Source organism: Triturus cristatus, chromosome 5_2, assembly GCF_964204655.1.
Source record: "Triturus cristatus chromosome 5_2, aTriCri1.1, whole genome shotgun sequence".
Classification (NCBI taxonomy): Eukaryota; Metazoa; Chordata; class Amphibia; order Caudata; family Salamandridae; genus Triturus; species Triturus cristatus.
In genome coordinates, this window is record NC_140588.1 from 1,010,562,588 (window position 1) to 1,010,706,766 (window position 144,179).

At 47.1% G+C, this 144,179-nt stretch overlaps 1 protein-coding gene across 1 annotated transcript; it reads right to left on the reverse strand.

Moving 5' to 3' along the window:
* Positions 1-13,920: 13,920 nt before the first annotated feature.
* ZC4H2 (zinc finger C4H2-type containing) lies at positions 13,921-111,430 on the reverse strand. Its single transcript, XM_085608286.1, has 5 exons — positions 111,276-111,430; positions 77,163-77,334; positions 39,534-39,706; positions 36,939-37,101; positions 13,921-18,273 (listed from the first exon to the last, which is right to left on the reverse strand). The coding sequence occupies exons 1-5, from the start codon at positions 111,326-111,328 to the stop codon at positions 18,160-18,162; spliced, it is 675 nt and encodes a 224-aa protein (XP_085464412.1). The 5' UTR covers positions 111,329-111,430; the 3' UTR covers positions 13,921-18,159.
* Positions 111,431-144,179: the final 32,749 nt, after the last annotated feature.

A 144,179-nucleotide genomic window follows, 5' to 3' on the forward strand; every position in this document is an offset into this window, starting at 1 on the left:
TTGTAGTAATCATTTCCCATCGTGTCTGTTCAGCAAGGAAGCAATTTTTAAACAAAAAAGGAGAGTCACTGCGACCTAATGATTAGGGTCTGAGGCTCTTGCTCTCGAGGTTAAGTGTTCAATTCCAAATGTTTCTCTTCTGTTAGAGTTCTTTAAACAAGCATACTGTTTGGGAAATCATTCAAGAATTCAGCTGGTTTTGCAGGGAGTGCAGCTCGCACGAAGGCATTATAATTCGCAAAGTAGACCCTTGCCTTAATGTTCTGTGCTCTATTCTAGGTGTTTCCTTTGTAATGGTAGGCACACACAACACACTGTTGGCAGTGCGATGATTATTAAAGGCAACAGTGAGCAACGCATAGGTACCCTTGCACTTAGCCTGGTATTTGATGATGGGTTTGTCATTTTGACCAGTGGAAGGGGGGTGGGGAATTGCGCTTCATATTGTTTATTCATTTATTACAGTGATAGAGTGCTGAACAGTCTCTTAACCAGAACAAGAAGCGGATTTTACAGTGTGTCACCAATTTAAGGAACGTAGTTACATTGAGTACCATTGCCAAGTTAAGTAGGTAAACGGGGCTAGCATTGTATACGCGGTGTTAGTCTAAGGGTCAAAACATTTGTCAGGAACGTAAGTGGCAATGCAAGTAAAATGAAATGGGGCGATAAGCGCTCTCGCATGGAGTACATGATGGAGACATTGATACGAAAAATGGTTACCATGGACTGGAAGAAGGTGGATAGATTGGGGCAAAACCTGGCAGATCTCAGAGAGAGGGTTGAAGGTCAGGAGGGGACGTTGGAAAGGCCCAGGCGCACCATAGTAGCCCCCAAGCCCAGAGGGGAATTAGATTCCCTGGCTAAGCAGGTTAGGCCCAAAAAATGGGTGACTAAGGCGAAGGCCACAGCTCCGGTGTCTGAGCCCAAAGATGGGGAGGTCCCTGGACCATCAGGAGTGGTTCCACTGGGGGGAGTCCCTTTGAGTGCCCTGGTGCCGACAATTCCAGTGTGGGTTGTACCTTTGGGGGAACCATTGAGCGCCCCAATAACAGTCAAGCCATAGGTCACAGGGGTGCCAGAGGGTGGGGTCCAAAAAGATAACCCAGCAGGCAATAATCCGGTCCCATCAGATTTGGTGGCGCATTTAGCGGCAGTTTTGCCTTGGTTGGGGAGAGCAGGGATTTTGTCGCCAACAGTAGGGGTGAAAGAAATGCAGGGGGACCCAGAGGCTGAAGCAAGGAAGCTGATTGCCCAGTTTGTGGTAACACATGGGGGGCCACTAGGGACAGGGCAGGTGACACCTTCTCTTCCCAACCCAAACAATGAGGGTACACCACTGGACATCAACAAGGAAGTACCGGTGGTCAGCCAGGCGAAGGAGAAGCTGACAGAACCTGCTGGAGTGACCGCAGCAAGTAAGCAGGGGACGCTGCCAATGCTGGGCATGGGAGAGTCTCGCACCGGGAGGGAGAACGTGGCTAGGCATGTCGTTTGAGTTAAAAGAACTCATTTGGTCAGGCAGCTATGTTAGCATGTTTTCTTAGCTAGTTGATGAAAGAGAAAGAGAGGAAGCTAAGAAACAGAAGGACTGGATGCTCCCGAGAGAATGGGCAAGTGAGTTGTTAAGATTCAGGGTGGAGGAGAACTTGAACAACTGGATCAGGGTTTTTTCAGTATTCATGGCAGTAATGGCTGAACGTTTTCCTAACATACAGGCAGAGATGGCATGTTACCAGAACCGCATTACTATGGCTCATGACAAATATGGGGGAGGGGGTTGGAAGCAGTATGACAGACTTCAGGAGGACTAAGTCATCTGACCCTGCACTCTCCTGGAACCAGGTCGATACGATCTCTTGGTTGGATCAGTGTGGAGCACCACAGTCCAATCATCAGTTTAGTACAGCGCAAGCTAATAGCAGAGGACAGACAGCCCCAGCATTTCATCCTTATCAGCCCTTTCGGCCTGCCCAGAACACAGGCCCTGCCCATAGCTCAGGGGGTGGAGGAGGGCGGAAGGGGACTTGTTGGGACTTTAATAGGAGGACATGCACTAGGGCACCAGGCACATGTAAGTTCAAACATGCCTGCTTTATCTGCGCTAACCCTTCACACCCAGAATCCAAGTGTCTCAAAAAATCAAGGGATAAAGGCAAGAGAAAGCAGGACTGATTGTAGGGTACACCAAGTTACACATTCACCCATTGACATAACAGCTATGACCCCGTGGCTAAACAAATACCCGTCATTCTACTACTAGGAAGCTACAAGAAGGTTTCACATATGGGTTTAGGATCCCTGCACCCGATTATGTTGGGAAGCCAGAATGCAAAAATCAATTGTCAGTAAGGACCAGCCCAGGCGTGGCGGCAACTAAGATTGCTAAAGAATTACGCCTGGGCAGTATAATGGGCCCGTTTGATCACATCCTGGTGAATAATTTTGTTTGTTCTCCTTTGGGGGTGGTCCCCAAAAAAGAAGAGGGCGAGTTCAGGTTGATTCATAATCTATCTGCACCTAAGGGCAACTCACTGAACGATGCCATTAGTGATGAGATTTGTAGTGTGAAATACGCGTCATTTGACCAGGCGGTGGAAATGCTTAGGGGGCTGGGCCCTGGCTCTTTGCTGGCAAAATCTGATATTGAATCAGCTTTTCGTTTGTTACCGGTTCACCCAGAGGACTTTCACTTGCTAGGATTTAAGTTTCAAGAAAAATTCTACATGGATATGTGTATGCCCATGGGTTGCTCGGTCTCCTGCGCCTATTTTGAAAAATTCAGTTCATTTTAGGAATGGGTTTTTAGACGTGTGACTGGGCATCAGTTTGTCATGCACTATCTGGATGACTTTCTTATCCTGGGGTCGGCGGGCTCTCAGAAGTGTGCGTGGGCACTGCAGGAATTCTGCACGTTCATGCGGGCTTTTGGGGTTCCCCTGGCGCCGGGAAAGACAGATGGACCAACAACAACGATAGAATTCTTAGGTATTGAGTTAGATTCAGTCTTGCCGGAAGACAAGATTAAAAAAATCAGGACAGCTTTACAGCAATGCCTAGCCAAGGATAAGGTTACCTTGCATCAGTTGCAGCAAACAGTAGGACAGTTGAACTTCGCCCTCAGAGTGATTCCATTGGCAAGTCCATTCTCCCGCTCCATCGCCCAGGCCATGACCGGGATTAAAGAAAAGCACCATCACACCAGGCTGTCGGCTCAGGTTAGGCAGGACATGCGGATTTGGATGGCATTCCTACAGGATTTCAACGGCAGGGTGGTCTGGCCCGGTCCACCCACTACCTCTGCAGAGTTAGGTTTATGGATTGACGCTGCGGGTAGTGTGGGATTTGGTGCCATACTTGGCAATGAGTGGGTGGCACAGCAGTGGCCAGATGCATGGGTGCAGAATGGATTAACAGCTAACATTGGCTTCTTAGAATTGTTTCCTATCTGGGTGGCCTTAACAGTATGGCCTGACAGACTGCATAACCAATCTGTAGTATTTTGGTCTGACAACATGACTGTGGTGGAATGCATCAACCAGCAAGCAGCGAGATGTAAGATGATCCTCCGCCTGTTAAAAGAGATAGTTCTGTTGTGTATGAAAGAGAACATACTGTTTAAGGCTAAACATGTGCCGGGTGTGTTAAATAATGCTGCTGATGCACTATCTCGATTCAAGATGCAGGTCTTCAGAACACACCTCTCCTCTGCAGAAGCGAACCCAACACCCTTCCCAGAAGTACTTTGGCTGATTGGTGCCCCCAACTACCGAACCTCGTGGCAGCTAGCCTAGCTCCCAGGACCAGGAAAGCCTATGAAGGGGCGTTTTGGGCATATTGTGCATTCTTGGGAAAGGATTGGGCAGAGGAATGGCATGACACAGGGGCACTGCTACGTTACTTAGATTTTCTACATGAAGAGGGGCGCTCAGTGGCAGCAGCCAGGCGCCACGTGGCAGCAATATCTTTCTTCGCCCGGACCAGGGACAAGGGGGATCCCACTGATAGCTTCACAGTCAGGAAGGCTTTAAAGGGTTGGCAGCGCATCCAGGGAACAGCACCGGACTCAAGACGTCCAATAGGAGTGGAGCTGCTAGCAGATTTACTGGGGACGCTTTTTCACTAGCCTTTTATGGCGCATTGGGAAATAGGTGGCCCAGAATAAACAGGATACACAAGGGGGTTTGCAGTTAGACCATACAAAGGTACATGGCGACGCCTTATTGATATCCATTAAGAAGTCCAAAACTGACCAGGAGGCCCGCGGTGAGGGGTTAGTTCTACATCGGGTACATGGCAATCCGTGCTGCCCCGTAGCACAATTTGAAGCATTTTTGCAGCATAGACCTTCTACAAAGGGTGGGACACTATTGATCCATGCAGACGGTACACCTCTGACCCGGTTTCAGTTTAAAAGGGTCATGGATATGGCTGTTCAGCAGGCAGGTTTAGATCCTAGTTGCTTTGGAACTCATTCTTTTCGAATAGGGGCTGCCACAGAGGCAACAGCAAGGGGCTTACATAGCAGCAATGTCAAAAGAATTGGGAGATGGTCCTCTAATTGTTACAAACGCTATGTGCGGCTGCACATGTTGTAAGTGGGCAGTGTACACTGTACTGATGCGTGTCTTTTCTGCTTATCTCTACAGTTTCTCGAACCTGTCACGCAGCGGGGAAACTGGCGTTGGATCATCCACAACTAGCAAAGCAATGACATGCACCTCTTCCAGAGACGGAAACACAGGTTGTTTGGATTATAGGCCATTCATATGTGAAACTTTTGAAGGCATTTTTCTTTTCAGGGAACTACATATACAGAGCGGAGCAGGCTGGTTTCAGGGTCTCATTCCATGGGAGAGGGGGTCTCTGTTTGAGTCAGTGCAGGGGTTTTGCAGGGGACTTATTGAGCAAAAGGGGTCCCCGCCCGGATATCATTATCTTACACCTAGAAGGGAATGATCTGGTGAATCTGGGTAGAAGAGGGCTAGTGGAATCCATAATAACAGAGGTGGGTTGGTTATCAAAAACATGCCAGGGATGCACTATAGCATGGTCACAAATGGTACCTAGATGTCAATGGAGGGGCGGGGAGTCTGTGAGGGCACTGAACCACTCTGTAAGAAGGATCAATAACAAGATAGAGAGGTTGTTTAGGTCTCCGCAGTTACAGACGATCACCCACAGGTGCATCAGGGGGGATCCGTGCTTCTTAAAAGACGGGGTCCACTTATCAAGGGTAGGTAACGCCATCCTCTCAGAGAATTTGCTGGCATGGTTAGTGGGCCTGAGAAGCAGGGCATGACCTCCAAGTTTAGCATAGTGGGGGGGGGGGGGCAGATAGTCGGGCAACTATGCTGGCCTGTGGCGGTAAGGTCATGATTGGTGAGCAGTAAATTTAAGGTCCTTAGGGGGCGGCGCCATTCTTGAATGGGGTCGCCCAAGGGGGAGGGACAAATCGTCCCTACTAGAACTCCAGGGGCAGTTACAGCCTTTATGGCTGGACAGGTGCGGGGGAGGGGAAGAGTTACGCTCTTCCTAGGTTGCTTGGCCACCCCGCACATGCACAATGGTGCCAGTAAAGAGCGCAGAACTGCAAGGGCCCCTTATGGAGATAGTATATAGAGTGTACTGGGGTCATCGGGGGAGGGGGAAGTACCCTCACGGTGAATGGGCCCTCTGCGCATGCACACTCCGGCGGGAGAGCGGGCTTAATTGATAAGGATCTGACACCAGTTATCGACCTTGCCATAGGCTCAAGCATGGATACGCAGAAAAATAATTGCCTTTATGATTCTGGATGATGTTATGCTTAGATTCGGATAGGAATATCTTGTATTAGAGTTATGTTAAGGATAGCCATCTGACATCTGTACATATCAAATGTAATCAATGTCAATTGTATGATTTTCTGCGTAAATTTTGTAAGTATTGTATGATTAAATGTTAAATTGTTTGTTAATAAATACGGCCGGGGGGGGTTATCTATGACCCCCCCTTTTCCAACTAAGTTTTTGTCCTTGATATTATGTGGGTCTTGACAAAAGGAAGAGAGGGTATAGGTAGTGCCAGGCCATATGCCCTGACTGCTTGGTCGGCCCTGGGCCGACCAAAGCAGTCATGCACACTTTACATTTTCTCTATGTAGGCTGCATGCAGTCTACATAGAGAAAATGGCCTCCCAACATGTGCCTGGCTGGGCGCTGTCAGGGACTCCGAACCAATCACAACGCTACAATTGCAGCATTGTGATTGGCTACAGGAGGGGAGGGAGCATGCCTGTTCCTGTTCAGGACCAGTCCAGGAGCAGCGGCGGCGCGGGACCAGGATCAGCCTGATCAGGTACGTTTTATTTACATTTTACACCCCCCCCCGTGGTAACACCCGCACGATAACCCCCGCGCAACTCCCCCCCTCGCGAGATCTGCGAGCCGCGACTGTTGGCAGACCGATCTACACACAGGGCCTCCCTCATTCCTGTTAGCAGTGTGACAGCCTCGGGTGTTGTCCTTAAAAATTAAAGCGCAAAGAGGCTAGGTAACAAGTCGAAGCACCTTAGCTGAATCACCTACAATTCTTTACCTCATACCTCAATTACCGCTACGCCAAGTATGGTGGCAGTAAAATATCACAATTTATTGGGCGGCAAAAAGAAAAACCTCCATTGACTCCGCGTTGGATGCGTCACTTAGGACCAGCGGCTTCTCTCTCAGAAATACTTTTCTAGGACATAGAAAGTAGTTCCAGTACTTTGCTAACACTGATTTAAGCCACTCTCTTAAAGGGAAATGTACATTGGTTCCCAAGGGAGAGACAGCTAGCGCACTCTAGATTAAACGAGCGCGCCATGCCTCAGTTTACTCTGGTTCACTGATGAAACTACTCATGAGTAGAGTTCTCGTAACAGGTGGTGCTCGCAGACAGGTTAATTCTGAGACTGGTGGTGTGTTGTGAAACTCTGGTGCCATCACAGGCAGAGCTGACGAGAGCCGCCCTGGGAGAAACGTGTTCTGGTACGAATCACTTTCCGCCAGCTTTACATGTGAAATAGGAACACAAGGAAATCTTTTTACAGTCTGAGTTCTCAGACAGCAGCGTACAGGGCTACACCAGATGGGTACGGGCTCGAAGACTAAATTGACATCTGATTGCATTTCTATGTTCCTCGTGGATCCACTCCATGATGATTGTACCGACGAGCGTTGACTAGGGATCTTTTGAAAAATATGACTAATGCAGCTACGGCATCGGATTCCCACAATGATTTTAATCTACTCTAGTAGCGTAATGATCGCTATTCTCAGGAAGGGGCAGGTTTGCACGTACCTTGACTCCCAGCCGAATGGGGACCGGGACGCCAGTGGCAGGAACTGTGACAGCTGGGTGTAGCAGTGCGAGAGGCCAGGACGAAGGCCCAAAGATAAAGCCTCGATACTAGACAAACTACATGCATTCCCGTTTTTAGGCACCACATTTTTATTTTTGCATTTTAGTAATAAGCATTTTTGTAATACCAATATTTGCAAAATGTCTGTTTGCAAAGTACTTTGTGTAAATACTCCAAACCAGCTGTTCTTAGTACTTTAAATGGGCAGGTACTCCAATGCTTCTGGTAGGAAAGATCCAGCGCTTCTCAGTGACAAACACAAGTTCAATGGAATAGCGAGTACCCAAACTTTTTTATTTTCCTTTAAAGCTCTGGCTATTCTGATTTTCACTTTCTAATTGAAATGTACTTGAGCAGTATCGCCATCATTATACTTTGAATGTCTGTGTTAGAAATTGGATTTTTGGCAGGCTAGGGCATGTGCCAAAGCCAGGCAGAAACCACCACTCTAGTCAGGATAAGAGAGTTACACTCCTAAAATAACCCCTGCTCACCCACTTGGTAGCTTGGCACGAGTAGTCAAGCTTATCTTAGAGGCAGTGTGTAAAGCATTTGCACCTAACCATCAGTAATACAGTGTAAGTACTACAAAAGGACACCACACCAGTTTAGAAAAATATCCAATATTTGTATATACTTTAGACAAAACCAAATACGATAAAAAAATCCACAATACAGTACTTAAAAATCTTCGGTTATCAAAATATGCTTGAAAAACAGTTCATTGATGTCAATAGCTCCGTCCGGGGCTATCACGGCATCGTGAGCAAACAGATCCAAACAGTTCTGGCTGACCGCGGTGTTGCGGGCCAGCTGCGGTGTCGGGAAGACCCGCAAACAGTAACTTTTAGAAATGCAGGGCGTCGGCGACCTCTCGTTGAGCTTTCGAAAGCACGGCGTCCCCAGGCGTCAGTTCCAGAGGTCGGTGCAGAAGTTGTCGGGGCACTCGAAGTCGCACACGTTGCAGATTGATCTCCTCGCTGTTGGGAGTCAGGAGCGCTGGCGTCGGAAGGCGTCTGGTTTTGCGGTGCGAAGGACAGCGGTGCGGCGTGCGGTGCCCTCAGGTCATGGTGCAAGCAGCGGCTTGGTGGCGGCATCTGATGGCGTAGTCAGGGAGACCAGGGTCGCTGTGGGAGGTGAATGCGGTGCTTGTCGCGGTGGTGGCAGGTCGCGGTGCAAGCAGCGTCGTCGTCGTTGCTGAAGCGCTGTTGTCGGCTGACGAACTGGAGTCGATGGAGCCGGCGTCAGTAGGCCAAGGCTGCGTTGCGGGATGAGGGCGGTGCGTTGTGTAACTTTACGAGCGGTGCCCTCGAACCACGGTGCAAGCAGCGGCATAGATTTCGGCATGGAGCATCGTCGTCGGGGTTAACAAGGTATCGTCGTGAAGCGAAGCGGTGCGGAGTGCGGCTCGGTGGCGGCATCAGCAGGTGTTGTCGGTGAGACCAGGGTTGCGGCGTTGTGGCGGTGTCCTCTGCGGTGCCTTCAGGACACAGAGTCGGCAGCGGCGTCATAGACGTCGTCGGGTTGCTTTTCTTCTGTTGCAGCACAAAACACACAGTCCCCAGTGCTGAGGGCAGAAGAGCTTGGAGTCTTTGCTGTTCCTGAGACTTCTTGAACAGGGGGCAAGCTCTACCTCAAGTCCTTGGAGAAACTCACAAAGTAGATTGCAGAAAGTTGAGTCCAGTCCTTTCACTCCCCAAGACAGAAGCAGCCACTGCAGGTCAACACAGCAAAGCACACAGCAAAGTGGTAGTTCCTCCTCACAGCTTCTCCAGCTCTTCTTCTTGGCAGGCTTTTTGGTCCAAAAGAGTTCTAAAGTTCAGGGGTCTGGGCCCTAATATTTATATCCCAAAATCCTTTGATCTCTTAGGCAGAGAATGTCTGTGCCCAGCTAGAACCAGTTCTGCCTTCTCTGGTGTGACTTCCTGGCAGGAGGTGGAGACGGCATGGTCAGAGGCAGACCAGGCCCTTTGAGGTGCAGGGAAATCTCCTCCCCCTTCCCCAATTGCAGCCCAGGTCTATTCAGCCGTTTCCTGACCCGCCTAGACTATCTGGAGCCACTCCTGCTTCCCAGCCTTCTGTCAACCAAAACCCAGACAGGCAATCCACATTCCAGCAGAGGTACACAGGATGACTGAGTAAGAAAATACCTACTTTCTAAAAGTGTTATTTTCAAACACAGAATGTAAAAATCACCTTCACTAAAAGATGCATTTTTAGATTCTGAGTTCAGGCATACTAAACTTTATTTTCCTACCTAATTCCCCTGGCCAGTTATGTTTATAAGATGTTATAGTTCCAGTCGAGGGGTGCAATTAGTCGCCCACTTGATACAAAGGGGGATAGAGGGAAAGGAGCGGAGAAGACAGATCACAGAAAGCAGAGAGGGAGATGGAAGTAATCCTAGGTTTGTTAGGACCCACTTGTGAGAGGGAAGAACAAATTGTCTCTTGATGCCCTCACACACCCCGAAGGATGTCATTCTTCATCATCGGGCGTTTTGCTCCTCTTCGGGCGCTGCAATGCCCTACGGGTCCCCCGAAGGGTCGCTTTGGCAGAGATCTTTTTAGACAAAACGTTGTCTGGTGCATGCGCGTGTGTGGAGTGGGTCCTCTTGGAGGGTGATGTGGTGCGTGCAACGTGAGTTTAAAACTGTCTAAGGGTTACCAGAAATATAATTTTTAATGAGGGGGTACCCTTATGAGAGTAAAAGCCCATAGGTTAAGGGTTACCTCAAACGGCTTAATGAGCCCCAGGTAACTACAATGTGGAAGAAGTAGACATGTTTCGTGCCTGTATGTTCTCAAAGATCCGTGGCGCTTCTTCAGGACCGAAAAAGCAGGGTGAAGTGTTGTGCACGTGAAGAGTGACAGAGTTGAAAGGGTTACTACCCTCAGGAGCTGTCAGGGCAGGCCAGGGAACAGTGTACCCTACAGTCTAGCTGCAAAAAACGAATTAGTTATGGCTGCTTCTGGACGTCATCTATAAATATCAGGAGAGTTGCTCCATAGGCTAGTAGAGTATGACAGGAGTATGGATGGTGCAGGTGCGTTTGAGCCAGCATCCGAACAAAACTCCCGGTAAGGTGCGGGCGTCCTACTCTACTAACCTATGGAGCCCACGGAAAGAAACACCTTGCTACAGTACAACAGCGCACATCCCAGGGCGCTTAGGTATGGCCTATCCAATGGCCAATTTCTCCGGATTAGGCGTAACTGTAAACTTAAGGAAGACTTCTTCCGAGAGGCTGAAGTGCTCAGCAAAAAATTCACAGATAGAGGCTACCCCAGACGGTTAGGGAAACACGCTAAAGGTCTTGGTATGCCCACCAGGAGTACCTCCTCCAACCCAGAGAGAAAACACATTTATCCAGAATTGCGTGTCACCACATTTAATTCTGTAAGTAACAAACTAACGAAAATGGTGAAAAAGCACTTGCCAGTCCTCGATCCCCTAGAGTTTACAACAGGAACACCGCTTTTCTCATTCAAGCATGGCCGCAACATCAAGGACCACCTAGTGACGGCACACACACCTACTACAAAGGAACTATCCACACATTTTTTAACTTGCCACCGATTGTGGGTAACTACAAATGTAATCACTGCATGGCTTGCGACTCTACCACTAACACCAACATATTTGAGTATGACAACTGCAAACATGTATTGAAAGCATTTAGTAATTGTGACTTTCAGAATGTTATCTATTTTATTGAATGTCCATGTAAACTGCGGTATATTGGCCAAATAACTCAGAAGATAAAGGCCCGGATTTCCCAACACAAAACCAGGATCAGATGCAAAATCCTGACTGCACCCATGGTGGAACATTACCTACAAAAAGGGCACTCTGAGAACGACATCGAATGGCAGCCTACATACCAACATGCGAGGAGGCAACCGACAAACCATCCTCAACCGTTTGGAATGCAAATGGATTTTTAATTGCAGGTCTATTGAAAATGGACAGAACTCGGTTGACGAATGGAATACCTGTTTCTAATATGTTGCTCTTACCATGATGCATACTACTAAACTGCCTCTTCACCTCGCACGGGCCCCGTGGCATGGGTCAATGCGTCCAGATATAGTTCGCACTTAAGATGCATACGAAGCCCTTCAGCCCCAACTAATACATTTGTAATTATTGTGTATGTATTACAGTACTACTTGTTTCATACATAAGTAATTTTATGTTGAATGATTGCCGCCGGTTCTCCCCAGCAATTCTATTCCAATCCCAAGCATGCCTGATCGAAACAAGTAATTCTATGTATTACAATCGTTAAAAAATCTAGTCAATATCCCAACAATGGGCACTCACGTAAGGGCCAATGTGCTCCCTTCCATATAGTAGTAGGACTACTTAGAGTCTCACGTGTACACGCCCCCTGGTTTAGCCACTTTTACACCGCAGGGTACTTTAGAACGCACGTAATTGTGCATACACGCCGGGCCCTGTCACCCGCTTTTTGCATGAAAATGCGCACGCATGCTTAATTTTCTTGGACATTAATCGTCGCTAAGCAAGATCGTAACCCCTCCCATTCCAACCCCCATTTTGCATGAGCACACGCGCTAAATTTTAACTCTAATTTCCATGGGTTTACGCCGTCATCAAGGTAGATCGTAACTCCTCCCATTCCATCCACGTCATCACTGGAGGCAGACGATATAAACCCGCCTCCGAAAACACATCCGTGTCGCCCAGGGTGGATTTACTCCCACGCGCTGGCCAGGAAGGTGTTTCGTTCCCAGATGGATGGCTGAATTAGTAAGTGACTAGCTTTCCACAACCTTACTCTTGGTATGCGAACCCTCCCATAGGTAACTGATGGTACCACTTTTACTTTTAGATTGCAGCTCCACTTAACGAATCGCTATATACGTGAGTAAATTCTCTCCTATCCCCGCGCTGACTGTGTACTCACGCACCCGCTCCTTAATTAACCCTCCTCCCTTTCTATCTTTGTAAATTCCCCATTAGGCTGTGCATTGACTCCTGCTCCTGAATATCCCTTACTCCACCATGCTTAAGACTCAACACAGTTCTCCAGATTGCCACTTGCCCGAAGAAAAGATAGGGGGTAGTCCGCACACCTTTTGTAAGTCTTTCTACATCTAACAGACTACTATTAGAGGGGTGTTTATATGGAAAGCACTCTATTCTGGTCTAACCTCTTTCTCTACACTCTTTCTGCCTATTCAGTAGGACGGAGAACTGTCAGCTCCTTTTTCCAGTTCCACTCTGTATTGGAGGTATATACAAATCTCTTATGCAGTTCAAAAGAGGTTCCCCCTTTTGCAGCTTTGGAATTTTTCTAGACTGTCCTGCTACCATGAAGGTTGAAGCGGCTGGGTCTGACTGGCCTATCAGTCTTTCAGAAGCCCTGTTGGTGCGGGTAAGTACAATGCTGCCAGGGGCCAGTATGCCATCTCCCTTGTCATCCCTCATGCACCGCTGCCCCTGCCACAGCAACCCACATGCAAGGTAGCGCAGCGCATGACATAACCGCCAAACCGGTAGCGGGTAACTTTCCTTGTGGCGGTGAGTTATTCGACTCAGGTAATACATAGCAGCCCAGATAAATTTGCTACATTAATGGCTCCTAAATACCTCAAAGCCCTAACGACTGAACATGGCACAACCAAGCTCTGGTGCCAACAGGTCAGAATTGGTATGGGCAGATCCAGCCAGGCGGACCACAGTGAAGGAGAAAAGCTCCGGAGCTAGGATCCATTGCGGTTCTCTACGACCCAAGTCAGAGCCGGGCATTCTTTTTTGGTGTCCCGTGGTGGAGGTCATGGAGTAGTAGCTTTCAGCAGATTAGAGGTCGACCATGCACAATGAAGGGTGGAAAGTATCACTCCCAAGTGTTCCAATCAGGTGGCCCAGGGTGGGCTAAATACAATGTCATCTTGATATGTTGATGAAAATAAACTATATGATGAGACAATTTGATATGTCACTCTCTGGAAGGTGAAGAGTACCACATGTGGTCCGAAGAAGACTTAAAAGTGATAAAGACCTCCAGGGATTAAAATCATGTTTTATGTCGGTATTTTGGTTTAAGGGGTGCATGCGAGGGACCTCTTCATTAATTGATTATACTGATCAACATGGCTTTACTTTGTTTTTCAATGTGATCGTTGACTCTCGCCATTGGAAGAGGTGTGGCGCCGCGGCCAGGGCGACTGACTCCGGAATCTGGGGATCATGGTTCGATCCCCGGCACCGGCGGCAGATTAGCCCAGCACCATGTTACTCTGGGCAATAGCTTGCTTAATCTTCCCGACGGCCCCCAGCGCCTAGAGACCCTTACGGGTGATTGTCGCGCTTTACAAATGTGGATAGGCATCAAAAGAAAATGCCTTGTTGCCCTGCCCAAAGTTGGCTTGATGGATTTCGTTTGGGCTAGTGCGTGATGGGAGAGGATCATTCACTGCTGGAGGGTTCAATGAGATCTATGAGAAGCATCATGACACGCACACATTCAGACAAGGAAGGTAAGAACGGTGCCAGTAAAAAGTAGATAAAGTTAACATGAAATAAACTTTATTAAAAGGACTGTACATACAGAACATTTTTAAAACACTGTTCTCTGCATGGAGCAGAGGGGCGCACAATTTTCAAACCACAGAAACAGTACAAATCAGATCAAGTACAGGAAACCAAGCACTTTAAAAACACCACCACAATCAGTGCAATACTATTTTGCCTTGGTTTTCTTCTCCTTGATGAGATAAGTCTAATCTTGCCACAATTTCTACCTATACATGAACATATGAATCAAAGAAAATTAGGCACAACACAACTTAAACATCAAAATTAAAGTTTTTGGTAATGCCATTACACACTGGTCTTCTTTAATTTGCATTCAGTGCGTCTGCACGGAGACTGCAGTGAACTTTATCATATGGCCTGCGATAACTGAGGCAAGGAAGAACAGTTCTGGAACTACTCGTACAGTTAATTTCAAGAATCGAGTAGATTTACATCTTGATGGGATCCACAAAAACCCCAAAGTATACATACGTAAATCTATGAAAATCATACATTTATGTTCATGTGACTAAGCACACACTGGTTGGTTTTCCAACAGCAAAAGAAATCCAGCCGATTACTATTAATCATAGTATTAATGTTTTCTTCTATTTCTTCCCGAGGAGAAACAAATTACATGCACCGTCTGCAAATAATATGAGGGGATTTGGACATTTGCCATATCATATGTATGCGCTTGCTACAACCTTTTTTTGGAGTAGTTTTAGGTGGGTAAATAGTTTGTTAAAATCCACTAAAATTCTTGGTGAACACCCAGACATGTAAAATTTTGTAGGTGTTTACAAGATTTCTAATCTTCCTCCGGAGACACTTTATTTCCACATCACTCCCAAACAAACACTGGAAAAACGGATATACTGGCAGAATTTCCCCTGCTGTTAAGTGCAAATTTTCTTGTGCATGATTCACTTTATCTCAATTCTGTGAATCACAATGCAGTATTTACAAAGAAAATGTAATGTTCCTCATCAAAAAACCTCACAAATGACACAAAACACTTGGTAAACTGGAAACACAAGAAGAAGCAGAGATACTGGCCATCAACGCCGGTTGAATGTATGACAGAATCCCGCATGCTTTTAGCACGCACGCCTTCACAAAGCCGGCATTACAATGAACGCGTCATTACAATGCGTTCCTTTAGCACGCAAGTTGTTACTATGATTTGCCTTAGGGGGGCGCTGGACTTTGGAATAGTATCATTTACTACTCCAGCTCCAGTATGCGCAACAGTAGAGAAGGTGTTGGACCTAAAATCAAACACCACTCTACCAATTCGCCACCCCAAAGCAAGTTGTAATGACTTGCGTTGTAAATAAATTCATGGTAACGAAGCGTTAGTTCTATTGCTGGCGCTGTAAAGGCACAGCGTGATTTCGGCTTCAATTTATTGGAAGTTTCTCATGACAGGCGCCTTCAGGTAACATTATCCTATAGAGTCTTAAACTGGGGAAACAGAAAGACACCAAACCTGAACTTCTGCGTAAAATCTCCTAAGATTGCTCTGTGCAAACGTGAATACCGACAGCTTTTGTCGGGGACCAGCGTCACAGCTGTGGACTGACAAGGTTGTGTAGTGTAGATCCTCTCCACTAAGGTCTTTTATCTCTGTGCATTACTGTAGATGTTTCCTTGAAGGTTCCCATGGTATAATGAAACACAGCCTCGCTTTGCTCTGAGCTCAGTTATATTGTGTTGATGTGTCGACTGCATGATACACATAGGAAAGCCATAACACACTACAAAGGTGAAGCCAATGTGCCGACACGAGTGCTCCTTTCATTGAATGGAAGACAGCATAAACCTCATTTGGTTTGAAATTACAAAATGTATGTATGGCTTACCTGCAGAGTCGTGTCACTTTCTTTTACACATATCTTTTCATCACTTACATTTTCCAATGCACTTAGTAAAGGTCATGAATTTGCTTATCTCTCTACTCCTTTTATGCATATTGTGGACCACCAACAAAACTGGTCTTTAACATTAAAAATACCCTACTTCTCTGGTCATCCATCTTTCACGTATTTTCCGTCAAAAGACCCAAAATGAGAAAAGTATAATTTCGCTTTAGGTTTTCCCCTAAATGCAAATGAAATGCATGCCTCTGCATGGGTGCCAAGACCTACCAACAGTGCAGCCTACTGCTAAAGATCAAGCAGGACAGCCAGCGAGACACTGTGCTTCCACCTAGGCATCTCTACACGCTCCATGTTAGCCTGCGGTACCGCGCACGGTAGCATTGGGCTCACTATGTGTCGTTCAAGCAAGTAACTACATTAAGACCCAAGCAAAGGGGTCACAAAGAGTGGGTCTCCTCTCTCCTGAATCCCTCCTCTTATTGCTGCTGAGAACAAGGTAACTGTGGAATCCAAAAGCTCCTTCTCTTTGGTCTCCGAGTGCTGCAGAGGTCTGCTGCGACTGGTCTAACTCTGAAAAACCTCAGCTCATGAGACCTGAAAAGCATTTGAAAGGAGGAAAAAATGATCAAATGCTTGGGGAGTCTAAAAAAACAAGGACTGTTGCAGCTCTCCATATGCCAGTCCCACCCCAAACTTCAAGTAGAATGCACATCCACGTTAAATTGTAGTGCAACACAAAAAACAAAAGCAAACATTTAGCCAACATTAGGAACAGAGATGGACAGGGGCCAGACAACAATGCATTTTTTTTACATTTGACCAACTATAGTATTACTGCCGGTCTAACAGCGTCAGAGTCAGCCCGCCACATACAGACTTTGTACTGTACATGCACTTCTATTTTTAACTGTCAAATCAAACCTGTGCCTGTGGACTGAGCCATTTGGCACTGCTGGACAATGCCATGTGTGACCTACAGCCACTTAGACCCTCAATGCACACTGCGGCTTAATTCTGATGAGAACGGCAATAGGAGTCGATGGCCAATCAGAAATAAGAGATCCGCAGGAACATTGCAGATCTCTCTACTTTCACACAGAGATTTTAGCTGTTAGGGTGGAATTAAGCCTGGAATTAGCAATGCCCTCAGTAATTTTTCATTTCTTAGAGGACCCTCAGGTTCCAACTTGTAATAGACTGTATTTTTCCCAGCCCCGGAGTTATTGGTACACTGGAATCCATACCTCCTGGGGTTGGAAAACGCAATCCATTTAAAAGGCCACTTATGATGAGGGCCTATGTGGGAACATTCTGCACCGCAGTCACCTAAAGGAAACGTGTTTTTCTGGAGTAAACTATGCGATTATGGCTAACCAAATCAGCATTTTACTTGGGTAGCTCTTACAGAATGGAATTAGCACAAACAAAAGCACACACTGAATTGAATTCACTTTTTGACAAAGCACACATCATTATTAGGAATATGTGATAAGTGTATGGCTAGTGCAGCACAATGTAATTCATAATTATAAATGGACATGTCCATGTCATAGCCCTGGTCTCACTCCTTTTTCCACGGTTTGTAGCTTGTATAATGATTTACAAAATGTCAGCATAGTTGGAAATGTGTGCACTTTGCACCACTCATGATGCATAAACTCAATGATTTTGGCACACGGCGTTTAGACCTATTCAAATTACTTTTTTTAAATGGGTAAAAGCCTCCATCTTTCCCCCAGTTCACCACCAACGAACACCCAGCACATGTACACTTCCCGACCAAAATGTTACCTGTGCATTTAATGCTAATGGTCCCCTACCCTGACACATTTAAATAGGTTTTCCCTTTGACAGTAAATATTTTCATTACATCTGATACTAAAGTGGGGAAAAGGTTACAACGTCCTAAACAAAAACACTGTAAAAGGTACTAAAACATGGTTTAATCATATCCAAGAGCAAGAAAAAAAAAAAAAGAAGGAAACTAATTCTGTCACCCACAATCAGATTACAGATTAAGAGCGCCCGCTCCACGGGGTGAGGGTGAGCAAGGCTCCCTTAAATACTGGAACGTAGGCAGCTCAAGAGAGCTAAAGCCTTTAGGATTTATGAAAAGACTTCATAGTGGTTCCATCATTTGTCTCCCTACAGTCAGAAATATTTATTATGACAACATCAATAAAATAGTACCATAAACACTTCAGATATGAACAGACATTGTGCTTACATCACTTTAAATATAAAAACAGCGAGTACGCCGAGTTGCCACACCCGTTAACTCGAGCCACATGTACAGTTCTACTAAAAAGGGGTTTTTTGTTTCGCAGCATGGTCGTCGTCTTTGGCCTATTCGTCCTGCTTCCGCTTGGGCTTTTTCGGGTTCCGCGACCGACTTTTTGCTTTGCAGAGTGGGCAGATGGGCGCATTTCTGTGAATTTGCTGGTGACAAGACAAGCATGCCTAGAACATCAGAAAACAAAATGAATTAGTGACGCTGTAAGGCATTCGTGATCACAATACAACATTAATAATAATTAAACCTAATGTCATGGGGGGGGGGTGGTGGTTTGCTCTCCTATGCAATCTGTTGCAAAATGGAGGCTTCAGCAGCTCAGGTGTGCTGCACATGCGCTACTGCTCATGGCTGAACTTGCTACTTGAGCAGAATGCCTCACCTGACCAGGAAATAAGAATTGTGTGAAACTCCAGTATAATATGCAATATTTACATTGTTTCTAAGGATATCTGCATAAGTATTAGATTTCCTTTAGAAAACATTGCAGGCTCACAGGCCCTCTGTATGGTACATTTACTGACCGCCATGTGAACAAGATTTATTTTAAAAAAAAAATCCTTTTAACTAACTCTTCAGCCAGGTTTTTAATTGAGCTCCGAGGTTTCAGCTAAAGCAAATATTTTTTCAACCCGGTAAAAGGTATCCCATGGCAATCAATAGGGCGAATGACCCACGCACCCTACAACAACAAACGCGGATGAACGGAGTGCCCCGTTAGTATAGTCATCTGTAGAAGGCACGGAGCCCATGACAACGAAGTGATGTCACAACATTATGATCTACCGAAGCAATTCTTTCCAATTGAGCAACATGCTTGCAATACAGTAACAAAACATACATTATATGTGCATAAGACTCCTGTACAAATGTAAATATTTTATATACGACATCCAAAAAAAAAGGCAAATTCAGGAGCTACAGCAAAAGAACACTTGAAATGAAACGCAGAAATAAAACACTCGGAGACATCTCGGACTTCACGATTATTGGTGGCAGGTTCCTAGCGTGCACGGTTGGCCATGATGGTTGCACCATCTGAGCGAGGATGCAACGGATGAAGCCACGTGGACCCTGCAAGGGCTGCTCTAATCATGTGTCCGTGGTCTAATGACCAGAGCTACACGCCTCTGACTGCCTGTTTCAAAGTATATCTGAACACTAGGTGCCTTCTTCGATAAGAGAAACCAAGCCGTAATAAAACACTTCATTACAAACATGTTCTCAATTTACCACATCCCTGTGGGATGAACTGAAAATCAACTTCATGTCAGAAGTGTGTGACCTCGAGGGTGAGAGAGGCAGAGGTTTGGATCCGCCTCAAGCCTCTGCACATGCCTCCAGATTAAGAACTAAACAAAAGGCTCTTCAGCAGGTATGCCCTCAAGCAAGGTAGCATCGTATCTTCAATGTTTGGCAAAACTCAAACGTTGTGCGTGCTCTGGATGCGTAATACGCAGTCAATGGCTGATCTCAATCACAATATCTTCCAAAACACCCACCCACGCTCATCCAAACATTGCAAAACCTGCCAACCAACAGCCCCCGCTCAGCGAAAACAAGCGTTCATCACTCCACCCACATGGCCACATCTTTGCCCACTTGAATTTCAGCTCACATCATCACAAGAGAGTCACCATCTGCACACATCAATTCTCAAGCAATAGCGAACTCTGGCAAGGACACAACCTGGACCGAGGGGGGGACGGCCACTGATACAACATCACCCAAGGTTGAGAAGATCGCATGAGGAGCAAGGAGGAGAACTATGAGAGCAGGAATGAGTACCGCAGGGACACCATCTGGCGGAAAATGAGGGAACACTGGGTCAAGGGACTGGAAAGGCTATCCAGAGTAAAAGCAAACTACAACCTCTGGCTATAAGAACACTGGAACAGGGAATGTGCCTAGTAGAACGCGCAGCGGTAGGATGGTGAATCCAGTAACATAACATAACACAAGATAACATAACATGTGTATTTGTAAAGCGCACGTTCACCCAGAAGGCTATATTGGCAGTGAATAACCGCCGGGATTTGAACCTGTGACCATGAGGTAGAACACAGGCCTCTGCCGTGGAGCATTGGTCCACCGGAGACCAGTAAAAGCCACAAGAATGGAAAACCCATCAGACCCAAGTGATGGACAATCACCCGCTCTGTGTAGCAAGAGCCCAAATACCACAATAGGACCATCCTAACAGGCACGCACAGAGTGGACACAAACTCAGAGGTCCACTAAGTCATATGGTGGTCTTTTAGATGCTAATGCATGGTAGAGAAACCCACGTCACATATTCCGCATTTACTTGGGCTTCAGGTGCACATATCAAGACAGGTCTTGCACACCCCCTCTGCGCACCACTGTAGGTAAAATTGCCTCCCTCCCTCCATCCTGTCCCTTCTCTCTGTTGGGATAAGAATCGAGTTGCAGACCCAATTCTACACAAAAAGTGGCAAGATGTCAGACAACTGGCACCCGCTGCCATAAGCAAATACTGTTTATCATAACATTACATATGACCTCATCGGGTAGGAGGCAACCTGTGTTACCCACGACCTTCCAGAAGTCAGAGGGAGACAGTTTGCACTTTGCACTCAATAAAAAGTCGGGCATTGCTTTACAGAACACAAGCTTGGCTACAAAACCATTCCGGTGCTCGAGATTTCCGAGTAGTGCTACTCTGCCGTCCAACCTCACCTAAAATCCTTCTGCTGCCTTCCAGAAGTTTAGGACCTCTCAATCCGACCCCACCTGGCATAGTGGGTTCTCTGTGATGCACACAGGCATCCTGCACGTCACTGTCACCACAGACGGCTCCGAGGGCACAAGTGAAGGGGACACCCCTAGGAACAGTGAGACTAGGCAGGAAGAAGGCGCGTGCCCCTGCTGTTAGGAGGGAAAACTATCCTTTTCTCGCACTGGAGATCGATTTTATAGATTTCCAAACTTGCTAAAGCAAAGAAAACAGCACTGGATCTCTCACAGGGTAGTGGTTATACTGCCATCTTGTGGGGAGTTTCATAAATGCATGTACAAACGTTATATTAGCAGGACTGCAGCCTGGCCTATAGTCTAAGTATCTGCGACACTCATCTCTCGGTTCATCCATAATCGGAGCACTGTCTAATTACACAGGGTCATTGCGAACGAAGAGAGGTAAATTAGATGCGACTATAAATCGGAATCGCTTAGTTCTAGTTTCGCAACTCTCAGCTTGTGATGCTAGAAAATGAAGGAGCCTATTAACAAAGGCTTTCTGGAGTAGGTGAAGTGGTTCTCTTTTACATACTGTTACACGCCTGTGTGAATGGGCTCCAGAACAACTCAAATTGGAATAAACTGGGGCTATCAGGGGAACCTTCACATAGACTTAGTACGAATAGAAAGGGATGTGCCCTGTTTTTACTTCACTAATAGGGGGTTGGGCGTTTTGAGGCCAATTCCAAAAGCAGTGTAATGGTTTGTAAGAGTACTCCTGTGGGAATACTCCCTGTATTCATGTAGGTTTTGTGAATCGGCCCCTAAAATGAGACTTGAGGATCACAAAACCGAATGCCAACACGGTCCAGGAAAAGAGGTTTGTTGACCACCTCAGGAAAGTAAACACTTGCTCTGGATATTGCATCAAAGTCAGGGCTTGAAGAAAGCAATTGGCGAAGATCAAACGGCTGCCTTGAGCATTGTACTGAACTGGAGCAGGGGTATGCGAGCAAAATGAATCTGTTTTAGCTTGGCAGAGTGCACAGACCAGGTTGATTAATGCTGGAGACAGCATTCAGGCATCTTCATGCCAAACTGGTAATGGAAAGACACCTTTTGCAAATGCATCGATGCCCCTCGACTCTGTCCAAAAGTGAAGTAGGAAACGCCTTGGGATTACATTTGCCGGTGCAACCCTGAACCACAAAACTCTCGGGAGTCGGCGAAGAGTTACAAACAGAAAAAAAAAGCTGTCCCTCCAGGGGCAAGTCGATGATAACTGGTCACTGAGCACCTTACTGGGGAAGTTAAACAATGCTTCGAGCAAGCTGCCGCCAAGGGTTCCTTTGTGCCTCAATGAAAGGCTGTAAGGTTTCTGAAGCAGCAAAATGTCTATTAGTAAGTTTGCCTTACTCTTTATAGTAGGTACCTATAGGTTCAACACTTCTGAAGGTCAGCGGACTACTGAGGCAAAAGAGGCACTCATCTGAGGGAGACCCTGATGGGGAGTCCTACACCGTCCTAGGAGAGGTTTCTACGCCACTTACATTCTGTAGTTCTCTGTGCAGGCTGCCATCAGTGTTAAAAGGGGGAGCAAATGGTCATTGCCTTCTTCATAGTGCAGAGCATCCAACCCATAACAGCCCTGGTGCTGAGGAAGACGCTGGGGGCCATCCAAAGCTGGAGTCTGTGCCTTGGCGATCTCATAACGAGACACAGTTCATGCATGGGCCGATGATGGCTCCAGATGGGTTTCAGTCAGATCCGGTGTTGCTGGAGTCTGGCCCAGCAACAGGGCAGTTGGAACCAGCAAGGCCATTGGCACAGGAGTGGAGGAAGGGCCTGGTGCTGGTAGAGATAAGACCAGATGCACAAGAGGGTCAGTAGGCACTGGGGCCGGATCCGCCAGATAATCCCACTGGAGGCCTCTGCAGCTTTCGATGCACCTGGCATCACCCTGAAAAGCTGGAACTCGGCAGCCTTAAAAGTGTCTACTTGCTGGGACAGCCCAGAGAATTTGGAGCACACCAGTACTGGCCACGGAACAGGCTCAGAGGCAGGTCATTGGTGTGCCAACTACTCGACGTCTCCCCGGAGTGGGAGTGGTAAGTCCGGGACTAGTTCTGCCTGGACGCCTGGCACTGGTGGTGCAACTTGTCCCTCAAATTTTAATTTCTGGAAGATGGGGCCTAGAGTGGGATCTAGAACAGGAGAAGGCCCATTACTTGGAGTGGGTCTGCTGTCTGGATCTACCTAGTGTTTTGTGTCCTGCGATGTCCTGCTGCTTGGTGTCCTTCAAGTCCATCAGGGAGCATGTGTTGCATGACTGAGTCGTGTCCGGCGCTAGACAGCACAGGCAGACACTGTGTGGATGCACGACCAACATATGCTTCCTGAAGTTTTTGGAGGGGACATTTCCCTACCACACGGTCTACTCTGTGAATTTGGTGTTGGTGGAAACAGGCAATGTTGTGACCAGAGTTCTGGGTCTACTTTGAAGGGTGCGGAAAAGAAAGAAACCTTAAAGGCCGTTTCTAAAACGTGAAACCTGTGGACACAACCAACGCAACAGGATCATAAGGGTTAGAAATGATATTTGCTTTCTGCAGGACTTGTGCTCTTGAAACTCAGGTCAAACATGAATTGGATGCAGCAGTAAGGGCCAGAGTGGTGTTGACGAAATTAAAAATCCTGGGAGTTCAAGTCTCTTAATGCAACTGCATTGAAGGTTACAGTGCTGTGAACAGAGTACACTGTGGGAAAGATCCACTAAGCAGTGAGCACAGCAAATGAAACGGGGGGTAACTCACACAGGATAAAAGAGTCAAATATGGGTGCGTGGCTTGACCACGGACTGAGATGGCCGCACTGTAGCAGAGCTCCGGTCCAAGCCCGTATATCCGAAGTTATCTGTACCTTTAAATGGCATATCTCTGCTGGGGACTCGTACAGTAGCCCTCCTGACACCAAGATTGGCGATCCGTTTGCCCCCCCCAAATCCAGGAAATAGCCGGAGAAGACCGTATCGGACTAGAGCAATTGCCGCTGGGGTAGTGATTCGTCGTGGCGTAGTTTCCCTATCAAGCTCAATTTCGCCATCCAGCATGAACTGGTGCTGCGGCGAAGTGGTGACCGAAGGGGGGGGGGGACGGCGGAGCAGAGTAACGCTGCGCCTTTGACGGAGGGGCCCGGTGGTGACGACATTGAGCGGAGGGCTTGCCGCCATCGAAGCCAAAAGAACACCGCGGCCTCCCCAAAGGGCCCGACTGGCCGCACCGTCATCCGCAACACTTCCTCCCTGTGTAGAACACCTAAGCAGGGATTAGAGAACAGCGAGCTGGGGTAAAAGATCTCGTCGCCCAGCAGAGACCGAGGTGAGGAGAGGCGGCGTAACGCAGCGCCGTGCCTGGAAGGGAGAGATACGACAGACCGAGCGGGGATCGATTGGGGGACAGTATACTGACCGCCTCCTGAAGTTGGAGATTGCCGCAGTCCCCAAGTAGGAGGCGACGTGCTGAGCCGTTGCCCGTAACCTTCCCTCTCAGCGGTGTGGGAGAGCGGCATATCCTGGGGCGCGGCGTGAGCCCTGGGCCCCGGCCCGACGCCGTGGGGGTTCGCAAGTGGCTGCAGTGAGCAGTACCCTGCAGGGGAGAAGCCTGACGACCTGGGAGACCGCTGAAAGGCGTGGGTCCCGCTGAGTAGATGGATTTAAGGCAGTGAGGAGCCGCATGCTCCAACTATAACTGAAATCAGAGGGGGCCGCTTGGGAGCTGGGGTGGCCTTCCCACAAGATCGTGCTGTAGATTTAGCGCAGGGGTAGGCTGCAAGTCCTCGGCCTCCCACACAGAGAAGCGCGGCCCAGAAGGGTCCTGAGTTAACTGTTTGTTGATGTGCCTGGGACGAACATGGGGTACTAACCCAGGCACCCCACGAACCATCGAATACCTGTGCGCCATAACAAGGGATCTTGCAGAGGCCGCCCCCGCAGGGGGCTCGAGGGCCGGCGCCATAATGGCCGCCAGAGCCCGGGAAGGAACAGGAACTGGTTTTCACCAGCGGGAAGGGCCGCAGGGCAGAATGCCCTGAGGCCCCCGCCCTCTCCCTTCCAAGAACAATAGGAAAGGGAGATATAAGACGACGCTCCCCCCTGTGGCAGCCCACTTGCATATCATGGGAGCTGGGGGAGCGGCGCCAAATACTTTCGAATGGAAGATTTCGACTCGGAGCAGCTGCGGTATCCACCATCATGACCCAGGCGATGAAGGATCCAAACCGGCAGGAGAGAACAGGGGGTGCCAGGTGTCGGAGGACGACATGCCCAAATGTTCCCACCCCTGCCGGGGCACAGAAGGTCGGGAGGGAATGGACCGAAGCTGAGACACGCGGACACAACCCCCAGCTCCCCAGGCAGTATGACGAGGCTTGCAGCGCCGGAAGCGATGGCAGGGTAAGGGCTCGAGGAGCGAGGAGTGGCGGCGTCTCTGCCGGTCACCATGGCAATGTTGTAATAAGTTGTCCTGCCCTGCCTTTGTTCTATGGCGCAATGGCGATGTGCGAGCTATGCAAGTGTAGGCAAATGTGGCGTTACTATAGGATGGTGGCTCAGCGAGCGGAGGGCTGTTATGTGGAAACATTTGCGCTATCCCGCACAGCGTCTGCCTGACATGTGTTTACTGTGCGTAATTTTGAGAAGAAATATAAGTGTCTGGGCCCTTTCCGGGAGGACACTGCGGCCTGTACCAGGGCCTGGCTTATTCCGCAGAGGGCCTCGCGGCACTGGGGGAGGTTCCAGGATGAACACTGTCCGCAAGGAGCCCCCCGAGGGGAATACACCCTCAGGAAAGAGCAGACACACTGTCTACAGAAACCACCCCGCCCGGGCGGTGGGAGAGGCTCCCGAGAGGATCATACATATCAATTGTCCACAGAGAGCCCCGGGGAGGTGGGAGAGGCGCCCAGAAAATATGAGAGGCAAAACAACTGTCACCAGTGAGCCCGCGGGGCGGGCTGAGCCCAGCTAGGGCTACGAACGGCTCTTTTCTTTCCCTGACACGTATATTTGCCTCACACAAGGGGCAGCTAGACAAGCTGGTGACCCCCTCCGCAGGGATATGCATCCCGTTAAGACCAATGGAGGTGTGAAGAGAGGGACACAGAAGGGCGCGCGGCAATACGAGTTAAAAGACCGGCCAACGCTTAGCTCCAAAGAAGTAAACCATCCCAAGAAGGACTGACTCCAAAGAGGAAGAGGCCGTGAGCCGGGCACACCTGATGCGTCTTTTTAGGAGGCGCACGCATGCAAAAGGTCTGAGCCCTGCAGTGCATTGTTAATTTGTCAGGCAAGCTGTGCGTTTTATTCGTGTTTGTGCGCAATCACTGCGTCATGTAGGATCGAATACAGGGGTGTGAATTCGTTTAATTAAATCCATCTCTGGCCGTTGCACACTAAAATTGTCCAGCCTCCCAGGTGAATGTTCTCCTCTTCCATCCAGATCTTAGCAGCACCCTTTCAATAGGCATCACCAAATCTCCCCGTGCCTGAATGTGTAATGTAAATACGGGGCTCATGTAAAGCGCTCCGATAACTTCGGGTCGTGTTCGCGCTATATAAATGTGCAAAAAAAAAAAAAAAAAAAAAAGGGTTTGTCCCCATGTCTGAATGTGTAATGTAAATACGGTGCTCATGTAAAGCGCTCCAATACCTTAGGGTCGAGTTTGCGCTATATAAATATACAACACCGTAATTGCGATAAAACACTTTAAGGTGCGGCCAGAGCTTGCAGGGCCACTAGGGTACTGATTGCTCGCAATTCTTTTCCTTTGAATTTATTGATACTCATCTATGAGTCAACAGCACCGTTGGGATGGGAGGTGCGGTAACCCTTAAACCGGGCAAGGCACTGCGGCAATGCACCACTAGCGCCGGCCATAAGGGCACCCTAGGCGCAAGTACTGAAGCACGATCCTGGCGGCAGGGAACGTATCATTGCAGGGTAAACTAGCCGACCGGCGCGTGGGTGATACGTTAGAACGGCGAGAAAGTGGCACATAGGGCGCAAATGCCGATGCGATAAGAAAAATTCAAGAAAGGCATGTTGTTTGTTTGTTCAAAAGGAACAGGTCTGTGTGATGTAAATGGTGCCCAAGTGAAGCGCTCTGTGTGTGCGATATACTAGCCTGAAAACATGAGCTCCCTTCCAGTTGAATTCTCGGTGAAGCATATCGGGAGCAGTGACAGGCTGTACTTTCCAGACGAAATGGACCCGTCGAAGGTGTCAGCAGGGGCCGGCTTAACCTTCCTCAAATGGCACAAGTTTCTATTTATTTAAGCATTGATATAGCACAAATTTTTTCCCCGATGTTGGCAGTGAGCTGTACAATACCATTCTACCTCCGGGTGACCCTGGAGCATGGTTTGGGGAAAGTGAATAATTGGGCGGCACTGGGGCCCAGCATAGAGCACCAGATATTCCGTATGCAGAACGACACATGCAGGGAACGAAGGTCCTAGCAACAACGTAGCGCATAAAAGCACAGGGCACTGTGCCTACAGATGCAGAATCAAGTAATTCATTAGATCTACATCCTAGGGCCTTACCACCCTGTATCCGCCTGATCCCGGAAGCTAAGCAGGGTTGGGCCTGGTTAGTACTTGGATGGGAGACCTCCAGTTGCTGTAGCGTGAGTTTTCTGGGTTTTTGATATTTAAGTGAGTTAATCGGCAGAGCTGGCACCCAGCACTGATGGAGGCCACCCCTCCCTTTTGGTGATATCCGAGAGGGTTAACAACTAATTACAGTATCTCTGACCTTTCCGGTCCTCGGGAACACGTGTGGACATGGCTGGAAATTATTCCGCCTGCAATTATACGAGGAAGTTGATAGAAACTCAGAACTTTCGGTAAAAAAAAAAAAAATAAATAATAGCCCCCCCCCCCCCCGCAGTTCCTTCGCTCGAACACCGTAATCAGACTGTTTTTCGGATCAACATGTATTCATTTTGGAAATTCAGTTAAATTACTTTGTCAAAAAAACCCCCAAAAAAACAAATGAATGTGTCTGCCTTCAACGCAACTGGTGCCCCCGTAAGCACTCTGAAAATGGGCTTGTAGTGGATGGGGGTTGAAAAAGCAGGCTTTATTTTTTATCAAAAAATGACTTCCCTTGGATAAGCGGCATTAGCACGTTCTTACGTTCGAGGAACACGATCTATCGATTGCCGCCTTGGGTAGGGCAATCTGCAAGCTAAGTAGTGCCCAGGGTGGCCTGGCACGTTGCGCAAAGGTCGCCCATTGTACCGCATTGAGGAACCCATAGCGATACGAAGGTTATGTTCCCTGCGCCCCCTGGCAGGGCCTACTCGGTATTTCATCCCCCCACAGTTCAGTGGACTGGATGTAAAGAAAATGTCCGACGTGAGAAAACCACAACATAATAAATAGTTGTGTTGTGGAGTGGACTCCGGTAAATTAAAGAAGCAAAAGCACTTCAAATATGTGCAAGGGATAATGTTTGGAAAACATATTATGCACTTCATTGGGCGCGCATAATCAAAAAAAAAAAAAAAAATGTAGGAAGAAGGAAAGGTTTAGCGGTAAACCAGTTGAGCTTGACAAAAAGCAACCTGCGGTTAATAACCTGGTTAAAAAAAAAAAAAAAAAGTGGGAGGTCAACTAGTGATTTCACCTCCAGGAAATAAGATCAGTTTGTTTGAGTCACGGCACGCAGCGCCTTGGGTTAGCAGGCCTGCTGCAAAAACCACACAACAATGAATTACCGGATGGTTGTGTGGACATGAGCAAGATTATACATGCTCTTCACATTTGATCCAAACCTGTTGGCTGGATAGTAATGAAGACAGCCAAGTGCGAAATTAAGGGGTAGTGCACGGAATTACCGAATTGTCATTCATATTGGTATTGGTGCTCCACATGTCTGCGGTACAGCAGAAGTCAGCTGAGTAAAAGACTACAAAACTCCTCGCTGAGATTTCCCGGAGGCCCCCCCCACCCGACCCATCCAGAGTACCGTAAACCGACCCATCCAGTAGTTACCGGAAACCGTGGTAGCGGAGCCTGGGAGAGGTAGAGGTCATGGTGTAGAGGTGCCTACCGGAAGAGCCTGCCAGGAGCAGGGGTGAAGTAGAGGATGGGATGTGAGCAATGTAGACTGTATCATGCCACTACAAACTGTAGCTGACTGTCTCCCAATTTTGTTTCATGATTGGCCCATGGTGAGAGGAGACAGCGCTGTAAGACTCTGAACAGGACGCAAGCGTCCCGCCCCAACAATGGAAAAAGGCGAGGAAGGAGCAGAGCACCATGGCGTGTGGATTGAAGATTGCCATCAGAGCCTACCCGACGTCAGCCACGAGAGGTATGACCCATTGCGGGGGGAGACAGTAGTGTCAGACATCAAAGTAAGATGCAGGTGTGCCAGGGCACTAACGGCAAAGACGGAGCAGAGCGCATCATTGCGTTTGTGGGGGAAGATTGCCGTCGGAGCTGACCAGATTTGGGGGGAGCCGCAGGAAGACGTAAGCCTCCCTTGCGGCGTGGCGGAAACAACAAGTGTATTGGTATTGTATGGGAGCACACCAACAGGGCGGTGTGTAGAAGGAGGGCCACTCACTTTGGGATGCCGCACGGCAGGGTGAGTGCACCTGACGAAATCGGGGTAGCAAACGGAGACGGCGCTCGCAGCCCAGCCCCCGCCAGAAGGTGGGGCACAAAAGAGACTAACAAGGTAGCGAGATGGGGGCCTAACTCCGGGGAAAAGGCTACCCCCCACACGCAAAGGGGCGTGGTAAACAACAAAGAACAATCTATGAGCTGTCAGGGTGATTTACGACCCTAGGAGTTGCAAATGAGCAAAAAGACAAACCAGTGATTTATGGCCAGCCGATGATTTATGGCTGATGATTTATGATGCTCATGCGGAGTGATTTATGACAGCCGAATGATGACAGATTGTGACAGAATGATTTATGGCCTACCGATGATTTATGACCCATGATTTATGACCCATGAATTATGATATGTAGGCAAAATGATAACGAAATTATGATGGCTTGTGATAGAATGATTTATGACCAATGATTTACGACCCATGATGTCGGGCTGCTGATTTATGGGGATCAGGCAGAGTGATTTATGGCAACAAAGTAAGGGCCAATTGTGGCAGAATGATTTATGATGCATAATGATTTATGGCCCATGATTTATGATGTCCAGCGGACAATGCGTGACATCACATCTGTAATAATGTGTGACAACGATTTATGACCCCGGCCTCCAATGGGTGGCAGGGGGAGTTGTACAAGTGCGATTATGTAATAAAACTGCGGCCAACAATTACCACCACATACGACGATTGTTGGCTGTTTTTCTAGTAATGCAGATGCACGAATATGGTACGGTTCCTGGAATGGGCGCAGTGCGGCCGTTATTGCAGAGGCCGCCCCCGCAGGGGGCTCGAGGGCCGGCGCCATAATGGCCGCCAGAGCCCGGGAAGGAACAGGAACTGGTTTTCACCAGCGGGAAGCGCCGCAGGGCAGAATGCCCTGAGGCCCCCGCCCTCTCCCTTCCAAGAACAATAGGAAGGGGAGATATAAGACGACGCTCCCCCCTGTGGCAGCCCACTTGCATATCATGGGAGCTGGGGGAGCGGCGCCAAATACTTTCGAATCCCACCCACCCACACCTTGGGAGCAGCAGCGTCGCAGTGCTGACGAAAACCAAAGGAACTACGGGTACAAAGGTTTGGAGAGGGAGACACACCGACATACGGTGTGTGTGAATAGGGCCACTCACTTTGGGATGCCGCTCGGCAGGGTGAGTTGGCCAGCAACTGGGGCAGGTAACGGAGACGGCGCTCGCAGCCCAGCCCCTGCCAGACGGCAGGGCACAAAACAGTCTTAAGAAGGTAGCGAGTTGAGGCCTAACTCCGGGTAAGGAACTGCCCCCGCGCAACAGGAGCACACACAGATTGCAAATCTAAATGGCGGAAACAACAAGTGTATTGGTATTGTATGGGAGCACACCAACAGGGCGGTGTGTAGAAGGAGGGCCACTCACTTTGGGATGCCGCACGGCAGGGTGAGTGCGCCTGACGAAATCGGGGTAGCAAACGGAGACGGCGCTCGCAGCCCAGCCCCCGCCAGAAGGTGGGGCACAAAAGAGACTAACAAGGTAGCGAGTTGGGGGCCTAACTCCGGGGAAAAGGCTACCCCCCCCACACGCAAAGGGGCGTGGTAAACAACAAAGAACAATCTATGAGCTGTCAGGGTGATTTACGACCCTAGGAGTTGCAAATGAGCAAAAAGACAAACCAGTGATTTATGGCCAGCCGATGATTTATGGCTGATGATTTATGATGCTCATGCGGAGTGATTTATGACAGCCGAATGATGACAGATTGTGACAGAATGATTTATGGCCTACCGATGACTTATGACCCATGATTTAAGACCCATGAATTATGATATGTAGGCAAAATGATAACGAAATTATGATGGCTTGTGATAGAATGATTTATGACCAATGATTTACGACCCATGATGTCGGGCTGCTGATTTATGGGGATCAGGCAGAGTGATTTATGGCAACAAAGTAAGGGCCAATTGTGGCAGAATGATTTATGATGCATAATGATTTATGGCCCATGATTTATGATGTCCAGCGGACAATGCGTGACATCACATCTGTAATAATGTGTGACAACGATTTATGACCCCGGCCTCCAATGGGTGGCAGGGGGAGTTGTACAAGTGCGATTATGTAATAAAACTGCGGCCAACAATTACCACCACATACGACGATTGTTGGCTGTTTTTCTAGTAATGCAGATGCACGAATATGGTACGGTTCCTGGAATGGGCGCAGTGCGGCCGTTATGGGCCTGGGAGCGAATCCCCAGTAGGCCTGACGATGCCCCGGACGGACCCCTGGCAACCCGAGACGGAACGGAGGAGGTGAGGAGGGCCCCTTTCAGCAAAAGCCCTAGGTGGGGGTGAAATCCTGGCAATTGCCACAAGAAAGATGGGAAAGCCCACAGGCATGGGCCCAGTGCAATCCATTAAAATGGATAACTATGCAGTCACAAGATCCGCAACGAACATAGAAGACAGCGGAGCAGAGGAACCCTCCCTGACCGTGATAATGGCGGCGATTCGGGACGTCAATGGAACCCTGGAGCCGAAAATAGAATCAGTGTCCACAGAGGTCACTCTGATCAGGGTGGACCTCTCCAAGTTATCCAAGAAGGTGACCACGGTGGAAACGAATATCGCTCAGCTCCAGGCGAAGACAAAACGCCTAGAATAACAGGTACACACTCTAACACAACAGTTGGCACACATCGTGGCGCGCCTGGAGGATCAGGAAGGGAGACTGCGGAAGAACAATATACGGGTAGTGGGGGTACCCGAAGGCGCAGAGGGACCAAGCGTGGACCTGTTTCTGGAAGATCTCATCGTTAATAATCTGCAACCAGTGCGCTTGTCTAGGTTTTTCTCCATTGAGCGAGCACACAGAGATTCGATGCCACCTCCAAAGCCAGGGGCTCCGCATCAAACAATTATTGCCAGAATATTTAATCATTGCGATAGTGATGTAATATTGCAGGTGGCCAGAACAAAAGGGGACTTACCTTATGAAAATACTGTGATCAGATTCTTTCCCGACTTCACTCTCCAAGTGCAGCGACAATGAAAAAGCTTTGAACTGGTTAAGAAGGAACTGCGGGACAGAAATGTAAATACATGATGCTCTTCCGGCTTGACTGCGGGTGATTGCAGAGGGGAAAACGTGGCACTTTACTACACCAGAAGAAGCCTGGGACTGGCTGGAGGGATGGCGTACAGTTGGCAGCAGACAAGGCAAAGACTCAAGCCAAGGAAGTGTAGCTTGCAAGGAAGGCGCGAAGACTGGAGAGGGGCCGGAACAGTGGGCTCGCTCATCCGACCCGGCCAGCCCCACTGCTTCCAAAGCAGCAAAAGGGTCAAAAGTGGTGAGATCTGAACAGAGGTAAGACTGTAACAATTTGATCCTGCTTTTGATCACAGTCCAGCAATGCGAATAGAAGTACCGAGACTTTGAGACTGCGCCAACGGGAAATTCCGGTAAAGAATATCCAAATGGACATTTATAGAGGCTATCAGCCAGTAAAGGGGCTTGAACAGGAGTTGGTAAGAGTAGCGTGCTTTAAACGCGGGTCCGGCTTGATCAGGCACTCTCCATTCTTATAGTTAGATTTGTTATGTTAGTTGAGGGACGACAGGCGCTCTGCGGGATGGAGAGTTGGGGCTTCCATAACCCTAAAAGCAGGGTAGCAGGGTGTGGGGTGGGAGTAGGGGCAGATGTACATGGTACTACATCATAGAGCTAGGTAAAGGGAGCGAGTATAAGTCTACAATTGAAGTAAATCAACGAAGAGTAGGGGATGCAGACAGAACATATACACTTAAACTGCGATGTACAAACAGACCCAATCAGCCGTGAAGGTGTGGTCCTGGAATGTGAATGGCCTTAATGGCAAACTTAAAAGGTCGACGGTGCTACAATTTATTAAATGACATGTGCCTGATGTGGTCATCTTGCAGGAAACACATCTTAAAGGCAACTACTGTAAAGCACTAGACCATTTTGGGTATACACTGATAGCGCACGCAGGCTACACCTCTGGTTCCAAGGGAGTGGGGGATCCTGATCAGGCGCACATTTCCCTTCATCCAAAGTAAGATATGGACAGACGCCTCCGGGAGGTATGCAGGCTTAAGTGGGATTTTGGAAGGGAAGAGAATCAATCCCTGGTTGGTGTATTCCCCTTCGGGCCTCCAGACGGCTATGTTCGAAACATTGGGCCCCCTGCTACTACAGTTGCCTGAGGGTAGATTGTTCCTCGGAGGTGACATGAATGACATCGTATCAACGGCACTGGACGTGACTGGCAGAGGTCCCATGGGGATGGCCACTGTTAGAAAGGGAGGTCAACTGAAGGGATTTCTTGAGGCAATGGGCCTGGGCGATATCTGGAGGTACCAACATCCAAATGCGAAGCAATACACACATCTGTCGGCATCCTATGGAAGCCTCTCAAGGATTGACTACATCATTACACAAGGTCAGGGACTAGGGGAATTCAGGGATGCTGTAATTTTGATACGTAGGATATCCGACCACTCCCCAGTGGAAACAAAGTTTTCAGGCCCAGGGCGGGACCACACACTGCCGCAGAGGATAAATCCATGGTTCTTCAGAGATGAGGATTTCAGAGACGACATGCGAGAGGGAGCAGAGCAGTTCTTTGAGAATAACACTGGAGCAGTTGATTCCGCAGTGACCCTTTAGGAAGCCTTTAAAACGGTCCTAAGAGGTCGAGCGCAGGCAAAAATAGGAGCCATTAGGAAAGAAAGAGTCCTTAAAAGCCTGACCATCGAAAAATAAATACTAAGGCTGGAATCCCAACCAGTAGGGACTGATACCCAAGAAATCAACGATAGACAACACTTAAGGGTGTGGCAAAAAGAGCTAAGGGATTTAGCAGAAGATAGCGCCAGAGAGCAAGCCCGGGCCACAAAGTATAGACTGTACGACATTGGGGATAAGGCCAACAAGCTACTGGCCTGGCTAGACAAAAGACAAACGAGAGGTAGCTGGGTTCCAGGGCTACAAAATGAGGCAGGGGACAGATGTGAAACAGGGGCTGAAATAGCAGAAGAGTTCGCCAAATATTACGAGGGGATATATGCCTCTCGCTGAAAACACACGGAGGAGGACTGCAGACACTTTCTACTGGATATTTCCCTGTCGCGACTCTCGGAGGAAGATAGGGAGCGACTATAGGATGATTTGACGGCTGATGAAATCAGATCAGCAACCAGTGACCTCCAATCCGGGAAAGGTTTAGGACCAAATGGACTGCCAGTAGAAATACACAAAGCCATTTGGACGTAACTGCAGATCACCTACTGAATAAGTTTGGCCAGGCGATGACTGAGGGCATACTTCCACCGGATCAGAGGATGGCGTGGATAACGAAAATCCCAAAGCCTGGCAAACCACCCTCGCAATGAGGGTCATATCGGCCAATCTTATTGCTTAATTATGAGGGGAAAGTGCTCGCCAAGCTTTTATCCACATGTTTGGCCGGGGTGATCACCACTCTAATCCATCCATATCACAGAGAAATGCCCAAAGGAGCAAGCAGCTCTACTTTCCCTCGATGCCAGTATGGCATTTGACAGCGTGGAGTGAAGCTACCTCTTTGCGGTTTTAGAAAAGTTTTGTATGGGTTCCAAGTTTATTGGGTGGGTCACACACCTATATGTGCAACCACTAGCCAGGGTGCAGGTCAACACTACTGTATCACGGGCGTTTGTCCTGCTGAGTGGTACCAGACAAGGCTGCCAGTTATCTCCAATTCTATTTGTGTTAGCTCTGAAGCGACTTGCAGCATGGGTACAACAGGATCCTTTGATCCGGGGGATACCAATAGGGGAAGAGTGGGAGGATCGAATATCTCTGTGCACAGATGATATTCTGCTGTACATGAGGAAACGGAGACACTCCGTGGATCAATTGCTCCAGATTTTCTGTATATTTGGGGAATACTCAGGATACCAAAGCAACTGGTTTAAATCACTGTTATATCCCCTGGCCGTGCCAGTGCAAGAGAGTGGCTTTAAATATATTGGGATCTATATAACACGAGATCCCCAAGAATTCCAACGACAGAATGTAGGCACACAGCTCCATAGAATCATAACAGACATAAAGCATTGGCGAGCGCTTCCTATGACAATGATGTCATGCGTGGCAATGTTTAAAATGATGGCGCTGCCACGTCTTTTGTATGTGCTTCAAAATACGCCATGTGTGGTGCCCCCCTCCTATTGCCAAAAAGTAAACACAGAGCTTTGGGCGTTGCTGTGGTTTGGCACAGCCCAACGTATTGTCCTAAGTAAACTACAAAGAGGGGTATATGATAGAGGACTGACAGTACCAGATATTCGTGGTTCTTATTGGGCAGTCCAGCTGGTGAACGTGAATGGATGGGTATTCGAGGACAGGAAGGATCAAACGTATAGGGTGGACAGACTGGCTATGGGTGAGAGAGGCCGGCAGGATGTACTTTATACTAGGCAAGTAGGTAAGAACCTATGGAGGTTGTCAGTCAGAGGGAGCTCTTGTGCACGATGGCGAGTCCCACTCCAAGGCAGTTGGAGCGGTCCTTCCTCTGGATCTTGTATCCGGCGGGGATTGCTATGACGATCGAGGATGAAGGAGGAGTTGGTCCAAATTTCTGTGAAGAAAGCGAAGTCTGGCAAGAGGGTGTCGAGGAGGTCCCAGATTTCTACAGCATGTCGGTGCAGGGAGCGTACCTTGAGGAGGATGCACTTCAGGGCTCTGGTGGGGCTGGCAATCGGCGTGGGTGCGGTGGCCGTGGTGGTGCGGAGGTTGGTGAAGGTTCGGCAGCAGTGGCGGCAGGAGAACCGTCAGTGGGTGGTGTTCGGCGTGGAGAGCTGGCAGTTGTTGTTCCTTCCAGGGTTGAGTGCGAGGAGGGCAGCTGAGTCGTAGCAGTGGAGGCTCGGAGATCCAGGGTCCCTGGCGCTGGTCAGGCCGCGGGCTGGCAGGTGCAGACGGACTTGCCTTTGGCCGTCATTAAATAGGAAAGGGGGAGGCACAGCTGGTAGGCGGGAGCGGGAAACCGGCAGGGGTAGGGGCCGCCAGTTTATTTACAGGTATTTACATTTTGTTGAGTGTTGCGAAAACATGACATCCTACAGTTTTCCTTTTACACTTCATTTACCTCAGCAGAATTGTCACATAATTCACTTTATTTTTCTTTCGCTGACTGCAAAGTGAGAGGAGCTTGTAAACACCAGTCTCAGTGTTAAAAATGAAGCAGCAGAAGGCATAGCTTGACATTTGACCTCTGTCTTTGAAGCACAGCAAATGTGGCAAGATAAATACAGAATTTAAAGGCATCTTCATTTATAGCCTGGACTTTGGCGACCCACCAAAAATCAGGCTACAAACCCGCAGGAGTAAACTTTGCACTAATGCACTTGAACTCACTCCCACTCACTCCAGAAATGTGTAAACTTGCCAGAGGCCAGGCCTGGTTACCTTCATGGGAGGAGGCTGTTGTCTGAACGTCGCCGTTTGCCGTGTGTCCTGTTTTCTTGCCACCTGCAGCTGTTGGGCGGCAGCTGCTGCCGCAGCAAGGGATTCTGGGATGGGAGGCTCTTGTGGTTCTGTCTGCCATTCCGCTTTTTGCTTTTCAAAATAACTGGACCAAAGCAAAAATAAATAAATCAGGAAGCAATTACATGCATAATTATTTATAAAAATTAAACCTAACACTCATTATAAGACTCTCTGCGTGCCATACTAAGAACACACGGTATTCAAACACCGAGACTCAGGCTGCTTTGGTGGAGTTGCCATATTATAATTTATTTATTAACATTATTTTTTTTTAGAAACGTTGTCATTTTGTAAGAACAACACAGCGGGTGAACATGCTTGAACAGCACAGATACCAGTGACGCACGATATTCAAACCTCTGAAAATACCTATAACCTGGGTTGCCATATTATAATTACTATGTCGAAAAATGACAATTGACGTTTCCATTTTTGGGACGATACAAAGCCGAATCAAGAATTTAATCTGGTAAATATAAATATCAAAGATTGTGTACAATGTTGACAAAGATGAGTTGGAAGAGAGAACATGTGAGACAGGATATTAGAAATTATTAGTGGCCTGATACCTAACATACAACACTGCACTAGCTTGGGAGAGAAAGATACACAGGTATTAAATTGTCAACAATCCAAGCATTCATTTGTCAGGGTGTCTGGGTGTCTGTTTGAGGCTGTGCATGCACTGGAGAAGATCTGGCTACTGAAGAAGGGTACTAGTAATCTTCACTTTTTCATCGGAATATCCACAGAAGAGTCCTCCTCGCTAACCTTCCCCACACGGTGAAGAGTGTAAATGTCACAGGGTAATAGAACAGCCTCCCATTAGGATAATGCAGGTCAACCTTCTACACTGGGAGAAGAATGCAATCTTGATTTCCCCCCCCCCCCCCCCCCCACACTGTAGCAGCAGTTCCAGCATATAGAGATGCATGGTGGACCTAAAACCATAATTTTGCTGCCAAATCTCCTCCCAGCATGAGGGAAGGAGTCTCTCCAAGGGAAAAGAAACTCCTGTAGCACCTGTGGGAATCTCTAATTTTGACAGCAGAGGAGAAAAGGGTAGCAGGGTTGGTGCTTTAGCTGCACCAAAGGGTTCTGTCTAACGGGACATCAAACCCTACGCAACTCCTGCCGAGCAACGCTCTCAGCAACCCCTTTGTCTGCTGGCACCTTGCGCCCACATCAGCAGAAAGTTGGTACCAAATGCAAGTCACAATAGCCATCTTTAACCACACGATACAACAGTCTCCGAAAAAGGGAAAGGATGGGTGTATATGCGATAGGTTTGACGTCAACTTGTTACATTCTCCCTTCTGTGGACTTCTTTTTAGATAGTTAACTGGTTACTTATTACATCAGAGATGCTGCTTTTACCCATTATATTTGTATTAAATATAGGCAATGATTCCTTTGTGTTTTTGCAGAAACACCCATCTTCCTGGAGAACTGTGATACTACAAAAAAGCAGCCAATCTCTCCGCTTTTGTTTGTATTACATCATTAGCAGTGATAAATGGTTTTTTCATAGTTTTTTCTTCCTGTAAAATATTTTTCCTGTCACCAAATAACGCATCACCTGCACTGAATATATTATTTTAGTATTTCAGTGTAGATCTAATTATTCAACAAGCAACAGGAATTGTTAGATTCAGAGGTTCTGTAATCCATCAATCCTCTTTTGCAGATTATCCGCAACATTCTTTTACCGAATACTGCACAAATTTATCAGATTATATAGCCTATAGAATGTTTTGAAACCAGGCATCCCAATTGTGAATCAAAATAATAGAACCATGCCTGTGGCATCTTTGACTAGAATCTAAATGTTGTCAGCGATAAATTCTTACCTGAGTAACGGGGAAAATACTGGATTTTTTTAACCAAACAACATGAAATAAACTGGCACTATTTTCCAAAAAGAAGATTAATCCATGGGTATATAATGCCCAATTCTACTCCACTGTGGTGTTAAAATATTCCATGTCAGCCAAAGATTTGGGATTAAAACTGTCCATCTTCTATTACCTCCAGGGTGCGACTGTGCCACCAGTTTGGGCTTTAGGCAAGGTTGGTGAAACCAAAAACCTATGGTTTGCACGTCACAGGGTGTTTGGCTGACTGTCCCTTTCTACGTCTTAATCCATAAAGTTAATTGAGACCAATGCCACAGCCGGTAACTATTACCTCTCCAGCACTAGTTAGCCAATATTATAGTATTCTGAAACATTTATTAATGGAGAAGTTAAAGAACTTTCGTAAGTTCAGATGTGTGCTGTTGGGATATAATCTCATCTTTCTTAGGTCTTGGCTTCTAATGCTCATTAGATGTCGCTCACCATCCATTTGCCAAACCTTCTGCAGGATCCTAAGGCACAACTGTGTTGTTGACGCTCAAAAAACACATCTCTCTGGATCCTATGTCAGTCAGGAATCTTAGGTCTTATTCTTAACAAAAAAAGTATTCCAAAGCATCATACTGTAAACAAGCGACCACTGGAAGAGATGACTTACTCAAGGGAGAGCTTCTCTTCCTCCTCGCAAAGATCAGGCAATCGCTGCAAGCCCAGAGTCATCCGCAGCGCGTCCACGTGTTCCTTCAGCGGCTTATACTCCTCATGGAGCCGCCGGGTGGACTCCAAGAGCTTGTTGAGGTCATTTTCAGACTGCTTGATGGTGTTTTCCATCTAAACCCAACAACACAGCAAAAGGTTTAACACACAAAGAGCAATGAGGAATGTAAGGTAGGATAACTTTTTGATGTAGATAAAAGGTGCTCAATTGTACTTATCTACATCATTATTCCTTTAAATTCAAAGGGCTAATACTTGGCGGCTGATCTCAGGGAGTGCAAGTTCCCGGGCTCTGAACACTTTCTCTAATCTTAAAGAAACAGCTGTAAGCTGGGGGCTTTAGACATTGAGAACACTCAAAAATTTAAAGCACAGTCAAAAGGACGAGTGACAACCAGATTAATTAAATCTACGATCAATGTGGACTGCGTACACTTAACATTTTGAAGATAACTGATATAATGCCAACAACTAACCAATCAGACTCACCTCAAATGTAGCATAATGTCATACATCTATGTATACAAACACACTACTCCAATGGACAATGACACTCCGAACTAGCATGCTGCAAAGCACACACAACAACAAAAAACAATAATGACTTTCACTTATAAAGTGCTTGGTTCCACCTATGCAGTTTTGAAGCGCTTGAAAAATGTACTTAAGTTAATATATGGCCAGACCTGGGACCAGGAGCAATACATCTTGGTGGTCATGCGAATAATGTGGTCATTTTGTTACCTGCATTGACATATGCCACCCTTAGCCCAGTGAGATGTGAAGGATGAGCAAATAGATGACCACGCAAAAACTGCAGAAGGAAAAGGCAGATCTACTAAGAAGGAAGTAACAAGTTTACTATATGAGGGGTAAGCAAAATACAGATTTACAGTCTGTAACCAAAGGGAAGTTTACCGCTTGTAGTAGTTTATAGGAAAAGACAAGCTTACTCCCTGTAACCAATGGAAGGAAAACAGGATTAGTGCCTGCAACTGAGGGAGGAAAGTCCGACAGACATTCATTGAACAGGAACGGATGATCATGTGTAGGGATGTGGATGAGCTCAAGCAGGGAGCTGTACACCTTCAGCAGGTCTGTTGCCCAGGAGAGCACGTGGCAACCCATGACTGGAGGCCTTGTAGGTAGGATGATTAAAGTGTGGGTAACATAACTGATTCCAGAATGACTGATGGGGATGGCTGTTATCGGACTGGCTGCACAGGTATGTGGCAGAATCGATGCTATGAGTGTATTTTTGCAGAGCTAGGCAGTTAGTGTTAAAAGATGATATCCGATGAAACAGGAGTAGTGCTTGTGGGCACTGCCCAATTGGCAACCCTGTGTGAACAAATGCCTTTTCAAGACGACTGGTGACTTTAGGACCATAGTTCTCCAAAGAAAGAAAAAAGGACACACTTGCAGACTTTGGAGCCACAGGTATTGCCATAAGCCTTACTCTAACTCTGAAATTCTGTCAGGAAAGTACATCACTTAGAAGGACTTGAGAGCTTATTGGGAGAAAAGACCTCACACTAGTTAGCATGATGCAGTTTCATGCACCCAATTATTTGCACACCGCCTTTAGAGGAGATTTGTGACATTTTATATAGTACGGAATCTTCCAACTGGTTCAGGCTAGCTACAGGGGGCTGTGAGGATGTCTGTGAGAGTGCAAATGTGTGTAAGAGGATAATTTGCAGGTGCTTGTGAAGAGTGATTTGTAATGCTGCAAGAGCACGAATGATGTGCACATTACATCTTTCCTCCAGAGGGAGGTTCTTGGGTTCTACACAACAAGATGCAAGTGCCCGAGGACAATTAGTGCCTGCTTCCAAATCTGTCAAATATCCCACAGTTATTGGAACAATATAAGATGACACCTCACCCACCAAATGATGGCATGCTTCATCATTTGTGTCTTCCTCCTCCGGGTAGGTTAATACCACCTGGATAGGCTGAACCAAGACGTGGGAGCTCATAGCTGATATTGTTCTGGACTAGATGGCTCCAACGAGCAGCTCGTGAAGTATTGGTAGCTCTCCAGCCTAGAAGTATCTCTCTTGTGTGCAACCCAGCCTAGTCCCATACCTGCTGAACCCTGGAGTACAAGGGTGGTGTGCAGCCACTCGCCGCTAAATGATATCCCAATGCGCAGCTTTAGGACAGCAGTCAATCAACAAAATCACCCTCTGGTATGTTGGACTTGCGTGTAATGTTAACTCTCGCCATGCAGTATGTCTGCTGTTGAGGACAAACTGATTTCAAAGTGTACCAGTCCCCACTGGTTAGGAGAAAATCCACGAAAATGCTCAAAGATATGACGTGACATCATCTATCCTTTGACCCATAATGACATCAGCAAATGACCAGCAAAACTCCAAACAACCTTCTTATTAGTTCTGAAGAGCTATGGAAAAGGCTAAAACTAAAACAAAAATAAATCGCTCACTGGAAAACCCAATAGGTCTCGCCTTTTTGGTCTAGCCAATGTAATAAAATAGCACAGGCAGCGAAAGAATTGACGGTGTGGGAGTGTGGGAAGGAGGGAGCAACAGATATATAATACGTGAGAAGTGAGGTGGAGTGGATATCTGAGGGAGAACACCGCACACAAGGGAGAGAGCAAACAAACTCATTCACCGGACTGCTTAAGGAAAAAGAAAAAAAATGTTCAGTGTATGTGAGCTGAGGAGGGATAGAAAACATCAATCAACAGGATAGTAAAGAACGTATGCTTCAGGACAGGAACAAACGCAAGACGTTGAAGGAAAGCCATCAAATACTAAGAAAGTGAATGAGACTGACAGGAAAGCCAATCAATGGTAAGCAAAGAGCTGGCTCTAAACACACTAAGCAGCTCATTACGATGTCGGGCGGAAAGCCTCCTCCCGACAGTCGGAATCTCCTGGACCGCGTCGGAGCCCTTCTGACTGACTTTGTTGGTTTACATTTCGACCGCCCCATTACGATGTTCACAGTCGGAATGTACACTGTGTGGTTATTCCGAATTGTTTCCAAGCAACTCGCAGAGTATTCGTGTCGGTCGGAACCGCATCGTACACACCTATGGACACCGTTTCCACCTTCAGGATAACAATGTCTATTTCCAACAGCCTTAACGCGTCTGCCTGCCTGAAACGGAAAGACTGTCGGAAAGTGACTTTGTGGGTCCCTGACAGGGCCCCTATGTCTGAGGCCTACGATTGATGGCCGAGGGGGTACCTAAGGGACCCCCCTGTAAAACCCTGCACTGTGTGGCAGGCACTGTGGGGTGCCTGCGACAGGGTGCATGGTTTTCCGCAAATACTACATTTCCCCATAGGAGCCTGTGTTACGGCAGGAACACGAGCTCCCATATGGAATAATGGGACTCTGACCAAACAGTATTCGGTCGCATCTTAATCTGGCGGTCGGAACAGCAGACTGCAAGTTGGTCAATCCCGATTCCGGGTCGGCGTTGGGCGTAGGCTTTCCGCCCGACGTCACAATCAACTTCTAAGTTTTAGGTATGGTCCACAAGAACAAGCACTGGCAAAGTCATTAGGTCTTGGCTCCAAAAGGCATTGCCAATGTTTTTTTTTCTACCTGTGCAATAATCTAAATTCATGTGCATGCATGGCTGACAATGTTAGAATTCGTTTTCTATCAAAAAATTTATTTAACAGGGCCGCCGTTGTGTATGTGTGCGTTGTGACACAAGCAGACACATGTTCATGATGTGTGCAATTACAATTTTCCGTTCTAAAATGTTAAAGGAGCCATGTTAGAGTGGTAATTTAAAATGGATCAAAGTCAAAATCAGTTTATGCAGTGTGCAAAAAAGGAAGCAAGGTTCCCGGCAGCACTTTGCAGTTGGTGGGTCTTTGTGAAATAAAGAAAAGAAAAGAAAAATGGTCTTAATACGGGAGCGTGATAGACAGTACTGGGTGAGTAGAGAGGATAGGAGGAGGATGTAGCCTTGCGGCTAGAGCGGCCGACCTCGAAGCTAAGGAACCGGGTTCGAGTCTCTGCAACGATGCTCAACATCCTGTGATTCTAGGAAAATCACTTAATCTCCCTGTGCCATTGTGTCCTTCTGTAACGAAACTGGTGCTCATATAAAGTGCTCTGATACCTGATCTCCTCGTGTCTCGTTCGCGCTACATAAAAACTAAAAAAAATATATATAGGGATGAAAAGAGTGTGTGGTACGAAAAACAATGTTATCCCAAGAATGGGATGGGGACTGGAGCAGGCAGGCTTGAGGAGGCGATGGATGGAAAGGACACATGGGAGGGAAGAGAGAGCTAGGAAACACATTCACTAACATGGAGTGGTAATTCTAAAATTTTAAAAGCGACCAATTGAACACGCAGTCGAAGGATATTTCTCATCCAACCACAACAGTACAAGGCCAAAATCCTGCTGGGTGGGACAAGCACAAGAATAGGGTTGAGATTCACTGAATCGAGCGCATACAACTGAGACAGACCACAAAGACATGCAAGCATGAGAAAGGATACCGAAAGCGGACTCACAGTGTATGTTATGTGTCTGCTTCTAGACAGAGAAAGCTGTCCTATCCCGAGTCTTAAAAATGTATTCAATGAAATTTGAAAAAGGAAGTGATCTGTACACAAGACTAGGCTTTTAAGGGGTTAAAATGCACGAAAATAAATAAAGGCAGTCAGCCAGCAGCACAGAATAGAACGTCACTGCTGTATTTATAATTCACGAGGTTCGGAATGCAGGTCTCTTATGGAATGACCACTCTATGTTACTGCTGCCGCATTCAAAACAACGAGGCGGGAGGTCGCAGTGGTACCAAGAGCGGGCAGGGATAACATTGGCTACTCCTGATTAAAGTCCAGGAGAATATTTTAAAATCCAAACAAGTGCTCAATAATAAATTAGAATACATATGGACATTATGTAGAAAAAAATAAAACTCCCTAACCCTGGTCTACAGTATATGTTGTGTTTGCGGGGACTGGAAATTGTCCAAAAATAACCACGGTTTTTCAACACACCTGTGCTGTGCCCGGTGCTTCCAACCCTCTGCTCCTCCTCACTGCTCAGCAGGCACTTCAGAAGCACTTGTGGTCACCAGGGAAGCGCATCACCCTGGACAGAATTTCCGTGCGGAGAGACAACGCAGCGCCTGTGATGAAGGCAGTGAGTGTACAGGGACGTCTACCTGAAAGGGGGGGGATTAGCTGTTCTTTCAGCTGCAGGTGATGAAATGCTGGCGTTTTGGAGGATTGTATTGATTTGAAAGAATAATCTTGTGCTTTTGTCACAAAAGGAGCGAGCAGTCCCTCCTCGGACAGGAGATCCAATGAGATTGCCTTTGTCTAAGCTTCAGAGTTTCCTGCTAAAGGTGTAGCGCAGAAGTCATTGGTAGAGGACAGGCGGAGATGGAAGAAACTTTAAAAATAAACAAAATGATGCCATGCTCTAGCTGTCTGGTTACAGGGTGAAGTAGGCAAAGACTCCCAGAAATAACCTTGGTCCTCTCTTTAGGGAGTGTGGGCCAAACTCAAGTTTTAACCTACTTGAATTACTGGGATACACTGGAATCAGTGTTAAAAATGCTATTGTGTTAAGAGAGTAAGCACTCTGGTGTGCAAAACAAAGTAGGGAACTAGGCCTCGAGTTCATCTACAGTCGCAAATGGGAAAACAAGCGAGAATCGAGACTGGCAAACATTTACGCCTGGAATGTTCACAGTGCAGCAATGTTCAGCACTACACCGGTTAGAGGCAGGAGAAACACTAGTTATCCAGGAGAGGGGCATGGCGTGAATGTAGAGGACAAACACAATGGCACAACCTTGGGGTAAACTACACAGCTTTCCAGTGTTTTTTTACTCTGAATTTGTGGATACAAACTAAATGCTAAAAAGCACTGGCAAAGCCACTAGATCTGGGCTTGTCAAGCTGGTGCAATGATTCTGGACTTGAATTAGTCCAATTTTCAAGCGCACTCACTGAAAGTGCAGTTCCCTACTTTTGGCATCGGGAATCCTCATGAAAGTTTCACCCGCAACACTAAATCTTCAAGCTTTGCATTTGCTGTACTTCAAGATTCAACCTTTAATGACATTTTTCAATTTGTACAGGATTTGTATTTTCTACCTTCATTCTAAAATGCCCTTTCAGTCAGAACTTTCAGCACGCGAGGGTCCACAATCTAAGGCATCCCAGAAAGGACTCTGCACAATGTAGAAGCTGTTGGTGTATGGCTCGATGGATTCATTACTGCCCAGGCATAAAGCGCAAAAGAGCAGCTGCAAAATGTGCACAAATGATCTGCAGATCCACCTCTAAAAGAAAACAAATCATGAAATCATGGCATCCCTGGTGTGGTAAACTGCCAGAAACATGCGCAACACTCGATACAGCTGAAATATCTACACATGAAGAGTGAGAACACTGAAGCCCTGCACGCAGGCCCAGTTACCACTATTCCCAGCCATCCTTTCTCTGCCTGCAGCTCCCTGACTTGATTCCCTGGGTCCACCCACAATCCCAGCAGTAACCCAACTGGGTTTGCCAGTCGACAAAGTTTTCTCATTTTTATCCCACGTGAACAAAGTAGCCAAAATCATGTTTTACAAAACGTCTGATGAGATAGTTTCTCCCTGTCCTACACCTTTCCCATGAAATCAAACTAGTCCTCGCAGTAGTAAGATTCTGCTTACACAAGTGGAATAAATGGTGAATCTGCAAAGCTCTTCCAAAGACACAATGTGAAAATTATAGAGTCTATAATCAGCCCACCCAACTCTGGAGTACAGATGGCAAGATCACACCACAAGGATGAGGAAGAGCCTGCACGGCTCCCCATAAGAGTGAGAACCCTATCGAAGATCCTCTGATTTGTCAACAAAGCAGTTAAAGTTGAGGGTCTGGTATCTCTCCAAGGCGTTTGACACCCACCTGCCATACGGCCGACCATGATTATTAAAACTGAATCTCTGGGTTCATAAAAACCAATACAAAGGATTTAGTGAAAGACCTATTTATTAACATGACTCCAACTGTGTCCAGAAACATCTACATACAGAGGACGGCTTCCTTAAATTCAGAAACGGATGCATAAACACTTCATAGACCAAGCCAACAGTCATTCGTGTTTCTTACACTTCAGAACCACGTTAGCACTCGCCTCCATCATGTTTCTCCGTGCAGTGACTGCCACTGCTTATCCTGTCAGTCATTCCTGCGTGTGCACAGCAAAGCAGACGCCAGGACACTATTCGCCCACACCAAAGTTTTCCCAGTGGTCGATCTATGACACACAAGTCGTGCAATACCCATTACCCTATTCCAGGAACTTTATGAATCATAATGAAACAACCCGCAGGCCCTCAGGCCGGACCTCTGTTCCACCAGACTCTCAAACACAGCTCCCGTCAGCCGAGAACACAACGGTGGTTCAAATGTTGGACCACGTTCATTAACCTGTGACACTGAACACAAACGTTCCAACTCATGTGGTGCTATATATAAGGTGTTTTTTTGCAGCATGTGTGGCACAATAATACATAAATAAAAATAAAATTATTGAAACTATAAAATGAAATTCAGAAGAAGGAGCAATATAGCCGACATAGTACAGTACAGCATCCCCTCCTGGCAATCAAGGATGGGCTCACCCACATCTGGGGACCCAGCTGGATCCGGTTGTCCTTAAACACAGAAATCTCACTGTGGAATCAATCCTGCTCCTCATGTGGTTGAACCATTTGATAATTCATTTCAATCTGTCAGTTTTTAGTAAGATTCCGTCTGACCCTCCATCTCTATGCGATCCTTAGTGGCATCCTTCATCTCAGTCACTGGAGCGTGCATGCACACTTATTCTGTGCCACCTTCCCCTGCCGCACCCCACAAAACCAATTGTTTTTGTTTGGGTGCGGGGCAGTGGGACGGTAGCTAGCAGACACTTTGATGTAGCTGCAGTTCTTCTAAAGCGTATCCTTCAAGTTTTGTGTTCACAATCTGCATTGCTTTGGGAGATGACCTAGTGCCGGAAGCCTAAACAAAACTCATGAGGGTCGTGTGAGTTGATCATGAGGTGATCCTGTTAAGATCATGTCGCCCAGAATTGGAACCCCGCAGGAAGCTGTGGCAACGGAGAGATGGAGCATCTTTTCCAGGAGGAAGTGACCTCACAGAAAAGCTCCAAAATCAAGCTGCTGAAAGGGCCTGCTGGGACAGCCTGGACAGACACTGCCTTGCATAGACTACACCACCCCAAACCAATTGCTTGGGAGAAGCAATACTCAACACAACCACATCTGGGTCTAGTAGAGGGCCCATCATTTGTAGCTATTGAGAACGGTTAGCTTACTCTAGTTTCGACCACGCCTGTGCACTGGGATGCCTCACGATCTGAGAGCAGTCTTCAGCACACTGTACCTGCCCCTTCCATCTATCTTGAAAGGTCTGTAAACAATGGACTTGCACAGCTGGGTTGGGTCACTGTTCCAATGACAGGAAGACCTTTGCCTTAGTGCTGAACAGTTAGAATCGTCTTCCTAACCTTGTGGTTCAAGAGTTATCACTGTTAAAGGTCACTGTCAAGGGTCCTTTGTCATGGCCATTAGTATAGTTACTACTGGACCGTCTCTTTCCCGTTTCATGCCCCTGGAACTGTAACAAAATGCGGGAAAGAGAGGGAAACAAGAAACGCACAGAAAGAGACTGAGAGACTGCCAGAGGTGACGAGAGGGACAGACAAAGAGCGAGAGAGAGCACGTGCGCGCACAGGGAGGGAGAGAGAGCTCGCGCGCACAGGCAGAGAGAGAGTGCGCGTGCACAGGCAGAGAGAGAGAGAGAGCGCGCGCGCGCACAGGCACAAAGAGACGTGTTCGAGGAGAGCGAACATGAGGGGTGTTGCAAATGATGGTAAAGAGATGGCCTGCCACGCTCAAGGTCCAGAACGAGAGACAAATTTGGGGAAGAACGATGAGCGCAGGCCACCGAAAGAGAGAGTAGACCGTGAACAAGACACCTTCAAGGTGGCTGATACGGACTGGTGCTTTCCACAGTTTCTGGTCGTGGAGGAAGCAGCGTGATCACTAAACCGATAAAATGAAAATCACAACAGCAGAATAACGTTGTACTTTCCCTGGGGCTCAGGTGAATATAGGTACTGTCTATTGATCATTCAGACAGGTGGAGGGAAGAGGGTCGCCAATGGGACTGATTTCTGCATCTACAAATTCTGTGGTTCAACGTGCCCCTTTTATTCCTGTGGTATAAGAACCCACACGTACCACTATTCCATGGCATAAAAGTCACAATCTCCCTGACTGTGGCACCACTGTAGGAGTAGCCCATAAACTGAGCCCAAATGCGGAGTACATAGTGTTCATCATCTATTCTCGCGCCACACTGCACTTCCAAGGTACCTCCTTATAAAGACGCTAGGGGGAGCTGCCATGAAATCTCACACCAGCATCTTCAAGACACATTGAACAAGACCACATCGAAAAATCGAGAGGGTATGGACGTGATTTAAAGAGAGTCAGATAAACATACTTTACCAAGATGATGAAAGATCTGCATCAGATATACCGCGCCTGGATGTATAAGGACCTATGTGCAGACTGAATGTAAGGGAGAGTGATGACTCAGCGCTTTAAAGGGGTCGGAGTCCAGTGACATTAAGTACTCTTATTCACCCTTTTCTGTTCCCTGCTACTCTCTTGTTCCCAGTCTCCCTTTTTGTTTTGCACTGTAGTGCTTTGAAGCGGTTAAATAGCATCGCAACCACTATAAATGCAATCAACACCCCATGGAGTGAAAAGCAAACATTTTACTACCAAATGGATACAAGTACAGAGGAGAAAAACAACAAAATTCAGATTAATAGATGCTCTGCAGGATGGGTTAAACTGAGAGATTTACTGTGGAGGTTCTTTGCCATAACAGTGGCAAATCCACTGAACTGCCTTTACATGTGACTAATGTAAGTAAATGTAAAGTAAGTAAGTAAGTAAAGTAAAGTAAAGTAAATTGATACTTGTATAGCGCACTACTCACCCGCAAGGGTCTCAAGGCGCTTGTACGAATACCGCTGTGGAACCCATCCTGGCTTTCCCTGTGATGCGTCCACTCCTGGGCACCCCCAAGGTGGAGGCCAGGTATCCTTAGCGTTGTGGGGGCCGTTGTGGAGATTAAGCAAGCTATTGCCCAGAGTTGCAGAGTGGGACTCCATGATTGGAATGGCACCGAGGCGAGAATTATCAGGTCCGTGGAATTTTTGAGCCCAAGACCCGCCGAGGCTGGGAATTGAACCCTGGTCCCGGGCTAGACCTCTGCATCAGGGTCTGCCGCTCTAATCATTGAGCCACACTTCTCCACAATGTGAACACCAGTAATATCATTTTGCTTGAAAAAAGGTGTAGAGGCTTTCACAATTGGAAGCCTTTGATGTGACCAAGGTAGACGACACCGGTCTGAGAACCTCATTCTGAGATGGTCATCACAGACCAAAGCGGGAACTCTGAGTGGTGAATGAATGCCACAGTGATATAGCAGCAACAACACAAAGACAAGGTGACATGCACGAGATGCAATGTAATCTGGATCACATTCGATGCAGATCGTCGCGTGATCGCATGGGCTGAGGGCGGGAGTGAAGGAAAAAGGGATCGTTGCTAGATACTACACCGTAGGGGCGAGGTGTAGAGCCTACGAACTATGGCCAGATGCCTTACATATGTTTTTTTTGAGTTGTGACGCCAGAGGAAATTTTCAGTACAGTCATTTTGTGTGTATAATTACAAACATTTGCATTGCCTTTCCAGCACTAAATGTAGTACAGGCACATACTTTACACAAAAGTAGGGGAACGGCGCAGGGTTCCCCGTTTTCCCTCGACTTTGTTCATCCCTCCTTGGAACCAGTAGAATACTTTGATAAAGGGAACAGAAACTGGGATGAGTTTACGATTTCCATGTAGGCAAACGATGTGCTGTTGTTCCTTTAGAACTCACATAGCTACCTACCTCATCTGATGAAAAAACTGGACAAACTGGTCAGGTGTCTGGATTCAAGAAGAATCTGCAGAAAGTAGTTCACCCGTTGAGATATGGAAAAATACTAGGCATGGGAAGAATGTTTCATTCTGCCTGCGGAATTTAGCAAATAATTTAGGCCAAATTCTGCTAATCGTCGTGGTGCAGGATTTCCCACCCCCCCCGCAAGACTCCAGAAATTGGAGATGGAGAGCGAGTTTTGGCGTTCTCTAGCGCGATTTTCTAACCTGGGAAGTTGCGGTGGGAGGGTTGTCTTTCAAGTAGATTTGCTGCAGCTGGAATAGATTTTCCACTCGGGTGGCAACAAAATCAACTCGAACGGCTGTGCGCTCTTCCGCACCACATGGTGCTGTTTACGTCGAATTTTAAGGGCTGCTGACGCTACTGGCCCGATATTGTAGCGCGACATACAAATTTTCCGCCCTTGGCAGAACTCTGCGGAATCTTGTGGAGTTTTTATGCAACATTATGTTATGTTACTGGGAGGAAGTATTGTTCGCGACTAACGAGAGATGCAGAGCCTGAACGAATTCTAAATAAATGTCCTATTGAATATGTATAGGCACCTCAATCAAAGGAAAGACGTCAACTGGCTCACCTCCTTTTTAGGAGAAAAACTGTTGCTGAGGAGTGCCTGCAAACACTTTGGAATCTCCTAACTACGGAAACGTTGGCGACTGCACTAGCATGCCCAAAGCAGATCTCTGTCTCCAAATATAAGATTCTACTCAAACTGAATGTAGAAGTGCATGTGCCTTTAATAAACGTCCAATCACAGAGAAGCCTATTATTGCAGGCCCATGAAAGGGAGGAAGCGATCAGGTCATGGATTTCATGCTTTACTTCATTAACCTCCATGTCAGATCTCGACTAAGGATCAGGATGGAATGAGACTTTAGAAGGTGGAACGCCCTTTGCGCGGGGAGTAGTGACAAGTGGTTTAAAACAAGTAGATAGAAGCAGTAAACCCCTATTTGGAGAGATCTTTTGTATTGCATTTGCAAATTAATACAGAAAATATATAGATAATAATTCCAAAAATGTCAAGGGCAAATTAGGGAGCGGGGGTGGTAGCCAAGAGAGACATGGACACTAAGAACATCAAACCGTGGCTCCCTGGGCAGGATGTGGAGCAGATCACCGTGGCCTGTTCCTCCCCATTTGCATCAGTATCAATGGCTCTATGAATAAACTAACCGAGCTCGAATGCACTTTACATGCCAGGCACATCTCCCAGAAGATAGGTGATGGCAAGCAACGGTGATCCATTGTAAATTGATGATGGGGGTGAAAGCCTATTGACTTTTAAGAAAATATAATCACCATTTCAGGAATGTTGCATATTGAAGAGCCAGAATTTCGATCTTCATTCAGCTGGAGTTGCCTTAGGGAGGTTGAATGCCAACCACTCACCTCCCACTGCTACCCGCAGGAGAAAATGCAGAAATGCATGGGCTCGACACTGTCACAAAACCAATATCAAAATCAGACTCTATTTAGTAAACATCCTCACAGCATTAGGCCAACTAGGCATTTGCTGGACGCAGTTGTTCCCATAGGAAGTCCACTTTACCTGCCGTTCTTCAGATAGTGGCATTCATTGGATGCTACGAAGGCAGCTCGATGAAGAATGGATGGTTTTCCTCGAAGACAGTTATTAGAAGGAGGCACTCAACCCCCATCATGCACAAAACCTCTGAAGGCAGCCATGGATAATTGGGAGAATAAATTACAGGTCCTGATAAGCAAAGAGTGCGTACCAACATTGGAGGGGGCTGGGGAGGGCTTACTTAAGAGAACAGAACAAGTCAAAATGATGATCCACTAACGCAAGCAAAACAGCTTCCAAAAAGACTTTTTAGGTGGAAGGAATTTAGAACGGCTCTATCATCGAGACGGGATAGATGCCATACTGTACCCAGCAAAGCTGAAGGTCATGCTTGACAATGAGACTCGTATCTTTATGGCGCCAAAAAAAGGTCTGACAATGGCTGGGGACGAGGAGCGAATCACGACATGCTGCCATATCCGAGCGAACGAGTGGCAGACTGAGAGGAGTAAAGGACGCACAGCGAGGAACCACCGGGGCAAGCCAGCGAAGGCTCAGGCTGCCCTGGGCAGTGAAGGGGTTAGCTGCAGTGAAGAAAACCGGACAGCTGAATCAAAGAGTCAGATGTGGATACTGTGAGAGCTCATGCCCCCCACCAATTGCAGAGATCCCAGAGGAGCTACAGGGAGCTCCCCAAGTCACACTGATGACTGCAGACTTGTTAACTTGTTGGGAATTTGCATTGTTGGGAATTTGCATTGGGGTCTTACGCTACGATGGGGGTGGAAGCCTCTTTGGAAACAGGGGCCATCTGGGAAAGGGGGAGTCAAGTATTACATCGATGATGGCAGAGCTGGACACCTCCCCTGAATCAGGTTTACAACTGACTGTGCCCAATGCCAGAGTGACCATCAAACGTTTGCCAAATCACTGGAGGCACTAGTTGGCTGTGTTCAGTTGAGGGCATGGCCGGGGATGTGGGCTTGATTATAATGTCACATTGTTCAATTGTGCACCGCCGTGCCTTCTCTCCCTACCCTATATGCCCCAAGTGACACCCACTGAATTGATTGCACTCAAGCACAAACGACTAACATACTGACCATAGATTATTGCCTTCTGACTTTAAATATGAGGGAGATGGGCTCCTTCGGGAAGCGCTACCAGATCCATTCATACCTCAAACGCCGCAGGATGCAGTTTGCATGCCTCCAAGAAACGCACTTGACGGCCGGGGAACTGGCAACACTGCACAAACGGTGGTGGGTATGCTCTATGGTACAGTGTACTCAGCTTATGCCAGGAGGGTGTTGATATGGGTGGCTCCTAGGGTTCCCTTTGTAGTGGAACATTCTCCAATAGACTCTGAGGGTAGCTATGTCATTTTGGAGGGTATTCTGGACGGGGAGCCCCTTAATTTAGCCACTGTGTATTCTCCGAATGCAGGACAATCTCTTTTCTTTGCTTCCCTAACACCCGCACTCGGCGTTCTCTACGGATTCTGGTGTCGGGACTTTAACTGTGGCCAGATCTGCGGACTGACAGATCCACTTCTCCACTAGTGGGACCCCAAGCACACACAAACACCAGGCAGCTACAACAGTGGACCTTTAATATGCAAGCAATTAAGATTTTGTGTACGCCACACCCGTGCTTACGTGATTATTCACATTAATTAGCATTACGTGCTTTGCACACTCAGATAGATATGATTTATATCAGTAGGGCCTTGATGAGTACGTGCGAGAATGCGTAACATCTAGGCAAGACACATTCAGATCACTGCCCATTACTGGTGACCTTTTCAAGGGCCACTCAAAGGTCATGTGGATGAACACATAACTCAATTCTTTCATTAAAATGAGGGCTCTGCTACACATGCAGATGTGGAATTGGGCACATTCAGGTGTTAATCAGAGAGGTATGCATGACGACATAGTATGGTATGAAATGTGGGTTGAGGAGAGAGATTATAGGAATAGAGGAACACCTGAAGATCACGGAGCGGCAGTGGGTGTCCAATCCAGAGTCCCTTCAAGTACTGAAGAGCACCATAGCAGAACAGAGGGAGGTGCTACGCCGCCTGTCTACACTAGATATTGAGGAGCACACTAAACACCAAAATGAGCTAGGCGACAAGGCGAGCAGTCTGCTAGCTTGACTGCTGCAATCGGTGGTACAGCACACGCCCCTGTGAGTGATCCAGTCTACTGCAACTCATATAGTGAATTCACAGCCAGCTATTAATGGGGGGTTTGAGAAATACTATGCATCATTGTACAGGGCTGACAGGATCCTAGACCAAGACTCAATACAGACTTACTTAAGTAACATCATGACACCCACTCTTGACCCCCTGCGGAAGCAAGTGTTGGATGACCCACTGACACTAGAAGTCAAGATGGTGATAAAGAAGATAGTTCGAGGTCGGACTCTAGGAACGGGTGGCTTCCCCATCAAGTTTTATACCACTTATAATGCCCAACTGGCCCCATGCCTCTTGCGTGTGTATATGAAACAAGTGAGCGGGTTTGGCTGTCTGACTCAATAAGAGAAGCTCTCATAACTTTACTTGTTCTGTACCATGGATTGGGCTTGTAGGACCGACACCAGCTGCTGGATGGCTTCCCTGGACACAGAAAAGGCAAACGACACTCTGGAGTGGCCATATCTGCAGACAGTCTTATCCAAATGTGGGATGGGGCTGGAGCTCTGGAGGTGGATTGGGATTCTTTATGAGACTGCATTGGCCAGGGTCTGCACCGGAGGGGTTATATCAGACAGGTTCAGCACAGAACGAGGCACCAGACAGGGCTGTCCCCTATCCCCATTACCGTTCGCTTTGGCCATGGAACCACTGACGTGTCTCCTACGCACAAGAGGACATCTGTAGGGAGTCTGCGTATTGAAGCACCCTCCGGCCGTGTCGTTGTATGCCGATGAGACATGGATCTATTTAAAGGTGGTCAGATGAGCATTAGTGGAGGTCAAGGAGGCTATTGAGAAATTTGGGAGAATATCAGGGCTACACGTTAACTGGGGGAAGTCATGTTTGTTTACCTTGTTCAGGAGTCTGGAAGCCCAACAGCTACTGAGAGGGGGAGACCCCCTGCAGTGGTGTTATGACTCCATTAAATATTTTTGGGGGTACAAATTGCACGTTTCCGCTTCGCACAATTTAACAGTGTCCATGACACATATCTTTCACCCGATCGTATTGCGAGAATGTATGATGACACTAGACCTGTCTGCCCATGCTGAAGATTGACCCATTTTATTTTAATTATATGGTATGGGCTTGCCTGATAATTACGGAGTTTAAAAAGGAGGTTCAACAATGTATATCTGAGGTTACTGCCTCCATACTACCACAGGACCAATTGCGCTGCCGGCTTCACACGGGGGTGATAACCAAGCAGACGAAGCAAATAGTTGGATATCAGAATTTGGTCCTGCTACTGGATAAACGCTGAATAACCATGTCCTGGGAGGCAGAGATGACTCTGCCCATTCAACTGGTGGCAGAAAGATGTGGCCAGATTGGCTGTATGCGCAGATGGCACGGCACTGGATAGACCGTGGAAGCAGTGGGAGGTCTGCTTAAAGAAGTGCACGTCAATTGGGCGAGTTGGACTGCGATCATGTAACAAGCGTAGGGGTCACCACCTGGGGGCCCACTCCCCTTCGCAATATATAGGGCTGGCTTAGTAGGGTGTGTGTAGTGAGGAGTACTTTTAATTGGAGATAGTGTCTTGAGGGGGCCTGTCAGGAGTACTGCCAGACATCTCAAAACTATAGTAAACTGGATCAAGGAACAACATGTGATCTGTTCCGATAGTGGGAGATGTGGGAGGCGAGGTGCAGAAAGCGGAGATATAAATGGGCTAAATGGGGTTTTACCTACTAAGACTGTTTGGTTTTTCATACATCAAATGGAAATGTGTCCATGGGAAGTCATGATGTATATTGTAAGTTAATGCTGCCTGTATGTCCCCAATGTCTCTCTCACTGTATTGGAGTTGCTTTTTTATGTGATAATACAATAAAGATTTTTTTTTTAAAGATTGAAAGTCTAAGTGGGACAACAAATTAAGTAGGAAGTCAACAGATGATGACGACTAAGATGTAACAGTGTCGGGTTCCAGTGACCTACCCAAAGGGCCTAATCATTGAACAGTCCGCAAATTGAAAAATTACAATTTGTCAGTTTTACTGTTTTACACTTCGTTGTATTCATTTTAAAAATGGTCTGTTTTATTTTCTCATATTTCTGAGTCGGTTTAATGCTTTGTAGCAACAGATGTTTTGTCGAAAGTTAACAAAGGTTATAGAATCTAGTCTACTCGGTGTGACCCCGCCAGGTTCTGAGCACAGCATCTAAATACCCAGTTTCTTTGAAGAGACCCCTCCATTTGTCTGCACCTGAAACACGGCGTGTTTGGAAACCACACGTTCCTTTCACGCTGAATTACCCAGCGCAGCATTCTATGATGGGGTCATGATGCCAAAGTGCGGACTAAACCTGGGGGCCCCTGACCTCTTCTGCATTCTTCCCACATCACAGTAGGGATACATAAAAGGTGTCCCAAAATCAAGACTAGCTTTCTTAAGGCAATTCAGTTTGCGCAGTTAATGTAGCTACCAAAAGGACAGCTGGACCACTGAGGATAACTAGGGATCGTGCAAGGAATTGAACATGGGAGCTGATCTTTGCAGATAAGACTGCTGCCTTCACCCCTCTGTGTGCAATTCTTGAGGTGAAAGAACATGCTTCAGAGGCAAATTCCAAAACACTCCAGAAGAGGAAAATATCACAATACTTTGAATTCTGATTTTGTTTCTGAAACGAAGTAACAGAACAGAGTCAGAAAGCTGTTACCAGCAGCCAGCGAGATCACACCACGACCCGCACTGGTTCCTCTGTGTGCACACAGAGCGCATACCTGAGCCAAATGCGAAATAAGCCTTACATGAGACAGAATTCGCATACGTTCCTTGCTGTTGATGGAATGGAATGCCACTGGCCAGCCATTATACAGTAGATTTCCCACAATGCTAAATTTATAGTGAGGATCAGGAATAGGAAGGAGGCAGAAGAGAGGGTGAGTAGCCCTACAAAATATGTTGTTGCGAGTTGGCACCTTTTGGGTAAAGCAATTCTTGCAAAAAGAGGGAATACATTTGTCTATAGGTTAGAGAAATGGAACACACATTATTTACAGGCGAGCAGGGAACAAAGTTACTGCACAAAGAAACAAGCATTGGAAATGCAATCGGTCTCGCATTTGTTGGAGTTAGAGCTATTGGCATTGTAAATGGCAATGCTTTTTGCTTATGTGGTATGTATGTGGTGTGTAGTGGAATTATGTGGGTTCGATTGGTTTAGTTAGTTGGGTAATTGTGTGGAGTGGATTTGTGTAGTGGAATGATGTGGCATGGTGTGCTGTGGAATTATGTGGATAGTAATTATGTGGTACTGAGTGTACTGGAATTATGTGGAGTGGGATTCTGTGTTTTGGAGTGTAATTACACAGAATGGTATTTTGTGTTGTGGAGTGGTATGTAGTGGAGTTTAATGATATGGTGTGCTGTTGGGGGCTGCCTTTCATGGCACACAAACACCTATAAATAATACTGTTAAAATTACACAATACATGATGTACATGGCCTAAGTTAGCCCGAGAAGAATGCACTGCTTTATTGTTGTGGACGTAAAAGAACTAAATACGTGAATTTTTCAACACACTCTGTTCCTGATATAAATCAAAACTTTAAGAACTAAACATATACAGTTGCAAAGTGTGCACGCCCCCACATCTCGCACTGGAACATTACTGATATGCATTGCTGGGATTTAATTATTACCGGATCCGGCTCTCCCCTTAATGTTTCAGCTTATGGCTGTTAGAATACTGGCCTGGCGGTGACCTAGTGTATTGGCAGCCTGGCACTTATGTGCGCACCCTTCCACATATGACACAGCCCCTCCTGTACAAATACCCAGGGGTTCGGGCCAGTGGCTTAACGAAACTTGAGGGGGCCCCCCTGCAAAGAATATGGAGGGGGCCCCCCACGCTCACGGATTCAGTCAGGAGCTCTCAGGTCAGGGGCCTGCTGCGCATGCACCAGTGGCGGCTGGTGAATCCTAAAAGTGGTGTAACGAAAAGCTGAGAACCAAGTTGAAGGAGCAAGTGAGTACAGCAAGCACACCAAAGTGAAAGAGGAGTGTTCGGGGTTGGCCTTCCCAAGTGGGTCCTTTAACCACTCAAATTTCAGCTTTAAATAAATTCAGTCATTTGTCTCCAAAATATCAGCTTGTCAGTTTATGAAAGCAGACACGTTTTGCTATTAAATACCAGCTATGCCTTGAAAAATAATTAAAATTCCCTAAATAAAGAAGTTATCTTTTTTGTGAAAACGTTCAATTATTGTCATGAACCACTAAAACACATGATAGATTCCGCCTTGAATATCTATGTGTCATAGTTGCATGTCATATGCGCCAATCTTATGCCAAGAATTACCGCCATTATGCCGAAGCAAGCATGAGGGCTGTGCACCATGCAATCAGACAGGAATTACCACTATTATGCCAGTGCCCGCATTTTACGCGGTTTGGGCTCCATTATACCATGAGTGAGCACATTGGGCCAATATGTGCCACCATTATAGCAGGGCCAACATTATGTCAGGTTATTTTATTTATTAAGTACACAATCATGGAACATTGCTGGTGTTGAAATGGGGTAGCTCTGTAGAATCTCACTAGTGGCCGTGACAAGCTCCCCTCTTTACCTAGTGATTGTTTTTTCTACACAAAGGCAACTATGGAAAAGAGAGAACAAGATATGAACGGCTTCCTTGTTTGTCTCTTTAACAGTCCACCCACACTCGTCACAGCCTTTCCCACAGTACACAAGGACACCCATCTGTCCCGTGTACCCTTCCACATGTCAAATGCATATCAACCATCCTGGAATGGTTACTTATTTAGGAAAGTATGGGGAGAAATTTTAGAGAATAAAAATAGCTTGACCTCTATGCGTGATGCGGGGTCTGTAATTGGCTATGGGGCACTGGCGTACAGTTCTCTGCAGGACAGCTGCGGGTCACGACTTCAGACCCCACTGTGTTTACTCCCTGCTCTGTCTTCATTCATGGTCTATGTCGTGCAACCTTATTTACACCCTGTAGTATTTCATTGTCTTATTCACCACTGTCCACCTACTGTACTTACACCCTGTATTTCATTGTCTCTCATTCACCACTGTCCACCTACTGTATTTACACCCTATAATATTTCATTGTCTCTCATACACAACTGTCCACCCGCTGTATTTACACCCTTTCGTATTTCATTGTCTCTCATTCACCACTGTCCACCTACTGTATTTACGCCCTGTAGTATTTCATTGTCTTATTCACCACTGTCCACCTTCTGTATTTACACCCAGTATTTCATTGTCTCTTATTCACCGCTGTCCAGCTACTGTATTTACACCCTGTAGTATTTCATTGTCTCTCATTCACCACTGTCCACCTACTTTATTTACACCCTGTAGTATTTCATTGTCCTATTCACCACTGTCCACCTACTGTATTTACACCCTGTAGTATTTCATTGTCTCTCATTCACCACTGTCCACCTACTGTATTTACACCCTGTAGTATTTCATTGTCTCTCATACACAACTGTCCACCCGCTGTATTTACACCCTTTCGTATTTCATTGTCTCTCATTCACCACTGTCCACCTACTGTATTTACACCCTTCCGTATTTCATTGTCTCTCATTCACTACTGTCCACCTACTGTATTTATACCCTGTAGTATTTCATTGTCTCTCATTCACCACTGTTCACCTACTGTATTTACACCCTGTAATTCATTGTCTCTCATACACCGCTGACGCACCCACTGTATTTACACCCTGTATTTCATTGTCATTCATACACTGCTGTCCACCCACTGTATTTACACCCTTTAGTATTTAATTGTCTTGCATTCACCACTGTCCACCCACTGTATTTACACCCTGTAATATTTCATTGATTTTCATTCACCACTGTCCACCCACTGTATTTACACCCTGTATTTCATTGTCTCTCATACACCGCTGTCCACCCATTTTATTTACACCCTGTAATATTTCATTGTCTATCATACACCACTGTCCACCCACTGTATTTACACCCGGTATTTCATTGTCTCTCATACACCGCTGTCCACCCACTGAATTTACACCCTGTATTTCATTGTCTCTTACTCACCACTGTCCACTTACAGTATTTACATCCTTTCGCATTTCATTGTCTCTCATACACCACTGTCCACCTACTGTATTTACGCCCTATAGTATTTCATTGTCTCTTATTCACCACTGTCCACCTACAGTATTTACACCCTGTATTTCATTGTCGCTCATACATCTCTATCCACCCACTGTATTTACACCCTGTAGTATTTCATTTTCTCTCATATACCGCTGTCCACCCACTGTATTTACACACTGTAGTATTTCATTGTCTCTTATACACAACTGTTCACCCGCTGTACTTACACCCTGTATTTCATTGTCTCTCATACTCCGCTGTCCACCTACTGAATTTACACCCTGTATTTCATTGTCTCTTATTCACCACTGTCCACTTACAGTATTTACATCCTTTCGCATTTCATTGTCTCTTATACACCACTGTCCACCTACTGTATTTACGCCCTGTAGTATTTTATTGTCTCTTATTCACCACTGTCCACCTACAGTATTTACACCCTGTATTTCATTGTCGCTCACACATCTCTATCCACCCACTGTATTTAGACCCTGTAGTATTTCATTGTCTCTCATACACCGCTGTCCACCCACTGTATTTACACCCTGTAGTATTTCATTGTCTCTTAAACACAACTGCCCACCCGCTGTAATTACACCCTGTAGCATTTAATTGTCTCTCATACACCACTGTCCACCCACTGTACTTACACCCTGTATTTCATTGTCTCTCATACTCCGCTGTCTACCCACTGTATTTACACCCTGCATTTCATTGTCTCTCATTCACTGCTGTCCACCCACTGTATTTACACCCTTTCGCATTTCATTGTCTCTCATACACCACTGTCCACCTACTGTATTTACACCCTTTCATATTTCATTGTCTCTCATACACCACTGTCCACCCACTGTATTTACACCCTGTAGTGTTTCGATGTCTCTCATACTCCGCTGTCTACCCACTGTATTTACACCCTGCATTTCATTGTCTCTCATACACCACTGTCCACCCACTGTATTTACACCCTGTAGTATTTCATTGTCTCTCATATCCAACTGTACACCCACTGTATTTACAATCTGTATTTCATTCTCTTATTTCACCACTGTCCACCCACTGTATTTACACCCTTTCGTATTTCATTGTCTTTCATACACCACTGTCCACCCATTGTATTTACACCCTTTCGTATTTCATTGTCTCTCATACACCACTGTCCACCTGCAGTATTTACACCCTGTATTTCATTGTCTCTCATACACCACTGTCCACTTACAGTATTTATAACCTGTATTTCATTGTCTCTTAATCACCACTGTCCACCCACTGTATTTACACCCTTTCATATTTAATTGTCTCTCATACACCACTGTCCACCCACTGTATTTACACCCTGTAGTATTTCATTGTCTCTCATACACAACTGTCCACCCACTGTATTTACACCCTGTAGTGTTTCGATGTCTCTCATATACCACTGTCCACCCACTGTATTTACACCCTTTGATATTTTATTGCCTCTCATACACCGCTGTCCACCCACTGTATTTACACCCTGTAGTATTTCATTCTCTCATTCACCACTGTCCACCCACTGTATTTACATCCTTTAGTATTTCATTGTCTCTCATACACCACTGTCCACCTACTGTATTTACACCCTGTAGTATTTCATTGTCTCTCATTCACCACTGTCCACCTACTGTATTTACACCCTATAGTATTTCATTGTCTCTCATACACAACTGTCCACCCGCTGTATTTACACCCTTTCGTATTTCATTGTCTCTCATTCACCACTGTCCACCTACTGTATTTAAGCCCTGTAGTATTTCATTGTCTTGTTCACCACTGTCCACCTTCTGTATTTACACCCAGTATTTCATTGTCTCTTATTCACTGCTGTCCAGCTACTGTATTTACACCCTGTAGTATTTCATTGTCTCTCATTCACCACTGTCCACCTATTGTTTTTACACCCGTTAGTATTTAATTGTCTCTCATTCACCACTGTCCACCTACTGTATTTACACACTGTAGTATTTCATTGTCTCTCATTCACCACTGTCCACCTACTGTATTTACACCCTGTAGTGTTTTGATGTCTCTCATACTCAGCTGTCTACCCACTGTATTTACAACCTGCATTTCATTGTCTCTCATTCACTGCTGTCCACCATCTGTATTTACACCCTTTCGCATTTCATTGTCTCTCATACACCACTGTCCACCTACTGTATTTACGCCTTTTCATATTTCATTGTCTCTCATACACCACTGTCCACACACTGTATTTACACCCTTTCGTATTTCATTGTCTCTCATACACCACTGTCCACCTACTGTATTTACACCCTGTAGTATTTCATTGTCTCTCATATCCAACTGTACACCCACTGTATTTACACTCTGTATTTCATTCTCTTATTCACCACTGTCCACCCACTGTATTTACACCCTTTCGTATTTCATTGTCTTTCATACACCACTGTCCACCCATTGTATTTACACCCTTTCGTATTTCATTGTCTCTCATACACCACTGTCCACCTGCAGTATTTACACCCTGTATTTCATTGTCTCTCATACACCACTGTCCACTTACAGTATTTATAACCTGTATTTCATTGTCTCTTAATCACCACTGTCCACCCACTGTATTTACACCCTTTCATATTTAATTGTCTCTCATACACCACTGTCCACCCACTGTATTTACACCCTGTAGTATTTCATTGTCTCTCATACACAACTGTCCACCCACTGTATTTACACCCTGTAGTGTTTCGATGTCTCTCATATACCACTGTCCACCCACTGTATTTACACCCTTTGATATTTCATTGCCTCTCATACACCGCTGTCCACCCACTGTATTTACACCCTGTAGTATTTCATTCTCTCATTCACCACTGTCCACCCACTGTATTTACATCCTTTAGTATTTCATTGTCTCTCATACACCACTGTCCACCTACTGTATTTACACCCTGTAGTATTTCATTGTCTCTCATTCACCACTGTCCACCTACTGTATTTACACCCTATAGTATTTTTATTGTCTCTCATACACCACTGTCCACCCACTGTATTTACACCCTGTAGTATTTCATTGTCTCTCATACACAACTGTCCACCCACTGTATTTACACCCTGTAGTGTTTCGATGTCTCTCATATACCACTGTCCACCCACTGTATTTACACCCTTTGATATTTCATTGCCTCTCATACACCGCTGTCCACCCACTGTATTTACACCCTGTAGTATTTCATTCTCTCATTCACCACTGTCCACCCACTGTTTTTACACCCTTTAGTATTTAATTGTCTCTCATTCACCACTGTCCACCTACTGTATTTACACCCTGTAGTATTTCATTGTCTCTCATTCACCACTGTCCACCTACTGTATTTACACCCTGTAGTATTTCATTGTCTCTCATACACAACTGTCCACCCGCTGTATTTACACCCTTTCGTATTTCATTGTCTCTAATTCACCACTGTCCACCTACCTACTGTATTTACGCCCTGTAGTATTTCATTGTCTTATTCACCACTGTCCACCCACCGTATTTACACCCTGTAGTATTTCATTGTATTTCATACACCACTGTCCACCCATTGTATTTACACCCTTTCGTATTTCATTGTCTCTCATACACCACTGTCCACCTGCAGTATTTACACCCTGTATTTCATTGTCTCTCATACACCACTGTCCACTTACAGTATTTATAACCTGTATTTCATTGTCTCTTAATCACCCCTGTCCACCCACTGTATTTACACCCTTTCATATTTAATTGTCTCTCATACACCACTGTCCACCCACTGTATTTACACCCTGTATTTCATTGTCTCTCATACACAACTGTCCACCCACTGTATTTACACCCTGTAGTGTTTCGATGTCTCTCATATACCACTGTTTACCCACTGTATTTACACCCTTTGATATTTCATTGCCTCTCATACACCGCTGTCCACCCACTGTATTTACACCCTGTAGTATTTCATTCTCTAATTCACCACTGTCCACCCACTGTATTTACATCTTTTAGTATTTCATTGTCTCTCATACACCACTGTCCACCTGCAGTATTTACACCCTGTATTTCATTGTCTCTCATACACCACTGTCCACCTGCAGTATTTACACCCTGTATTTCATTGTCTCTCATACACCACTGTCCACCCACTGTATTTACACCCTTTCGTATTTCAATGATTTCTTCATGTCTTTCTTCTCTCAGCATCCATTAGCCATCTTGGAACAATAAAGTCATAATAAACTACAGCAAAGGAAACATACATTGGTAAAGCCAATAGTCCTGCAACCAACGTCAGACCTATTGGCTTTGCCAATACTTATTAGATATGACATCTTACATGGATTCTCCCCTTCCGACCCACAATGTCCTTCCCTTCTTATGTGTGTCCTACTCTCTCCCATATGACTGGTGATTGTTTGCTACACTCCAGCCCCATTTATTTACCCGAATATATCTCTATTATTTTTAGCATTTCGTTGCTGTTTGGGCTCTTTCTATGTTTCATTAGACTTTAAGTACCAATTTATAACCTGCTCTTTATTGGATTCTTCAATAAAAAATATTACCAATGTGAATAGCAAGAAATAGAATTCATAGGAAAACAAACATAAAATAAAAAGTGCACAGCATGGGCGGAAACTGAATACCTAAAATGTATTTAAAAAAAAGAAACTGAAGGGTCTGTGCTGTGGAACCTGGGAATGACTTTCCCCAACTCTATAGTACTCCGGAGGCCCCTAAAATGTGAGTTTTTCAGTGAAGCTGGAGTCAGTGGCATAGCACGAGCCTCACGCGCCCTCATTTAAGGAGGTGAAAGTGCCCCCTGGCTCCTGGTTGGGTACTGAAAGACAGCTGTAGTCAGTGTGCCCCTCCCATTCCTAGGCCCGATGCCACTGCACATGCGGCACCATTGCTACGTACGCCCATGGCCAGAGTCTAAAAGTAAATAAAAGGGCTGATGATAAAGCGAGTCAATAATACTAGGCTGGTGCCGAGGGTGCCAGCACCTGACAGTGCCAAATTGACACCAAAAGCATCAAATATTACTGTGGGAGCCGGCCTCGTGGCGTGGTCCTGTTCCCCCTCGCCAAGCCGCACGAGGTCCCATACACCTCGGGGCTCCTCCATTTTGGATTATACGTCACGCCACGTGACCACCTGCGTGACCCCGCTTCACCCGGCCTCTGTCCCAGCGAGGCCCGACATCAAGGCGCCAACCCCTGGCCAGGGGGATACCACGTGAACCCTTCCCACTCCCGGCGGAGGGCAGTATCGATGGGACCCCCAACCGTCCTTCCACACCTAGGTGCGATCGCCCCACAGCTCTCTGGGGCCTGGCGCCTCTCCTGCTGGGCGTCTGGCCGCTCCCTACCCGGCCTCTCCGCCCCCTCCGGGCGCAAGGGTCCGAACATCAAAGGGCTCCAGTCCTATATCTGGGGCGACCCGACAGCAGGAGAGCAGTTGTATCCTGGAGTCAAGAGCCCTGCTGATCGGATCGCGGCTGACCCTACGGAAGAAGACTCATCCTGAACCCACCTCTGAGCCCTGCTGACGACGTCGCGGCTCCACCGTGCTTAAAGACCTTCACGAACCTTTGGGGCCCTGCTGACGCTGTCGCGGCCCGACCTTGTTGAATTTTACCATCAGAGCCCAGCTGACCTCGTCGCGGCTCGACCGAAGCGGAACTACCACCCGGGCCCTGCAGACGCCGTCGCGGCTCGACCCAAGCGGAACTATCACCAGAGCCCTGCAGACGCCGTCGCGGCTCTCCACGTCCGAGTCGCTCCGAGACCAGCACACAAGGTCTGGCGCAGCGCCTTCCCGTACCTGGCTGGTACTAAGACTGTCCCGCTACCTTATCCCTCTAAAGACATTGAGACTCTTACTGGATCCCTCGATCCCACTGTAAATATTGAACGTACTACGATTGATAAAGAACCAAGTTAAGCAACTGATACGGAGTCCTGTGTGGTGGTATTACTGGGCCTAGTACGAACATAGGAGAAAGACCTCCCCTAGGGGGCTTCTCAGCGGCGCTCGGCTATAACTTTGCTGTAGGAAGGTGCCCCGGAGTAGTCTCCCCGACTCCCCGGTGGTCCTCCCTCCAACATTTGGTGGCCAGCGACGGGATCCGAGCCAGACGCAATCGTACAGGCCAGTAACGCACCCACTACCTAACCAGACGGAAAGAAAAGGGAACCATGGACGGCCAAGAGGCAACCGTGGCCGCAACCTTCCAGCCGGAAAGGTTGGAAGAATACACCCACAAAGAACTGAAACAATTCTGCAAGGACAAAGGGATCCCAACCACAGGATTGGGCACCAAGGAGGAAATGCAGAAAGCTCTGAAAGCCTGGGTAGAACCCGAGACCACTCCACCCCGAGCCGAAGGAACCTCGGCCCGGGATGAAAACCTGCCAACCCCAACCCCGACAGATGGGGGCGAACCGTCCCCGAAACCAGCCTGTCCCACGAAGAAATGCGAGAACGGGAGAGGGTCCGGACACACGAGATGGACCTCGCCCGACTCCGGCTGGACGGTGAGCTCCTACTGGCGGAGAAGAAAATAGCCTTGGAACAACTACGGCTGCAAGAGGAAATCGAGGAAAAGAAACGGCAGCGGGAACTAGAGGAGAGACGGCTAACCCTCGAGCACGAGAGGAGCCTCAAGGAACTTGAACTAAAAGCTAAAACGGGGGAGACCAGCACCCCCGGAGCCCGGGACGCTCTGCCACTGACCGAGCCAAAGGTTCACATCCCCAAGGATGTCGTCAAGGAGTACTATAAAAATGACGACATCCAGCAATGGTTCCGAGCGTACGAAGTAGCCATGACCTCCCATCGGGTACCCTGGAAGGATTGGGGTGCCGGCCTATGGGGGAGGTTCCTCAGCGAGGGCCGGGATACCCTGCTGCAACTCCCCGACGCGGTGATGACATCATACGACCACATGAAGGAAGCCCTACTCACACGCTACGGACTATCAGCCGAGATGTACCGGCAGCGCTTCCGGGACTGCAAGAAGCTCCCCGGTACCACGTGGGTCGAATACGTGGACTTCTTCAGCCGAGCATTGGAAGGATGGATCAAGGGAAGCAAGGTCACCTCATACAATGAACTGTTCGACCTCATTGTCTGGGAGCACCTCGCCAACAACTGCTTTGTTGAACTAAGGCAACACCTCCTGGACAGTAAACTGACCGAGCCCCGGAAGCTCGCCGCCGAAGCAGACCGATGGGTCAACACCCGGGTCCCCCGGAACCCCGTGGGGGACTACCAACGGAGTACCACGGGACCTCCCCGCCAGCGAGGCGGAGGAGGGGGGTCCCACCGCGGTAGGGAATTCCCAGCCGGGCCGCCCAGTAGCCCGCCACGAGGCCAAGCAACCAACCACACGTCCCCGACCATGGGCCGAAGGGGGACTCCTATCACACGGCCTGGACCACGACCGACAGTGACCTGCTTCGGCTGCCAGCAGACCGGCCACTATGCAAGCGACCCGGCCTGCCCCGTGAACCGACGGAACGGGACCGCTGGGCCCCCTCCCCGGCAAATAGCCGCCGCAGCCCTGGGGGAGGGAGAAGACGAGGAGGAAAACCACGACGGCGGGACCCCCGAGTGGGAACCAGCTGCCATGTCGCTTGTATGCCTGGGCTCCCGAGAAATGGTGCCCCGAGCTGCCATCCCAAGCAACACCCAGAAGTACCAACAGTGGGTCACCATCAATGGACGACGGGCCGAGGCCCTCCGGGACACTGGGGCCAGTGTGACCCCCGAACAAATCCTGCCGCATGTCCTATGCCCTGTCCGGACCGCGGACAACACCGAGAGCATGTGCCGGATGGCCAGGATCCCCTTCGAGTGGGGAGGAGTGTCCGGCACCCTAAAAGTGACTGTCCGCGACGACGCCCCAGTGGACTGCCTCCTGGGGAATGACCTAGAGAGCTCCCCCTGGGCCCAGGTGGAACGCCGAGAGCATCTGGGGATGCTAGGACTGCCCGAGTGGGCCTGCGCCACCACCCGGTCCATGACCGCCCAACCAGCCGCTGCCACGGCCCCCGACAAGCCGGCGGGCCCCGAACCATCACCCTCCTCCGGCACGGAGGAACCTGACGAGGAGGCCGGGCCATCCGAACTTTCAACCGACGAGGCCGCCTCCCTCAGCGAGATCCCCGAGCTGGCCCAGTGGCGCCACGACGGGGGCCCCACCCGCGAACAATTCCAGCAAGAGCAGAAGGCCTGCCCGTCCCTCGAGGGGGCCCGACAGCAAGCGGCCGCCCAGGCTGAGGGGGACCCCACGGGAACCCACTGGGTCTATTGGGACAATGACTTATTGTATAGCGAGCAGAAAGTCGCCGAACTAGGGGCCGGCCGGGTGTTGGTGGTCCCCCTCCGATTTCGAGAGTTCCTCCTGAACCTGGCACATGACGTGCCCCTCGCCGGACACCTCGGGCGGGACAAAACGTACAGCCGCCTAGTGACCCATTTCTATTGGCCCCGAATGAGAAGAGACGTGGACCATCACTGCCGGTCCTGCCCGACCTGCCAAGCTAACGGGAAGACTGGGGGTCGAGTGAAAGCCCCCCTCCAACCATTTCCAACCGTCAACACCCCGTTCGAACGAGTGGGGATCGACATCGTGGGGCCCCTCGACCCCCGAACCGCCGTGGGACACCGCTTCATCCTGGTACTGGTCGACCACGCCACCCGATACCCCGAGGCCATCCCACTCCGCACCGTGACGGCTCCAGTGGTGGGTCGGGCCCTGATGGGCATCTTCTCCAGGGTGGGGTTCCCCCGAGAAGTGGTGAGCGACAGGGGTACGAACTTTGTTTCAAAATACATGAGATCCCTCTGGCAACAATGTGGGGTCACCTATAAATTCATCACCCCCAGGGGAACGGACTGGTCGAGCGGTTCAACAGAACCTTGAAGGGGATGATCAAGGGCCTGGAAGAGCCCCTGAGGAGAAGATGGGATGTCCTGCTGCCCTGCCTCCTGTTCGCCTATCGGGAGGTACCCCAGAAATCCCTGGGCTTCAGCCCCTTCGAACTGTTGTATGGGCACCCCGTCCGAGGGCCCCTCAGCCTGGTCAAGGAGGGCTGGGAGGCGCAAGTCCAAGATGCCCCTCCCGACGTCTACCGGTACCTCCTGACCCTGCGGAACCAGACTCGGAAGTTCCGGGCCCTGGCAGAGGCCAACCTCGAAGCCAGCCAGGAAGACATGAAACGCTGGTATGACGAAAATGCCTCAACCATCGAATTCGAGCCGGGCCAGCAAGTCTGGGTCATGTCACCCGTGGACCCCTGCGCCCTGCAGGACAAGTGGACCGGGCCCTTCAAGGTAGTTGAGAGGAAGAGCCCCGCCACGTACCTAGTCGACATGGAGTCCCCGAGGAACCCCCTCCGGGTCCTGCACGCCAACCGGTTCAAGCCTCACTTCGCCCGAACTGAACTAAGCCTGCTACTGGCTACCGACGATGGGGGCGAAAGTGACTCCGAGCCCCTTCCAGACCTCCTGGGGTCCTCGGGCCAAGACGGCTCCTTGGAGGGCGTCCGCCTCTCCGCCACCCTGACACCAGAACAGCGCCATGACTGCCAGAAGCTGCTGCAACCCTTCGCTGCCCTCTTCTCTCTCACGCCCGGGGTGACCTCCTGGTGCGTCCACGACGTGGATACTGGGGACAGTCCCCCTGTGCGACACCGCGCTTACCGAGTACCTGACCGAGTCCGAGCCTGTATACGGACCGAGGTCACCAAGATGCTCGCCCTCGGAGTCATCGAGCCATCCGACAGCCCGTGGGCCAGCCCGGTGGTCTTGGTGCCGAAGGCCGCCGCCCCTGGCACTGCCCCGGAACTCAGGTTTTGTGTCGACTACCGGGGCCTGAACGCAGTCACCAAGACCGATGCCCACCCCTTGCCACGAGCAGACGAGTTGATCGATCGCTTAGGGGCCGCCCGCTACCTAAGCACCTTTGATCTCACCGCTGGGTACTGGCAGATCAAGCTCACTCCCGGCGCCCAGGACCGATCCGCCTTTTCCACCCCCGATGGGCACTACCACTTTCGGGTAATGCCCTTCGGTATGAAGAACGCCCCAGCAACCTTTCAGAGACTCGTGAACAAGGTCCTGGCCGGACTAGAAGCCTTCAGTGCGGCCTACCTCGACGACATTGCCGTCTTCAGCGACCACTGGGCCGCGCACCTAGGACACCTCGGAGAAGTCCTGGCCGCTCTCCAGAGAGCCGGACTCACCATTAAGGCCAGTAAATGCCAGATCGGTCAAGGATCTGTGACCTATCTCGGCCACCAGGTGGGGAGTGGCCAGGTGGCGCCCCTCCAGTTAAAGGTCGACGCCATCCAGGCCTGGGAGCCCCCCGCAACCCAAACCGCTGTCCGGGCCTTCCTAGGCCTCACAGGCTACTATCGACGATTCATCAAGGATTATGGCAGCATTGTGGGCCCCCTGACTGAGCTCACCTCTAAGAAACAGCCCAAGGTAGTGCACTGGACGCCCCGCTGTCAGACCGCTTTTGAGGCCCTCAAGGCGGCCATGTGCGCTACCCCTGTGCTACAGGCCCCTGACTACAGCAAGGAATTTGTAGTCCAGACCGATGCCTCGGAGTACGGGGTCGGGGCGGTCCTCTCCCAGCTAGACGCCAAGGGCTTCGACCGACCTGTGGCCTTTATCAGCCGCCGACTCCAACCGTCCTTCCACACCTAGGTGCGATCGCCCCACAGCTCTCTGGGGCCTGGGGCCTCTCCTGCTGGGCGTCTGGCCGCTACCTACCCGGCCTCTCCGCCCCCTCCGGGCGCAAGGGTCCGGACATCAAAGGGCTCCAGTCCTATATCTGGGGCGACCCGACAGCAGGAGAGCAGTTGTATCCTGGAGTCAAGAGCCCTGCTGATCGGATCGCGGCTGACCCTACGGAAGAAGACTCATCCTGAACCCACCTCTGAGCCCTGCTGACGACGTCGCGGCTCCACCGTGCTTAAAGACCTTCACGAACCTTTGGGGCCCTGCTGACGCTGTCGCGGCCCGACCTTGTTGAACTTTACCATCAGAGCCCAGCTGACCTCGTCGCGGCTCGACCGAAGCGGAACTACCACCCGGGCCCTGCAGACGCCGTCGCGGCTCGACCCAAGCGGAACTATCACCCGAGCCCTGCAGACGCCGTCGCGGCTCTCCACGTCCGAGTCGCTCCGAGACCAGCACACAAGGTCTGGCGCAGCGCCTTCCCGTACCTGGCTGGTACTAAGACTGTCCCGCTACCTTATCCCTCTAAAGACATTGAGACTCTTACTGGATCCCTCGATCCCACTGTAAATATTGAACGTACTACGATTGATAAAGAACCAAGTTAAGCAACTGATACGGAGTCCTGTGTGGTTGTATTACTGGGCCTAGTACGAACATAGGAGAAAGACCTCCCCTAGGGGGCTTCTCAGTGGCGCTCGGCTATAACTTTGCAGTAGGAAGGTGCCCCGGAGTAGTCTCCCCGACTCCCCGGTGGTCCTCCCTCCAACAATTACCAATTAATTCCAAGGAGGGAGCAAAAAACAAAAAATAGAATGTTGCTGAAGGCTCCAGATAGTTTTGTACTTGGTCTCAAATGTCGATCAAAAATGTGCAACAACCACAGACATGTTCTCCCTTTCTTTGCAACTGGGAAGACCACTGACACAAATGAAATGTGGCATAACAGCCAGAGATGCTGGCTTCGGAACTGGGGGGATCATGCTCGAGTCTCAGCGTTGGTTCAACATCCTGTGATTCTGGGCAAATCACTTAAAATCCCCGTGCTTAAAAATAAGTGTGGCTTTGTGTAATGTAACTGGTGCTCGTGTAAAGCGCTCCAATACCTTGGGGGCTAGCTGGCGCTATATTGAACTATTAAAAAAAGTACTCTCTGTCATTTTGTACATGTACATCCATTTTCAAACATTCTTGAGCCATTTTTTTTTTATCTCTTCTGTGGAGATCTGGGAACGTTTCCATGTTCACTATCAGCATCGGGGACACTGCAGGCCACCGAGCAAACACTCCGTGCCATCCAGGGAGACTACGAAGCCAATTGCATTTCCAGTGCTTGCTCACCTTCCAATGCTCCCAGCAGAGTCCTGTTCCTGGAGCTGCAGTCCTTCTCCTGCCCCTGTCAGCTCTGTGCTGCCTCCTCCCTTCTCAGAGGCTGTGCCAGTGGGGAATGCTCTCTCTGGAGCCCCCAACCCCATCCCTTTTCCGGCCGGGCTCTGGCTGAAGAGAAACAATGTAACTTGTTACTTTGTTTCTCTTCAGTCCTGCCCAGGGTCAGCGCGAGCTCAGAGCCGGCTGCAGACTCCACCTGCTTTCTACAGCAAACCTTTCTCTCCCAGCTCTTTACCGAAGAGCTGAGGGGGCCCCCTTCACCTAACCGAAGACTGGGGGCCCCCCCGCACCGCGGGGGCTGCGGGGGTGTTTGTTACGCCCCTGGTTCGGGCCACCAAAAACTTAAAGGTTGTTGACACTGAGGTGTCAACAACACAAAGCACTGGGACTGATGTGTGACATTATCAGCACCCCGTTATCAGAGCGGCGGCACGGGGCACCACAGCCAAGTAGAGTCATGTGATACGGCGCCGACCACAAAACCACCCTGCAGTGCAGGACCACGGAGCCACAAGTTTTCTACGGGAGCAGGCAGCACAAGGAAGAAACAACGTACAGCTTGCTTGGGCCAAATTAACGACGACATACCTGTCTTGGAAAGTAACAGACAACGCTGTCTAAGTGAAGCTGCATAGGCGCACGTGCTCTTTATTTATTTAGGGACACCAGAGGGGTTGCGGCGGGACCCATGTGAACCGTAGATGCTGGGCTCACATATTTTTATTTTATTTATAGGAACAGGCCGAGCTGGCAGATCCACAGGGGGAAACAATAAATAAATTATCTCTTGCTAAAGTTGACTCTGCCCAAAGCATGAGTAAGAACCAGGCCCCGCCGGCAGCGTAATATTGCCTGTGGCAAGCAGGCCAGCAGAAGCAGCCACGCGTGCTGCTGGGAATCACCTGTTAAGAGCCTGAAGGAGAGGGGCGCATGAAGCTCTGCCGCCCCCGCCCTCCCAGATAGAGATAGGGGACTCGGAGCCGTCGCCCCACCGCCCCTGCTCTCCTGGTATGGATGCGCAGTCGGTCCTTAGCGTCCCTACCCGTGCTAGACACGGCTACGAGGAGGCAGCGCCCAGAAAAGGAGCTTGTGAGGAGCAGCGCTAACTACCACAAGTGCCACAAACACTGCTCCAATAATGCTGGGCCGGGTAAGGAAAGTTTTTTTTTTTTTTTTAATAATTCAAATTAAATCAACCCCCCGTGGCCCCCACACCCGCGACTCATGCCGGCCGCGACTGGGTTTTGTCAATGGTTGTTAGCTGTTTAAAGCTAAAGGAGTAACAACAATACATTATTTTCCTTTCCCCTTTTTGTTTTGACCAATAAGTAGCTCCTTCACACACATTTGCATAGAATCACAACTGGAACGCAGAACCATTGCTCTTTGTGTCTGCAGAATGATCATGTAATCAGAACACCTTTTTGACCCACAGACAGGCACAGTGTGAAAGTTGTACTGCCTGCATCCTCAACTCCAAGGTGCTCAATTGTAGCCTGTTATAAACACCTGGAGGCAACTCGGTACAAAGGGTATATCATCCAAGAGTAATATGCTGTGAGATGAAATACAGAAACACACATGCTGGAAACAGCTACCACTCTAGGGGATGCAAGATGAAGTAAAGCACGTGAAATATAAAAAGGAACAGAATCACTGCCATTGATTACCCTAACATCAGGACCACTGCAAATATGCGGCAGGAGAGGGATAAATTATGTGGAAGGGTGAGTAAATCATGAGGCAAGAAAAGGAAAATTATGCTGCATAATCTGAATAGTATTACTTCATTTTTTGCAATTTTTAAACTTGGTAACACTGTTTGGGCACTGGTTGCACCCCATTAGTACCGATTTAACACCCAAATTTAGCAGTGGGAAACAGAAAGTTGACTATTCCAGCTTTTCAAAGGGCCTTCCCACATGCAGCAAGATGTGTCTCTGCATTTTTAGTAACTTTTGAACCGTTTGAGATAGAAAGCAATTTTGTTGTTAAAATCTGTAGATTATGCAGCAGATCATCGATTATGTGGCAAATGCGTCAAATGCACAATTGTGTGGTTGTGTGTGGTTGTGTGTGTGTGGTTGTGTGTGGTTGTGTGTGTGGTGTGGTGTGTGTGGTTGTGGTTGTGTGATTACACATAACACAATTACACTGTATTCAATACAACATAAATACACTCCACATACCACTCAGTACTACATAATTGCACGTCACATAATTACTCTCTACTTAATGCAAGATAAATACACTCCACACAGTACCACTCTGTGCCACATAATAACACAACACATAATTACACTGTACTCAATGCCACATAAATACACACCTTTCACTCAAGTCCGTGCTATATATAAAAAAAAAAAAACAACAATTGCAATGCAATAGGTCTCACATTACTGAATCTTTGAGCTGCTATTGGTGTTGCATTATTATTAGCAATGCCAACAGCTCAAACTTTAATAATGCGAGACCTATTGCATTGAAAATGCTTGTTATATTTTGCATTGTGCCCAATAGATAGTGTGTTCTATAAAGAAAGAGGACTGTTGCACTTTCCATTTATGAGAGGCAAAAGTAACACTGCAGCGAAAAAATCCTGAAAATGTGCAAGCTTCAAAACAAACAAGTGTTCATCATCATTTTCTTTGGGTCTGGGCATGTGGACACCGCATTGTTTTAGGAATCACTGCTCACAAAATCAGTAGGGGACTACTGAGCAGTAAAAAACAGAAACAGTGCAAACAAATAAAGTTTAATGAGACTAAACTAAGTCATGAAATCTGGGTTTCAGAAATACTTGAGCACTATGGTGGATATCCGGACCTCGAGAAATCTGCTCGTCCACTCGCTATCGCAAGTCAGATTTTATCAGGGCAAACTATTTTTAGGGCCTACTGGACCAGTCTAACGAGAGAGCTCGAGCTGGCAAATAACAGGAATTTTGTTGGTTCAGAAAGGGAATGAGCAATACGCTGAGATGCCTTTAGATCTTGTTTTTATTTTGTCACATTTGCTGTACTTTCAAAGTTACAAATTGCTGCTTATTTATCTTGGAGATCGGGGTTTACTTTTATTTCTTTGACTGGAAAGTTAGAGGATTTTGTAAAGCGAACTGCCTTAACAATCGTGCTCGTCACACAACATTTAAATAGCTTGTAAATGAACTGCACACATATTAAAAAATATATTTCAGTACCTAGGAAAGCTCTTTTTTCCAATTTTGAAGTGAGATGGAACCAAAGATTTTAACAGGATAAAATCTAATCACAATACTTGGTGATGTGCAAATGATAAATATTTGCTGAAACCCAAATTCCAAACATTATCATTTGTACGATTTATAGTTTTATGAGTAAAACTGCATGTCAGTAGAGAGGTTTATGCTACCACATCATGCTTTAGTAATATATTTGTTAAAAGTGAGAGTTTTTAAACATGAACAGGGAAACATTCATGCCCTCTCCCTGATGACAATGTGCTTAGAGAAATGAGAAGCAAGACAGGGGTCCTGTGTACCCTATATGTGAGCTAGATTTGTATTATACATGGAGCAAAGGTTTAGTTAAAAAAAATCAAACTCGTTTTTTTGTACAGCAGATGTGCTAAATTCATACATTTGAATGTGCTCTTGTTTTTGATAATGAAGAGACTTGATTAAATAAAATATTTGCCTAGGATCACACAATTTGAGACATGTCTATAGGTCAAGCGCATTGCAGTTAGGTCAAGTAGATTATTTAAGCCACTATACCTGCAGGTCTGGTAACATTTTTCTAATTTTTCGAGGCCTGCTTACTTAACCGCTCATCTATTCTCTCTTTAACCGCTAGAACTGTACCCCTTCCAGCTTTGCTTCCTTTCACTGTACCGTCCGATTACCTTCTGTGCCACAAAACTGTCACAGAGTGCCATCTCTCCTCCTTCTGCACAAATCATGATCATGGTTTCCTTGCTCACCTTCTTTGAAGGATCCCTCCTTCCTTGACTTGTCACGGGGAAGTATCCCACTTCCCCATCGCATCAAAAACAGTTCCAAAATAGGGTATGTTCAGCTGATCAGCCTATGCAAAATGATTCGACTTGGTACAAATCAGTCAAATTACAATCCTTTTACACGGAACGTTCTACTTTGTTGGTGACCACAAACTATGAGATCATTCAAAGGGAACCATACGTTAAGACTGTGCTATGCCATCTGTTGTCTACACAAGGAATTACTATCAGGATATATTTGCACACAGTTACAGAATACTATGGGCCTTTTTAGGAGTTTGGCAGGCAAGATACTATGTCACAAATGTTGTGAATATCCTGTACGCCATATTACAAGTGCGTTATAACCTATAGCACTTGTAATGATAAACAGGATATTTATTACATTTGAGATGGAGGACCCTGAGTGCCAAAATATACAGAAGGCCCTAAAGCTGAAGCAAATCCAAGATTTTGTACACGTTAAACTGGGCCCACCAGAGCACCACGGGCAAACTGAAAATACCACGTACCACATTGATGTCAGCGTGTATCAGCCGGAGTTCCTCCACGTGAGCCATCTTCTCCTGAAGCAGTAGGTCCATCTCCTGCTTGTACTCTTTCAGGTGCCGCTCCTCAGACTCCAGCGACTCGAACTCACACTTGAGCCGGGTCTTGATCTTCTCCATCTGTAGAGTCTTATTCCTATGACGATATGCCAAGAGTTACGGATGAGACATGAACCGAATCACCAAGGAAAGGCAGACACATGGACATGGGTTCCAGAAATCCAGGACACCAAAAATTCAGAATCTTTAGAATTTAAAAGAAAGAATTTAAACATGCAAATAAAACTTTTTAAACTCTTCGATTATAGCAACAGTCAATCAACCGGGTTGTCCACATCCACTCCTGAAAATGTGCACCAATGCGATTTATTTAAATCACTTATCACAAGACTGGAAGACAAGAAAGGATGTGTCCTTATGCCTTGGTTGAGATGCTCTTATGAAAAGTGACTCAATCATGTGCAGTACTGTGCAGACACTGCATTATGAAACTTTTGCATTCAAATTATTCACAGCCTCTGGGGAGTGACCGTCCTCTCCGCAAATACTGTTGCAGCCAAAAAATACATCATAACCTAGATACCTTTTCCTGATCCCCCCAAAAACTGCGGAAAAAAATTCCATATTGTTAATCTAAAATAATATACAAGTTTCCAAAGTGTTTTATAGGCCATATCCAGTGTAAAAATCTGCATAGGTCAGGAAAAACAATACCAGTGCCATACTTGCAATCTACACTTGGTATTGGATGACATTTGTGTTGCAATATAAGCAAACAAATGCTGTCAGCTGAAAAGTAGCATTCCATTTTTTTTTCTTTTTTTTTTATTAACTTTTTTTTAATTTATTGACTTTCCCATTTATGCAACCTGAATGCCCATTTACGTATTTCAATTGCCTGTCGATAGGTGCATTTTACCCACCTATTTCTTTAGTTGACCAATCGTATATGAAGAAGAAAAGACCGACACTCAAAGGTACCAAATTAGATGTGCGAACTATACACTGAACAATCCATGTGTAAACATCGTGGCCTCCTTTTGGGGCATTGAGGTTTTTTTTGCCTCATATGCATAAAGTAACCATACTGTAGCCCACCTGCTTGGTACATACATAAGTGACTTGAACCTATTCACATAACTCTGTGTGCTTCGAGTATACAATGCTTGCATAGACTAATTGAGGCCTTCAGAAAAAGTAAATTTTCCCAAAAACAAAAACAGATTGTTTACTATACAAACAGCATTTTGACAATGAATGGCTTTGCTTCTTTCTTCAGCTCCCATAAAAACTGACTAATTAGTCCACTTTACCGCACTTTCTACACTTGCACGAGCTCAATTTAAATGTAAATTGGAGAACCGGATAAGTAAGGGAAGTGAATAATTTGGGGTTCGTGAACACTCAAGAAGTTGCTTCACTTCCAAGACAATGTCCCTTATTAAATCCAGATGGATAACATAACCCCAATGCATGTGAGAATTGTTCCCGTACGATCACACATTCTTCCTTCTTTAGTCACACATAATTTATTCGACGAATTTAATTATTGATACAGAGCGATCAAGCAGTGCACGCTTTACAATGGTTTGGCTGCAAAATGGAACAAAGATGAGCAGGACATGAACATATGTCAGAGGAAGCAAGAAATCAGCTACTGTTATGGACATTGACACACAACATAATCTCAATTTCTAGCACATTCGGTAAGGACCGAGGCTTGGGTATCACACAAAAGAGATCAAATTGTACCTGGGGTTGGTGATAATGAGTGCGAGTACCACTGACCACTGAGATAGCAAGTTTGGTTTTCGAGGCAGAAACCAACAGATGGTTGAGTAAGAGAGAAGCCGAATTCCTGGTAACCAAGGAACCACGCACCCCTTACTTTTACACCCTCCCGAAAATCCATCAGGGCACGACACCCATCCCAGGGAGACCTATTGTCTCAGGAATAGGTTCTATCCTTGAACCGCTTTCAATTTTTTGTGATCACTTTTTTCAACCATTGGTGAAGCAGACTCCGTCATATGTGAGGGATATGACTGATATACTTCGCATAATGGGAGAGATAGGAGACACACGAGATATCGATCTACTCCTGACATTAGATGTAGAACAGCTCTACACTAACATACCACAGAGGGCAAGTCTCACAGTCATAGAAACCGCTTTGAACCAAATTGAGTGGTCGTCACCTACATCAGTTTCACTTATCATGCAATATGCTACTCTAGCAATGACTGAAAATTTCTTCAAGTTTAAGAACCAACTTTTCCATCAGGCTCAAGGAACTTCGATGGGTAGTACCTTCGCTCCCAGCGTGGCCTGCCTCTACATGGTGGCATTCGAGGAGGAGGTTATTTACCATCAGAGAAACCTCTATTTGAAGAACTTGAGCCTGTGGAAAAGATACATCGATGATATATTGGTCTTTTGGAAGGGCGATCTTCACACTTGCGAAGAATTTTGCAAATGGATCAATACTAAGAATGACTACATCAAGTTCACAAGATCCATTTCAGCCACCAGTATACCATTCCTGGATTTAAAAATCAGCATCTAAGAGGGTCACCTACATACCTCCTTATACAAAAAATCTACTGATAGAAACAGTTTACTGTCATACCATAGCCACCACCCACGAGCATTGAGGGACAATTTGCCATTTGGGCAATTCCTCCGGATTAGGAGAAACTACAGTGCAGTCAAAGACTACAAAACTGAGGCAGAGTCACTAGCGGAAAATCTGATTGAGAGATACTACCCTCCACAGCAAATTGAGAAATCATTAAAAAGGCAAGGAACAACAATAGAGAGGCCTTGTTAGAGGTGAAACAAAAATAACCCAGCAATGTCCTAACATGCGTGACCTCTTTTACACCAGGTTCCAACAAACTGAAGAAAATTATAAACAAACACTGGAACATTCTTAACACAGGATCCCTTGACATCCCCAAACCAAGGTTTGCGTTTAAACGCACAAGTAATTTAAAAGATATGCTCGTACACAAAAGACCTAAACCAGCTAACTCTAACATGCAAAGAACTTTATGGAATCTTCCTCCTGTACAGGGCCACTACCCCTGTGGCTCTTGTGCAGCATGTCCTCAAACTAAACAGACTAAAGAGATAACATTATCTGATTCTTTTACTTGGAAGATAAACACCCACACGAACTGCAACACATCCCAATGAATCTATCTATTAATTTGCCCTTGTGACAAAAGAGTCTACAATGGCTAATTTTGGAAACCCATCCACGTATCACACAGTCAGCTCTGTTCAGGATAGAGCAACGATGGGTGCACCGACTAGGGCTAGACCACCACGGACTGAATGATGAAATACCTTGGAGCTCTTTGGCATAGTTGTACAATCAACAAATGAATCTCTAGAAACCATAAGATAGTTAAATCACTGAATTTACAACACCAACATGTAACATGAATAGGGAGTGCACTATAGGTGAGAAATTCCCTTAGCCATTCCCCGCCCCAAAACTATGATAAACCTGATCAAATCGTTTTTTCATAACTACTAGCCATCCCAATATGGCCGACATGTTACTCTGCCAAGACAAGTCACGTGGTCCCTCGCAATAGCACCGAGTTTGACCTAATGTACGCATGAACTAAACCATTATCTAAATGTACGCGCGCGTTTTACTATATCAGCGGTATCACTCATGATCATTTCACGATTATTGGCCTGATTGCACACCCCTATATTGACCCAGGGAGTCTTCCCCTGCACCGTTCACTTTTAAGCCACTGCAAGGTGGCCGACACTTAGAAACCGGGTCACGTGGTTTACCGCCAAAAAAACACCAACTTTGACTTAATGTACGCGTGAACTAGACCATTACTTTATTGTACACGCGCGCTTGCTTTCATTAGAGTTTTCTCTGATGATTACCACGAGACAAATGGCTTGATTATTCACCCCTATAGTGGCCAGGGGTTTTCCCTCTCACACCACTCATTCTTTTAGCCACTCTAAGATGGCGGACACTCTGAAATGAGTTTTTTCAACAAACTTAAACTGGTCACATCACATGACACGTCAACAGCTGGGGCCGATTAACTTCCCGCCAGCCCTTAATGACGCACCATTTGCTGCTTTAAAACGGATCCTTACTGACCGTTTGGCACCATCCCGGTTGCAGCACGAAGGGGTAGGTGGTTTGGCGCGGATTCCAGCGGAGGCGGGTGAGTATGACCTAACACTCAGGAAGCGCATGCACTCTGCAGCAACTGAAAACAGGTAAGCGGCTGGAACTTTTGACAGTTAAGTCTGCGGGTTTATAGTAACTAAACCTGCCCCCCCTGGTGGACTCTTAGCGGTCGCATTCTTTTTGTGAGCACCACCTGGGCCCAGAGGTGTATGTGGGCGTCTGTCACACACGAAGTCAGTGACAGCACCGCATCACTTTTGTGTGATTTTCTGTGTGGGACTTATGCCCGCGCAATCCCTGTACCCAGCGATAAGGTTCAGGATGATAACGAGGGTTGCGTTTTCAAACTACCCCCGTAAAAACCAAAGGAAATGATGGACGGAGTGTTGAACATTGCAAGCACTCACCCCCAGTCAACTGGTCCATCTTTTCCTTTGGTTTTTGCTTTGTTCGCCATAAGTTGGCAGGGTATGCTCAGACGTGAGTCCCTTGCTCACTTTGCCACTGGATTCAAGCAAGCCTGGCTGAAGACGGCTGAAATGCCAGAAACCGGTCCTAGGAAGCTTGTTTCCGGTCCAGGGAAGACATGGCTTGGCAGTTCGGGCTGGACTGTTCCCATGAGGCACAGGGTCAGACTGATTTGCATATGGCCATGTCTGGACTGGGGTGGCAGAGTGGGCTAAAGAACGGTGATGGATCAAACCCAGATCTGTTGACTGGGGGTGAGTGCTTGCAATGTTCAACACTCCGTCCATCATTTCCTTTGGTTTTTGCTTTGTTCGCCATAAGTTGGCAGGGTATGCTCAGATGTGAGTCCCTTGCTCACTTTGCCACTGGATTCAAGCAAGCCTGGCTGAAGACGGCTGAAATGCCAGAAACCGGTCCTAGGAAGCTTGTTTCCGGTCCAGGGAAGACATGGCTTGGCAGTTCGTGCTGGACTGTTCCCATGAGGCACAGGGTCAGACTGATTTGCATATGGCCATGTCTGAACTGGGGTGGCAGAGTGGGCTAAAGAACGGTGATGGATTAAACCCAGATCAGTTGACTGGGGGTGAGTGCTTGCTATGTTGAATACTCCGTCCATCATTTCCTTTGGTTTTGGCCCTGTTGAATAGACAACTTGAAATGGCCCTTCTGATATGTAAAGGAAGAGATTTTCAGATCTTGGGTGTTTAACAAGAAAATAATGTTTAAAATGGGAAAATCTCTTTGAACCTGGGTGTTCGGCTGCTTAAAGTTCTATTTTTGTTGGATGCTTGTCGTCTGGAGTAAGATAAGCAGGCGTGTTAAGATAAATTGCTTTGTATGCAAAGCTTACAGTTTTATAGGTCAACTGGAGTGTAAGGAGAAGCAATCCTATATATGCAAAGACTACCGTGACACACTCAATTTTCTGTTAGAGACCCTCCATACAACCATATGAAGAGCCTCTTTGGGTGGTACAAGTCGTGATTTGCGTAGTTCTGTCACATTTTCATTTCCATAGTCCATGCATGATAAGATTAGGGCTTGGACGATCATTACAGATTGTGGTTTAGGGAGGAAGGGCTTATGGTTTTGGAGTAATTGTGGTTGAAATCGGACACCAATTACCATCTCTGATATGAAGGTCAATAACTTGTTAAGCTTGAAACCACTGGAGTTTGCAGAAGTTATTTTCTGGGGGTGAAAAGCATATATGTCTTGAGTTTGGTTGGTTCAGTTTGTTGGCAACTTCTGTCTTTAGTTGGAGCAGGAACAATTCCGTCTTCTGTGGGTTTAGTCTTAGCTTCATATTTGTTTTTTTTGTAAATTTTTTTGTCCTCATTCGCCATCAATCTCACTTCAAATCACACTCTAGGTGTCTGTACCCTCTCTCAAGAATTGAGGAATGTAGGCTGTTAGAAGTGGCGCCCCACCTACTGGTACCATAAACACTTTGGGGATCAATGAAGAAAACCACTGAGATACCTCTTCTGCCAAGCTCTAAGAGCAAGATAACTTTCGCCGATAAACCACCATGATATCTGGCAGTACACGACTTAGTCCAAAGAGTTTAATGGCATAATCATGGGACTCGGGGAAAAAAAAAAGAATCTCTTTTTTTTCTTCTCTCTTCTTCTCTCTTCCCTCCCTCCACGATTTTACTTTGTCATCTGAGCACCCCATCTAAGTTGCAAAGGCTTCCAAAATGCCCTCTTCTTGTCACTTCCTTGTCTGGCCAGATCCAATTTAGAGACTGCCAAAGTTGAAGACTGCCAATCCGCAAAGGTGGGAGGGCTTAATTCCGTCCATTTTATACAAATTTGTCTCCTAGCTAGTAGAATAGAGTAGAATAGCAGCATACCAGCGAGGCCAGTAACTTTTTCTACAAGGCCAAATATTATTAGGGGTAGGTCTATGTTGATACTACAGCCCAAAACACTTGTCAGGAAATCATCGACCTCCCCCCAGAAGGTGGCAAGAGAAGGACATTTCATAAACATATGAATATCTGAGGCAGAAACCTGGCCACATTTTTTACAACTAACCGGTGGCCCATTGGAAATCTTTGTCAATTTGTGAGGAGTTAAGTAGGCCCTATGGATTGTAAACAGGTGGTTTCTTTTTAACCATGCTGGTTTCACAACTTCATGTAAAATCTGACATGATTTCTGCCATAATTTGGCACAGTCATGTGTAGGTAAAGGGCCCCCCCACAGTTCTTCGGCTAGCTTGAATTCGCCATCTACTTCTTCCAACAGGGTTTGATACCAAAAGGAAACTTCTTTCCTCCCTGGGAGCTTGGTCACAAGCTGGTGTTCTAAAACGCTACCACTGCCCACAGAAGTTTTTCGTGGGTGAGTATGAACCCAACTTGCCAGTTGATAATGTTTAAACCGGGAGTATCCTTCCCCTAACCCTATCCTGGAGATGTTCCCAGGGAATAAGAGTGCCTCCAAGGAGGAGGTCTCCCCAAACCGCCAACTCCACGTCCCTCAAAGGTTTTGCCAGTCTATCCTTTAGGCACTTTGGGGTACCAGGGGAATCCCAAAGAGGAGCCAAGCTGGAAAAATAATCGAGCCCCACTGCCCCTCTCACTTTGGCCCAAGTTTTGGCTACCCCCTGGAGAACCTTCAGCTTGACTTTTTTTTAAAACTTCGGATCCCCGAATTTAAACAAAAAGCCCTGCTCTGACAATTTAGCACCTCTAAGCATGGCCAAGAACATCCCTCCAGCACCAGTATAAACGGGCATTCTCCGTAACATACGTGAGTGTGAGAGTTGGAAGGCCCAGGCATACAAATGAAGGTCCGGTAGAGCCAGGCCACCCTTTTCTCTTCTCCGCCTCAGCTTTTTCCATGCAATCCTAGATGATTTAGATGCCCAGACAAATGAATTAATTTCACTCTGAAGCTTATCAATCATGGATTTTTCAAAATAAAGAGGGATACAATTAAAAAGAAATGTAATCGTTGGGAGTATCGTCATCTTGATCAGATTAATTCTTCCCAAGATTGACAAAGGAAGTATGGCCCAAGCTTTCATTAGCCTTTTACATTCCTTTACCACTATATCTAAGTTGATCTCGGCAATTTTTGTGATATCCTGAACCACATGAACTCCCAAATATCTCATTTTGGAGCTAGGCTGGTTACACTGCTGTGTCTCGGTCAGATTCCAGGTCATAATTTCCGTTTTTGCGGCATTAATATCATATCCAGAGACGGAGCCAAACTTAAGCTGATGACTACTAGGAGGGCTGACTGTAAATCAGCAGAAAAGACCAGGATATCGTCGGCATACAGGAATACCTTCCTCTCCCACTCCCCATACTTAAATGACTGAATGTTGGAATCTGCCCTAAGCCGTTGAGCAAATGGCTTGATGTGGAGATGGAATAGAAGCGGGGAGAGTGGGCAGCCCCGTCTAGTCCCTCTTGTAATTCTGAACGAATCTGTGATATTCACATTAACCAATAGCCTAGCGGTGGGGTTCTGATAAATCAACTGGACCATATGACAGAATCTTTCCCCCAAGTTGAACTTCCTCAAGCCTCCGACAGGTAGATCCAATTTACTCTGTCGAAGGCCTTGGTAGCGTCCAATGTCATGGCTGCCAATGGGAGGGAATATGTAGAGGCGAGGTCAATGGCGCCAATGAGATCATACGTGAGATCTGAAAGCTACCGGTTCCTAACAAAGCCCTTCTGATCTAAGTGGAGAACATCTCCCACCATAAGACCCAATCTTGCTGCCAAAATGGAGGTAAAAATGTTATAATCTACATTTAAAAGCAAGATGGGTCTATATGACCCACAGCTTGATGGAGGTTTCCCGGGTTTCAATATCAGAATTATTAAAGCGTCGTTCCATGAAGCTGGGAGCCCTAAACTAGTCTCCAACACATAATTAAACAACTGCGTTAGAGTGGGGATGATCTTCTCTCCCAGCATCTTATAGATCTCCGCTGGGAGGCCAGCGGGGCCTGCTGCTTTCCCGGTCTTGCAGCGTTGAATGGCTTCTCTTACCTCAGCTTGGGTAAAGGCTTGGTCCAAATATTGTTGTTGGTCCAGCCCAAAGGAGAGAAGGGAAATATCCCCCAACCAATTCTGAACACTAGCAATATCTAGCCTTTTGTCCTCACAATAGATCTCCTGAAAGTAGGTCTGAAAGGCCTGACTGATTTCCCCATCTGAACAGAAGGTTTCATTTCCGCTGATGATCTCATTAATATGATTTCTTATCCGAGCAGATTTTGCTTTCCCGGCAAGAAGCTTGCCTGCGCCCTCCCCATATTCAAAATGGGTGATTTTACTAGCCTGCCCTTTACGGATAAGCCCGGAGTGGAGAATATTCTCCAACTGCCCTTTTAAACTATCCCATTTGGCTTTCTGTTCTTGCTGGATTTCAGGGGAGGCTAGAAAGGATAATTCAGCCTCTACATCTTTCAACTTTCCCTCAATTGAAGATATCTCCTCCTTATATCTTTTATTTCTAAAGCTCGCCCTGCTGGTAATTTGGCCACGCAAGAAGGCCTTAAAAGAGTCCCAAACATTAGTTATTGATGTTGACCCCAGATTTATTTCAAGAAACCATTCAGTTTCTTGTAATAAAAAAGCCTTTTCCTTCTCCATCAGGAGTAAAGAGCGGTCAAGCGACCATGTACGAGCGGGCCCTACTGCTGGAACATCCAAACGTAGTAAGACCCCTGAATGATCTGAGAGATGATTGGCCAGGCATGAAATATCGTTAACTCTATCTCTCAATGAGTTACTTATCAGCACATAATCTATTCTAGATTGGTGCCGATATAATTTCTAAATGATACACCTGGCTGCAAGCCCGATCTTTCCCTCCATATATCTAGGAACACAAATTGTTCCATTGCCTCCAGGAGGAAGTCCCGGGATTTTAAAGGGGCCACGGCTCTACTATTGGAGTTTTGTCCAGCACAGGGTTCAAAACTATATTAAAATCTCCAGCTAGAATTATTGGCTCAGGAAAATCTAATAGAGAAGAAAAAATGGTCTTAAGACTAGAGGGGTCGTCAAGATTCGGTCCGTAGTAACTGACCATATTTGTTATCCATGCTTGTTTTTCCTTGGCAGGGGTGGGAGTGGTGGTGGTAAGAGAATCAAAGCAGTTTGAGCATTCAAATCTCAGATGGAATTTCCATGTTTCAAGAGAACACCACTCACCGGTTTGGCTTACAAAGGAAAACGGTGAGGATTGGGAAACATCAGTCCCAACAGGGGAGAGAAGTAGTTGACAATTTCTATGCATTATGATTTACTACATTAATATCATCTTAATCATTCAAGCATCATACCCCTAACACCAATTCTTTAGTGCATAGTTTTGAGGAGTACAATACGATGTAGTCAAGGAGTCAAGAAATACGATCACATCTAGCCTGCTCTCAGAGAACTAAAATGGCTCCCAATCAAAATGAGTGCCAATTTCAGAACTGCCTTTCTCACGCACAAAGCCCTGCACACTGGGAAACCTGCATACCGGGCTTCCAAACTCAAGAAGGCCGGCCAGACAAGGAACCTTAGGAGTACGAACACTGTACCCTTATTCCTCCGAAAACTCGCAAACAAAAAGCCCTATCTCGATCCTTCTCAGGAAATGCACCCAGAATATGGAACTCAATCCCAGTCCATATCAGGACTACCCCTTCCTTTCTAATATTCAAAAGGCAGCCCAAATACTTCTTCCTCAACCGATCCCTCCCAAATGGATAGCTACTGTCCAATCTCAGAATCCTGACCACTGCGACAAGCCACCACTTTATAACTAAGTCTCCTAACTCGCCCACCCCCGACTCGTTCCTTGGTCCCCTACTCCATCCCCGAACAGACTTCGTCACGAGTCAATGTATATACCAATGTTATATTGTGTGATTTCTCTGCTACTAATTTTGTAAAGTGCTCCAATACTTTTGATTAGTCACAAATAAATGCGTGTATTACTGACATATTATGAAACTTCTTCGCTACTAATGTTGTAAAGCGCTCCGATACCTTCGGGTTTGGCCAGCGCTATACAAAACTCTTAAATAAAAAAAATAAAAAATGTATGATGTCAAATGCTGCCGACAGGTCCAAAACAACCAGGAAGCAAGCATTACCATCGCCGAAGATGTGCAGGATATCATTAACAATTTTGAGGAGGGAGGTTTAGGTGCTGACCAGAATGGAAACCAGTTTCGAAGTCACCTAAGAGATGGGTTTGCAGCTGTACTCAACTTTTTCAGTTATACATCTTTCGAGGAATGTTTGGGATGAAAGGGAGGCCAGTGATGGGCCTGTTCTTATCCAGAACTTCTATAAGAGGGCACATGTGCTGGATCTTAAGAGAAAAAGGGAAAGATCCTAGATTCGGGCAGGAATTCATGTTTTTTAGCCATAAGAGGGAGAAAGCATCTACATGATCTTTGACCTGAGATGGAGGCACAGGGCCTGATGCTAAATGAGATGGCTTGGTGCTCATGAAGACTAATCTTAGTGCATTTGTGGTGGTGAAAGCGGTTCATGAGATTGAGGGTTTTTTCTTCAGAGCTTGAATTTCTCTGTGTTCCGGACAGTGTAATTAACTACCCAGGTCGGATGCGATATTGCTTAGTAGTTGGAAAGTTAGTGTTGAAGTCTTGTGATAGCTTCACGGTCTGGACCATGGCCTGATGTAGAGCCTTTCTGTCAATGAGTTCATGGTCTCTGGAGTATACGGGCTTGACTTCTGGCCTCAGATAAAGCGACTGTGCTGCTGCTCTGCCGCAGCCAGGAAATAAAAGGGAATGAAATGTGGACTCACCAATCCAGAGTGACCATGCTCGAGATCTGCATGGAGTTCTTCCTAGTGCTAACCAGTGAGAGCTTGGAATGAGAAGGAATCAGTATCAACTCTGAATTAAAGTCAAGCACTTAAAGGTTTTGCTTCGTGTGGTAGAAAAAAATTCCGAACCACGGGCCATCAAACTGGAATGCTTACATGAGCCACATTGTCACCATTATGAATGCCTAATTGCAGTAATCAACAGCTGAAAGTGTCTTACTTCTGCAAAGTGTCTGGCGTGCTGCTGCACACCATGGACTGCAATTGTGTCAGCTTTTGATCCAATTGAGCTACACGTAAACGCTTTCGTTAAAGTCTGCAATTTATGCAGCAGGTGATGGATTATGTGTTTTATGCAGTAAATGTGTATTTATGTCCAAAGCACCACCGCTGCCAACAGTGTTTTTCCAGTGGCTCTGCCTGTCCTCCACGGTGAAACCATCATCTTTCCGTTCTCCCGCATTTTCCAATTAAGAGCGGGTTGGAAGGAAGGTACAATTTATCGCAGCGAATGAAATCAGATTTACGCGGGTTCGTTATTTAACAGGTGGGATAAATTATACCTATTCTGGGCTTCCGATGAAGAACATGCTGATTTTACTGTTTGCTGCACCAAAATCTACAAGTCATGTTAAATCCTGTATGCTCTTCCTCTTTTGAATTCCGGACGGTGTACCTGGCTGAAATCTAATCATACGTGTGGTTTTTAATCGCACCCAGTAATCACCAGGTGGAGTAAACGCAATACAACTTGCAAGTGCGAACCCTGCACAAGCATGGATTTGAGCAGGGGATGGACAACTCGACCCACTCAGAATCAGAGAATAGCCCCTACAGTCCCTAAAGCAGGATGTATTTAACCCCTTGCATGCTTCTGACGGAACCACTCCGTCATGAGCCATGGGCGCCGTGTGCTCATGACGGAGTGGTTCCGTCATGCTGCGGCCGTTGGCGGCCGCTCCGCCCACGTGGCGCTGATTCCCCGCAAGTGGGTGGAGTCATGACGGAACCACGCCGTCATGAGCACAGCTCGCCCGTGACTCATGACGGCTTGGTTCTGTCATGAGCATAGCAGCGCCGCAAACCCCCCAAACCCCCCCAGCGCTGCGGCAGAATTCGCGCCGCAGCGAAGGGGTTAAGGTGCAGCTACATCGAATGAATGTGGAATAGGTTATATGGAACAAAAATATCAATAAGCAGATTCTAATTCGTTGCAAACGAATATTAAAGCAGTTTAATGCAATTCAGTTTTAAAAGCAGCTTTATGGTATAGAAGGTGTGTGAATCTGCAGTGGGATCCCTCTTTGGCTAAACCTCAGGAGTACAATACATATACTCGGGGCTTTAAGTGGGACGAAAAACTGTGGGCTCTCATAAAGGGGCGTGGTCAATGCCATTAGGGGCGTTACTTAAAAACACATAAGCTAAACATTTGTGCTTAGGATAGTGTGCCGCCCGACTTGTATTTCGCTGTTTCTGTCATTGCATCCAGATATATGATACAGCAAGTAACATCACACTTACAACAAGTCAAGACTATTAGCTTTGTCAATGGTCGTTAGATGCATAAGAGAAACAAGCAGCAACTATGGCTTGTATATAATATTGAAAAAGCTTCCACTTAAAGCTCTGGTGACACCACGACAATGTTGCTGCTCTCGAGTTTCAAAAAGAGAAGGGAAATCCAGAGAGAAAATGACTCTTTCAGGATTTCCCTTCCCCTCCAACGCTCACCTGGCATGACGTCATGCCGTAACTTCTCCACTAGTGAGGAGCAGAGTGAGCAGCGCACATGATGTGCCTGCTGTCCCTGCAGTCAGGAAAAAAACAGACAGCCTGTGCCACGGGACCAAACAGAGCCCGATAGAGACCCGTTTCGAGGCCTCCTTTAAAAACTGCCGGTGCTCAGCACCAGTGAGACCCGGCCCACTTAAAGCCCTCCATATACTACTACAAAACGAATTCCCGCTACTAATTTCTAAGACTGTGGATGTCAGCGAAAGAAAGTTCATGAGTAAGGAATCGGAGATGTCACCCTTTAATTACTCAAGAAGCACTCATGAGCTGCTCATACAGCTGACACGATTCGACTAGAGGGACATGAAACACACAAAAGGACGAAACAGGTCCTAGGTTCCTTGTGTTCTGTTTCAGGGATGACCTTGCCTGGCAGTCGGTCTGGACTGTTCCCATTGGAGCAGGTTTAAGACTGATTTGCATATGGCTGGTACAAATCGAGGTAGTGGCATGGTGGACGAAAAATTATGGATTGGGCCCCTAACGATTGACAGCGGCCTGGATTAAATTAAGCATTCCACCCATTATCTTGTTGTTGTAGTAGGTGACAACAAGTGCGTCAGGTATGCTCACACATGGGTCCCGTGCTCACTGTGCACCTAGAATCAAGCTATACCTGGCTAAACTGGCCCTAGGTTGCCTGCTTTCTTGTTCAGTGAGGACCTGGCCTGGCAGTTTGGGCTGGACTGTTTTCATTCGAGCAGGCTCTAGACTGATTTGCTGGGTCCAAACTGAGGTGTCATAGTGGAGAAAAACAATGGACTGGGGTCGAGTCCCTGAGCGAGTGCCAGTGTGCTGAGATTAATTCAAGCATTCCACCCTTCACCTTGTTGTTGTTACAATGGATCCGGACTGGAGGCACAGCATGTGTCACAACACACCTTAACTGCAGTAGGGAAGAGGAAACCAGAGGTCAGATCAACGAATACATTTATAATGGCCGCAATCCTGCAATTTGCTAAATCACCAGATTATCGACCATTAACCCCTTCTGTGCCACGCCCTTTCCCCCTCCTGTGCCGGGCGTTACATTAGTGGGTGGGGTTCATGACGAGATAGTCTCGTCATGGGCACAGCGCGACCGTGCTCCATGACGAGACTATCTCGTCATGGGCACAGAAGAGGTTAAATGCCATTTTAGTATATATTAACTACATTCTGCTATTCCAGAGCTCTCAACGGTTGTACTGGGGAACCAGGTTATAGTCTTGGCATCAGCTCAACTTCCTGTTATTCTGAGCAAGTCACATAATCTCCCTGTGCCAAAAAACAAACAAAAAAAAAATGAATGTGCATTTGTGTAATGTAACTGGTGCTCATGAAAAGCACTACAATACCTTCAGGTCCAGTTTGTGCCATATAAAATTGCAAATAAGTGCTTAGCGAATCTCAAAAAAGGTTGTAGAAGTACCAAATAATTCGGAAGGGGCAAGTTTAGAACATGCCTTCCAAACTGCAATGGTTTGTGACCACAATTTGAGTCGCAAAGCATTGCTAGGCTACAGACTCCTGAAAGGAGGGGGTAACTGATCCCCAAAGGGCAAGGATTCCGCTGGGACACCTACTTTGTGAGTGTTAACAATTACGTTTGTTAGAGAGTAGGCAGTGGTCCAGGGGACCACCCCAACCTCTTGAACAAACTTTATTTAAATGCATGCCAGTTTCCCTTAAAACAAAAGGGTTGCATTTAAAAAATAAGTTTATTGAAAATAAATGACAGACATGGTGGCATGCGGATTCTTGGAGGCCAATATCCGTGTGATTGTATCAACTGAAGAGGCAACGTAGCACACCACAACAGTCTAATAATGTCCTGAATTTTCCATATCCTTTAAGTATTATCCATGCGTTGAAAAGTTCATGTACAAGAATACATCATTGTCCAGTCTTCATAGAGTTGTCAAGATGGATATATTTTATTTTCAAATATATTTCCAATATTCGAATCGCTGACTTATAATTTGCCATCCGTGTGATTGTGGTTAATTGGACTGAGCTGCAATTTGAATATTAATTAATTATTATTAATAAATATTAAGTGGTAAAATTAGGAGGCAATCCAATTTTGTCTTTTTACAGTCCGACCTTTAATGGTACATAGATCAGATCATAAAAATATTTACTGGCCACAGATAGCCGCCAGTATTTCGCAATATTTTTTAATTCATCATGAAAGTATATAAATTTGCGTTGGCGATCCCTGAATTCGAACCTTTGACCTATAGATTCTTGCAACAGGAGTATATTCCACTAACGTATCTGGCCGCCTTCAATAAACGATAGAAAAAGGGAGTAGCGTGCTGAATAGGCCCCTCGAAGCGCTGAGTCTGTGTTGAGAAACGCCCGCGATATAGCGCTCCAAGCCATACATTTACATGTTCCTCCTGTGTCAACAATCCCACTGCACCCATGGGGAGAGGCAGGACACGCACATTTCTAAAGCATCCTTAGACAGAGCACCCCGCCCCCACACTTTACAAATTCAAGGTCACAGGGGGCACTTCCGCCTGGAAACGCTTCTCTTGCATCGGTCTGAAAAAGTATGAATAGCCACAACACAGACGTGCATATGGAGCTCAGGAAGAGGGGGTTTTATACCCCAGGGCGCTGCCAAGGAAACCTTAAAGGGACAATTTAAAGAACGGGGCACGAGTTTACATTAGGATAATCTAAGTTGCAGGTCATTGTGAATACATGAACGCATGTTCTTGTGTCGTGCACTAAGCAAAGAGAATTCCATCCTCAACACCTAAATGTTGGCATATAGGAGAAACGGAGGCAGGGGGGGGGGGTTATACAGTGGTTGCCCCGGATCACACCTGTAAGGCACCTCATGCAATGACATGTATGAAGATTGGGATTCTGTTGAGCACGTATGGCACAGCGATACTGAGAGAGTACCACGAATGCAAGGCACAAATAGCAAGGACATGTATAAACACCGAGTAATTGCTAAGAATGTAGGGCTTAACAAGCAAGGACACGTATGAGCCCCGAGATATGGCTACACCACGCATGTGAAGCAAAACATACAAAGACTTGCAGAAACACTGAGTATGTGTCAGAAATATAAACCACAAGATGAAAGTACAGGTCTGAAATTCAGACACAACCAATAAAGTGAGGCAGAACCTGCAAAGATATAGGTAAACGCTGAGATACTGACACGTATGGGAGACAAAACATGCAAATACATATAGAAACTGAGATTATGCCAGAAATGTAAGCCACTACATGAAAAGGACATGTATAAACATTGAAATACTGTCACAGAAGTAAAGTATGCGTACAAGACGTGTGTGCTATGCACGTAAGGCAGAACATGCAAGGACATTTACACAAATACACTGTCATGGTATACAAAGTTATGTAGAAATACTGGCATACTGCCATGTTAACATTATAGAACATGCAAGGGCAATAAAAACCTCGATATCTTAGCCCAAACCAAACGTAAAGCATACCAAACAACAACAAATATGAGCACTGAAGTACTACCAAGGGTGTAAGGCACAGCATGCCAGAATAAGTATAAAAACTGAAATGCTGCACATAAAATAGGGCATAACAAGCAAGAACGTGTGGTGAGCATAGAGGTATTGACCCGAAGGTGAGGCAGAACTTACAAGGACATGTATAAACATACAAATACAACCAATACATGCAAGACACAACATGGAAGGGCGTGTATAAACACAGAAATACTGTCAGAAACGCAAGAAAATATGAAAGAACGTGTATTCACATTCAGATACAACCACCAATGTGAGGCACAAGATGCATGAACATGTATAACCACTGAGATCAGTAACACACAAGCAAGGATATGAATAACCACTGAGATACTGCCACAAACATACTATGCACTAAAGGGCATGAATAAACATTAAGATATATAAGCCATAACATGCAAGATTATACAAACACAAGGATATATGTAAAACGCAACATCAAAGGACATGTACGAACACCGAGATATGTAAACCAGAATATGAAAGGACATGTATAAACCCGGAGATACTGCCACAAAGGTAAAACATCATGAGAGAACATGCATAAACACAGGGGTTTGTAAGCCACAGCATGAAAGGACACGTATAAATACTAAGGTGTATAATCATCGAGAGGCACAATATGCATGGACATGTATAAACATTCAGAGACACCCAATAGCGTGAGGTAGCACATGCAAGGGCATGCATGAACACTGAACAACTGCCACAAATGTAAAACACATCATACATAGAGATGTATGAAGAGATACTGGAGCGCATTGAGGCAGAACATGCAAGGACACCGCCACACATACAAAGTACAGCACAGAAGGGCAAATATAAATATTGACATACTGCCAGGGTGGTAAGCTAAAAACCATTATACACTAGCAAAAACGTAAAGCAAACCATACAAGGAAATATCTGAGCACTTAGTTACTGCCAGAGATGTAAAGTCTGCTGGCAGTTCAGGATAGACTGTTCCCATGAGGAGTTGGCTCGGTACTGATTTGCATAAGGCAGGCCTCCGTCTAGAGTGGCAAGTGGGTGTTAATGCTCCAATCGATTGAAAGATTATTGCAAGCATTCCATCAATCACCTTGTTGTTTGTTACAATACATACAAGGCACAGCATGCGCGACTGCCCTGCTGAATATATCTACATAAAGAATATTGAGGTACAAGAATATCGAGGACAGAATATCGAGAGCCAAAATATGGAAAGATAAGTGCATATAGGGAAGTATAGATTTATTATGCCTAAATTGAGATATATGTACCTCGTAGGTACATATACGTGGAGATGACTATAGAAAATCAAGACTTACCTATTGATATCTATATATATATTTTTTTGTCCTATATATTCAGTAACCTCGGTATTCTGACTCTGATATTTAACATGCACACACACCGCATATGAGAATTTGTCGAAATACTGAACGGTGAAGGAAAATGAATTTTAACAGTAAACCGTCCTAAGATGCGATTTGAAATAATAAATGTTGTGTAGCATCAACCAATATAGAAGGCTGAACTTAATGTGGGGTGTAAATTACTAAAATGTAGGAGCTGGGGCTATCCACGCAGTACAGGCTAATCCAGAATACACTGATCATATGCCATAAAGGAGACGCAGGTAGGTATATGAGAACGTCAAACTCGTGCGGTAAAAGTACAGGGACTCAGGTCACCATCTGGCACAACCTTGAGAGGGCCAGACTTAGGGCGTTAAGTGGGCAGGGTCCCGCCGCTGCCCATCACTGGCAGTTCTAACAAGCATTTGCAATGCAATAGGTCTCGCATTTATAAGAGTTTGAGCTATTGGCATTGTAAAATTACAATGCCTTTTATTTATGTTTTGGTTTTAAAACAAATAAAAGGCATTGTCATTTACAATGTCAGTAGCATAAACTCGCATAAAAGCAGTGTGTGGAGTGCAGCAATGTGCGGCGTGCAGCAGTGTGCGGCGTGCAGCAGTGTGCAGCGTGCAGCAGTGTGTAATGCAGCAGTGTGGCGTGCAGCAGTGTGTGGCATGCAGCAGTGTGCGGCGTGCAGCAGTGTGCGGCATGCAGCAGTGTTTCGTGTAGCAGTGTGAGGCATGCAGCACTGTGTGGCGTGCAGCGGCATGCAGCAGTGTGCGGCGTGCAGCAGTGTGCTGCGTGCAGCAGTGTCGTGCAGCATGCAGCAGTGAGTAATGCAGCAGTGTGCAGCAGTGTGTGGCGTGCAGCAGTGTGCGGCGTGCAGCAGTGTGTGCCGTGCAGCAGTGTGTGCCGTGCAGCAGTGTTTCGTGTAGCATTGTGCGGCGTGCAGCAGTGTGTGGCGTGCAGCAGTGTGTGGCGTGCAGCAGTGTGTGGCGTGCAGCAGTGTGTGGCATGCAGTGGCATGCAGCAGTGTGTGGCGTGCAGCAGTGTGCGGCGTGCAGCAGAGTGCGGCGTGCAGCAGAGTGCGGCGTGCAGCAGAGTGCGGCGTGCAGCAGTGTGAGGCGTGCAGCAGTGTGTGGCGTGCAGCAGTGTGTGGCATGCATCAGTGTGTGGCATGCAGCAGTGTGTGGCGTGCAGCGGCATGCAGCAGTGTGTGGCGTGCAGCAGTGTGTGGCGTGTAGCAGAGTGCGGCGTGCAGCCATGTGCGGCGTGCAGCAGTGTGAGGCGTGCAGCAGTGTGCGGCGTGCAGCAGTGTGAGGCGTGCAGCAGTGTGTGGCGTGCAGCAGTGTGTGGCGTGCAGCAGTGTGTGGCGTGCAGCAGTGTGAGGCGTGCAGCAGTGTGCGGCGTGCAGCAGTGTGAGGCGTGCAGCAGTGTGTAATGCAGCAGTGTGTAATGCAGCAGTGTGTGGCGTGCGGTAGTGTGCGGCGTGCAGCAGTGTGAGGCGTGCAGCAGTGTGAGGCGTGCAGCAGTGTGCGGCATGCAGCAGTGTGCGGCGTGCAGCAGTGTGCGGCGTGCAGCAGTGTGCGGCGTGCATCAGTGTTTCGTGTAGGAGTGTGAGGCGTGCAGCAGTGTGAGGCGTGCAGCAGTGTGAGGCGTGCAGCAGTGTGCGGCGTGCAGCAGTGTGTGCAGCAGTGTGTGGTGTGCAGCAGTGTGCGGCGTGCAGCAGTGTGCGGCGTGCAGCAGTGTGCGGCGTGCAGCAGTGTGCGGCGGCGGCGTGCAGCAGTGTGTGGCGTGCAGCAGTGTTTCGTGTAGCAGTGTGAGGCGTGCAGCAGTGTGCGGCATGCAGCAGTGTGCGGCATGCAGCAGTGTGCGGCATGCAGCAGTGTGTAATGCAGCAGTGTGCGCAGCAGTGTGCGGCATGCAGCAGTGTGTGGCGTGGTTTGTAAACAACAAGAAAAGCGGACATCAAAGGAAGGGTGGGAGGGAACGAGCATATGGGGTGTGAGTTATAACGAAAGTTAATTGTTGTAAGAGGGGATGCAGGAAGTGAGGCCGAGCACGCGCTGGCGAAAGCAGTCTGCTGCTTTCAAGTCCGATGCCAGCTTCGCGCTTGAATGCCTCACATGCACTGGCCATAAACCGCACTCCTAAGGTCTTGTGCCCCTTACTAAATCTCTCTGAATGCGTGAGGCGGCGCACGCGCAGGAAGTAGCTGGTGGCAGATGAAATGCGCGTGGTTGTGCGCGTAACCGCCACCCGATCCGCCTGGGAAGCCTTTGGGAGCATTTTCTGAAGCCCCTACATAAGTCTCGCTGAGCGATCGCTTACGTGATAGCCAGGCAGGCCCTCCATCAGGGTGACAAAACAAAATCTGAACTCTGCAGCAGTACCACCCTATGCTGCCTTTGAGGCAACCCCAAAGAGACTCGTTAAAAGTTATTTCAGTCTAATCATTTCAGAACTGAAACATTTTCAATATTATATACAACGAAGTCATAGTTGTTGCTTATTTATCTTATGCAACTAACAACCATTGAGCCAGTAATCCTCGTTTGATGTTGGTATAATGTTTCTTGCTGTATCATATGTCTAGATGCAATGACAAACAACAAGATACCAGTCGGGTGGTGGCACATTATGCTGAGCAGAGATGCTTAGTTTACTGCTTTTAAGACACGCCCTTAATTACACTGACCACGCCCATTTGAGAGAATGTTTTTTTCATCCCACTTGAAGCCCTGTCCAGCCTTCCATCTCCATAGGGGGGAATAGCAGGTATGTTAACAGAGGGACGCTTAAACCGGCGGTTTCAGAGCGTCCACCCCCCCTCCCCCCCGCTCACTCCCCCTCCAGCCCGGGCCCATCACACAGCCAGGCCACCCCATCCATCCTGCTTTAAAGGTGACGGCACGACGCACAGTGGCGCAGAGCGTACGTAACGTCCTAGCGCGCGAGGGTTACCGGCAGGGCACCTGGTTCCACAGCTGGCTGGTCACACACAATCCATCACGAGCCCAATTGCACCGACTCCCACAGTGAGCAAACAGAGCCCCCACCCACGCAGGCGCCGTTGTCTGCAGATCCTTTCTTCACCTCGAGGAGCCAAGAAGTAAATAACAAAAGGGGACGGGTCCCTCACTGCTTCATCTGCTGCGTCAGTGTCAAGTGTAAAGGGAGAGATGTAAGGGGCAAGGCTAGTCAATAGAGAGCATTCTCCCTCTGACCCAGAACACACAATAAAGAAAAGGGAGCAGCAGTTCCTGGGGACTCAGTGAGCTAATGCATTCACAGCAGGGATGTTTGTTTGACACGATGGTTGAGGTTTGAATCCTAGCACGGCCTCTCACACCTCCCTCCTGTAGTCTCTAAATGGAGCACCACCGAGTTGGGGGTAACAGTAAATATCAGTTATCTGTCAACAGCGCCAAGAGATGCCTCTTCGTAAATGTGTACTACAATTTAATAGATTTCTGCCATCACCCCAAGAGATAATGGAAGAACACGCCTGATACCTGTCCGAGGGAATGCAAAGTGCACCTCTACTAAGTGGGCTTATGGCACGCGACGACACCTTCAATTAGCAGTGCGCATGCTTGGAACTGTAGGCCACCGCACAATTCTGCAAAAACTAGAACTGCAAGTTTAAAAATGCGAAGTGTGTTTAATATAAAACAAGGACAGGCTGGGAGCTATGCGTGGTGTGACATGCGGGCCAAGTCCAAAGATCTTGCTTTAGCCTCGTGCAAGATATGAAAAAAGTGTCATCCCCCTTTAAAATAAACCTCACACATATTTAGAGGAGTATTACTGCACTCTTCTATCACGAGACATCACTCAATTAATCACACTTCAGAGTCAACAGATTAACCCCATCGCACATCTGCTGTAGAAAGCAGGTACGGTGCTGCGGTGGGACACACCAAGCAAGGTGCAGGGTTCATACCACAACAAAACTACCTTATCTCCACGATTATTATTTTTTTATCAGGAACGTGCGCCATTACATTTTTGGCAATGCCAAGCACAAACTCTTTAATAAAATGCATCGGAACAGGATCTAAAAGTGATTTTTCAACAAGTCTTCAAACGCCAACTAGCTAATATCCAAATTACTTGTTTTATCACCCAGGAGAAGACAAGTGACCTTCATAGCACCTCACGATTATACCAAACAGAGACTCGCTGTCCCATTACCACCTTGGGCTCTTTCAAAACCTGCCTACGCCCATGCTCCTCCACAACCATGCAGAGAGCTGAAAGATAATGCCCTGCTATTGCTAAATACCTATCCACGGATTAAACTACTTAATAAAAACAAAGGACTTACATTTAAACACCTAAAGCATGATCCCAACTATATCTCCGAAATGCAACAAAAACAAGCATTGGCATAGCCAATAGGTCTCGCCTTTGGGACCTTATAAGTGTTTAGCCACGCAACAGTTGCATAACTAAATACTTATAAGGTCCCAAAAGCGAGACCTATTGGTTATGCCTGTTATGTCTGTCTTGTGTCCCCCTGTGGACACCGTAGTGTTTATTGCATGTGCGTGTCCCTGCGAGGACACCGTATCGCTGTCCTCCTCACCAGCTGTCAGTTACTGATGACAGTTGACAGCTGGTGATTCGGAGCGGCTGCTGTGACTTGCGCTCCACGTTCGGAGCTGTGTTGGCAAACTGAATAAAGAACTTACTTCTACTGTTCAACGTCTACCACGTTCTTTACAATGCCAAGCGGCCGTGCGGCTGCGAAAGTAATCGCGGTCAAGCGCGGCACGCGAGCCCGCGCACATGCACTGTAGCTCTAGACTGGCCTGGTAGCTCTTTTTGGAGCCCTCTCAATAAGTCTCGCCAGACCAGCGCATGCGCTGGGTCAGGCGAGACCTAAAACACCAACATTGGCAAAGCCAATAGGCCTGGCCTTCGTTTGTACAATTGTTACATTTTTTAAGACATTTTTATTTTAAGCATTTGCCACAAAATAAAAAAAGCAAACGTGCAGCAACCTAAAAGTGGCGCGTTTTGCTTGCATTAAAAATTAAATATTCACTGAATTAGCCGTTCTATTGATTCGTTTTTAACACGTTTGTCATTTGCACCCTGCACTTTATCAGTATTATTAACAGTCATCCAGGAGACAAGAATCACCACCTAACCAAGCATTAAAAACCCAGAGAGAAAATAAATCACCATTTAAAGGTGACAGAATTGCAGAGAAAATACATTGCCATTATTCAATGTTAATATAGAAAAATGAACCACATTTTGAAGCATATTTGTCACTGAAGAGAGGAACTATTTTAGGCAGATGAGAAAACATGCACACGTTTTGTTATCACTTAAGTGAAGGAAGCCAAATAAGTAGAGTAGGCTGACCCCACTGCCCCATGCTGTATGCTGCGGTGGGTGGAAGCACAAATGTGAATGACAATCTAACAGACCAATGAATGGCGCTCACTGACCAAAGCTCCTTTATGCGTGTATATTATATACATGTACTATATACATGTATATTATATAAAAACATTTTTGGGAAAAACAATAGTCTGGCAAGACAGCTACAGTTGTCTCAATGACCAGACTAGAAAAATAAATATATTATACTAAACATAAGAGGCTAAAACTAACGTGTATTTGTAGTGCAACATGCAAGCTCACCCTCGCGCGACACAACAGATGGTTATTGATTCCTACTTCAGTCACACTCATTTTTTTTATCAACACTGGAGTATGAAACGCTGAGTGGACCTCCTGGGATTTAAACTCATAACCTGGGGGTGGGCAGAGGGGGTCTAGATGTGATTGTACATATATAATGCACACTACCTTGTGGGAGGGTGGTGTCTCTTGTCGCCGGTCATCATGCCATCTAGAAGAGATGTGTATTTAGAGCTTTATGGGGGTAAGTGTAGCTTGTCACCAGCCTAAGTTGTTGTTATAGGGAGTTCCTCAATGTTGGGCCTTAGATCAAGAATAGCACTACCTTAGAATTGAGACTGATCAGCAGAATGGGAAGGCAATTTTGTGTTTGACTGCAAAGTGTACGAGAAGGAATGGACAGAGAAATGTGGAAGAGGTATGGCGCAGCAGCCAGGGCAACTGACACCGAAACCCGGGGGCTCACGGTTCGATCCCCGGTGCCGGCGGCAGATCAGCCCAGCACTATGTGACTCTGGGCAATAGCTCGCTTAATCTTCCCGAGGGCCCCCAGCGCCTTGACACCTTCGGGTAACTGTTCCCACTTTACAAATACTGGACATTTAGAAATGACACTGGAAAGTTTTTTTAGGGCTAGCTTGGGCCAACATTCAAACACCCAGCATGCCACGTTAAAAATAATTCTTTCCTTAACTGGCATCCGGCGATGGGCGTGTCTAACAGATGTAATATACTCTTTATAAGGGTGGCCCTTTATCAATCGAGTGCTGGCATTTTAGCCCCTTCTATTCAACTGATCTGATTTGCCAGAAGGATGTGGATGCTACGCTGGCTTTGTGTTTGGCATTAAAAGGATGAGGTTGGTGTTATTGGAGTTCTGTTTAAGGAAATATTCACCCTACCAGCTTTATACTCAGTGAGTCCATTTTGAATGTTATATACAGATGACTGATCCCCCTCACTTCAGAGTTGCTGAAGGCAGAGAACAATGGAACGATGAGCAAGTTTAATAAAAAGCAGCAGAAAACAGGAAGCCCTATAAAACCCTACAACAGGGTGAAGCTTCTTGTAAGAGAAAGACCCCACTGCACCATTTGTGACTGGCATGAGAGCATAGGGGGAAATACAGTTAAGTATGAGTTTATCGGCATGAGCAATTGATGCGAGTCTGGAGTGATCAACAGTGTCTAAAGCTTATGAGAGATCCATCATCACTGGTTTGCAGCCAGCGCCTTCGTCCACGAATGGGAGGGCGTCATCCCAGAAGGCAATCAAAGCATTTTGATGCGGTGTCCAGGACGAAGACAAGATCGTAAGGAGTAAAGTCAGTTGTTGAAATACAAGAAGGACTGTAGTTGTTTGCTAACATGAAACACACAAAAGCTGATGAGAGGAATGCTTTCAATTTGTCGAACCACTGGCAATCACTCAGGGGAGCATTCAAACCCACTGTTCGTTTGCTCACCATGCCACCTCAGTTTGGACTCAGCCATATGCAAATCAGCCTTGACCCTGCTCCTCATGGGAACAGTCCAGCTTGAACTGGAACACAAGCAACCCAGGACCAGTTTTGCCCTAGTTAAGAACTCATCAGCCAGGTACAGTTTGGTTCCAGTGCCAGATTGGTTCCGGTGGGACCCACATCTGGGCATACCTGTGCCACTTAGTAAGGTACATGAAACACACAAAAGGTGATGGGAGAAATGCTTGCAATGTGTTTATGTTATGTTATCCGGATTTATAGAGCGCACAGCTGCCCCAGCAAAGGGGCGTCCCGGCGCTATAGAGGACAAAATACCGGACACAAGCAATACCAAAGACAAGAACATAGCAGCACTAAGAATCCAGAGGAAAAAGGAAGGTTTTAACAGCCTTCCTAAAGGCAAAATGCTCGTTGATTGCGCGAACATGGACAGGAAGAGAGTTCCAGAGCCTGGCAGCAAGTACTCTGAAAGAGCGGCCGCCAGACCTAGCTCTCTTAAAGCGCGGGACTGTGACCAAGTGAAGACCCGAGGATCTTAGAGAGCGCGAGGGAACATAAGGCAGAATAAAATGCTCCAGAATCTGAGAAGAGTGCTTCAGAATTTTAAACACAAGGCACAGAGATTTAAACTTAATCCTCTGAGCGACAGGGAGCCAATGAAGTTTGACAATGGTATTTTTGGCCGAGCAAAAGCCCACCAGAGCCCTGGCGGCAGCGTTTTGAACGCGTTGAAGTCTAGAAAGTTAGCCCCCAACAAAAGAGAACTCGCATAGTCCAGCCTAGACAAAATCGTAGCTTGAACAATAAGCTGTCTGGTTGGAGCATCAAAAAATTTAAAGATAGGTCTGAGCCTACGTAGAATCCCAAAACACGTGGCGGCAGTTTTCTTAGTATGACAGGCAAAACTGAGTTTACAATCCAACCAGGCCCCAAGGTTCTTAACCTCGGTGACAGGAAGAGGAGTTGAACTGAGTTTACAATCCAACCAGGCCCCAAGGTTCTTAACCTCGGTGACAGGAAGAGGAGTTGAACCAAGCTCGGGTGGCCACCAATGATCACCCCAGAGACGACTCTGCTTGCCGACAATGAGCACTTTGGTTTTTTTAGCGTTCAATTGCAGGCAATTATCTGTCATCCAACGGGCCACTGAGCTCAGTCCCTCGCGGAACTTAGCAGCCTCGAGGTCAGACGCCCCACTTAATGCAACCGCCAGCTGCGTGTCGTCAGCATAGGACACCATAGTCAGGTTCCAACGCTTGGCGACAGCAGCCAGCGGCTGCACATAGAGATTGAAAAGTGTGGGGCTCAGAGCTGACCCTTGCGGCACATCCTGAGTGATAGGATAGGGTTTAGACTGAAAAGGAGGAGTAACAACCCTAAACGTGCGACCAGATAAAAACGATCGAAACCACTCAAGTGCCACATTATCGACACCAGCCTCACCCAGACGCTGTATTAGAATGGCGTGGGAGACGGTGTCGAAGGCAGCACTGAGATCGAGAAGCACCAGTGCTGCCGTTTGACCAGAGTCGACCAGAGTACGCAGGTGCTCAAACATAAAGAGCAACGCAGTCTCAGTACTGTGGCCGGGTCGAAAGCCATTCTGCGAGGGATCCAAAATGTGAGCACAATGAAGATGAGTAGATAAAATGGCATTAACATGAACCTCAGTCAGTTTTGCGACCCATGGAAGAAGAGATATAGGGCGATAGTTCTCCAGCTTTAATGGATCCAAGGCAGGTTTTTTTAAAATAGGCATCACCTGAGCTTGAACCAGACGTCAAAGAGGGACAGAACCAGACGTCAAAGATAGATTGACAAGATCACGCAGGGGAGGAAGACAAAGTAACGCTGAATCTCTAAATTGGGCAGGCCGAAGAGGATCCCTAGGGGAGCCAGATTTGACTTTCGCCACAATTTTATTAAACTCTTCCATCGAAAGCTCTGGGAAAGAGCACAAAGACATAGTAGTCATTGGGCAGGGTTCCAACTTCTCCACAGAGACGAATGGAGCAGAAAAGGAACGATAGATGGCCTCCACCTTTTCCACAAAAAAGGCAGCCAGGTCCTCACAGTGCGAGGCAGATGATCTCAGTGACTGGAGCTCTACTGGCTGTAAGATCCTTAAGCACCTTAAATACTTATTTAGTAGGATTGGTGCTGGTGTTGAATTCGCGAGAATAGTAGGCAGCTCGAGCTTTATTAACCGCTCTATGATATTTCTTAGTCCTGGCACGGTAGATCGCTTTCATGTCTGGCAAATAAGACTTAAGCCAGGCTCTTTCTGCTTGTTTGCATGCTTTCCTAAGGAGCTGAAGCGAATCATCATACCAAGGACTAGATTCAGCACGATGGCGTTTACTCTCCGCAATTGGGATCAGGCAGTCCAAGGCTCCAGTCAGCCAATTGCAAAACAGGTCATATCCCGACTCGACATCCAAGAAAGGACCCAGAGGATATTGACCAAGAAGCCGATGAAAGTCAGCTAATTTCAGCTTTCTCCATGGACGCCTAAGAGGCATAGATGAAATTACTCTGTGAGGAAGGTCCTTAATCACAAGGTGCAGCTCTATAAGATGGTGATCAGTCCAGGCCATAGGCCTGGGAAGCAGCACTTTAGCCGCAGATAGATTGGTAAAAATAGGGTCCAAAATATGTCCACCAACATGAGTACAATGGTTGACCAGCTGAAATAGCTGGAGAGCTTCCAGATCAACAAGAACGCTACTAACGGCAGGGGAAAGGGGAGTATCAAAATGAAGATTTAGATCGCCAATGATACTAAAGTTAGCAGTCCTTAAAGCTAATGTACTGACAGCTTCGGGAAGAGCTGACCTGAAAGCGGCATCCGGGCCCGGAGGCCGATAGATAAGTAGGCCAGAGAAAGTAAAATGGGGATTAACCCAGATGCGAAAGTAAGCGCTTTCGCAGCCGGCTATATCCATAGCTTTCCATACGCATGAGTAGCAGGATTTGATAACGGCCGCAATGCCACCTCCTCTCGAGTTACGATTATGAGTAAAAATCACATACTCAGAGGGGAGAGCCAGGTTCACCGCAGCCGAGGCATCATCATGCAACCATGTCTCTGACATGAACAAAACATCAGGGGCTTCGTCTGTAAGTAGACTATGCACATCCTGATGATGTCTAACCAAAGACCTCGCATTAAGATGGCAAACCTTAAAAATAAACGGGTCCTGAGATTTTTCCAGCGGAGGCGGAATAGCAGCTGGGCAGCCTAAGGGAGCTTTCCTATATGCAGAGATAGGAACAGGAGATGGAAGTCTGAAATCACACTTTGGACAAATAATTGGGCCAGAGAGAGGATGAAGCGGAATATGCGAGCAGGGCAATGTGTTACGAAAACTAAGCAGAGCAGATCTAGTATGCATGATATAGAAATGTACAAAAACTACACCAACCGGAAGAATGGCTACGGAGCCCTGCCTAACCCTGACTCGGCGCGGACGAGCGCAGACGGGCAGGACTCTGGCACGACTCAGGCGCAGGGAGGGCGCCCCCGCTGCGCGCTTGAGGGACTGGCTTAAATAGGGTGTCCGCGAGTGATCAGCACCACTGGGACACTCAAGATGGCGCCCAAACTGTGTCACCCAGTCCACTCACAATATGGCGGCCGATTCCCTCCCAAACTTCCTGAAACCCCGGGACCGGACCCGCTAAGCAGCGGTGTTACAACAAATTACAGTGCAGGTAAGGGTGCATTCCCCAGGTTAAAAACAGGGAGAAATAACTTAAAATTAAACAAGATAGAAAAAACGGGTAACGATTAAAAAATAGAGATAAATGCACAGCGCGCCTACACCACAGCGCTTAGTACAATGGCGCACTAGTAATCATAGGTACCTTGTATCCACTGGTAATCGATCAGGGTAGCTCCTCAACCCATCATTCTTGGTAACAACCTTTTCAAGGACCTTGGCCTAAACTGTCAAATTGGAAATGGTCCTAAAGTGGGCCGACATGGCGGAGTCCAGGTTATTTTTTTATTTTTGAGCAAGGGGAGTGATAAATCCCTTTTTCCCCAGTCAGGGGGGAACTACCACGACTGAGACGTTGATCAGGGTGCGAACAGTGTGGCACGGTATACACTGCAGGCATGCTTGGGCTGGGTCAATAGCAGCGTCAGACGCTTTCAGAGAGGGATTAGCACAAACAGAATCTAACCGATGCACGTTTTGGAACACGCTCAGAAAGAGATCAAAGATCACCAACAAACACCAGAATTCATAATAGGAATAACAACTCAACATACTCTCAAGGAACAAGTCATAATGGTTTTTATACTGTGCCTCCCTCACACTCCCTTTGCATTCTGCTCCATGTGTAAGAAACTGCTCCAAGCACCTCTGTCGGACAGGCTGTGGGCTTCATAGTCACACATCACAAAACAAAAGTCACAGGTGAAACTTCCACCAATAACCTTCTGCAGCCATGCACAACAATCGAAGTAGCTGCTTACTACACAAACCAGAGAGGGCTTTGGGTGCTCAACAAGACGTAGGAAAGCACAACAGAAAGGATACAATATGTAAAACTGTCTGCTGATCCGTGGAGATAGAGCTGCAGTATATCAAAGAAGTAATAGACATGCCTTAAACAGAATGGAGAACCGCAGAGTAGACTCCAGCGTGTATGTTACTCTAACATGTGTATAGCGCTTTTTACCAGTGGTGTAACCCTGCCTACTGAGACGCTACAACAAAGCCAAAGCTGATGTAGAATCAGTGCGTAAAGACGAGGCCGGATCGTCCCGGCAGACCTGATCTGCCCTTAAAATCCTTGTTCGATGGCACCGAATGGTGAACTCTTTCACATCGAAATGTAGAAAGCGGGACCTAGCCTCTGACTGAACAGCGGGCCTCTCTCTGATTGATGCGCCCGCCTCAGACTGACCCCCCTCCTCTGCCTGACGCGCGCGCCTCCGGTCACGGCGCTAATTGCCGGTTTCATCCTCTGGCCCGCACGCGCGCCGCCGCGTGTGATCAATTGGCCAGGCTGCCTCGGGAACTTAATTCATGAGCCTGATGCGATCTGATTTAAATGCTAAATGCCGCACTCGGAACATGCAGAGCAGGCCCCGGGGGATGGAATACATCATTTTTCAAATGCTAGGGGGAAAAAAATGGAGAAGAAAATCACATCTCTGGCACAACCTCCTCTTCCTCGAATCAGCGGCCTGGATGCACATGTTAACGGAGTGCTCTTGCACCGTTTCTAAGCGCTGTAAAGAACAGATGTTACCATTAACCAATTTAATGGTGATCAAACTACTTATCTGCGAAAAATGGAAGGTCAGACTGGCCTCCATTCTGCAGAGATCAGTGGTTTGCCGAGATTTGAACTCAGAACTTTCAGAGCACCACGTTTGTCAGTGGTGAGCGTTCACCCGAGCCCTCCTTCCAGTTTGTTTGCTATCGTGCAACGTTTGGAGTGGAATAGGTCATGGCAATGTGAACCCGATCCAATCCAACAGGCCCAATATTCAGTTTTTGGCTGGTCATTGCATGGTCTACTGTGTGCCTCTTCCCTCTACCTGTCTCACAACAGCTACCTACTTTGTTTCTGCTATGCTCATGTACTAGCCACCCAGTAGCAGAGCTTGAATGCCACTGACCCTGGTGCAAGTAAGGGAAGTTGGCCCCTTGACTGCTGCTGGGGTACTAAAATACAGCAAACCTCCCGGTTCAATGGGCCTCTCTGGGCTCCAGTGCACGGCACCTGCTGCACCAATAGTAGCTACGCCCCTGGCACCCCTCTCCCCCAACATACACTACTTACTTACTCGACCTTTCTATATCTCACGCATTGATCAATCTTTACATGCACTGTGCAGCTGCAAATTTACATTTTTGTCGTATTTGTACTTCTAAGTTGGAGCCAAAGGCGTTAGTTGGAGAGTCACTAGAATTTAATGCACCCCCACCCCGGAAAATAGACTGGCCCAGAAGGGAGTGAAAAATAAAGTATTATGACTGGGAATTTCTAAATGACGGGTATCAATTTGGATGAAAGCTCCAGTTGACCAGTTACAAACGGTTTACACTGTATTCAATGTGGTGTTAGAGGGGATTAGACCAAGCGTCCGGTCGAAAAAACAAGGGAACGTCGGCATGTTAAACAAAACACATGAACTGATACCAACAAACACCAGAGTCAAGTACAAGATTTTAATTGCATTCATTGGACTAAAGAGTTGAGAAGAACCTCGTGTACCAGAAAAAAATTCTCCTAGAAACATTCTGTAACTAGTCACCTGGACGTTTCACTTGTAATTTTGAGTTTTATGATGATACAAACACTCTGATGCGTCTGCAAGAAACTATGTTAAGACTAAACAAATGCAATTAGTGAACATAGCTACACTGCTTCCCAGAGCCCGAGTGAAATGCTGGCCGACAGGTGCCGAACGCAGACATGGCCATGCGACTAAGCCATGCCCCGGCATTACATTTGACAAAATACTAACTGTTTTTTTTTTTTTTTTTTAAATCACCGAGTACACAAATTGTTGTAAAAGGCTTACACACTACTCCTGATAAAGCTGCTGTGATTAAAGGTGTGTGTTTCACATGAGTGTAAGGGGCATGGGTTTCTATATGCAGTGCATTCCTGCTGTCACAGGTTAGTTAGTATACATTCTGCCCGGCTTTAGACCGCAGGCAAACACCAGGCAAAATATTGAAAGCTTGCAGAAATATGGTCACCTTTCTCCATATAAAGGAAGTAAACTATCTGGGTAAATAATATTAACGTTTCGTGGACCTATGCCAAAAATAAACGAAAAATGTACATCAAAATGCACTCACTGTACTTATTTTCGGCATACTAGAGTATTTACAAAGCAAGCTAACTGGAATATATAGGATTTCTGAAACCGTCGCACACGAATCCTGAGGTCAAGGTTCACGGTCGGTAAAACTCAGCAGCCTTTATATGCCTGGATCTGTGACGTCACACACCGTCTCTCGGGCCTGCCTGAGCATTCCTCCTGCCTTTCTTCAGGTAAATACCATTGGTGCAGCAGGTGCGGTAGCACCGGGGCGCTCAGAACCCCAGCAGTAGTCAAATGAGCAATGTTCCGTGTTTACATACCCATTGCATCCTTGCTACGCTCCTAGCTTTCTGATGTTTCTACATTTCAGCCTTATTCTGAGGTCCACAGTCCATTGGAAGAAAAAAAAACAAGTAAAAAATTCTATGAGCACAATACTGTGTTGGGGGAGTTGCTTGATTACAACCTTTGAACCGTGTTATGCAGAATGCAGTGTGAGAGCGGTATTTGCAACTACCTTTGAGCTCAGAATTCCCTTTTACTGCACAGTTGTGTCAAGAAAGGTCACCCAGCCTTTACCAGTATGAAAATGTGCGTGTTCAAAAATATGGGTCAGGGCGTAACTTGTGCGACATTTGTGTAAGTGTACACCAGCTGCACAAAACATTTGCACCGTTGCAATGCTTCCTGTAGCTTATAACAATGTCCTTTTTAACATCCTGGAAATTCGGGCAGATGTTGAAAATGTGGGCGTAATTTACGATATTTCAATAACAATTTAAATATGTCCAAAATGTGTATGGATCTAGAAAGGTGGGTTTACAGCAGATTAGTTGTGCCCCCCACAACCATTCAAAAAAGAGCATTGTTAGAACTTGCTGATTATACAAACATCTAATATTCATGATACAAATATAAGTCCTGACTCATTAAGAGTCAACTGGAAAAGGTGGACATTTGTTCCTGCAGGGTTACTTCTACAATTGTAGCAACTGCATAACTGTCAAGGGATTCGCAAATAATCCGACCACGCGTTCAAATTTACACCAACCATAACATTTCAGGAGCACTCACATGCATACAATTCCCCGCCGATAGAAATCTGAACCAAAATGCATTTGCATACTTGATTTTTTCCTTTTCCACTGGGATGTTGTTTATCTTTCCCCACTGTTGTCCACTTTCTGTTACACTCATATTTAGTACTGGGAGCGTTTCACCCCCTTTCCCAACGGGACAAACAGCGAATTACACCTTCAACATTAGTAAATTAGAGTAAGTGTCTAGGACTTGTGAGTCTGTGTGCATTCTCTTACTTCTGAAGGTTCACCATCTGCTACTCTGTCACGATTTCTACATTCTCTGCGAGGCTTGCCATACACCGAGTAAACCATTTCACAGACTGTTAATCCTGCTTCCAACATAATGTGTCACACAGATAGACACCACCGAGCTGCTGCCTCACCACTGCACGACTTGCCCTACACCACCCCCTCACTGACAAACATACTCAACACACCCGTTCCCCGTCCCTCTGTCGGATTTATGTGCCAAAGTATTTGCTCTGCAGATTGACCTGTAGGGGCATCACCCAAGCGCAGCCTCCCCACTCCTCCCGTGCACCCAGGACGTGCCCACACAACAGGAGAGCATGCATCCTCTCTCTCCACAGGCTGAGCAGTTAGCCCTACCTGCACGATATGCCCCTACGCTCAGCTACTCGCTGCCAGCACACACAGGGCACACCACTACATACCCAGTGAGCTACCGTACCCTGGTTTCTCAGGAATGCACAACTCTTCACCATGATATGATGCCTGCACACTGACTGAGCCACCCCACCCCTCCCCCCAAGACATGCCATCTCTGGCATAGCATACCTCCCCAGGCAGCCAGTCCCTTCCTCTGCAGAGCACCCCCTCCCAGTGAATGACTCCCACCTCTCTGCAGGGCATGAAACCCCCATCCCAGTGCATGCACCCTCGGGTCGCACCGAGGGCTCGGACGCACCTGATCTCTTTGATGCTCTCCAGCTTGCACATGATCTCCTGCTCATCAGCCATGCTCTCCAGCCCGAGCCCCTTGACTCCTCTCCAGCTGCAGCAGCGCAAACAATGCAAAGGGCACAATGTACCACCAGCCAGCTGTAGAGCGCATGCGTTGCCACAGCCAGCGCGCGGCCTCTTGGGAAATGTAGTGTAACTTTGAGCTCTTCCGCTGGAGACAGGCAGCGTATGGACTACGAGTCCCGTCTTCTTACAGAGGCATAGCTCCACTTCCTGTACAAGTACCTTTGAGGGCGAGAAGAGGGTTACAGATTTATCTCAATTAATTTTGTGCCAAGACTGGTAGAGCGCAGTGGCCATGGCCGTTATAGAAAACAAAATATTCCGTGAATCCCTATGCCTCGAACTCCTGTGTTTAATGCAACTAAGTATAGACGTACTTTGTGTGTAATAAATGTAACAAAACCCAGCCGCTTACATCCATATAGTTATACTTAACATGCGAGGCATCCTAATCTTAGGCTGGAGTGTCGCGAGTTGAAAACTAAAATTGTGATTTACTTTTCTGCCGCGTAAAGCGACTTCCAGTGCACAGTTGCCAAGATTTCAGAATGGTTATGTGTGACGTTTCCATGTTTCCAGTGCACAGCTGCCAAGTATTCAGATCCCTAATGTGTGACATTTCAGTGATTTATCATTGACATTCCACAACAAAATGTGACACTTCGAAAAACATTTTATGCTGTGTTAAAATAATGAGTTGAATATTCATTGTGCTTTAAGTTATAGGTTGGGACCTCGTAGCATTATAAATACTGAAATCGTTAATCACCTCTCCTTACCTCTTGCCAACCAGGAATCTTTTCCTTTACTGTCTGGTTACACTCATAGACATCTGCAGTGACTGACTTAATCAATACGGTTTAATAATCCAAACGAATGCATTTGCTGCCGTTTACTTTAAATTGGATTTATCTTACATTTTAAATATGGAGGTGAAGACAATCAAAACTAGTGACTGAATAAAAATATTTTGTCTTTCAGCTATGTCTTACACTTCCTGTAGCGGTCTAGTTGTTACCGCGTCACGCAGACGTGATGCCGGCACGGCACGTTGGCGCCGGATGCGCGCGCAGAGCTAGCGCGGAGGCGGGGAGAGTGAGCGCGCCGCAGCGAGGGCACAGAGGGTTGGCCGGCGCTCCTCGGAGTAACTGCTTGTGTGATATCCCAATAAATACAGCGGAAAGAATCACACGTGTCTCGAGTGGTTTATGTGACAACTTTACAGTGGCGACGAGGTCGGGACGAAAACCGGACCGACGGGAAGCACAGCAGAGGGCAACACCCCACGTGGCCCCGAGAGTCGAAGGAAGACACGTTACCAGGCCACCAGGCCCGAACAGAACACCGCACAGGCCGCCTGGAGCGGGGAGGGAGCCACGGGACACGCCCTAGCCGACCGCGCAGGTCGAACCAAAGCACAGAGCAACCGAGGAGCGTGGCAGAGCCACGGAACAGCACCCGAACGACATACAGGCTGCAGGGACGACGCCGTCCACAACAGCCACAAGCATACGAGCCGCCTTCGCACGTAATCAGGCACAGAGAGCGCTGCACTGGCTACCAAAGAGGAAGAAGAGGGGTCCAGTGACAAGAGCCCCCAGAGGATCAAGCACACAAGAAACAACGATAACACCCCAGGTAGCCCCCCGAGCAAAGCTATTGACGGAACGAGCACCAAGGAAGCAAAGATGAGCTCCCCTGCAGGGTATGCGATTGCACCGGTGCAATTTCTAACAAAACCTGGTGAACCAATGATGAAATGGGAAGATTGGAAGGAATATATAGACAATTTTATAGGGGTCTTGGAGGACGAGAACGAAGAAAAATTCACCCCTCAGAGGAAAAAACGCATCCTACTACTAAATCTAGGGCCAGAAGGACTGAGGATATACAAGAGCCTGGTACCCACGAAGAGAGAAGACACAGACGACGATGTATATGCGCACGCGGTGGAAGACCTAGATGAGCGATACCGCCCCACCGTATGTGTCTCAGTAGATAGATACAATTTCCAGCAAAGGAAACAAAAAGTGAGGGAATCCATCGAAGAGCACGTAGCAGCATTAAGGAAGCTAGCAGCCCCGTGCAGGTATGCACTGTGGGAAGACGAATTCATAAAGGACCAGGTGATCATGCACACCACCAGTGCAAATGTGCAAGACAAGCTGTGGGCGAGCGGGGACACCACACTCAAAGAAGTAATGGTCATAGTGAAGAGGGCAGAACTCTCAAAGAGGTGCGCCGATGCTACCAGGAAAGAGACGGTCACCCCAACCATGGTGAACAGGATACAAGAGGCAGACCACCGCAGGGACCAGAAACCCAAACCACCCATAGCCAAAGGGACCAGCAGATGGCAAGGGAAGCAAGCGGACAGCGAGAATAAGAAAACATGCTACAGGTGCGGAAGTTGGTCCCACGAGGCCCACGACAGACGGTGCCCGGCTTTCAGAGCAAAATGCATGCACTGCGGTATAATGGGACACTACGAGAAGGTGTGTCGGAAGAAACAGCAGAAAGGAGTGGTGAAATATATGGACCAAAGCACAGAAGATCAGGAAGAAGCCACGGAGGAAGAGGTGGTCACTGTCTTGTGTATATACGATCAGGTACTGAGCGTGGACGCCAAGAGATCCACCAAACCGGTCCTAGAGATGTCCATGGGCGGCATAACAATTTCGGTCGTGGCAGACACCGGATCCCCATTCACCATCAAACAGAGAGCAGTGTGGGTAGATCAATTCCAAAATGAGTTGGGCCCTGGCCTGGAGAAACTGGACATACGACCGGTAACATATAATGGTGATCGCATTCCCATGCTAGGCTTCCGACGTCTACTGTTTGAGTTCAGAGGTCGATCAGCATGGTGCAAACTGTATGTGGCCGAGAAAGGACCCTCCGTCCTGGGATGGTTAGACCAGGGCGACCTGGGCATAAAACTCGACCCTGGGGGGAAGGAACAGATCCTGCTCACAGACCAGGAGGAATGGCCGGACATGGATCGATGGAAAAAGAACTACCCAAAGGTGTTTGGGGGCGCAGTAGGAAAGATGGAGAAATTCCAACACAAAATAGTACTTAAGGAAGGAGCCACACCAGTAGCACATAAAGTGAGGAATGTGCCCATTGCAGTGAGGGAAGCTGTCCAGACAGAACTTCAAGATCTGGAGAAGAAGGGCATCATAGAACCCATAACCTGTGCTGAATGGCTGGCGCCTTTGGTGGTCGTGATGAAACCCAACGGGAAGGTCAGACTCTGTGTGGACTTGAGGGAACTCAACAAGAACATAGTGGTGGAGAAATTTCCCCTTCCCAAGATAGAGGAAATGCTGGCGAGAACCAGAGGAGTCCAGTGGTACTCCACAATCGACCTCACGTCAGCCTACCACCAGGTAGCGCTACACCCGGACAGCAAAAGTCTCACATCGTTCATTACCCCGTTTGGGTGCTACAGGTTTTGTCGCATGCCGTTCGGACTGGCCTCAGCGGCGGCTGTCTTCCAAAAGATGATGCACCAACTGTTCAGAGACTGCAAAGACGTACAGTACTTCCAGGACGACATACTAGTGATGGGCAGAGATAGAAGGGACCATGACCGGACACTAGATAAGGTACTACGGACGCTGGAAGCCAAAGGCCTCACGGCGGAATGGTCGAAATGCCGTTTGGGACTACAGTCAGTGACCTATTTAGGCCACGAAATAGGGCAACAGGGGATCACACCCAAGAGGGAGAACGTGAAAGCCATTGTTGAAGCACCGCCACCCAAGAACAAGGAGGAGGTTAGATCATTCCTGGGGATGGCGGAGTACTACAGCAAGTTTGTGGTACAATTCGCATCCAAAACCTACAACTTGAGGAGGCTGACCAGAGAAAGCACGGTGTTCCAATGGACACCGGAGGCCCAAGCGGAATTTGAAGTCATTAAGAAGGGGATCCTGGAAGCAATACCACTCAAGGGGTACGACCCACAAGGCGCCACCATACTCATCACGGACGCCAGCGACAAGGGGTTAGGTGCTGTACTTATGCAAGACCGAGGAAGTGGGGACATGGAGACAATAAGTTTCGCCTCCAGAGCACTGACGGAGACAGAAGGCAAGTACAGCGTCATTGAGAAAGAGATGTTGGCGGTAGTGTGGGCCATGACGAGGTTCCGGCAGTTCCTATGGGGTACCCGATTCCTGCTCAAAACGGACCACAAGCCGTTGGTGAAGGTTTTAACATCTTGCGGACACGCCAGCGCCACGCCCAGGATATCGAAGATGTCCCTAAAATTGTTGGAATTCAGATACGACGTGGAGTACATCCCTGGCAACAAGAACCGAGTGGCGGACTACCTGAGCCGAGCGGCGGCCATGGAGCCGGGAGAAGAAGACCCAGCGGATAGAGGAGAGATGGTGGCTCTCATAGAGGACCAAGAAAAGATCATCAGCATACAAGAGTGGACGGAAGCTTATGAAGAAGATGCTGACCTAAGGGAGGCAAAAGTGCACATCACCCAAGGGTGGCCGGAGAAGAAAAAGGTGAAACCCAACCTCAAACCCTTCTATGAGGTGAGAGAAGAACTGACGGTGGGAGACGAGGGCATATTCATTTACCGGGGAGAGAGAGTAATCCCCCCGACGAATCTCATCAACAGGTTGCTGGACTTATTGCATGTCGGCCATCTGGGGATTGGGAAACTCAAGGCCAGATCGAAACAGAACTACTGGTGGCCAGGCATGGACATGAGAGCAGAGAGACACGTCAGAGAGTGTCCCCAATGCCAAGGGGCCGACAAAACGTTGAGGCCCTTACGCCCAGCACTGGGGAAATTCGACGCTCCCTCAAACCCTTGGGAAGAGTTGTCGATAGATATTTTAGGACCGGTGCTGGATGACCAGAGCGTACAGAAATATGTGTGTGTTCTCATCGACCGTTATTCCAAATGGCCAGAGATAAAAGTGAGCGAATCCATGGACACGGAGAACATCCTGGAGTTCTTATCGGAGACATTCACCCGCGAGGGAATTCCCAAGTCCATCTTAAGTGATAATGGGCCCCAGTTCAAATCAGAGAAATGGAACCAGTTCATGGAGAGAAATGGCATCTTGGTAAAGCACACGGCCATTTACCACCCAGCAGGGAACGGCCTAGAGGAACGATTTAACAGGGTGGTGATGGGAGCCATACAAGCGGCCATCACCTGTAACAAAGACTGGAAGAAGGCGGTGGAGAATATGGTATGGGCCTACCGAATAACGCCCACGAGTACGGGGTTCAGCCCGTTTCAAATATTGAGAGGGCGGGAACCCTTCACGCACGACAACAGAATCTGGAAGGAGAAGGTAGTGACCAGTGAATGGTCTCCGGCGGTCGTAAGAGCAAATCTGGAGAGGGCACAAGCCATCTACACCAATAATTACAACAAGAGGAGGAGTGTGAAGGACACTCGGTTAGTGAGAGGAGAATGGGTGAGAGTAAAATTGGCTACCCTACAAAGGAAAGGAGACAGCAAGTACAGCAAGCCCATGCAGGTCAAGGAAGTGTACGGTAGAGCGGCCCTGCTCAGCGATGGGAATGTGTGGTCGCAGGACCGCATGGCCCGGTGCAACAAGATATTGAGATGGGAGCAGTGGGAACCGGAAGGTGAAAGCACGAAAGACGTGGACGAAGGGAATAAGGCGAGTGGAAGTGAAGAAAGGGAAGAAGCGGAAGCTGGAGAGGAGCAAGTAGGAGATCAAAGGGGTGAGACACCAGAGGCAGATATGGACAGACAGAGAGGTAACATGAACAGTGGAGGAGAGATGAATGTAGGAGCAGAACGTGAAGAAACACAGAGCCAAGCGACTCGAGAGTGCAGTGGTAAGGTGACCAGGAGCGGTAGACAAGTTGTAAGGCCCTCCAGGTTCCACGACTTTGAACTGGACTGCGAATTGTAAGTGATTGAACTTTGGGTTGGAAAAAAGGGGAGATATGTAGCGGTCTAGTTGTTACCGCGTCACGCAGACGTGATGCCGGCACGGCACGTTGGCGCCGGATGCGCGCGCAGAGCTAGCGCGGAGGCGGGGAGAGTGAGCGCGCCGCAGCGAGGGCACAGAGGGTTGGCCGGCGCTCCTCGGAGTAACTGCTTGTGTGATATCCCAATAAATACAGCGGAAAGAATCACACGTGTCTCGAGTGGTTTATGTGACAACTTTACACTTCCTGCCCCTCCTAACCCTCTTCCCCCTCGTCCGGGCTGGTACTGCCCCCACTGCAGCACTCAATTTTGTCGAGTGATCAGCTACGCTGGACTCACCTGTGGTATCCTGAAGGTGCTGCCAGACTAAGCCTGCAGAGCGCATGGTTAAACCCAGAATGCAGGTCGGGGCTGCAGACAGCGCTGAGGTTACATACAGGCCCAGGGCCTGCCAGACAAGGCTGCTCTTTGACCTCCTTAGTCACTGTCTCTCGCTGTTACACTAGGTGCTCCTAAGTGCTGGTTGACAGTGCCATCTTTAAACTGGCCCGCCACTGCCCACTGGAAGGTCTACAGGGATCCCCCCGTGATCGAAGGCCAGGCGCAGGTGAGGGCGTAGCTGCTCGCTATTTTTAGGCCGAACTGTCCTTGGGGCAGAATCTGGGCAGTGCACAGCGGAATAACCACCCTAAACTGTGCAAGTTGCAGCTGCCTCCCAGCAGCACGACCATAGAGCACTCTCTGTGAGGGTCACACAATGCCGTTTGTGTGGTGAGCATGGTAACATGAAAACAAATCAAAATTCAGTCACTGGCTGGGCTAATCATTGCAGATTTTCTGGTGACGGTACAGAAGTGGAGGATCTTGGCTGATGTTTATGTTCTGCAGTGACGCCAGATGACCAGGTGTAGAGCCTCGCCTGGTGCAAATTTAATTTAGCTGCAGGGCGGAAGTCGTATATGTGTGTTTTCAGAGAAGTTTTGACTCTATAAGTCATAACGCTGCTCCCTAACAGCCAGAGCGGAGTAAGTTGTAAGCTCCTAATTGTGGTGCTGGACAGCCAGTAGCACAGTAGGTGCTGGCAGTGGCTGCTTTTGTTATAATATGAAACGCCTCATTGTGATTCTACCACGGGTCTATAGTATGTGTGACTAAAGCATTTAAGTGCAGTGATGCGGACATCAGCACTAAAATGCGTTAGTCCAACCCCCGATGCGTGATACTTAGCAGGACTGTCAGTGTGCATATGTGTGACATTCACTACTTTATGTGTTACACTACGTGAAACGTTCTTAAGTGTATTACAAAGCAAGCAGTTAGACCGAGACCTGGCCGGAACACCCAACGTGCTGATTCTTAACTCATGAGCAATTCTCTCCTGTAACGCTCGCATCGCGTCGTACCATCGCTGCTGCGAGGTCAGAATAAGGGGGGTTCACAGTGTGGTTTTAAATTGCTGATATTGAGGAAGCTTGTTTTAAATTGCTGATATTGAGGAAGTTTGTTTTTTAAAGGGTTATAAATCACAACACCGCCCACTGACCCGCACTATAAAATCTTGCACATCATCTCGCTATTTTAGCGGGACCACGGGAAGACTCACTCTACCAAGCGCCATCTTGGTCAGCCGTCTAGTGGCTGGCCGGTTCGCTAATCACTTCCCTATTTAGGTGGGGCAATGCAAGCGCGCAGCGCGCGTGCGCAGCGCGCGCGCCGATGGCGCACCAGAGGCGCGCCAGAGGCAAGCCCGTCTGCGCCTGTCCGCGCACCAGTCGCACACAGCGCCAGCAATACTGTCCGTCTGAATAATGGCAGGATAAGCTATTCTAAGGAGTCACTGCTCAGTATTGGTAAGAGGGGACAAGGGGGCATCAAACGGTTTTAATGTGCGGCCTGATAAATAGCAGATCCTTGATAAAACATCACCACGAGATATCCAGTCTGCTAGAAGATATGGACTTGGATGTTTTATTTATCACAGAGACGTGGACCAGTATGGATTCTTCGTAGAGATTGGCTTTGCCTGCCCAGAAGGACATAAAATATTTCACAAGCCAAGGGCCTCAGGAAGAGGAGGGGGGTCAGGGTAATTTTTAAGGAGAGATGGAAACTCACACCTTTTCAGGTGAATGAGGTTGTAGGATATGAGCTTCTAGGTTTCACCCTGCAAGAGCCAAAAGGAAGGCTGCTGACAGGCTTGGTGTGCTATAGACCCCCGGGCCTAAACTCTCAGCATCAGGCATTAATTAACACCATTGCTGCCTTGACTCTGACACACTCTAGAATGTTATTTCTAGGAGATTTTAATCTATGGGACACTGGGAGCTCAGGGAACCATTTCCGAGATCTGCGACTAACATGCGAGAATTCTGGTTTACACCAGTTAATACAAGAGCCTACACACCGGGGAGGTCACGTGCTAGATCTTGTGTTTGCAAATCAGACCGAGACAGAAGTGATCAACATACTGCCCCAAAGTTGGACCGATCACTTCCTAATCTATTTCAGGATCATCATACCCAAGGCTACAAAGAATAGGAACGGTCAAACTACCTATCGGTGGGGAAGGGACTGGGCTAAACTGCCAAAAGATAGATCAGATCCTCTTTTCTCTAACCAGACTCTCTTCAATCCAGGTGATTCAGTGGACAAGAACTATCACAGCTATAGTAACTATATCACCAATATCCTAGACAGACATGTCCCCATGAAAAAGATCAAGAACAGGAGAAAACCTTTGGCTCCATGGTTTAGTGAGAAGCTGAAATTGCTACGGAACACTCGCCGTCAGGCTGAGAGGAGGTGGCGTAGATTATATTCAGAAACGGATAGGAAAGCACTGAAGTTAGTGCAGGCTCAATATAAACAGACTATCACCGGGGCCAAATCACTCTTCTATGCTAGCTCCATCCTACAAGCATCTAATGGCACGAAGGCTCTTTTTAATATCGTTAGGGACCTTTCCAGCCCTGCCTTTTTGGCCAATAAAGTGCTGGCTTCACAAAACTTATGCGATGAAGTCGCCACTTTCTTTGCCGACAAGATCACCAAAATTGTAGGGGGGCTCGATCTGGGTACCATTAGCAATCAGATACTAGACAAGGAAGCCTGGACTGAAACATCAATTGAGCACTTTCAACACCTTACCGAAGAGCTTTTTAACAGTCTCGCCCAGGAAGTGTCCTCTGGATCCCCCCTAGACCCTCTTCCCCACAGGATCTGGAAGGAGTACGGCCCTGAAATATTCCCATGGTTGCGACAAATATGTTGCCAGTCCCCGAGGGAAGGAGTAGTCCCTGAAGTATGGAAACCGCCAGTGGTAACCCCCCTGTTGAAGAAGCCTTCCCTGGACCCAACAACACCAGCCAACTTCAGGCCCATATCTCTCCTGCCCTACCCTATAAAAATCTTGGAAAAGGCTGTCAGCAAGTCCCTGTTGTGTTGCCTTGAGGAAAATCATCTACTGGACAGGGATCAGTTTGGATTCCGGCCAGGCCATGGGACGGAAACCGCTCTGGCAACCGTGCTGGATAAGCTACGAATGCGAGCTGACAACGGTGATTCCTCGGTGTTGGTATTACTGGATATGTCGGCCGCATTCGACACGGTTAGCCATGCAGTGCTGATAGGAAGGCTGGAGAGCCTGGGGGTGAAAGGCTCTGCCCTGAAATGGATGCAATCATACTTGTCAAATAGACAACAGGTTGTAACCATGGTGCCATTTACCTCCCCAAAGTCTCTGGTCCGCCATGGAGTGCGTCAGGGCTCGGCAATAAGCCCTATCCTTTTTAACGTGTACTTAGGCCCTCTGATTCCTATCATAAAATCATATGGGATTGATCTTGTTAATTACGCCGATGACACCCAATTGGTGTTCTCCCTGGAAGGGAAGCACGCGGTGTCTATGGATACCTTTCAGGAGTGTATGCGCCGGGTTTCGGGTTGGCTGAAAGCAAACTCTTTGCAGTTTAATGGGGGGAAAACAAAGCTGTTATATTGCCCCGCAGCAAGACTGTCAAAACCCCTACCGTGTGAGTTTAGACTCACGATGGAGGACGACCCCCTGGTGCCAACAAAAACAGTACACAACCTGGTTATGGTGGATGAAGACCTCCAGGTGCTATCACAGGCTAACAAAACAATTAGTGTTTGCTTTGCCTTGCTAAAAGCACTCCGGCAGATTCGACCACTCCTACCCAGTGAGGCTAGATCCTTGGTGGTAAGAAGCATAATTTTGAGTAGACTGGATTATTGCAACTCCCTGTATTTGGGTGATCCTCAATATATACTGCAGGGGCTGCAAAGAGTCCAGTGTATAGCAGCCAAATTGGCACTTAATAGGCAGCGCAGTTCCTCTTCAACCTTAGCTCTGAGGGACCTTCACTGGCTGCCCATTAGGGATAGAATTAGCTTCAAATCCCTATGTATGGTATATAGAGCACTGCATAGCACAGGCCCGCTATCTCTGCAAGAGAGATTCTCCTGGTACAAGCCTACTAGATAACTGCGATCTTCTAGTGTAAGCTTGGTAACTACTGCCAGATTCAAGAGGTCCAGGATGGGAGGTAGGGCCTTTGGAACAGCAGCATCACGTCTCTGGAATGAGTTACCCCAAAACATCAGACAAGCGAACTCCTTGCTAGACTTCAGAAAAAACCTAAAGACCTGGCTATTTGCCAGGAATGAGAAGTAATGCCCCTTGTTAATAGTCAGGCCCGTTTTCCGCTGATTCTATCTACCTTGGTCTCAAAGCGCCAGGATACCCGTTGGGTGACAGTTGCGCTATATAAGAATGCCATACAATACAATACAAGTATATCCAAGTAATGTTTTAGGACGCAACATCACAGCTAAGTTATAAGGTATTTATTAGTGGACAGCAGGACAGGAGGAGAGCGGCACACTGCCACCTACACCGATTTTCCCAAACGCCCTACTCTCTGCTCTCTACCATTTCAGAATCCATTCCCACCTTAACATTTTGTACGCACACAGCAGCCACAAGTGTGAACATAGCTGATTACAAGGTTATATAAGAACCAACACGTCTACCTACTTTACAACAGAATAAAAGAACAAAACATGTGAGTACAAAAACCAAGCCCTCTTCCTCCTATACGACAAAAACAAAACAGTAACAACATTGCAAGGAAATAATATTTGCAGTTGTGAAAATAATCTACGTAAATACCTAAAATAGGCGGAATACAATGGTGAATAATTTGGTGGCACAGACGGTCATATATGGACTGACAGGAAGAATAGTTACATGACATAATCCCGGAACCTGTTGCGCAACCTAGTTACCCTGGATGAGATTGAGAGCTCCACTCCTTCACTATTCACAAACTCACGCTCCACCCCACGGCCCAATTACACCTGCTCTGCACACATTCGATGACAAGAGACACCACAATGTTATTCTTATTCCACCGCCTACCATCCTCTAGTTTGACCCGCTCTTCCTCACTTCAACCACTCTCTTAGGCTCTGAAAATCGTGATTCTCCTTTAGGAATGATACAGGAACATTTTACCCTCACAATGTTGCCTACAGTAACTTTCCCTTCCCATACCCTATGCTTGGATAGAGTTTGAGCATATTTGCTCTGTCTTTGAACTCTCTTTTTCCTTACCTTCTCAATTTTCTCCTTTGGTACTGCAAATGTGCCCATCCATTCCCTCAACATTTAAGAAGCTGGTGTCCTTGTTTCATAAAATTTGCACATGTTTTGCCAACTGCTGGACATACTTTGGCATTACCTAGGTGAGAAGGGCTGCCACATCTATTACACTCTAAACCTTTGACCGGAGACCTCTTGTCGCCCTTATCGCTTTTGTTGATCTTTTCAAATTTGTTCTCCTTGTTTTTTTGTACTTACTTTTAACTGCCAACACACCTTGCAGTTGAGATTGTACTTTAGTGTAAGACACTGACATTTGCTCTATATATATAACGTGGTGCTTTAAATCCTGGTAGCAATCTCCAGGGCTTTTTGCAATGTAAGATTAGGGGTGGATAATAAAGCTTCCTGCACCTTTCTGTTGATAGTCTTCTCTACTAACTGATCCCTTATCATTTCCTCTTCAAAATTTTTATAATTACATGATACAGCGAGCATTCGTTACACACCTACATAACTAGACACAGACTCTCCTGTACCCTCTTGTAAAATTTGTGTCATTCTAAAGTGACGTGCTTACACACTTTAAAACGTACATCCAAAGACTTAATCGCTGAAGCATATTCACCTTCTACTCCATCACCTTCACCATTTATCATGAGTACCACCTCTTTGAGAATGTGTTTTAAATTTTTTCGGCCTTTCGTGCTGAGGCAATGGTTCAGAATAGCACATTTCTTCCTGTGCGTGGATGAGTCTCGTTCGAGAGCATTTAAGTACGCCTCAAAACCTTTCTTCCATTGTTCTCAATCTGTCCCCGGTGCTGATGGATTTGGCACAAAAGCAGGGGGAGATGCAATTGACTGCTGCATGATGAACGAGGAGATGTAAACACTGCAAAGCACCCATTAGATGTCCATGGTGTGCATGATGCCAAAATATAGTGTACATGTTACTGAAACACATTGGCTGATTTATTAAAGCTGTACAGCCTGTATGGTAACTCACAATGCAATCATCATGTGTTGGCAGCCCAAATGCAAATGTGCTGAAGCATGCCAATTGCTAATGACCAACTGACACTTTCTCCTGAGCGTGCCATTACTGTGATTATATATACTGGAGGGCACTAAGACAGGACTGACAGTTTATTAAAAGTTTGCCAATCACTGTTTGCAGTGAACTTTTACCTTTATTACACACTATGCCAAACGTGCCAGTCACTGTTTTTCCCATGACTGGCAACAAACAGTGTGCCAATCACTGACAAGAATTACAATTAGCAACAAACAGCGTGCCAATTGTTCGCTGACATCACGCACATCCGGTCACTGCCAAATGAACTGAAACCTGGCTAAACTGAAACCCTGAGATTACAGCGAGTTCAAAACGTGGCGGCTAGAACCCTGCTGGGTCTCCCCAGAACCTGCCCCACCTCTATGGATACCCGTCGGTTGCACTGGCTTCCTGTCGTCAACCGAATGGAACTTAAGGTCCTCTGTACTGCATTTAAAATCCTGAAACTCTCCTCTATGGCCATCTTGACCAATCTGCTATCACCTTACCACCCTCCGCGCCTGCTTCGCTCCACTGGACAACACCTGGTGACTGTGCCTCGTATGAGGAGGGTACGATCGAGCTGACGCTCTTTCCGTCTCTTGGCTGCTAAGCTTTGGGATGCTCTATACCCCATTCGTGCCATGGAGAATTCATTGGTCTTTCGCAGAGCTATTAAAACCCATCTCTTCCTCTTAGCCTAGTGCTTTTTCTAATTTCCAGCCTCTATGTTCTGCTTCAGCGCTGGGATGCCTCTTTGCTGGGGCAGCTGTGCGCTATAAAAAACATATTAACATAACATAACATAATCCAAGTTATACAGGCTGCTGTGCCCATGTGCACTCATGCGTGTATGTACAATACTTTCAGGATGCATTGCTCGCGACCAACAGCTGCAGGGCTCGCACTGGTGAAGTCGGGATTGAGGCAAAAATTGCCCAAAAATGTACAGTACCTCAAGTGCTGAGTAGCACACAAAACTCCAGGGCACCTAGATGTCAACCACAGTGGTGTGCATCATCTTAACTCCTCCGCAATCTGGACACCAGCCAAAATACCAGAAACACTCTGAAACACTGAAACACTGAAGAGCTCTTGGACCACGTGTGGGACGTCCTGCTGTCCAAGCCCACTCATCACGAATTTTATGACGCAACTTCGCAGGTAAGTTATTAGGTATTTATTAGTGGACAGCAGAATAGGAGGAGAGTGACACACTGCCACTGGCACCGGTTCTTTCATCAGTCCTTGTACCTGTCCCATACCATTCCAGGATCCATTCCCACCATAACATTCTGTACGCACATGGCAGCCGCAAGTGTGCACATTGCTGATTACAAGGTTATATAAGACCCCACATAATAATATAAACGTAATATTTTAACCAATGTTGCCTTACAATATCTACAATGAATGAAATTTATGTTCTGGTTGTTAGATATTCAAACAACTTCTTCCCCAGTATTGGAAGGAGTTGGCTTTTGCATTGTGCCTGCATCATGGCAAAGCCTAAATTAAACTGTGAAAAGTGGCTCTTTTTGGGCCAAATAAAGCATCTGCCCTCATTGTTCAATTGTGACGCTTTTAGCCAGTAGTGATTCGTTTTATGCAACATCACATTTAATTTCATTAAAAGACCAAAAGCTACCATTATGCATTATTCTTTAATGCCACTCCACACATTATTCCTTTAATGCCACTCCATACAGCATGAAACCTCGGCATCATACTTGACTCCTCTCTCACCATGACCCGACAGATCAACGCTGTTGCCTCCACCTGCTTCAAAACCCTCTGCATCCTTCGCAAGACCTTCAAATCAAAACCCTCCGAATCCAGGAAGACCATCACCCACGCAAATGTAACAAGCAAACTGGACTATGGGAATGCCCTCTACGCCAGAATCAACAAATCCTTGATCCGCAAACTCCAGACCATCCAGAACACCGCGGCCAGACTTGTCCTCGGCATTGAGTTTGTGAAAGAGTAGCTCCAGAGAGATGATGAGGAGCTGTACGATGAGTATGTACTTGACCTCGATCAAGGGGACGTTGATGAGGATGACCTCTTCAGTAAGGATGCAGTTCCTTCTACCTACAAAGACGTAGTCAAGAGCCAACTAGGAGAGAAAATGTTCTCACTGCACAATATTAAGCATCCCAGAAGTGCTGAATGGTGGCACCTTGAATATGTGGACAGTTTCATTAGGAGATGGATCAGGAATCCACTTGAGAAGGAAGTGAGGAATGTCCTCAAGGCCGAATGTTCGAAGCCAATCATTCATGACGAAGTGTGACTTACTTGGAACTTGGACCCAGAATTAATTACCTTTCTCTTCAAGATGGGCAGAGACCCCAGAATGGGACTTGAGAGGTCCCTCAAACTATGCCAAGATTGCCTCCTTGATCTCGGCAGCCCACAGGAAAGGATTATTGACATGTCCGAAGAGGCATATGTTAAGGGGCTCCCGCTAGATCTCGATCTCCTGTGGCTGGAGCTAGCACTATGGTTCTCCTTGGGAAAGCGAATGTGGGACTAAATGCAAACAGACGCAAAGCAGTACTGATGGAGATCAACCCCAAGCTGGAGGATCTAGCTGAGAAAGCAGCCACAGAAAACCCTAAGGACTTACTCTTCGGCGAAAATATGGTTAGGAGCCTGGGCAAGTTTGTAGCAACTTTCACTGCCCTCAACAAAGCCCAGAACAATATGCGTAGGATCATCACTGCATGTATTTTTTGCCGGGCTGGCAGTAGGGGACTTGTGACCGGCCGGGGCTTCCAAAGGTCACAGTTCTCTAACTATAGGCAGAGATGCTATTGCAGAGGCTATCAGGCCAGTGTGACACCTACCTTATATCCCCAAAGAGGCCATTATCAAGGGGCAAGAGGAAACAAGCCTCGAGGCCAATGTCCCTCCGGATACCAGGGTGAGTACCATGATTTCTCATTCTTCTTCCCAGGGAAGAGTGGGTGGCTGCCTCAAACATTTTAACGATGTGTGGGAAATTATTACTCATGATCCATGGGTTTTAAAAAACATCCAGGGTTTCAGAATAGACTCCTTGGAAACGCCCTTTCAAACTACTCCCCCAAGGAAGCTGACCTTGAATGCAGACCAACAGAAGGTAGTAGACGAGGAGGTAAAATCTATATTGGAGAACGGGGTTATCGTAGAAATAATGATAGAGAGCAGAGTCTTCGTTAGTACTCTTCCTGGTAGAGAAGAAAGACAAGGGATGAAGACCCCTTAAAAACCTAAGAGAATTAAATAGATTCCTAGAGTACAGACACTTCAAGATGGAAGGGATCCATCCTTCAAGAGACATGTTGCTGAAGAATGATTGGCTATTAAAGTTGGATCTGAAAGATGCCAATTTTACAATACAGGGGAGTGCCAACCTTATCGCCAATTCACCGGACAAAATTGACTTTACCAGTTTTCTTCACTTCCTTTTGGCCTTTCTTCAGCACCATGGTGCTTCACCAAGGTAATGAGGGCAGTCATTTCCTACCTGAGGGAGAGGGGCGTTCGCATGATCATGTATTTAGACGATATTCTGATCATGTCCCAATGCCAATCTCAACTACTGAAAGTTTTGGATATTGTCAGATCCCTACTGGAAAGGTTGGGATTCATAGTGAACAGAAAAAAAATCCATTCTTATCCCCTCACACTCTCTGGAGTTTTTAGGGTTCACAATAGATACAGTCAATGTGGCTCTCCTTCTTCCCTTACAGAAGATAACCAAGATGCGGAAGGAAATAAGATATGCTCTCAAACAGGATTCTTTAACTCTGAGACGTTTAGGTCTATTGTCCTCTACTATTCAGACAATTGTCACTGGCCCCTTATACACTATCTTGCTTTGCAAAGGATAATGGCAAAGATATTGTTAAATCAAGAGACAAGGTGGAACTGGTTTTGTGGTTGGAGAATTTAGATGCCTGGAATGGCTGGGCAATCTTTGGATATTCTCCAGACTTCATTCTGGAGTCAGATGCGAGTCTAACTGGTTGGGCTGCACGCTTGGGTGTACAAGAAACTGGTAGATTGTGGTTGAACACAGAGAGGTTGCATCACATAAACTAATTGGAGTTGACAGCAGGTCTTTATGCTCTCATGAGTTTCCGACATTGTTTACAAGGCAGAGTAGTTTTATTGAAAATGGGCAGTGTTTCTGCAGTGGCCTACATAAATCACTTAGGAGCGACACAGTCCTTAGATCTGGCGGATTTAGCCAAGAAAATCAGCTTGAGGGCAGAGTATTTCCCTTGGAAAGCAAATGTCACTACGTACTGGAATTCAAGATTTATAAGGGATCACAGTGTTTGGAGACTGAACAAGTAGTGTTTCAGGAAATTAGTTCGGGTTTGGGGTCTTCTGGAGATAGACCTCTTTGTGAGTAGACTGACATGTTAACTGAAGAAGTACTACAGTTGAGTCAGACCTGGAAGCTCTAGGCGTGAATGCATTCCGTCAGAGGTGTAAGGGTACGAACACTTACGCGTTCCAACCCTTCGCAGTGATTCAGAGGGTCCTTCAGAAAGTGACATGAGATAGATGCTCCCTTATTCTGATATCTCTGTTTTTGGTTTCACAGGCATGGTTCCCAATGACTTTGGAACTCACCTGAGACATTCCATTTTATCTTCCTGATATGGAGGGTCTGCTGAAAGATGTAGATGGAGAGGAACATCCTCTGGTGAGGACAAAGACTTTGAACCTTCTTGCATGGAAAGTATCAGGCGATCTTCAGAGATGTCAGGCTTTTTAAGGACGAGTTGAAGAACACCTTGAGGAATCTTGGGCTCCAAGAACCCGGTGCAGGTATATACGGAGTTTGGAAGACCTGGGTGTATTGGGGCATGAAAATAAACTTGCATCCCATGGAGGCTCCTATAGTTGAAGTAGTTCACTTCCTAGTGGAACAGTTAGATAGCGACCTTAGTTATAGAACTATTAATTGTTACAGATCTGCAGTCTTTTTAAGTCTGATTAATGGCAAGAGCGTAGGAGAAAGTGTTTTGAATTGTAGAGTACTAAATAGCATTAGATTAAGGAGACCACCTAGACCAAGATATGAAACCTTGTGAGATGTCCATTTGATTCTGACCATATTTTCTACATGGCTAGATAATAGATTTCTTTTGTTAAACCCTTTCAAGCGGTTACCACAGCAACTATTGCAAGGTGGGTGAAATTTACTATGCAGCAGGCTGGTGTCGATTTACAAAAATGTTGTGCTCAATATATGAGAGGTGCTATGGCTAGTCAAGCCTTTCAGAAAAGTGGACGATTGGAAGAAATTATAAGAGCAGCCGCCTGGTCTAATGCTTCCATGTTTGTTAACCTGTTGAGCCCATGTCCGATGTGGTCCTGGAGGGCCACCAACATGCATAATGTTACCCTCCAATTTTATAATGAAAAAGCGATTCTCCAATTTTAATACCAAGATATTCATGAATTTTATTAAAGACATGGAGGCTTACATTATCCCGCCCCCCTTCCCAGTTTGGTGGGATTTTTTTATAAATAAAAAAAATATTTAAAAAAATGGAATGATATATAGGGAAAATAGAATCTGTTGCAGTAAATAATTGATGTAAACATGTTTCTTCTTTCTTCAAGCCCTTTTGAATTGAATCTTTAACAATTCCTTTTCTTTCCAGATAATACCCAGTAATTCAGTTCATCTAAAGAGTTTTGCATTGCCTGTTTCTTAGTCCTCGTCCATCCAAGGAAAAGATATCAGGTTTGAGAGAACAAGTCTTGCATTTTAAAAAGGAGGCTTATTCTGTGCCTGGACTATTTATGTTCCGTGAATGTTCTATTCTGGATTGCTTTTGGTTTTATAATGTAATGTTCTTTCAAGTGCTGCTTCGAATAGAATTAACCCGTTGCATGCGTAGGACAGAATGGTTCCATCCTGCGCATCGGTGCTCATGTGCCGAGGACCGAATTGTTCCATCCTCTGCATACGACCACCAAATCCCTGTCTTTTTGGTTTTTGAGCCTCAGGAGCTGGGGAAGAGCTTCATCAACCTCCTGAGATCATTTTTTAAAATTCAATGTAATGACGTTTGTGCGCCTGGTGCACTGACATCATTTCATTGAAAGTGAAACTGAAATGAGCCGATCAGATCATTTTAGTTTCACTGCTTCGGTGCTATTTCAGCTCCTGAGCACCAAAACACAGAGGAAAGGTACCGTTGGAAAGGGGTGAATCCCTGCTTGGGGATTGCCGCAGGAGGGTCTAGTACACCAATGATTCTTAGGCCCATTTTAAAAAAAAAAATCTCACCCCATGTCTGCAAATATTAAGAGAGATTAACAAAAATGGTGTGATATCAAGAGGGGTTAATATAACATCCAACCTCGGTTGGTGGGTCAGTGCACAACAAGCGGCAGCAGGGAACATGGAGGGGCTGCTGATGGTTAGATAAAGCATCATACAAAGGGCCTGGAGGCATGCAGAAGACATCTAGATTGGGGGAAAGTGACAGCAAAGCAACACACAGGGGAGGCAAGATGTACTGAACACACGCGAAGTTGGTGCAAAAAAGTAATTCCAGGGAGGGAGGGAACTCAGTGAAGGACTGCAAGGGCACACAAAGGATGTGGAGGGGTGGAGGAGTGCATCTACATGTGAGATTGGGGCACATATAGGGGCTGCAGGGATGTGGAGGCACAAAGGGAATGTTGGGTAGCAGGCAGAGGGGCATTATAAACCGCTACACAGTGTATGCATAGGTGAACACCACATACAGAGGCTAGAGACAGATAGGGAAAGATACAGGGGATGTTCGTGAGGCAGAGGGCACATAGGTGCTGCAGAAGGTGTGGGGGCACATGTGGGAGGTACAGGGGCAAGATAAGTGTAAACACAGTAAGACTACAGGAAGACAACTGGGCACAGCCACCATCAGGCCTTCCCACAGCCAACATCCTACAACATCACACCCACCATTATATGTACACAAAGCCAACATCACACCCACCATCGTACCCCGACAAACTCATTGTTATACACCGGATGTCAGTGTATCAGGAGTATCTTTACATCTTTGACGGTGTATGCGTTTTTCAAATATATATCTAATTTTTATTTAATATATGTTACTGTATACTTTAATATATGTTACAGTATACTGTATACTAAAAATATTTATTTATTTGATAACCAATTTTATTGATTTTAAACTCAATACATACAGTACATGACTACAGAAGCCACCCCTCACCAATCCACCACACCTGCCACAGCAAAACAAAGGTAAAGGAGTCATATCCACTATGACATCACCTGCAGTCCACAATGATCCAGCCACAACTCCCACAAGCGTTCATATTTGCAGGGGCACCCCATGCTGCATGCACTGGCTCCTCCTGCACTGCACACCAATCCACCTCCCAACCTCCTCCTCCACTCAGCCGTCATTAGTGCCCTGGCCACTTTCCACCATTGAGCAATGTCCCTTTTTGCCACCACCGTGGCCAACCCGTTAAGGTACCTAGCCCCCTTGGAGTTGCCAAGATCCTCCAAAAGTCCCAGTAGTGCCTCCTTCGGTGTCAGTGGCACTGGACACATGCCTCCAATGCTCTGCGATTGGAGTATGCAGCCATGTCATGTGGAAGTAGTCTGCATTCGGGGAAGGGCAGCAAAAGCATTAGGCATTGCAATGCATTTTCCCAGCCTGGCACAGTTTTAAAGGTGTAATGTACGCGCAGTGTAGATGGTTCCATTTAATAAGATGAAGCTGAGAGGACATCACTATCTCATGAGGAGCCAGACAGGCAAACCGCCAGTCAAAGTCATCTAGAGAACCCAGCAAGACCTTCCACTTCCACCTGAAGGGAACCAGCGCCTCAGGGGCCTCCAATGTGCTGTATTTCGGGAGCACTCTGTGTTCTCTTCTCCCCTACACACTGCCAATGCATGTATGATTTACAGGTATTGGTGAAACTAAGTTCTACAAAGTTCATACTGTGCCTGTAAGTCTAGGAAGGATTTGATGTGATCCGCTTCCCAGATGTCGCCTCGGTACATAATCCCTATGTGGTCCCACACCTGGAAGCCTCGAAGGCTGAATACGTGTTTGAGCCGGCAGCCCTGCCACAGCGGGGTCTGCTGGGTGAGTGTGTTGTGCCAACCCATTTCTCGTGACACCACTCTCCATGTCAGGAAAGCCACCTGGATACCTCAGGAAGGTGTTGGGGGACTGGGTCATCTCTGAACAAGCCCATGACTTTATCCAGATTCAGTAAGGCAGGTTCGGTCCCATATGCAGGGTCATCCCACCCCCGGTAAGCCACTCATTGATCACCTAGAACTGTGTGGCTCGAAAGTACATTTGTAGGTCTGCCATCGCCACTCCACCGTCATAAATTGCCAGCCAGTATTTAATCCATGCAATGCAGGTGGGTGGTTAGCCCACAGAAAGGCATGGATCAGTGCTGTAAAAGCCTTGAACCACTGGTAAGGAATTAGCAGAGGGAAATTTTGGAAAATGTAGAGACAGCGGGGGAAAAGAATCATCTGAAAAAGGGCCACACAGCCTAAAAGGTTAAGTGGAAGGTGGCAGCCAATGCTGCAGGTCCGCCCTTGTCTGGGTGAGGAGAGGCTGCAGGATGAGATCCCAAGTTAGTTCAAGGACAAGGTATATGTGGATCCCCAAGTACTTGAAGCATAGACGTTTAATGGCTATAGAGTGTGCCAGTGTGTCGTCACAGCATCACTACAAATCGGCCCTCTCAGAGATTTATGCAGATTCACCCGCAAGCCAGAGGTTTCCTCATAAAGCTACAGAATGCTCAGGCATTGCGGTACTGTAGACCATCATCAGCATATAATGCAATCCGGTCCTCCTCTGAGCCCCCCCAGCTCCACCCACAGAGTTGAGCGTTGCAACGTACCGGGCGAGGGGTTCGATTGCAAGGGCAAACAAAAGAGGTGATAAAGGGTATCCCTCTGCTGATAGGGAAGGGGTCTGAGAGTACCCCGTTAATCAGCACTCGGGCTGTGGGGTGGGAGTACAGAAGGTCAATGTAGCAACAAATTCTGGGACCAAATCCAATTCTAACCTACACTGTCCTCATAAAGCCACAATCCACTGAGTCAAAGGCTTTCTCGAACTCAAGGAGTAAGAGTGCACAGGACTCGGGTATTTCGCACGTTCAGGCCATGGCGACCTGTAGGGGATGTATACAGTGGTGGGTGCTTCAATTAGGTATAAACCCACATTGGTCTGAGTGTACCAGTCTGGAAATCACCTGCCGGTGAACAACCTTTACAACGCAACTATTACAACGCTCTACACTTACAACCAAATTTTTACAACGCAACATCCACTACAACGCATTCCATTACATCGCATGACACTACAACGCATGTTTAAAAACTACCTTTACAACGCATTCCATTACATCGCATACTACCTTTACAACGCATACCATTACAACGCAATCCAACACTTACCCTACTGTTGCACCCCCTGGAGTTAGAATAGTAATTTTTACCCCTATACTATCCAATACTTACCTTAAATGCAATTTAATATTATGCGTTGTAATGGTATGCGTTGTAAAGGTAGTATGCGATGTAATGGAATGCGTTGTAAAGTTATTTTTTAAAAATGCGTTGTAGTGTCATGCTATGTAATGGAATGCGTTGTAGTGGATGTTGCGTTGTAAAAAATGCGTTGTAAGTGCATGCGTTGTAACGACATACATCCAGCTATACTGGGGTGAGGGCTGACCATGCTTGGGAATCACAACGATGATCACTGAATCAAGTTCAGGGAGTATGGTGTCTGGAGTATGGTGTGGCATGAGGATTTCATGGAACCTCCGGTAATACTCTAACAGGTATCCATCTATCCAGAAAGTTTTCCGAAATGACATCCCAGTTATAGCATCCTGGGTCTCCTGTTCTGTAAGAGGTTCACTGGACTAGAGCTGCAGGAGTGGCACATCAAACAGGAGAGGTCGATCATGTTCAGGTGAAGGGCAGGGAAGCTGCATGTACAGTCCATGGTAATAGGCAGCAATTAAGCCACTAAAGTGAATTAGTTGACCTGTAGGACCTCATAGGTGCCAAGAATTTCAGGTACGATCAATATAGCCTTGTCTCTAGTGGCCAGTCAGTAAAGTAGCTGTGAGAAAGTGCCCTCTTTCTTGCATGGTATGCCCCCACTTTTTACTGAATTGCTGATGTTCTTTGACTGAGTGTGCCCTGGGCTCCTGCTAATCAGGTACCCAGGGCCTATGTTCCTTCCCTAAAACTGCATTGAATCCTAAACCCAATTGGCATCTCTGGCCACATGTTAGCCCCTGGTAAATAGTACCACAGGTACCTAGGGCACGTGACCAGAGAAGGCCTCTAAGGGCTGCAGCACTTATTGTGCCACCCTTAGAGGTCCTGTACCCTGACACTCACACACTGCCTTTGCAGGCTGCATGTCTTGGTGCAAAACAAAGTGAAGAGTTGACATGGCACACATCCCTGTGTGCCATGCCCACAAATCACTGCCCTGGCATATATCAGTCACCCCTCTAGCTGGGTGCCCTATGCCAGTGGTAAGGGTACAGGTGCATGAACCCTGTGCCCCTACAGTTGCCAAGTCCATTCCTGGGCACTGTAAGTGCTGAGCTGCCATTAAGAGAGTATGGTGCTGGAAGTTTGTCATTACGAACTCCACAACACCATAACGGCTACACTGAAGACTGAGAAGTTTGGTATCAAACTTCTCAGCACATTAAACCCACACTGATGCCAGTGTGGGATTTAATGTACAATCCACAACAGAGGGCATCTTAGAGACGCCCCCTGAAACTCAAACAACTTCTAGTGACCTGACTGAGTGGCTGCTTAGGCTGCCACCAACAGACCTGTTTCTGGACCCCTGGGTCGAGAGCCTGCTGCTCTGGGGGGCCTGAAACTATCCACATCCTGGGACGAGGTGCCAAGCCTCTGCCCCTGGATGGGCAGGGTTCACGAAGTGGAAGCTTCAAAGCATGCTGCCTTTGTGAGCCTCCCCAGACCATTTGCTGCTTTCAGCAACTGGTTCTCACTGGTTCTACCCCCCACTTTGGGCAGGAGAACCGGCGGGAAAAACAAGTGAGGGAAAGAGGGGTGCCCACCTCTGCCAACTCCACCACTCCGGTGGGGGAGACGAGGTGAAGCACAACTCTGAGTCCTCGCCATCTTAAGGATGGGGGGATCTTGCCAACCAGGGACAGGCTTCAGCCCCCCTCTCACTAGAGGGTGGCACGATAGGGGGTGTACCCACCCCAGGGAAGGGACTTATTGGTCCCTGCCCTTTACCTACCTGTAACGCCCCTAAATCTAGTATTTAGGGGGCACCCTGAATCTTGCTTCCTCAGATCCAGCCTGACAACAAGAAGGAAAGAAAGACCGAACGGCCGTGCAGCCAGCTAACAAGAGGACGACACCCACGGACTTGGCCCCAGCCATACCGGCCTGTCTCCCCTCGAACCTGCTCCTGCAAATCCCGCTGTGTCCTGCAGCCAGCAACCTCGAAAACCCCGGAGGGCCTGCCTGCCTTCACTTCCAAGACTGCCTCTCCCATGAATACCGGATTTGTTCAAACTGCAGCTTCTGGCTCCGGCCGGATACCGCGAATCCAGCCAACTCTGCACCCGCCTAACCTGGCCCGAGCGGAAAAACACAATGAAGACCTGCCTCAAGCCTTCAGCGGACGCCTGCAGCCTAAATCTAGAAGGCCCCCCTGACCGTGACCCGGAGCTAGTAAGAAGATCCGACCCCAAAAGGCACCCCTGCACCCGACGCCCCACGGCCTTGTGTGCCCAAACCAACGGTGCCTAAGCAACCCTTAACTTCCCAACGTACCTCTCAAAGTGGTGGTCGCACCCAGAAGTCCTTCGTCTCCCTGCCTGCAGTGCTTTTGCAAGCCGGAGGTTCTCCATTGAAAACAACAGAGCACCCGACCTCAAAACAGTACCCTGCACCCGGCCGCCCTAGTGCTGCTGAGGGTGTACCTTTGGTGCTAATGTGGTTCCCTATTTGCCCTGACCTAAACCCTAGGAGCTTTGCTCCCACAGCCGTGTTGCCTGCTTGCCAGCAGCCACCAACCGGAGGCCCCCTATCGTCCCTAGGATAACATTGGGCCTCAACACTCTGCACCCGGCCACCCTAGTGCCGCCTAGGGTGAAACAAAAGTGCATCACTGACCCTGGGGGACCCCTGAGTCTAACCCCAGAACCTTAACTCCCACAGACGATTACTTACCTGTGAACCGATAACCTGTTTTTCCTCCATAGGATAACATTGATAATTTTCTTCCAAAAAGTTTTTGTGTGGAGTTTTGAAATCTAAAAATATTCTTTAAAAATCGCACAATGAACCAAAACGTATTTACTCACCTGTTTACAGGAAATGTCCCAGTGCTGAATCCAGGCATCCAGCACTGAGTAAGAAAAGTAACGTACAAAGTAACTTACCTGCAATTTACTGAAAAAGCCTATACATTTCAATGCATTGTTTTTCTTCCAAAAAACGAGTGTATGGAGTTTTGAAATCTAAAGATATTCTTTAAAAATCCTGCGAATAACCAAAACGTATTTACTTACCTGTTTGCAGGAAATGTCCCAGTGCTGAATCTAGGTATCCAGCATTGAGTTAGAAAAGTAACGAGAATAGTAACTTACCTGCAATTTACTGAAAAAGCCTATTCATGCCAATGTTCTGTATTTGCTAAGTGTTGCAACCTTCTGCATTCCCTGTAAATCAAACAAAGTACAATTTCCATTGTATTTTCAAACTGTTCTACAATCAGCAACTTATTCCTGTAAAGTATTTTATGTTTACCTGTGCCAGGCTTGCTTGGTTCTAAAATAAAACAACAGTATATTTTTGATACAAAAACAATTTGCCTAGAGTTCAGTTCTTGAGTGTGTGAATTAATTTGCTGACTGACTGTGTACATCAAATGCTTTACACTGTCCTCTGATACTGCCTTACTGCTCGACCACTCTACCACAAATAGAGTGTAAGGTTCTATCTAACTTTAACCTCTGCCTACCTCTGGGGTCACCTGGACTCTATACACACTATACCTAATTTTGGTGTAGAATATATAGAAACAGGTTCCTACAGTAGCTTGCTAGATTTGTCCCCAAACTCATATACTCGTTGGGTAGAAGGCCTCCATCACTGGTGGGCCTCGTCAAGGGCTGTCTGTCGGAGGGTGGATCTAATCAGGTCCAGTTGACTCTGCATGGGTTCTGTGGGGCTGTAAACTAATTGTCATTCAAGGGCGGAGATTTTGGTCTCCATGTTCGTTAGTGTCTGCCATTTGGTGTTTTCCCCACGCCCCACATAACCCTTTGCAATCCTTCGCATTGCCGCCTTCACCATGGTTCAAAGGGTACCCGCAGAGTGCAACCCAGTGGCTAGGAAATCCAAACAGCTCTCATCGTGAAGGAACCAGGGCTATGACCACCAAAACAAAGCTCCAGGGGGGAGTGGTCGGAAATACCACAAGGGAGAATATTCTCTTAGGTAACATATCGCCTCGGTTGCAGAGACCAGAAAGTGGTCGACGCATAGAAGTGTTCTGTGAGACTGGGACATGTGGGTGTATGTTCTGTCCCTGGGGGTGCAAACCCTCCATACATCACATACATCACAAACAACTCCATCCGCACCCAAAGTTGCAGCAAATGTCTGGAGCGGTGTGGGGTGGAGGAACTAGTGGTGTCAGTGATAGGGTCAGGTGCACCTTTGAAGTCATCCCCAATAATAGTTGAACCCACAGGAAAGGTAGCTAGGACACTGTAAGGGCCTTCAAACTTAGAGTATGTAAATGGGGTAAACACTGAGGATGTTTCAGGCCTCCAGTAGGCCCTCCACCCTCACATATGTGCCCAGTGGATCGGCAATCGTATGTGTAACTGGTAAGGGGAAATACTTGTGCAAAAGAATCTCCAGCCCCCTGGAACCGCACTGAACTCAGCATGGAATACCCTTTATGCTTAAATCATGTCAGGAACAGGCAGCGCAAGCCAAAAAGGTGTGTCTCTTGGAGCGATAGGATAGATGGACGAAGATGCTTGTCAAATTTCAGGAATGACGTCTGCTCAATAAGTTCTAATAGACTGTTAACCTTCCAGGTAAGGGCTTTTTAGGCCTCCATGTGTATAGTATGCTGAGTGAGCCCCATCTCCCGGAAGAGGGCAACCAATCTGAGCGTGGGCTGTGAATCAAAGGGCTCCCCTGGGGCACAGACACAGGCTGTGGGCGTGTGGGCAATGGTGATGTTGCAGTTAACAAGAGGTTTAAACTGATTAAGCAAGTAAAAACAAGAAATCAAACATTCACCTGACCCCACCCCATACTTCCTCCTGTGAAGAACCTGTCACCCATAAACATCCCAACAAAACATGCAACACAGAAAAAAAAATATTCCTTGGGGTGTCGTCCGTGGTGGTATTCCTACGACAGATGGGTACCCATACACCTCGCCGACATCACTAAGGGTCACAGGACTGGAGGGCTCTGAACCTTATTCATCCATTCTCCCACCGGTAGAGTCATTAGAGAGTCCTCCACTCTCTCCGTGTCCATCCCCTTCAGGTGAAACCCCCGCAAGGAATTCGGCATTCCCAGAGGTGTGGGTGCCCAAATCTCCTCCGACGAAGAGTCAGGGTAGACCGCTGTACAGCCACGCATCTGGCGAGATCCATCACGCTGCCACCGCCCAGTCTTCAAGGGCCAAGGCATCCTGTATTTCAATGTTTTAGGAATGGTGATGAGGTCCCTTGTGGGCAGCCCAGGTGCTCAGTAGCCCACTATCAGACCTCTGCCAGGGTATCAAAGAAGTGAGAGTGGCTCTCATGCAGGACCTTGAGCACTGCTGGAAAGATAAGCATATATTTGATGTTGAGGGCTACCAACTTCTGTTTCACCTCATCAAAGGATCGGCTCTGCCTCTGGGTCTCATGGGTATAGACCAGGAATATCATGATTCAAGCGGCCTGACACATCAATGTCGCAGATGTCTGGGCCTCATGTAGAATGGAGTCCCTGTTCTGGAAGTTAAGCATCCGGGCAATCAGTGGGTGAAGTGTGCTGGGCCAGTGACCTGTGTGCCCTCTCAATCATAAACCACTGTGAGATGGCATCTTTGGGCAGCAAGGATTATAGCCAATCACGGAGGAAGCCCGCAGTGTCAGAGGATTTCGAACCCTTCAGGAAACCCACGAAGCGCAGATTAGTGCATCACGATCTTTTCTTGGCATCCTCCAGATGGTTTCCTTGCATGGCAGTGAGGAATAGTAACTTGTTCACCTTAGTATTCAGTATATTAACATCCTCCTCCGTCACTGAGTTCCTCTCCTCCTCGCGGTCACTCTGTGGACCATTTTCCGGAGGTTTTGCCAGATAAGAGAGACATCAACCCTGACCTCTCCAACCATTGTTTTAACCACTTCCTGGTATGCCTGGATAGTTTGCAGGATGGTGGTAAGGTCTGTAGGTTCTGCTGCCGGGCAGTCGAAGGAAGAAGTAACCACATATTTTTTATGGTCATTTCTAACAACATGCATATTTCATGCAATACATTTTCATATATATTTTTAGAAATACATTCAAATATATACATATATTGTTATTTTTGTGTTTAATGGAGGCTAACTCCCACTAGAATTCTCTTTTTTTCCAAGTACTTTCTATCTCTTTTTGGGAGGATAAACCACCCCAACTCGATAAAATAAGAAATATATATATATATGTATATATATATATATATATATCCAGAACACCTCCTCCAGTCGAAAGAGCAGAGGCCACATGAGGGACACCTTGGAGACACCTTTTATTGAGTTTTGCGGCATAATGCATTTCGGCCTGACACGGCCTTCTTCAGACACCTTAATACTCAGGAGGCATAGTGTTGTAATCTCCGTCATTGTGTATAATGGTATAGCCCATTCCCCCTCCCTGCTGGCCCTGTTGGTACGGCTGGGCAGTGGAAGCTCACTATAGAATGTTGTGAAATGAAGGTTCTGTATTCATTGTGGAGAGCGGATGACTAGAATAAAGAGAGTCACACTTACCTCGTGTGTGGTCTTTATCATCCATAACACTGGCGACGAGGATGGGATGCGAACCCACGCGTATGCTGGCTCCCCCTGATATATCGCCTGAGGGGTACACCAGGGACCCCATCCCTTTGGTGGGGATGGTTAGTAGTCACATAGACTTCAAGGGTAGAACCATTGTAGGCAAAGTGTATGTAGTTGAGAATAACACTGGCGACGTCTGCGGAGGGGGCAGCTGATCATCTCCCCTTTTTATGTTGTTCTCTCCTGCCACGTGCTCAAGTACGAGTCAGATTTGGTGTCGAAGGTGCTGTTCTGCTTCTCCCAGCGGTGACTTTGTTCTGCTCCAGGTGTGCTGTGTGTCCCTCACGGAGACTGACCGACGTGTGGTGACACTGAGACGGCTGCCAACCTGTGCTTTGGTGTGAGAGGCGTAATCTGGAGTTCGCACTTCTACCCTGTGGAAAGTGACATCTTTTGCCTCAGCGTTCCTGTGAGGGCTGCGTGGTCAGCCCCGTCTGCCGGTATCCACGGTGCCCAGCTGTTCGTCTTAGGAGCTCCTGCTTGGTGGTCTCGCCGTGCTCTCTCTTCGTAGCGGAGTATAGGTGCCCACCGAGATCAGCGTCGGAACGGCAGCCTGATTCGTGTCAGCTCCGGCGCTCGCTCCCTCCTGGCTACGGCTGTTTCCTGTGGAGCTGCCAGTCCTCTTTGGGCCGGTCAGCAGTCTCCTCTTGGCCCCGCCCTGAGGCATCGTCTGCCGGCGCTCCAGTCCTCCTTGGGCCGGTCTGAAGTCTCCGGATCAACAAGTAAGATCCATCCAGTTCTCTTTAAGTTTTGTCTGTTCTTCTGTGACGCACACACAAAAAGTCCGTTGTGTTGAAATCCTCGCTAGGCCATATTCATCGTGTGCTCATTTCTTCTCTGTGACATGCACACAGGAGCTGTGCATCTCAAATGCTGTACGCTTTTGCGTGTATCTCTGCACTGTGGCACGCACACATTCTAGACGGTCTAAGCTTTTCGTGTTTGTTTAAATATTTCACTGTGATGTGCACACATTGCGTGCATACCCTACATATTTTGGGTGCCTAATCTACCGTGACACGCTCACTCTGGGCGTGCTATGTTGTCTGTGTCACATCTGGCATGAGTTTTGGTGTTTAATCCTGCGCCTAATCTTGCACTGTTCTTCGCATGAGTTGTGTGGGGCCTCAATAGTCTGCACTTCCTCTGTTTAGGTCGGGATATCCAGTAACATAGCCATATATCTTTGTGAGCCTCACAGATACGAAATGGGCACTCCTGGCATGAGTCAACCTCCGTCTTTCCTCAATGACTGTGGTGATCCAGAGATCCATTGGAAGGACTGGACAAAGCTATTCGAATCCTATTTAATCGCTATGGGGGGTGAAAGGTTCTCTCCGCTGCGCAAACAACATATCCTGTTACACAATTTGGGCGTTCATGGACGGAAAGTCTATGAAACCTTACCTGAGCCGGAGTTGGAAGAGGAGGATAATGTTGATGTGTATGACATTACTCTGATGAAGTTGGAGTTACATTTTGGTGACAAGGTCAATGTGGTACTTGAACGCCATAAGTTTTTTAGTCGTACCCAAGGAAAGGGGGAGTCGATTAATAATTACATAGCTGCCTTGAGAGGCCTTACACAATTGTGTGATTTTGGTGACTTAAACGATTCCCTTATAAGAGATCAACTTGTGAGGTGTACAAATAGTGGAAAGGTACAAGAGAAACTTTTGGCGAAAAACCCATCCCTAAAGGATGCCATTTCAATTGCGCAATCTGTGGAGCACACCGCCAAGTGTGTCAGAGAAATGAAAATTAAAGAGGAAGTTGTGGCAGCCATTCAGTGTGAAGGTTCTGAGGGAGAAGTTTTTAAGGTTAACAATAGAGAAAGTATTAAAAGCACACCCATTAGTAATCCCATTAGGGAGAGCCAAGGGTTGAAATGTTTTAGGTGTGGCAGCAATAACCACCTGGCCAACAGCCCCTTTTGTTCTGCACGGGGGGTTTTGTGTAAAAAATGCAATAGAAGAGGCCATTTAGCCAGGGTATGCAGGGATGGGTCAAGTTCAAGTAGCTCTGCTAGGACTGTCAACACCAGTGGGGAATCGCAAGCGAGATTCATTTTTCAGGTGAAAGATAGTCATGAAGCGGACAGGCCAAATTATCCTAAATGTGTCATTCTCATTGACAACAAACCCCTTGAGGTGTATGCGGACTCGTGTTCACAGTTTACGTTAGTTAACCTAGCAGCTTTTGAGAATTTCCTGGGGTGCGACAAGGGTATGCTGGCTCCCCCTGATATATCGCCTGAGGGGTACACCAGGGACCCCATCCCTTTGGTGGGGATGGTTAGTAGTCACATAGACTTCAAGGGTAGAACCATTGTAGGCAAAGTGTATGTAGTTGAGAGGGGTGCGAACCTGTTGGGGTGGAAACACCAGAAAGATCTGGGTATTATCCTTGACCCCAACGATGAGAACCAGGTCATCTTAGTAGACATTCCTAATGGCAATAAGCTCATACAAGATGCGTTTCCTGATCTTTTTACCGAAAAATTGGGAAAGTTAAATGATTTCCAACACAAAATTAAAGTGAAGAAGAGCGCTAAACCTGTGGTCCACAGAGCTCGTCCTGTTCCTTTCCGGTTGAGGGAAATCCTCAAAAGTGAGTTGGATAAATTGTGTGACATGGGTGTCATTCAACCGATAGAGGCATCTGAATGGTTGGCCCCTTTAGTTATTGCTACTAAAGCTAATGGTAATGGTATCCGAGTTTGTGTGGATTTGCGCAGTCTCAACGACAATATCTGGGTGGAGAGGTTCCCACTGCCCAACATAAATGAGATGCTGGGCACTATGGGAAAAGGGTGTTACTTCTCTGTCATAGATTTATCGATGGCTTACCATCAAGTCGAGTTACATCCTGATTCAAGACCCCTGACGGCATTTTCATCGCCGTTTGGGGCCTACATGTTCATCAGGATGCCTTTCGGCTTGGCTTCGGCGGCATCTGTTTTTCAAAAAGTCATGCAAAAAGTACTGGAGGGCATAAAAAACACTCTGTGTTTTCAGGATGACATACTAATGTATGGGGCGACGGAGGAAGAACATGATGTTATCCTCAACACAGTGTGCCAAAGATTGTCTAATGCAGGATTAACTGTCAAACTTGATAAGTGCAAGATCAAAGTGACCTCGGTGGATTATTTGGGTCACACCATATCGAAGGAGGGGTTCAAACCAAAGCACAGTCTGATCCAAGCTGTCAGGGATGCAGCAAACCCTTCAAGCAAAGAGGAGCTTAAATCTTTTCTAGGCCTAGTTGAGTACATGTCTAAGTACCTAAAAAATTTTGCAGATCTTTGTGATGGTCTACGTGAGCTCTTAAAGAAAGACAGAGAATTCGTGTGGGAGGAGCGACACAGTATGATGGTGAAGTCCATAAAAGATCGTATCCTAGGATCACCTGCACTAGGGTCGTTTGACCCACGGAAAAAAACCATCCTCACTACGGATGCATCCAACAAAGGTTTGGGTGCGATGCTTTCTCAAAAGGACAAAGGCCAAGATACCATTATAGCATTTGCATCACGGACCCTCAATTCAGCGGAAAAAAACTATTCTGTCATCGAAAGGGAGGCGTTGGCGTGCTTCTGGGCTGTCAACCATTTTAAGTTTTTCTTGTGGGGGATACAATTTGTTATACACACGGACCACAAGCCTCTGACATTTATGTTCTCGTCAAAAAGTGTACATAACAATTCTCCGAGAATTTCAAAATGGGTCCTGGGCCTAGAAAACTACTGCTTTAAAGTGGAGTACCTCCCAGGTCCTGAGAATGTAATTGCAGACTATTTATCCAGGTCTCCACTTGTGGATTATTCTAGCGAGGAGCAGTTGGATGTCCCCATTTTAGCCATGCATCTCCCTTCTTTAACAAAAGAAGAATGGGATGCTAGCGTGAAGGAAGACAAAGAGATGAGCATCCTTAAACAATTCATCCTCAATGGTTGGCCTGAGACTCGCTCACAAGTTCCAGATTCTGTCAAAGACTTTTGGGAGGTGAGGTACGAATTGTCTATACATGTGCTTTTTTAAGAATCTGAAAAG

What these genes read in the sequence shown, in the direction of transcription:
- ZC4H2 (XM_085608286.1), bottom strand. Translation starts at nt 111,328, where the DNA reads ATGGCTGATGAGCAGGAGATCATGTGCAAGCTGGAGAGCATCAAAGAG. An exon ending in GAGAGCATCAAAGAGATCAG is followed by an intron (nt 77,335 to 111,275) that starts GTGCGTCCGAGC and finishes ATATCGTCATAG; the next exon opens with GAATAAGACTCTACAGATGG. An exon ending in GAAGAGAAGCTCTCCCTTGA is followed by an intron (nt 37,102 to 39,533) that starts GTAAGTCATCTC and finishes GCTTTGGTCCAG; the next exon opens with TTATTTTGAAAAGCAAAAAG.